This window comes from Dendrobates tinctorius, unplaced genomic scaffold (genome assembly GCF_039654945.1).
Source record: "Dendrobates tinctorius isolate UK_male_01 unplaced genomic scaffold, ASM3965494v1 ptg000162l, whole genome shotgun sequence".
Lineage (NCBI taxonomy): Eukaryota > Metazoa > Chordata > Amphibia > Anura > Dendrobatidae > Dendrobates > Dendrobates tinctorius.
The window spans coordinates 46,655,321-46,799,499 of record NW_027361829.1 but is presented as its reverse complement, the minus strand read 5'-3'; the positions used below and the strand labels follow the sequence as shown (position 1 = coordinate 46,799,499).

At 44.8% G+C, this 144,179-nt stretch overlaps 1 protein-coding gene across 6 annotated transcripts; it reads right to left on the bottom strand.

Annotated features, from left to right (window-relative positions):
• Positions 1 to 38,349: 38,349 nt before the first annotated feature.
• HERPUD2 (HERPUD family member 2) lies at positions 38,350 to 138,415 on the bottom strand. 6 transcript variants are annotated; one of them, XM_073550005.1, is made up of 10 exons: positions 138,247 to 138,415; positions 107,320 to 107,407; positions 104,019 to 104,369; positions 93,479 to 93,556; positions 92,025 to 92,135; positions 91,080 to 91,240; positions 87,896 to 88,015; positions 82,806 to 83,117; positions 61,091 to 61,202; positions 38,350 to 40,228 (listed from the first exon to the last, which is right to left on the bottom strand). In XM_073550005.1, the coding sequence occupies exons 3-10, from the start codon at positions 104,163 to 104,165 to the stop codon at positions 40,067 to 40,069; spliced, it is 1,203 nt and encodes a 400-aa protein (XP_073406106.1). In that variant the 5' UTR covers positions 104,166 to 104,369; positions 107,320 to 107,407; positions 138,247 to 138,415; the 3' UTR covers positions 38,350 to 40,066. The 6 variants fall into 6 exon arrangements, with proteins under 6 accessions (XP_073406106.1, XP_073406103.1, XP_073406105.1 ...); XM_073550002.1 differs by having other exon boundaries at positions 92,025 to 92,138; positions 107,310 to 107,407; positions 138,247 to 138,411; XM_073550004.1 differs by having other exon boundaries at positions 92,025 to 92,138; positions 107,316 to 107,407; positions 138,247 to 138,411.
• Between the last annotated feature and the right edge of the window lie 5,764 nt (positions 138,416 to 144,179).

The following is a 144,179-nucleotide window of genomic DNA, read 5'->3' as shown; positions in this document are numbered from 1 at the left end:
GGGAATGTCTCTCAAGCAAAAGTACTGGGTCCAGAAAATTATTTTCTTTACTTGCTGATAACTTTATCTTTCAAAGATAGAAGAGAGAACAAGAGGATCTGCAATATTGGACCTAATTCTTACAAACAGGGAGAAAATAGTTGGGCAAGTATCTGTGGCTGGGAATTTAGGAGGCAGCGATCATGCTATCCTCAAATTTTGGATTACAAGAAGAGGAAGACAAGCTAGGAGTCAAACTTTAAGGTTGGACTTCAGAAAAGCAGATTTTAATGGACTCCGAAGGCGGATAGGAAAGGTCCAATGGCTGGATGTTCTAAAGAACAGAAATGTCCAAGAAGGATGGCAAATTATGATAAATGAAATTCTCACTGCACAATCCGTAACAATCCCGAAAAGAAGGAAGAATTTGAAGCGTTTAGTGCATCCAAATGGATTAATCCCTTAACTCCATTGATTAGCGATTTGAAAAAATAGGATAAATAATATTATTAGATTGTAAAAGGGTATACACAAAAAGCAAAACATAATGAATACATTTGAGAGAATATGGGGTCCATGGTTGGATACTTCTGGAATGCCATCTTGAGGATTGTTGATGGAGAGGCAATTTGACCTACTGGGGGGAGGAGGGCGAAGCTGGGCCTGATACCTCACAATAGTATGTGAATGATTTTTTTTACCAGGTAGTTTGAATCATCGATGTTAAATATTTTGGCCTATAATAGAAATGTTTTATATAAGAATTCTGTCTTCCACAGGAAGTTAAGATCACACTATTTTGATTGTAAGGTATAATGAATGTGAATTACTGGACAGCGTTGAGCTAGATTGTTAGCTATACTGAAATGATGTACAGTGGGGAAAAAGTATTAGTCAGCCACAAATTGTGCAAGTTCTCCCACTTAAAAAGATGAAAGAGGCTTGTAATTGACATCATAGGTAGACCACAACTATCAGAGTCAAAATGAGAAAATAAATCCAGAAAATCACCTTGTCTGATTTGGCAAGATTTATTTTCCAAATTATGGTGGAAAATAAGTATTTGGTCACCTAAAAACATGCAAGATTTCTGGCTCTCACAGACCTGTAACTTCTTCTTTAAGAGGCTCCTTTGTCCTCCAGTCATTACTTGTAGTAATTTTAAATATATCGTGGCACTACTGAGTAGGTGCACAAAAAGAAGGTTCCCACACCAGAATAAGTAATTGAAAACATTTTTGGCACTCAACTTTTGCGATATGTGAAGGATTTTATTTGCAGTCACAAGTATTAGACGCCACCACCCACCAATGACCGCTATCCACACACTACCAAAGCTGTCACCTTCCAATAACTGATATAAATATATTAATCCCATGTGTGAGATTGACCTTTCAAGGGATTCCACTTTATAATACACATATACTGAGGATATTATACTGATGTCCATCCTTCTAATTTTCTGCCCAGATCTCCAGATCTTTTGTGGACATTTTGGCCCATATTTTTCTTATGAGTGGTGCTTCATTCAAATATTCAATGATTCTTTGAACATGAGCAGTCTTGTGTACTGATGAAGGCTCATTGTCATAGCCAAAACGTCTAATACTTGTGACTGTAAATAAAATCCTTCACATGTCGAAAAAGTTGAGTGCCAAAAATTTTTTCAATTACTTGTAGTAATGGCACCTGTTTGAACTTGTTATCAGTATAAAAGACACCTGTCCACAACCTCAAACAGCCACACTTCAAACTCCACTATGGTGAAGACTAAAGAGCTGTTGAAGGACACCAGAAACAAAATTGTAGCCCTGCACCAGGCTGGGAAGACTGAATCTGCAATAGGCAAACAGCTTGGTGTGGTGAAATCAACTGTGGGAGCAATAATAAGAAAATGGAAGACATACAAGACCACTGATAATCTCCCTCGATCTGAGGCTCCATGCAAGATCTCACCCCGTGGGGTCAAAATGATCACAAGAACGGTGAGTAAAAATCCCAGACCCACACGGGGGACCTAGTGAATGACCTGAATAGAGCAAGGACTACCATAGCAAAGGCTACCATCAGTAACACGCTGCCAGGGACTCAGATACTGCCTTGCCAGATGTGTCCCCCTGCTTAAGCCAGTAAATGTCCAGGCCCCTCTGAAGTTTACTAGAAAGCATTTGGATTATCAAGTAGAGTATTGGAAGAATGTCATATGGTCTGATGAAACCACAGTAGAACTGTTTGGTAGAGACAAATTTCATTGTGTTTGGAGGAGACAGAATCCTGAGTTGCATCCAAAGAACACCATACCTACTGTGAAGCATGGGGGTGGCAACATCATGCTTTGGGGCTGTTTCTCTGCAAAGGGACCAGGACGACTGATCCGTGTACATGAAAAAATGATTGGGGCCATGTATCATGAGATTTTGAGTGCAAACTTCCTTCCATCAGCAAGGGCACTGAAGATGAAACGTGGATGTATCTTTCAGCATGATATTGATCCCAAGCACACCACCATGGCAAGGAAGGAGTGGCTTTGTAAGAAGCATATGAAAGTCCTGAGTGGCCTAGCCAGTCTCCAGATCTCAACCCCATAGAAAACCTTTGGAGGGATTTGAAAGTCCATTTTGCCCAACAACAGGCCCAAAACATCACTGCTCTAGAGAAGACCTGCATGGAGGAATGGGCCAACATACCACCAACAGCGTGTGCCAACTTTGTGAAGACTTACAGAAAATGTTTGACCTCTGTCATTGCCAACAAAGGGTTTATAACAAAATATTGAGATGAACTTTTGTTAATGACCAAATACTTATTTTCCACCATAATTTGCAAAATAAATCTTGCCAAATCAGACAAGGGGATTTTCTGGATTTGTTTTCTCATTTTGACTCTTATAGTTGTGGTCTACCTATGATGTCAATTACAGGCCTCTCTCATCTTTTTAATTAGAAGAACTTGCACAATTGGTGGCTGACTAAATACTTTTTCCCCCACTGTAGGTACTTGAATAAGAATATAGTAATTAACCAGAGTCAGCATGGTTTTTTAGCAAAAAAGTCATGCTAGACTTATCCAATTTCCTTATATGATGGATCACTGACTGGGTGGATGAGGGAAATGTGGTAGATTAGCTTAGTTACTCACTGATAAAGGTGTTTCTCAGAACCCAAGACAGCACCACGGAGAGAGGGGATCCGCCCATCAAGGACAGGAACCTACAGATAAAAAGGGCGGCACCTCTCCTCTGCCCCCAGTTGGTTACAGAGCATCAGAGGGTCTCCAGGTTAGATAACAACAAAAGTATATACATAACATTATAATGTTGCATATTATCAAGAAGCACCGAAAACGAAAACACTTTACGAACAGTAAACCGTGCTCACCGCACACTTGAAGGGGGGGAATAAGCGGGTGCAGTCATGGGTTCCGAGAAACACCGATATCGGTGAGTAACTAAGCTATTGTCTCTCACCCATGAAAGCACCACGGAGAGAATTACAGAGACTGGTAGCTTAGGGAGGACCACTGCCTGAAGGACCCTTCTCCCGAAGGTCAGGTCAGATGTAGAGGCTAGATCTAAACGATAGTGTCTGAAAAAGGTAGAATGTGTTGACCAGGTGGCCGCCTTACAGATCTGTTCTATCGATACCTCTGATCTTTCTGCCCATGAGGTCGCCATTGCCCTTGTGGAATGAGCTTTCAAACCCTCCGTTATGGTATTCCCACTGGATGAATATGCCAGGGCAGGGCAATCGCATCCCTTATCCACCTTGCCAGGGTACTCTTAGAAGCCTAGATTCCATTCCGGGGTCCCTGGAAACACAGAAAGAGAGAGCCTTCCTTCCTAAATCCCTTGGTGGCTTCTAAGTACTGAACTAGGCACCTCTTCACATCTAGGGTGTGAAATATCTCCTCTTCCCTATTTCTAGGATTTGGGCAGAAGGAAGGAAGGACTACTTCTTGGGACCTATGAAAGAGTGTTGCCACCTTAGGTAGATAAGCCGGGTCAGGTTTCAATATGACTATCGTCTAGAATTTTAGTAAACGGTGGCGCTGCTGACAGAGCTTGAATATCGCTCACCCTGCAAACCGATGTTAGGGCCACTAGAAGCACAGTTTTTAGTGACAAGGTTTTTAGGGGTGCTGACTGGATGGGTTCAAATGGGGGACCTGTTAGTGCAGATAGTACTAGATTTATATCCCATGATGGTAATTTCTGGGTAATTATTGGTCTAGACCTGGCTGTGGCCCTGATAAACTGTGCTACCCAAGGGTTGCCTGCCACGTCCTGATTATAAAGGGCACCTAGGGCCGCTATCTGTACTTTGAATGTGTTAGTCGCCAGCCCCTGTTCTAAGGCCCTCTGCAGAAATTCGAGAATTTTGTTAATCTGGACTCCATCCTGAACCCTTGCCCCGGAGGTGGACAGAAATTTTCTCCAAGTTCTCCCATAAGCTCTCGTCGTGATCGGTTTCCTACTCTTTTGTAGTGTAGAAACCAGGTTTTCGGAGAACCCCCTTTCCCTCAGCAGTGCCCTTTCAAATTCCATGCTGTTAAATGGAGGTTCACTGCCTGAGGGTGTAACACTGGTCCCTGAGACAGTAGGTCCGGGAGATCTGGTAGGACCCAATGGTCGGTTATTGACAGCATTCTCAGCCAGGAGAACCAAGTTCTTTTTGGCCAGAAGGGGGCTATTAGTATCATTCTTGCTCTGTCCTCTCTGACTTTTCTTATGACCGCCTGGATGAGAATGATCGGTGGAAAGGCATACGTTAGGCCCTGGTGTCCACGGGAGCATAAAGGCGTCCAGGGCCCATGGATTTCCCCTGTGGTCTAGGGAACAAAATGCTTCCACTTATTAGCTTTTGTGGTTGGCAAACAGATCTATGTCTGGGGTTCCCCACATTTCTACAATCTGCCAAAAAATGGACCGTTTTAGGACCCATTCTCCCTGGCGTAACTGGGTGCGACTCAAAGTCTGCTCTCTGGTTTTCTGTTCCCCGTATATGCAGTGCAGAGAGGGATAGTAGGTTTATCTCGGCTAGGGTGAGGATTTTGGAGGATGTGTTCATTAGTGCTCGGGACCTGGTTCCCCCCTGGTGATTTATGTAGGCCACTGTCACTTGATTGTCCGAAAATATGCGGACATGATGACCCCGCAGCACAGGTAAAAAGTGTGTTAGGGCATAACTTACTGCCAAGAGCTCCTTTTGGTTCGAGGAGGCTTCTAATTCCTGACCTCCCCATTCCCCCGAGCCACCTTGTTGCTCATATGTGCTCCCCATCCCGTGGGACTGGTATCGGTGGTAATTATGTGTGTGATTTGTATTACCCAGGGAATCCCATTGGATAGGTTGTCTCTGTTTCCCCACCAAGCTAGAGAATGAATAGTTTTGGAGTCTAGGGTAGCGTTACCTTCCAAGTGACCTCCTAATGCTAACTAGTTGGCTAATACATCCCATTGAAGGTCCCTCGTATGTAGCTATGCCCATTGGACTGCCGGCAGGCATGCGTAGAGAGACCCTAGTAGTGACATCGCTTTTCTTAGTGTCATGGAAGGGTTCTGAATCACTCTTGCTACCATTTGAGCAATTCTCTCTTTTTTGCGGTCCGGAAGGTAACACTTTTGGGTGTTTGAGTCCAGTGTTAGTCGTAGGAAATCCTGAACTTTGCTGGGCTCCAACCTCGATTTTTTTTTCAGGTTTAGAAGCCAGCCGAGGTTCTGTAGAGTGTTCATTACTCTGTCCCCTGCATTTTTGGGCCGAGTTGCTTGCTATTAAAAAGTCGTCCAAATATGGCATTATTAAAATATCCTACTCTCTTAGGTGGGCCATCATTTCTGCTACTAGTTTCGTGAAAACTCGTGGGGCTATAGAAATTCTGAATGGCAGGGCCCTGTGTTGAAACTCCTTTATCTCGCCCTCTATAGAGACCGCCAGTCTGAGGTATTTTCGGGAGTCTTTGTGGATGGAGACATGATAGTACGCGTCGCTGAGATCTAATGCTGTCATGAAGCAATGTGTGAACAGAATTTTGGTGGTTGACTTGATTGACTCCATTTTGAATTTCTGTTTTTTTTACATAATCATTTAGTCTTTTTAAATTTATAACTGTCCGGAAGTTACCGGCCGGTTTGGTCACCAGAAGAAGAGGGGAAAAAACCCCTCTGCCCCTCTCCTGCAGGGGAACCTCCTGGAGGACTCTTTTGCTTAGTAAGCTTAGGACTTCTTTTTCAAGAGCTTTTTGTTCTCGTATTGAAGATCTTAGTGGAGTTACCACATATTTTTGAGGTGGGAGAGAGAAAGTCTATCCTCAGGCATGATCCGATCAGATTTAATAACCAAGGGTTGTTCGATATTTTCCTCCAGGCTGAAAGAAAAACACTTAGCCTCCCTCCCACCCTGGGCAAACAGTCACTTGGAGGGTTTCTTTTCTCGGGACGAGTTACCGAAGAAAAGCCTCCTATCTCTCCTTCTGTCATCCCATTTCTGTTCTCTCGGGGGTCTCCTCTGAAAAAACTTTTTGTTACGAAAGGACCTTTTAAAGCCTGTAGGACCCAGGTTTGGGAATCCTTTCTTTTTATCCCCTGCCTTTTGGAGGATGTCATCCAGCGTCTCTCCGAATAGGAATTTCCCTTCGCAGGGGATTGACCATAGCTTCATCTTAGTCTAAGTCCCCTGGCCAACATTTGAGCCACAACGTTCTTCGGGCTGCGTTTGACAGGACTGCCGCTTTGGATGATAACCTCACTGAATCAGCTGATGAGTCTGCTAAGAAGGCCGCCGCTCCCCTTATTACTGGAATAGATTCCAGGATCTTCTCCCTGGGTGTACCTTCCCTTAACTGTTTCTCTAGTTGATCCACCCACGCCATGAGGGCTCTGGAGGTACATGTTGCCGCTATAGCTAGCCTAAGTTTTCCCCCCGCTGATTCCCAAGTGCCCTTGAGGAAGGTATTGGCCTTTTTATCTAAGGGGTCCTTTAGAGTGCCCATGTCCTCAAAGGAGAGTGCACATTTTTTTGAGGCCTTGGCGACCGCTACGTCTAGTTTCAGGGCTTTGTCCCAAGATGTGGACGCCTCCTCATCAAATGGATATTCCTTTTAAGGGAAGGGACCGTGGAGTTTTTCCTATCCGGTTTTTCCCATTCTTTTTTAATCAGGCCCTGTACATTCTCATTTAGCGAGAACACTCTGCGTTTCTTTTGGCCCAGTCCCCAAAACATTATGTCCTGGACTGATCTATCAGGGCGAGGGTCTGCCACCCCCATGGCAGACCTTTCTCCCTTTACTAAAATGCCTACCTCATCTAGGGGAAAACAGTGACGGCCCACTGTTTCCTCATCTGAGGATGACGAGTCGATGTCCGAGGTCTGTGAGGTAACCTCCCCTGATGTCGAGATCCCTCTGACTGGGAACCCACTATGACGTCCCTCCTTTTAGCTTTCCCTCTCTGTTTCAGGGATGAAAGGGCACTCTGAAACTCCTATCGGATTACAGCTCTTGGGTCCAAGGTGTAATCCGGGGTTTCGTCACAGAGAACTTCCTGTATGCAGGATTCGCAGAGCTTCTTATCCCAAGAGACTGGTAGAGCTCTGCTACAGGTGGGGCATTCCCTGTTCTTTGATTTCTCTTTCTTCTTTCCCTGATAAGAGAAAGAAGTCTATTACAATGGTGAACATTCACGTAGATCACTCACCCAGGTATGCGCGGTTGCAGGTACCGGTTCGGGAGGTGGATTCAGGTCCCATATGGGCTGATCCAAGGATGGTGACTTGCTCCTTGCAGCCGACCTGCTGTGCTGCGTGGAGTGGCTATTGGACCGGCCCTCACGCCTGTCCTTCTCCTTTTGCCGGTGATGGTGGTGTTGCTGCTGCCTGTGCTGCTGCTTAGGCTGCTGCTTCTCTTGCTGGTCGCTGTCCTCCATACTTACAGGACGCTTCCAGCGAGGAGTGGTTCCAGCACTTCCTTTTTCAAATTTCCTGGCATGTGATTTTACCTGCTCTCCCAGACTGTACCGCTCTCTGCCTGGGGAGTGCGCAGTGCGCATGGGCTGACCGCGGGGACCCGGAAGTCATCTATCCATTACCGGGGCAGCGCCATATTGGTACACCTCTGTACCATGGCGCTGCCCGCGTGTGTCCTGGTTCTCCCCCAGCCTCCTTTCCGCAGCAGCGGCTTGGTCCTCTCCCCCCCACTCACCCTGTCGAGCCCGTCGGCTGCAGTGGTGTCGGCTTCAGGGACCGACCCCACCGCGACAGGGGCCTCCCTGCTGTCAGGACCACGGACGGGACGGCCCTGGATGTTCCTTAGGTAAGCTGCTGCTGGTTCTATAGGTTACCTGTCAAGGACAGGATCCCAACTGGGGGCGGAGGAGAGGTGCCGCCCTTTTTATCTGTAGGTTCCTGTCCTTGATGGGCGGATCCCCTCTCTCCGTGGTGCTGTCATGGGTAAGAGAGAAATTAGTATACCTTGACTTCAGCAAAACATTTGATAAAGGATCTCACGTTATCCTTATTAAAAAAATGACCAAGTATGGGATTTACAAGGCTATGGTTAGGTGGATTCATGACTGGCTCAGTGATAGTACTCAAGGAGTGGTAATAAATGGTTGTACACCCAAATGGAAAAAATAACATCTATAGAACTAAGCAACAGCACGTGTGAAAGAGACTTCGGTGTACTATTAGATCATAGACTGTACATGAGTCAACAGTGTGATGCAGCAGCAAAAAAAGGCAAACAGTACTAGAATGTATTAACCCCTTAGTGACAGAACCAATTTGGTTCTTAATGACCAACTCAATTTTTACAATTCTGACGACTGTCACTTTATGAAGTTATAGCTCTGGTACGCTTCAATGTATCCCACTGATTCTGAGATTGTTTTTTCATGACATATTGTACTTCATGTTATAAAAACTGACCACACTAGGAACCATTAATGAAAAACTGCCATAGGGACCAGGAGCCCTGTGGACAGGTCTCAAACAGTGCATTGAAATCAGATATTCCAGGGTTCAACAGAATTAGAAAAAAAGAATATTTGGAGCAACATGGTCTAGATAGTATTTAAAAAGGTATAAATTTACAGTATTGCATAAAGCATAATCAATGCAGTCATATACATTTGTGCTCAAAAGTTTACATACCCCAGCAGAATTTTTGCTTTCTTTGCCTTTTTCAGAGAATATGAATGATAACACCAACTTTTTCTCCACTCCTGGTTCGTGGTTGAGTGAAGTCATTTATTGTCAAATTACTGTGTTTTCTCTTTTAAAATCATAATGACAACCCAAAACATCCAAATGACCCTGATCAAAAGTTCACATACCCCATTTCTTAATACCATGTATTGCCCCCTCACGGGCTGTGTGGTGTGTGTCCTGCTACATTGCTTCATGGGTAAGCACCTATAGGACATGGGGAGGCATAGGGGTTATTGGACACTTTGCTCACTGACGCTGTTACCAATGTGTTATACAGTAACGACTGTCTTATTATCCTACTCTTGTCCTTTAGATTACTGTTTGCACTATGCACTTTATTTTGTAATTGCTTGATGCAATCAGGGTGCACATTCCATTCTCTACCTGATCTCTTAATTCTAATTGTCTCTTGTGCTGTTTTATAAAAAAAACTTTTTTTGTCTTTCGTTATGTAATTCTGTATTGATGATGATTTATGCAATAAATTTATACCTTTTTAAATATTATCTGAACCGTGTTGCTCCAAATTTTCTTTTTTTCTAATTCTGCTGTACTTCATGTTGGTGGTAAAAATTTCTTTGATATTACTTGCGTTTATTTATGAAAAAAACGGAAATTTTGCAAAAGCTTTGAAAATTTTGCAATTTTCAAACTTTTAAATTTTGGACCCTTAAATCAGAGAGTGGTGTCACACAAAATAGTTAATAAATAACATTTTCCACATGTCATCTTTACATCAGCACAATTTTGGAAAGATAATTTTTTTTTTGCTAGAACGTTATAAGGGTTAAACGTTGACCAGCAATTTCTCATTTTTCCAACAAAATTTACAAAACCAATTTTATGGTCCACCTCACATTTGAAGTGAGTTTGGGGGGTCAATATAACAGTAAATACCCAAAAGTGACACCATTCTAAAAACTGCACCCTAATAGATGTGCCCTTTCTTGGTCAGCTGCCGGCTGCTATTTTTAGGCTGGGAGGTCAATATCCATGGCCCCTTAACAGCATGAGAATACCAGCCCCCAGCTGTCAGCTTTAGCTTGGATGGTTGTCAAAAATAGAGAGACCCCACGCCATGGGGACTCCTGTATTCTTGATAACCAGTCTTGCTAATGCTGACAGCTGAGGGTTGCAGTCCACAGCTGTCAGTTTTGTCTGGCTGGTTATCAAAAATACAGGGGAACCCATGTCAATTTTTTTTTAAATTATTTATCTATTGCGCAATTGGTGGGTCAATTGATGCCACTTTTCCTGGTCTCTGTCCCTAATTTTAATTGTTTTGGCAGCTTCCCCCCCCCCGAAGATGTTGTCTATGTATTTGGTTTTACCTCCCATTGAAGTCAATGGGGTTCAGGTATGTTCTCCAAACTGTTTGGTGAACATTGGGATGTTCGCCGATCCAAACCACTCATTTCTACTAAGAACCTCCAGACAAACACACTTCAGCAACATTACTCAATAACTTTGCTGTACCACTTACCAATCTGACCTTCAATTCTATGACAAACAGTTCTGTTATGTCAGTGGGTCAATTCTGCTGTACCTCTGCCAGCTCTATATTGAATTCTATGACAACTCAGCTCTGCTCTACAGCCTCCTCATTCCTGAATCTTCTCTGGTTCCTTTGTCAATTACAATTCTGTTACGCCTGTAATGTGAACTCTGCATAATCCATTCTTGCATCTGGATTTCCCTGCTACACCAACGTCTTTTGTCCGTGCCACTTACCAGATGCTCTTCTGGTACAAAGGCTTCAAGAATTTACTTCATCTGCTGAAACATAACCGTATGCTGTTCTCAATATGTAACCAAAAGTTTTATCCCTATTTATATCTGTGTTTCAAAAAAAAAAAGTACATCAGAGGAAACCCTCGACAAGCATCTGTCAGTGAAAATATTTTATAACAACTACAGGTGAAATGTGGTATTACTTTGAACCCATTGATAATCCTATGCTACCTTGTAATACTTAGTGATGTATAGAGATGAACAGATCTTTTGAAATTTAAATTGCCCAAGTTTGCTGAATTTTCCCCCAATATGTGATTTGCAGTGAATACATTCATGCAAATCTCAATACTGGAAAGCTTGTAATTTCTCAGAAAATACATGTGGTGGAGAGCTAACCAAAGAGCTTACACTTTACAGGTGTGAGAGAGAACTCTGATAATCATAAAAGCTTATTGTCACGACTTGGTAGTTGGGTGACCCGGGACCAGGGGCTTCTTCCCTGTCCCTAACCCTAGGTGGCACCCTAGCTCACCCTGTTCACTGGATTACTTCAGAAGGTGAAGATGCTGGAGCCACATACCTTGCCTTATCTTCTGGATCCACCCTCCATCTGAGCCCAGACTCCCAGAGCTCCCAACATTGCCAATTAACCCCTGTACTGCCAAAATAAATTTACACTGTTTGAAAAGAAGGTGAAATGCTTCTTTTCAGTGCAGGAGTAGGAGCAATTAGATGCTTCGGTCTTCTGGCTCCTCTCTGATGCGGTAACCCCGTGACACACTCTACAGAAAAGAGAGAGTACCCTGCTGACCATAGGAGCTTACACACTACATGAAAAAGAAAGAGGACCTCATTAGCCATAAGAACTTATACTCTACAGGAGAGAGAGAGAGAAAGTGAGGGAGAGGACTCCACTGTGAGCACAACCCCCATCTGTGGATGTCGGGCACTCAGACCATCCTCATAGAGTCAGTTTCTAACCATTTGTGCAGACACATGCACAGATGTGGCCTGCTGGAGGTCATTTTGCAGGGCTCTGGCAGTGCTCCTCATGTTTCTCCTTGCACAAAAGCTGAGGTAGTGGTCCTGCTGCTGGGTTGTTGCCCTCCTACGACCCCCTCCATGTCTCCTGGTGTAGCGGTCTGTCTCCTGGTAGTATCTCCAGCCTTTGGACACTATGCTGACAGACACAGCAAACCTTCTTGCCACAGCTCACATTGATGTGCCATCCTGGATGAGCTGCACTACCTGAGCCACTTGTGTGGGTTGTAGAGTCTGTCTTATGCTACCATGAGTGTGAAAGCACAATCAACATTCAAAAGTGACCAAAACATGATCCAGAAAGCATTGGTCCTGAGATGTGGTCCCCACCCACTCCTTTATTGAGGGTGTCTTGATAATTGCCAATAATTTCCATCTGTTGTCTATTCCATTTGCACAACAGCATGTTAAATTGATTATCAATCAGTGTTGCTTCCTAAGTGGACAGTTTGATTTCACAGAAGTTTGATTTACTTGGAGTTATATTCTGTTGTTTAAGTATTCCCTTTATTTTTTTGAGCAGTGTACAGTATATCAACTTCTCTTTAAATTGTGTCTTGTCCTTCCCTTTTTCCTTCTGTCAATCTGTTATTTCCAAGCCGTTCCTCTTAACTGGTAGTTTAGCTGGGATAATTGTTTGCCCTTATTGCTGATTTTTGCCTTTTATTCTAATCTTGATTGTGCCTTGTTATATTTATAGGTTCTTACTTACAACATACAACCAGACATATCATATAATTTCAGCACAATGCTATATTTCCCAAGGGTGAACATTTGTTTAATTGATTTAATTGTTTAGTTGTAAAATCACAGTGTTATATAAACTGTTATCCTATTATTTTTCAGTTCAATAATAATGGAATTTACTTCTTCCATATTATGACATGCTGCTACTAATTTATAGTGTGATTGCAATTGATCAATACAGACGACACTTTAACTAGTGACATTGCAGACTACCAACTGTAAACAGCTGATGGGTTTATCTTTATCTCTCAACGGGAGATCTTTAGGTATGCCGGATGGTAGCCAGATTGATAGCGTGTTGCCCGGGCAAGGTGACAGATCGACACAGAGACAGGGTATGTATCTGCAAGATGCCACGCTACGCCTGGCCAATTTTAATCAGGTCAAGCTTATATGCTCATTTGAGTAGGCGGTTACATTACATCATCACATTTCATTGGACAATTGATCATTCAAAAGTAAGCATAAATGGTTCTAACCAATCATATTCATATTCGTTAACCAATCAGATTGTGTTCGGCTGTTAATCATTAGTATTTGTGCAGACGTGCTGAAAGCTTTAGTAGGTCTTGTGTAAATTACACAAGACCCCAATATTATTCTCATTAATCTATTCTCATGACGGTTAAAGCTCCATTAGCCTTATTAACCTGTCTTACTAAGTATTCATAGCCCCTTTATCTATAGCGATTTATCTATTTCTAAGAGTATGAACTCATTAGGCCTACGTGGAACTCGTGATGTATCCTTCAGTTACATGAATCATAAGTATTACAGAGGTAAAAGGAGAGAATAACAGGATTAGGTGAGAGGTGATTTCTTCTGTCAGCTAATATCATAGAGGTATGGAGTGTGAGACCCTAAGAGTGTATGAAAGGACCCCACAGAATCATGGTTCCCCTATCAGTCCCCCCTTTTGAGAACAGATATGACTCTCTCACCCTCCTTCCTCCAGGTACTTCAAAGGCCTAAGCGCCAGTGTTGGGCTTGTCATTATTTTCTTCACCAAATTCCCTGGAGTGGGTTGAGAGATCATATCTCATTCTCAACCTTGTCAATTCTTTGGGGGATATTCACATATTTTATTGTGTTAGCAAAAATCGTCAGGGCTACCTAGATCTAGTATTTGCCTTAGTGCATCTCTAGTAGCATTTATAAACCTCTGTTGATTATAGCGAAGGTAAATTATCCAAAGCACATCTTTCTTAGAATTAGTTACGAAAGGAACTTCAGTCTCTAATGTCATGTCTAAATGTCATTTTGATTTTTCCGCATCTGTGCCTCTTGGAGCAAGGCTGTTATCAGCAACAGTGGTTCTGCTTTTACTACCTCATACTGTGTTACCACTGCATATCCAGTGTAGAACCGTCCGTCTTCACCGATGCTTCGAGATCCATCTATGAAAAGCTCAACATCTGGATTAGCAAGAGGTACATCAGAAACATGTGAAAAACCTGCTGTCTCTTGGGCCATAAGGGCCATACAATCATGCTCATGATATATATCAAAAAGTTCTTCTTCAGTCAAATTCTGCAAAAATAGTGGTTTACCCTGTCCTTCTCCCCCCCCTTTTGAATCCTCCACTATGGGAATGAGAGTGGCTGGATTCAAAGTTGTACATCGTTTCAGAGTGACATTGGGAGGCATGAGAAGTGCACACTGCAGTCTCAGATGTCTGGCTACAGAAATGTGCTTGGGTTGAACTTGGTTAAGAATGCTGTGTAAGTCATGTGGAGTGTAGATGGTGACAGCGTAGTCCAGTATGATCTCTGATGCTTTGTCAAGAAGGAGTGTGACAGCTGTTACTGCTCGGACACAAGATGGTGCTCCTCTCGCTACAGGGTCCAGGCGAGCAGAGTAGTATGCAACAGGCCTGTTTTGCTGACCATGTTTTTGGGCTAGGACCCCTGTAGCATGTCCTTGCATTTCTGTGCAGTACAGGAGGAAAAGTTTAGCATAGTCTGGGGTGCCTAGAGCTGGAGCAGAGACGATTGCTAGTTTGAGTGAGTAGAAACTGTCTAGTGCTTCCTGGTCAAGCTTGAAAGGTTGAGAGGGCAGACAGTCATAGAGTGGTTGCATGAGATTGGATGCAGAGCGAATCCAAGGCCTACAATATGATGCCAGCCCCAGGAAGGTACGTAGATGTTGAACCCCTGTAGGTGGTTTTAACACCTCAATCGCCTTTTTCCTGTCCTCTGTCAGATGGCGTGCACCCTGTGATATGCAATGTCCGAGAAACACAACTTTTGGCTGACAAAACTGTAGCTTTTCTCTGGACGCTTTACACCCTTTGGCAGCAAGATGCAGAAGCAATGAGATTGTAGCTTCGCAGCATACATCTCTGTTTGGGGCACAAAGGAGTAGGTCATCAACATACTGAAGTAAAACAACCTCCGCATGTTTGTTGTCCCAATCCTGCAAAATGAATTGCAAAGCAGCAGTATACAAGGTTGGAGAGTTTTGGGCTCCCTGCGGTAAAACCAACCAGGTATACTGTCGACCTCTGAACGTAAATGCAAACAAGTACTGACATTTTGGATGCAGAGGTACCGAAAAGAAAGCGTTTGCCAAGTCAATGCAACTGAAGTAAGCAGCTGTTGAAGGGATCTGCGCCAAGATCGTGTGCGAATTTGGGACCACTGGTGTCAGTAATTCTGTGACAGCATTTATGGCTCTGAGATCATGAACCATCCTGTAAGTAACTGGCTCCTCTTTTTTGCCTTTATTTTTCACATCAGAACCAAGTAAGTTTACAGGTGTTTTGTCACTAACTAGCAACTTAGTCAGGCATGTGTGGTCAGCAAGTCGGAGGGGCAATGGTTTTGTCATTTTACATTCCTGTATCAGTCCCTCAAACCCTTGAGTGTAAATAGTTTCATTGGATATGTCAGATGGTTTAACATGTTCCTGGCGAATAACAGTTTTGGCTGCCCCCGTATCCACCAGGAATGGGATTTCCTTACCATCTGGGAGAGATACTGAGATTACCCCTTGTGGACCCGTTTTTGCACATGAGGATGTCCTAAGGGGGTAGATGTCTACGAGGTTGCCTGTTTCTTATTGTGGGTCTTGGGTCGGGACGTCCGTCCTGGCCTGAGTCTGTTTCCTGGCCGATCTACACTGCCGGCTAATGTGGCCCATCTTACCGTAATTATAACATTCAGTCTGTCTGCGGTGATTTCTGGCTGTGGTAGTTTTCTGACCCGTCTGGGTGTCATTAGATACATACTGTATCTGTACTGGCTTTATCTTCTGGTCTAACTCAACACCTTTTGCCACACGCACTAAGTCTTCTATAAGACATGTCCTCCAGTCGGGCTTAGCTGCTTGCACTCTCTGTCTGAGCTGTAACCTAAGCCCTGCCATAAAAGCTCCATGGAAAAGTTTTCTTCCTGCTTCTCCCATGCCGTCATAGCCTAGATCTGCATATCTCAGCTTCAAGTTCCCCCAGAACTGGTCTACTGTCTCCTTAGGACCCTGTACCACATCCAAAAGGGAAATAGTGGATTCCCCCACCTTCCCTTGACACCATGCATGCAGTCCTTTAAGGAAATGCATCCCTGACTCTATAGTCCTTACGTACTGTGTCCCCAGTCTGTGTTCTGCACCGTATGATCTTCCAGCTCTATTTATCTCCCCCAATACTGACTCCATTCGTGCGTCCCCAATTTTCCCCCTCAGGAGGGACTCTAAGTCCATCCATGTGCAGGTGTAGGTGTTATTTAATCCTACCATCCATCTATTAAAGGCCATTGGTAAGTCAAAAGGGTCTGGGGCGTCTTTGACCAATGTCATTTGGTCCTTTGGACTCCATAGTCTGTAATGAGACACAGTAGTGGTCTGTATAGTCGGTCGTGCGGGGGTAGATGTTGCAGCTGCTGCGATACCAGTCGTGTCCATAGTTTGATAGTCTCCTTCTTCCATTGTAATTAACACACTGTCCTCCGGTTTTATTACTGTATTATTATTATTATTATTATACCCAGGGACCTGATACTGAGTCTGACCCTGTAGGACTGGGTATATCCCTGTGCTCTTATGGGGTCTTGGCCTCCCGCAGGCAGAACATTGTTCACGCCAGTCGGGGTTCTGTTGTCCACACACGCAAGTCCATCCTTCTGGTCCTGTCATAGGATGGGCCTGATAAGGTGGGGGCGTTTTTATTTTCCTTGCATACCTCACTCCTTTCGGGGTTTCTACCTTAACCCAACAACCTTCTCTCTTCATTTCCTTTGCTGCCTCTGCCCAAGCCTCTGCTTGTTTTATTAGCTTATTGTCAGCAATCCATCCCCTGCTACCTGCTAAAGCAGACTCCCAGAGAGAGCAATCCAGTGGATCGCTCTCCATTCCTAAACCTTTTAACAACTTCCTTGCGTCTTTTACAGCAAACTTTCCTTTTCTTTTCTCAGCAATCTCACACGCCTTGCAACCCTCCTGATGCTCTGAACTTTCTGCATTTCCCATTTTGCCTAGTCTCTCTGCCTGCCTCTTTCTCTGGTTGTTACTCACTATTTTCTTGACATACGCTGTTATTGTGTGCCCACCTCTCAACTACTCTACTTCTTTATCACTGTGCTAGCAATATCTATGCCGACTGCACTGCGCTAATTCGATACATAGACTGCGTGCCGTTGTTACAAGAGGTTCCCGCTCAGTGTTTGAACTTGCGTGTCCTAAACTGACGTAGCGTCATCAGTTGATAGGCATCAAAACCCATGGGAACCTTGATAAGAAGGTTAATTATTTAGTGGTCTGGCCAGTATGACCCACTCGGTCATTCAATCACACTAAATCTCTACGTGCTCAGTATGAGATGGCACTTCTCTATAATTAGTCCTAGCGTATTCAGCAATTCTATATATCAACCAGAGAGCAAATCCAATTAACCATAGGCAGGCTAATATAACCCAGATCCTCTCATAATCTTCTAATCCCATATGAAGCAAGGCAGAAATGGAACAGCCCTATATCATGGAGGGTGCACTCATGCATAACCCACACAGTTGCAACTTCCCCAAGATATTAGCTAAGTTGTTGCAAAACCATAGGCCACCAGAAAAGCACGGACAGGACAAGCCCGACTACGTGTAATCCAGTCTTTCTGCGTAGCTCCGCAACAATAGCAAAATATATTGGTTTCAGCTTATCTCATTCACTCAGGTGAATGTGTTTGACTTCCTAGTGTTCCTCCACTCTATTTCTGGTACCAAGGTACCAAGTAACCAATTAGCATACCTAACAGACTCCCTTATACATTCAGGATTGTATGTCACAATCCTTTTTTCATGCATACAGTCATTCAATTCATTCAGGGAGTCTCATTGTCCACATATGCATACACAGACACACCTCCAATCCGGTATACCTTTAATATATCACAAGGATATTCTACGGTTCTTTAATAAAACTGGTCATTTAAGAAGACGGCTATACTTATACCCGGGACCCGGCTGCAGATATGCGGCAAGAGGAGGCACAGAGAGATGTAAGAATCAATGGCTCTTACCTCCACCGGTGATTTCGGTCTGTGAGTCCTCTCTAGGCCTCAGTCTGCGGGTGGTGCCGGATCTCGGATACTGGGTGTCTTCTGGTTGCGACCAGCCCGCCCAATGGGACGCCACTGATGGGTTTATCTTTATCTCTCAACGGGAGATCTTTAGGTATGCCGGATGGTAGCCAGATTGATAGCGTGTTGCCCGGGCAAGGTGACAGATCAACACAGAGACAGGGTATGTATCTGCAAGATGCCACGCTACGCCTGGCCAATTTTAATCAGGTCAAGCTTATATGCTCATTTGAGTAGGCGGTTACATTACATCATCACATTTCATTGGACAATTGATCATTCAAAAGTAAGCATAAATGGTTCTAACCAATGATATTCATATTCGTTAACCAATCAGATTGTGTTCGGCTGTTAATCATTAGTATTTGTGCAGACGTGCTGAAAGCTTTAGTAGGTCTTGTGTAAATTACACAAGACCCCAATATTATTCTTATTAATCTATTCTCATGACGGTTAAAGCTCCATTAGCCTCATTAACCTGTCTTACTAAGTATTCATAGCCCCTTTATCTATAGCGATTTATCTATTTCTAAGAGTATGAACTCATTAGGCCTACGTGGAACTCGTGATGTATCCTTCAGTTACATGAATCATAAGTATTACAGAGGTAAAAGGAGAGAATAACAGGATTAGGTGAGAGGTGATTTCTTCTGTCAGCTAATATCATAGAGGTATGGAGTGTGAGACCCTAAGAGTGTATGAAAGGACCCCACAGAATCATGGTTCCCCTATCACAGCCAAATGGGAAGAAAAAAACCTTTTAAGTAGGGTTTATCTATCATTGAATGAAAGAAATCCATACACTCATATCCCAAACTTTGTAAATTAACCTCTTTTAAATAAAAATACTATACATCATATGATTGTCATTTACAGTTGTAAATAGATCATACATTGACATCATGAACATAAGGCTCAATCGCTGTTCAACAGTGCACATACATTGACCATATACTTTGCATAATCATATTATGCACTAAAGTACATCATGTGGTCCTCATAGAGGTCAGTGGAGAAGTTAAAGGGGTTGTTTGGTACTTTTATATTGGTGGCCTATTCTTAGGATAATTCATCAATATCAGATTGCTTCTCGACACCAGATACCCCACCGATCAGCTGTTCGTGGCCAGGTGTGATCACATGTGGACCTGCATAGGTGACAACTCTATAGTGGCCGTGGCTGTGTACTGCATGAATTCTGGATCTGTGGTTCCCCACTGCAGTCGCTACACAGTTGATGAAGCTATTCCATTCTGCAACCGATCACATCTGAACATCGTTGGCATCGGGAGGGAGCAGCTGATGAGTAGGGGTGCCGGGTGTCACACTCCACCAATCTGAACCAATGACCTATCATAAGGATAGGCCATCAATGTAAAAATACTGACCAAACCCTTTAATCCTGAAGGGGCGATGCCAAGAATGAATAGTAAACTCCTAGAGCACCAGACTAGTGGTCAAAAATGTTATTTTGATTTGACTTTTTAGTAACACTGATAAAGGAAAATTGGTCTCAGATTGCAGCTATGAGAACAATCGGATGAGTTCCCTGGTTGGTGGCCCCAGTACCCCTGACAAACAGTTGATTCTGCAGGTAGAAGCTGCATACAGACATACATTTGCTCTGCAGCAGCTGGTGAAAGGAAAATCAACTCAAAATAAATATTAAGAATAAAAATGAAACAAAACATTTACAGATAAAGTAAGTCCTTACATATAACATCAGAAATAGATACTGAATAAGTGAATCACATTCTGTATAAAAGACGGGAGCTTTTAAATGCTCCCATACAGCACACTCAAGGCCCGATTCAATACTGCATTTGGGCTAGTTTTTTGTCTTGTTCTGTTTTTGGTGTTTTTGCCCATTTTTCTTTTGTCCTTCTTATAATTTTGTGTTTTTTTTAAAGTCTTTTTTAAATGTGTTCACCATATTCATCATTGTGCACAGAGTCTAGGTTTTCCAGAAAGATTGGCTTGTTTCAAAAATATTTAAGACAAAAATAAAGAATATTTTGGACCTGGCGCAAAATGAATGAACCAGAGGTGTTATTTTGATTAAAAATGTCAGCGAATAACACACAAGAAGAAAGTGACTTAAAAAATGCAAGTGATGAATTAGACATACAGTGGGATAAAAAAAAATTACATGGAGCTGCCTTCACATGGTGCCAAAAGTGGTAGTTCATCGTAGCACAGGTTAAGTGGAGCACAGAACATTTCGTAGCAAATTGTAATGTAGAGGGGCGCCACTAGACAGCATCCGCTATTGTAAATAAATATGTTGATGTAAAAAAATAATTTTTTTAGTTTTTACCTAGAAGTGTTACTGAATCTAAGATAGGATGACTTATTTAAATTCCAATATAAAAGTAGCTTAGCTGATGACAAAGTATATATAACATTTCCAGTCAGTAAATTTTACAGGATAGTCAGTTTAAATAAAATGGGAATCCCAGCACGTTCCAGCCAAAAATTATAAATCAGATTAAAAGTCTGGAGATGTAAGAATCTTGGCAAAAGAGACATCCTTCTTTCTCTTGCTAGTAGGCAATGTGATGTAATCCATGAATAGGCAACAAAAGCCATTGTCCCATGCACTTTAGCTAATAATTTAGCTTGATTTATACTACATAATGCTTTAAGTGCAAAGTAGCGTGCAGAACTTCCAGTAGACTCTTTTACATATAGACTGATTTGCTCTTATAATATTCATATTTATCTAGAAAATATTATACAGAACCAATATAATAAAAAGCTTTTCCTCTCCTAAAAGGCTTCTATTTAACTTAAACCAATTCACTTACTCACTCATAGACCTTTAAACTAAATGAAATCTTAATGATGTGGATGCCATGCATAATTAATTGCACTTATACAATCTTCCACACAAAATCTATCCTCATTAGATTAAAAAGTCTTTTACCCCCATGATGCAGCAGTTTATTATAGACATTCTCTTCCTCTCTTGTACGTTCCTGCCATGAATTGCTCTTTTCTGAACATTGTTGATTTTGTGAGACAAGAATCAAGGCGATGTAAACCATGATATAAGAAAGTGAAAACAAATGAGTATTTTATTAAAGATGATTTAAAATCAGCACAGTGCTACTTAATGGAGAGACAATTGTTTTCAAGATCTGACCTCGTTTTTTGTTACAGTTCAGCTTGCAATTAGCTACATGATTGTAGGAGAAATAGATGAATGTGAGTTATGAATTGTCCCAGCAAAGTCAGTGAGTAAAATGTAATACATGGATTGAATATTATTGGAAATACTTCATGCGTCAAATCTGAAAGTTTTGTGTTGAATGAAAAATTAAGATCCATCATGCGCGCACTTAGGTGACCCTCAGCTAACTGTTGTCACCCAAGAGGCTGTGGACTGGCGGGAAGAGCACATATTTTAAATAAATTATCATTTCTGAACTCCACCATTTGATTTTATCTTAAGAATGCTACTTATGGTAAAATGTAGTTATCTAGGGTTGAGTTACCTTTAACCACATGAGCAGAAGCTCCTTGAGGTCTCCACCATCCTTACGGAACACCAATACTGGAGCATTTACTCATTGAAAATGAATGCGCTTCTTCAACTACATAACACTTTCAAATACATGTGACCCATTTTCCTAGCAAAATGTTTTTGATGCTCAAATCTATATCAACTTTATATGGAATGGGAGGTAAACTGCCGCTAAATGACGAGGAGCAGTGTAACTCCTCCATGCTTATATCTGGCCACTGCCAGAGTAGATATCAACTGATTGGTGGAAGTTCCAGGTGTCAGATCCAACAAATCTCATATTGATAACCTGCCCTATAGATAGGTCATCAGTATTAAAGTTCCAGAACACCCCTATAAAGGGAAGCTATTATCAAAAAAGTAATATATTTAAATCAGGTTTTTGTGTTACATACTGTGGTGTGACTGGTGGTCGCGTGGTTAATGGGAGGTATATGTCACAGGGATGGATGCTCCCTGCGATGCAACCCGGAGTATTTTGTCTTTAGTGCACATGAGCACTAATATGTCATTTGGCGTACCTGGGTCTGGGTTGTGGATAGCTATGAGAGATGGGGAGGGTCTGGCTACCCATATTACCTCACCTATGGGTGAGGGTTCTCACTGTACCCCTTTTTTCCTGTGGGTGGTTATGAGTTTCAGGACCTGCAATGAGGTCATGACCATGTGACCAGCCCATGTGATCCATACATCCCCAGTGGGTGTGGTTACAAGCTATGTAATTGAGGTGTGTTTAGCACATGGGAGTGAGTGTTTGGGAGTCTGCCAGTGTGGACAGATTTCCATGTGTCCAGGCTGGACATTACAAAGTGGTCTATGTCTTGAGAGGGAGAAGCCTTTCTGTGTCTGTGGCTCCAGATAGAGCCTGAGTGCTGGACATTGCACAGCCTCTGTACCCACAGGCCTGGGAGAGCAGAGCTCTGCTATGGACATTGATGCTGTGTCTGCCTCATTTAAAGACTGTTTACCTTTTTGTTGCTGACTTGATGGTTTATGAAGCAAATAAACCCACATAGACGTAGAAGAGAAAGTGCCTCCTGTTTCCTCCTACACACCTGAGTACAATCCTGACAATATGCATTTTTTTAATTTTGGCAATTTTATTTTACTTTTTTTTGGACATATCAGAATCTGAACTAACCCTTTCCCAACCTGTGACACAGCGTATGTATCATGAAAGTCGGTGCCAAGCCGACCCATGACGCATATGCTTTGTCATGAATTGATAGCCCTCCTGTGGGTCGGGTGACCGGGGTCACTGAAAGGTCACCCGACCCGCAGGTACAGGGAAGCTTTGCATTTCACCCCGGTTGGGTGACTTAGCCCCTACGTGGCTACGATCGCTCTGATTGGCTGTTTCCCTTTTATCAGCCATTCAGAGCGATTGTAATATTTCACCAATGAAATTTGGTGAAATATTACAATCCAGCCATGGCCGATGCTGCAGTAGCATCAGACATGGCTGGAGACCCAAATCCGACCCCCCCACAACTCACGGGGCCGATCGGCCCACGATACCGACTGACGGCGGCAATGTGCCGCCGCTGTTAACATCTGCTCACCTCCCCCTTCCCTCCGCTCCCCCCACCTTTCGATCCCGCCCTCACCCTCCCGGTACCTCCGATGTCCTGCTCTGGCTCCCAGTGTCCTGCCGTCCTGGATCATGGGCGCCGCCATCTTGGAAAGATGCGCCTGCCGGAATCTGCAACGCTGCAGATTCATTCATTTATTTTGATCGCTATCATAAACTTTCACAGTGATCAAAATAAAAAAAATAGTAAATAAACCCCCCCTTTATCACCCCCATAGGTAGGCACAAATAATAAATTAAAGAAAATATTTTTATTTTTCCATTAGGGTTAGAATTAGGGTTAGGGTTGGAAATAGGGTTAGGGTTGGAATTAGGGTTAGGGTTAGAAATAGGGTTAGGGTTAGAAATAGGGTTAGAATTAGGGTTAGGATTGGAATTAGGGTTGGGATTAGGGTTAGGGTTGGAATTAGGGTTAAGATTAGGGTTAGGGGTGGGTTGGGATTACGGTTAGGCTTGTGGTTAGGGTTAGAGTTGAGATTAGGGTTAGGGGTGTGTTGGGGTTAGGGTTGTGGTTAGGGTAATGATTAGGGTTGGGATTAGGGTTAGAGATGTGATGGGGTTAGGGTTGGAGTTAGAATTGAGGGGTTTCCACTGTTTAGGCACATCACGAGTTCTTCAAACGTGACATGGCACCACCATTTATTCCAGCCAATTTTGCGTTCAAAAAAATCAAACAGTGCTCCCTCCATTCCGATCCCCGACGTGTACCCAAATAGTGATTTACCCCCACATATGGGGTATCAGCGTACTCCGTAAAAATTGCACATGTTTGGGGGTCTAGTTTCTCCTGTTACCCTTGGGAAAATAAAAAATTGGGGGCTAAAAAAATCATTTTTTATTTTCACGGCTCTGCGTTATAAACTTCTGTGAAGCACTTGTGGGTTCAAAGTGCTCACCACACATCTAGATAAGTTTCTTGGGTTGTCTAGTTTCCAAAATAGGGTCACTTGTGGGGAGTTTCTACTGTTTAGGCACATCAGGGGCTCTGCAAAAATACATGATGCCCACAGACCATTCCATCAAAGTCGGCATTCCAAAACGTCACTACTTCCCTTCCGAACCCCGACGTGTGCCCGAACAGTGGTTCCCCCTACATTTAGGGTACCAGTTTACTCAGGACAAACTGGACAACAATTTTTAGGGCCCAATTTCTCCTGTTACCATTGTGAAAATAAAAAATAGCGGGCCAAAAAAAATCATTTTTTGAGGAAAAAAAATATTTTTATTTTCACGGCTCTGCGTTATAAACTTCTGTGAAGTACCTGGGGGTTCAAAGTGCTCACTATGCATCTAGATACGTTCCTTAGGGGGTCTAATTTCCAAAATGGGGTCAATTGTTGGGGAGCTCCAAAGTTTAGGCACACAGGGGCTCTCCAAACACAACATGGTGTCTGCTAACGATTGGAGCTAATTTTCCATTCAAAAAGTCAAATGGCGCTCCTTCCCTTCTGAGCCCTACCGTGTGCTCAATCAGTGGTTTATGACCACATATGGGGTACCAACGTACTCAGGACAAACTGGATAACAACTTTTGGGGTCCAATTTATCCTGTTACCCTTGGGAAAATAAAAAATAGTGGGCTAAAAAATCATTTTTGGGGAAAAAAATGATTTTCATGGCTCTGCGTTTATAAACTTCTGTGAAGCACTTGGGGGTTCAAAGTGCTATCTACACATCTAGATAAGCTCCTTGGGGGGTCTAGTTTCCAAAATGGGGTCATTTGTGGGGGGTTTCCACTGGTTAGGCACATCAGGGGCTCTGCAAACGCATCATGACGCTCGCAGAACATTCCATCAAAGTCTGCATTCCAAAATGGCGCTCCTTCCCTTCTGATCTCTCCCATGCGCCCAAACAGTGGTTCCCCCCCACATATGGGGTATCGGTGTACTCAGGACAAATTGCACAACAACTTTTGTGGTCCAATTTCTCCTGTTAGCCTTGTGAAAATAAAAAATAGGAGTCTAAAAAAAAAAATCATTTGAGTAAAAAAAATGATTTTTTTATTTTCACTGCTCTGCGTTATAACTTCTGTGAAGCACTTGGGGGTTCAAAGTGCTCACCACACATCTAGATAAGTTCCTTGGGGGGGGGGTCTAGTTTCCAAAATGGCATCACTTGTGGGGGAGCTCCAATGTTTAGGCACACAGGTTCTCTCCAAACGCAACATGATGTCCACTAACAATTGGAGCTAACTTTCCATTCAAAAAGTCAAATGGCGCTCCTTCTCTTCTGGACCCTGCCGTGCGCCCAAACAGTAGTTTATGATCACATGAGGTATCAGTGTACTCAGGAGAAATTGCCCAACAAATTTTTGGATCCATTTTATCCTGTTGCCCATGAAAAAACTCAAGCTAAAAGAATTTTTTTGTGAAAAAAAGGACTTATTTTTAAGGATCAATTTCTGAAGCACCTGGGGGTTCAAAGTGCTCACTATGCATCTAGATAAGTTCCTTGGAGGGTCTAGTTTCCAAAAATGGGGTCGCTTGTGGGGGAGCTCCAATGTTCAGGCACACAGGGACTCTCCAAACGTGACATGGCAACCGCTAAATATTCCAGCATATTTTCCATTCAATATACTTAATAAACTTCTTGAATGTGGTTTTGAGTACCTTGAGGGGTGCAGTTTTTAGAATGGTGTCACTTTTGGATATTTTCTGCCATATAGACCCATCAAAAGGACTTCAAATGTGAGGTGGTACCTAAAAAAAATGGCTTTGTAAATTTTGTTGTAAAAGTAAGAAATCGCTGCTCAACTTTTAACCCTTATAACTTCCTAACAAAAAAAAATTTTGTTTCCAAAATTGTGCTGATGTAAAGTAGACATGTGGGAAATGTTATTTATTAACTATATTGTGTCACATAACTCTCTGGTTTAACAGAATAAAAATTCAAAATTTGAAAATTGCAAAATTTTCACCAAATTTCCATTTTTTTCACAAATAAACGCAAAAACTATTGACCTAAATTTACCACTAACATGAAGCCCAATATGTCACGAAAAAACAATCTCAGAATCGCTAGGATCCGTTGAAGCGTTCCTGAGTTATCACCTCATAAAGGGACACTGGTCAGAATTGCAAAAAATGGCCAGGTCATTAAGGTCAAAATAGGCTGGGTCATGAAGGGGTTAAATATGAAAAGTAGAAATCTTGCAATTTTCACACATGATATGGGGTTTTAGTTCAGAATCTAATTTTCTATTGTTTCAGGAAATAACACATGTACATAGTCAGATCTCAACTCTTACTTTTGTATTGAAGTGTTTAATGGGCCTGTGCAAAAGTCATTTTAAAGGAAGGGCAACATGGCCAGGTGTGACATCATCTGTTGTGATTGGTGGATCCTGTGTTATCAGCTTTCTATAGAGGGGGTTAACGGTTATTGAAATTCTGCCAATGATAATATGGAGCCTGCTGAAAATTGTTTCTGAAGGAACAGGAAGTATAAGTCTGAAAAAGCTCTTGTGGCAGTATTGAAAATTGCACGATTTTGTATTTCTTAATAAAGATTGTAATATAAAATTTAAAAAAATATGTAATTGTATACAATAGCTAATTTTTTGAGGATAGCATCCCTTTGAGGAAACTATATCAACCTTATCAAGTATGAAACTTGTGGGATAGACATTTGGTTAGCGTTATATTTTCTACTTCCATTCTCACCCTGATTTTTGATAATCCAAGGTTTCCTGTGAGAATAGACAGTTCTCAAATTCCTGGCCTAAAATGTAAAATATTAGTCTAACAGTAGGAAATGTAATATAAAAAATACTCAGTGCTCACCATTTTACCCCTTGACTCTCAAGCCTGTTTGCACCTTCATGACCAGACCAATTTTTAAAATTCTGACCAGCGTAAATTTATGAGGTAATAACTCTGGAACGCTTCAACAGTTCCCACTGATTCTCAGACTGTTTTCTCAGGACATGTTGTACTTCATGATAGTGGTAAAAGTTATTCGCTACAACTAGCTTTTATTTGTGAAAACATCTGAAATTTGTTGAAATTTAGAAAATATCACAATTTTCCAACTCTTAATTTTTATATCCTTAACCCCTTTTACCCCAAGTGTGTTTTACATGTTAATGAGTCGGCCAATTTTAACATTTCTGACCACTGTCCTTTTATGAGGTAACTAGATTATGGCCCGATGCTACCGCATCGGGAGGATGCGATAGCATCACACCTCTTGCCATGTTAACCCTCAACACACACACTCCTCTCACGTTTCACCATCTCCACTCACTCTTTCACTCCACATACGACCCCTTCTCTCACTCCGTCTCTCATACTCACGCCGTCATCGCCGCTGCTCCACGATCCCCGACATTTTCTTCCGCCGGCGCCATCCAGGATCCAGACGTTGTCCACGCCGGCGACATGTTCTTTCGGCGACGCCATCTTGAGTATCGTGAAATCCCGCGATAGTCAAGATGGCGTCGCCGCAAGAACATGTTGCTGGTGTGGAGGACGTCGGGATCCAAAATGGCGTCGGCGAAATCTCGCGAGTTTTCCCACATTTCCCACATGTCTACTTTACATCAGCACAATTTTGGAAACAAAATTTTTTTTTGTTAGGAAGTTATAAGGGTTAAAAGTTGAGCAGCGATTTCTTACTTTTACAACAAAATTTACAAAGCCATTTTTTTTTAGGTACCACCTCACATTTGAAGTCCTTTTGATGGGTCTATATGGCAGAAAATATCCAAAAGTGACACCATTCTAAAAACTGCACCCCTCAAGGTACAGACGTTGTCCACGCCGGCGACATGTTCTTTCGGCGACGCCATCTTGAGTATCGTGAAATCCCGCGATAGTCAAGATGGCGTCGCCGCAAGAACATGTTGCTGGTGTGGAGGACGTCGGGATCCAAAATGGCGTCGGCGAAATCTCGCGAGTTTTCGCCGACGCCATTTTGGATCCCGACGTCGTCCTCGCCGGCGACATATTGTTGCGGCGACGCCATCTTGAATATCGCGAGATTTCGCCGATCCAAAATAGTGTCGCCGCAGGAACATGTCGCTGGCGTGGATGCCGTCGGGATCCAAAATGGCGTTGGCGAAATCTCGCGAGATTTCGCCGACGCCATTTTGGATCCCAACGTCCTCCACGCCGGCGACATATTCTTGCGGCGACGCCATCTTGACTATCGCGGGATTTCGCCGATCCAAAATGGCGTCGCCGCAAGAACATGTCGCTGGCGTGGAGGACGTCTGGATCCAGGATGGCGCCGGCGGAAGATGTCGGGGATCGTGGATCAGCGGCGATGACGGCGTGAGTATGAGAGACGGAGTGAGAGAAAGGGTCGTATGTGGAGTGAAAGAGTGAGTGGAGATGGTGAAAGGTGAGAGGAGTGTGTGTGTTGAGGGTTAACATGGAAAGAGGTGTGCGGTGACGTCACCGGTTACAACTGGACGGAAGTTGTTACAACCGGAAGCTGCTTAGGGCAATTATTATTATAGATAACTTTGGAATGCTTCTATGGATCCCAGTGATTGACATTTTCTCATGACATATTGTACTCCAGGACAGTGGTAACATTTCTTTGATACGACTTGCATTTATTTGTGGGAAAAAAATGGAAATTTGGCGAAAATTTTGAAAATTTCGCAATTCTCCAACTTTGAATTTTTATGCCCTTAAATCAGAGATATGTCACAAAAAATACTTAACAAGTAATATTTACCACGTCTTCTTTACGTCAGCACAATTTTGGAACCAAATTTTTTTGTTAGGAAGTTATAAGGGTTAAAAGTTAAACAGCGATTTCTCATTTTTACAACACCATTTCATTTTTTTTTAGGGACCACATCATATTTGAAGTCACTTTGAGGGGTCTATATGATATAAAATACCCAAAAGTGACACCATTCTAAAAACTGCACCCCATAAGGTGCTTAAAACCACATTTCAGAAGTTTATTAACTCTTCTGGTGCTTCACAGGAATTTTTGGAATGTTTTCCTTTCTTTCACAAAAAAATTACATCAGATGCAATTTTTCTTTATTTTACCGAGGGTAACAAAGAAATTAGATCCCAAAAGATAGTGTGCAATTTGTCATGAGTACGCTGATACCCCATATGTGGCGATAAACCACTGTTTGGGTGCATTGCAGGGCTCGGAAGGGAAGGAGCGCCGTTTGACTTTTTCAACGCAAAATTGGATGGAATTGAGATCAGACGCGATGTAGCATTTGGTTAGCCCCTGATGTGCCTAAAAAGTGAAAAAACCCCACAAGTGACACCATTTTGGAAACTAGACCCCCAAGGAACTTATCTAGATATGTGGTGAGCAGTTTGAGCCCTCAAGGGCTTCACAGAAGTTTATAACGTAGAGCTGTAAAATTAAAAAAAATCATATTTTCTCCACAAAAATGACATTTTCTCCCCCAATTTTTTATTTTCCCCAAGAGTAGCAGGAGAAATTGGACCCCAAAAGTTATTGTGCAATTTGTCTTGAGTACACTGATACCCTATATGTGGGGGTAAACCGCTGTTTGAGCACATGGCAGAGCTCGGAAGGGAAGGAGCGCAGTTTGACTTTTTTTTTTACGTAAAATTGACTGGAATTGAGATTGGACGTCATGTCGGGTTTGGAGAGCCCCTGATGTGCCTAAAGAGTGGAAAACCCCCCACAAGTGACACCATTTGGAAACTATACCCCCTAGGAACTTATTTAGATGTGTGGTGAGCACCCCCCAAGGGCTTCACATAGAGCCGTAAAAATAAAAAAATCTGATTTTTTCCACAAAAATAATGTTTTCGCCCCCAATTTTTTATTTTACCAGGGATAACAGGAGAAATTGGACCCACCGTTGTTCTACAATTTACCCTGAGTATGCTCATACCCCATATGTGGGGGTAAACCACTGTTTGGGCGCATGGCAGAGCTTTGAAGGGTAGGAGTGCCGTTTGAATTTTTCAATGCAAAATTGGCTGGAATTGAGATCGGACGCCATGTCATGTTTGGAGAGTCCCTGATGTGCCTAAACAGTGGAAACCCCCCACAACTGACACCATTTTGAAAACTAGACCCCCCTCCACGGAACTTATCTAGATGTGTGGTGAGCACTTTGAACACCAAAGTGCTTTACAGAGGTTTATAACGTAGAGCAGTGAAAATAAAAAATATTTTTTCCACAAAAATAATCTTTTCACCCCCCCAATATTTTATTTTACCAAGGGTAACAGGAGAAATTGGTCCCCGAAAGTTGTTGTGCAATTTCTCTTGAGTACGCCCATACTTCATATGTAGGGGAATACTACTTTTGAAGGCACAGTGCAAAGCTCAGAAGGGAAGAGGCACCATATTGGAGTTCAGATTTTGCTGGAAAGGTTTGAGGGTGCCATGTCACATTGGCAGAGCCCCTGAGGTGCCAGAACAACAGAAACCCCCTATATGTGAGCTCATTTTACAAACTACACTCCCCAATGAATTCATCTAGGGTTACAGTGATCATATTAACACATGTGCCTCACAGAATTTTATACCACTGAGCAGTGAATAAAGAATAAATTACATTTTTACCACTAAAATGTTGTTTTAGAACCAAGTTTTTAATTTTTCTAAGGTCTAATAGGATTTTTTTTACAACAAACTGAGGTCCATTTTTTTCTGATTGTGCCTATACCCTACATGTAGTCGGGAAATAATTTTCAGGCACAGTGCAAAGCTCAGAAGGCAAGGAGTGCCAGATTTTACTGTTATGGTTTGCAGGTGCCAAGACCCACTGGGAGAGCCCATGAGGTGCTAGAACAGCAGAACTCCCAATAATGAATTCATCTAGGGGTGCAGTGATCATATTGACACCCTGGGTGTGTCACAGAATTTTATACCATTGGGCAGTGAAGACAAAATAAGATTTTTACCACCAAAATGTTGTTTTAGCCAAAGATTTTACATTTTCAAGAAGTGGGTAAAAATAGCACCAAAATGTGTCCCACAATTTCTACTGAACTTGGCAATACTCATCAATATGTGGCTGTACAGTACTACTTAGCAGTGATGAGCGAGTATACTCATTGCTTGAGATTTCCCGAGCATGCTCGGGTGATCTCCAAGTATTTGGATGTGCTCGCAGATTTAGTTTCTGTCATCATAGCTGCATGATTTGGGGCTGCTAGACAGCTTGAATACATGTGGGAGTTTCCTAACAAACAGGCAATCCCCACATTTATTAGGCTGGCTAGCAGCCGCAAATCATGCAGCTACGGTGTCCGAAACTAAATCTCCGAGCATATCCAAATACTCCGAGATCACCCGAGCATGCTCAAGAAATCTCGAGTAATAACTATACTCGCTCATCACTACTACTTAGCCGTATGGAAAGACTTGGGAGGAACGGAGCGCAATTTGCCTATTCAAGTGACTGGGTCTGTGCACATGTCTGTGTGTTTCCACGGACCATGTGTCCATGGGCAAAACACCCTGACATGTCCATTTTTTAATGTCAGCACGGGCCACAAAATGTCCCACACCCATGGATGTCATGCATGTGACATTATTGGAGTACACATCCATTTTGCCTCGGATTTCTTTGAGGTGGCTAATTTCAATGTTATACATCCCCTGGCAAAAATGATGGAATCACCGGCCTTGGAGGATGTTCATTCAGTTGTTTAATTTTGTAGAAAAAAAGCAGATCACAAACATGGCACAAAACTAAAGTCAATTCAAATGGCAACTTTCTGGCTTTAAGAAACACTAACAGAAATCAAGAACAAAAAATGTGGTAATCAGTAATGGTTACTTTTTTAAACCAAGCATAGGGAAAAAATTATGGAATCACTCAATTCTGAGGGAAAAAAATTATGGAATCATGAAAAACAAACCAACAAAAAAACTCTCCACATCACTAGTATTTTGTTGCACCACCTCTGGCTTTTATAACAGCTTGCAGTCTCTGAGGCATGGACTTAATGAGTGTCAAACAGTACTCTTCATCAATCTGGCTCCAACTTTCCCCGATTGCTGTTGCCAGATCAGCTTTGCAGGTTGGAGCCTTGTCATGGACCATTTTCTTCAACTTCCACCAAAGATTTTCAATTGGATTGAGATCCAGACAATTTGCAGGCCATGACATTGACCTTATGTGTCTTTTTTCAAGGAATGTTTTCACAGTTTTTGCTCTATGGCAGGATGCAGTATCATCTTGAAAAATGATTTCATCATCCCCAAATATTCTTTCAATTGATGAGATAAGAAAAGTGTCCAAAATATCAACATAAACTTGTGCATTTATTGAAGATGTAATGACAGCCATCTCCCCAGTACCTTTACCTGACATGTAGCCCCATATCAACGACTGTGGAAATTTGCATGTTCTCTTCAGGCAGTCTTCTTTTTAAATCTCACTGTAATGGCACCAAACAAAAGTTCCAGCATCATCACCTTGCCCAATGCAGATTTGCGATTCATCACTGAATGACTTTCATCCAGTCATCCACAGTCCACGATTGCTTTTCCTTAGCCCATTGTAACCTTGTTTTTTTCTGTTTAGGTGTTAATGATGGCTTTCGTTTAGCTTTTTTGTATGTAAATCCCATTTCCTTTAGGCAGTTTCTTACAGTCACAAATGTTGACTCCAGTTTTCTCCCTTTCTTTCCTCATTTGATTTGTTGTGCATTTCATGTTTTGGAGACCTATTGCTTTAAGTTTCCGGTCTTGACGCTTTGATGTCTTCCTTGGTCTACCAGTATGTTTGCCTTTAACAACCTTCCCATGTTGTTTGTATTTGGTCCAGATTTTAGACACAACTGACTGTGAACAACCAACATCTTTTGCAACATTGCATGATGATTTACCCTCTTTTAAGAGTTTGATAATCCTCTCCTTTGTTTCACTTGACATCTCTCATGTTGGAGCCATGATTCATGTCAGTCCACTTAGTGCAACAGCTCTCCAAGGTGTGCTCACTCCGTTTTAGATGCAGACTAACGAGCCGATCTAATTTGATGCAGGTGCTAGTTTTGGGAATGAAAATTTACAGGGTGATTCCATAATTTTTTCCCTATGCTTGGTTTAAAAAAGCAACCATTACTGACTACCACATTTTTTGTTCTTGATTTCTTTTAGTGTTTCTTAAAGCCAGAAAGTTGCCATTTGAATTGACTTTAGTTTTGTGCCATGTCTGTGATCTGCTTTTCTTCTACTAAATTAAACAACTGAATGAACATCCTCAAAGGTCAGTGATTCCATAATTTTGCCAGGGGTTGTATATAGGTGTGTGATAGTTCCCATGTTTTTCATTTAGGCTTACTATGCTATGTGTCTATATTGGGACTTGGTAATTGATTGTTCTGCTTGACAACATTCTGCATTCTCTATGCATTTATGCAGAGATATTTTCTCTGTATGCAAACCAGGATCTATCACTTGTATGTTTGTATATCTGTAAAACACCGGCCGCCGGGGGGAAGCCTCATCAGCCGCTCCAGTACTCACTGTGCTGGAGCTGCTTCATTCCTGGTACGATGCTCACTCTTCCTGGTATTCAAAGAATTGTAGTCAGAAGTCAGAATAAACTTAAACAGTTCAACTTTATTTTCCTCAGGACACAGCACATCCACAATGCCTTTAGAGCTCTCAGCACAGTACCAGCAATACATCTTCATCTACAGCAGCACACAACTTCTTCAGTTACACACGGGAGGACCACACGACAAACACAGAACAAGAAACACTGTGAATGCGGCTCTTCGTCTTCCCTCCTGGCAACCGACTACAGACCACGAAGGTAACCGTCTTCTACACTGTAGTTCACCCCTTTACGGCACTGATTTTGTTCATGCCTAGTGGCCCACTGTACTGCTTGCTCAGCTCCCACACTCTGGCTGCCACTTCCACAGGGACTCACTCACTGACATCCCTGGCTTGACTGCTTCCAGACATGGGCTGATTTCCCAAACTGGCTTCAGTGTCACTTCAGCTTCTACACACACGCTGACTTGACTCCAGAGGCTCTCCTATTAGCCTCACTAGCATGCTAGCTCCCAGTCTCTAGCTAATGGGCCACCAGTGACTCTCCTTCACTAGCTGCTGCTGTAGGCACAACACTTCACTCAATTCTCAGGACAGCTGAGGGACTTCACCACTTGTCTCCAACAGCTAGGCTCATTAGGAATTCTGCCTCTGCATCTGTACCATGAGGCTGCCCCGGCTGCACACACGTCTCTCCTCTGCTCTGTTCCTAAACAGGAAATCTCTCTCCCTTAGCTCCCAGCTAGCCACTCCTCTCATGTCCCTCTAGTTAAGCCTTCTTTAGGCTCCCATCTGAGTGTGCTCAGTGCCCCCATCTAGTGTCCCTTTACTAGTACTACACTACCTAATGTCTCTATATAATGCCCTATGGCCGCAAACACACATACACATAACACACATGCTGCACTTATGATGCACTCAAACAAGGCAATAACAGGGTAAACAATGACAGAAAGTTAGCCAGGACTAAGTCCTGGCACCCTCTTACATATCACCTATGTTTGCCAGCTTGGTGTAATTGGGTACATGTGGGTCCCTATATGGACCTTTGGTGGTTTCTTCTGGGCCTTTTTTAGGCTTTTTAATTGTTTTTTATCTTTTGTCCGTCTGACTAGTGTGTTTTTGTAATAATAAAATTTATATTAGTTATTGTTTGGATTATTTATTAATATGGGAGAGCAAGACTCCTATACACACTTTTTCTCTTTCAAAGTCTGCTGTCATTGTGTGTTGTCACAGATCCCCTAAAATATTCTGGAGTGCCCTCTAAACCTAATTTTTAAATATGCATGTGAAGAATCGTTACAGTAAGCGCTGTTCCCCGGCATCGGATGCTGTACACGGCTCTCATTATTCTCCCCTGCTCTGCCAGCGATCAGCGAGAACAGGGGGAGAATGATGAGTTACATTTACGTGATAAAAAAAAAAAAAAAAAAAGACAGCAGGCAGCAGCTGATGGGACTTTTACTCCCATCAGCCTACCCTTGCTGCTGCTGCTAATAACAGAGACAACAGGAGCAGCTGATAGGGGTATTCATCAGCCACCGCCTGTGCTATAAACAAATAAATGAAAAAACCGGCGTGGGTTCCCCTGCATTTTCTATAATCAGCCAGGCAAAACTCACAACTGGGGGCTGCAATCCTCTGCTGTTATGTTGAGCAAGGTTGGTTATCAGGAATAGAGGGGTTCCCGCACTGTTTTTTTAATTATTTAAATAAATAATTTAAAAAACCATGTGGGGTCCCCGCTATTTTTGACAACCAGCGGTGGCAAGTGGGGTTGATTTCATCTTTGTATCATCAGGTGACATCAAGCCCACAGACATGTCAGTGACTGGGGGTGACATCATAGAGGTTACCTCCGGTCACTGGGCTCCGTTCCCAGCTGGGCTGAGCTGCGGTGAGATCCCCGCTAGCACCATGAGTGCTCATGGTGCTAGCGGAGATCTCACCGAAGTCACCGCAGTTCAGACGGCTTTGAACGGAGCCTCAGTGACTGGAAGTGACTTTAATGACGTCACCCCCCGGTTACTGACACTGCATTCCCAGCAGCTCATTCACCAGTGGCTTTCAGCCAGGACGGTCGCATCTTAGCACTGTCCAGGTTGAAAACCAATTACCCCCTAGACCTGGGTTATGGTGTGAGACAGAACGACGGACAGGTATGGGTATATTTTTTTTTTTATTTTACTTTTATTACAGGAGATCGAGGGCTTTGGTGGATAAGGCAAGATTGTAAGTATGGCTTAATTGAGATTAAAGGAGTGTCATTTTTTCAATTAAATGACTATATTCTGGCTGTGTGTATATTTACAATACAACTATAGGATTAGTAATGGATAGGAGTCTTATAAATGCCTCTCCATTACTAAGCTGTGGGCTTGTTGTCACCTAACGATAGAAAGGTGACATCAACCCCACAAATATTACCCCACTTGCCACCGCAACAGGGCAAGTGGGAAGAGCTGGGCAAAGTGCCAGAAGTGGTGCAACTAATAGATTAACCTTTTCTGAGTAGGTGTGGGCTGCTATTTTTAGGCTGGGGGCCTATATCAATGGCCCCTTACCAGCCTGAGAATACCAGTCCCCAGCTGTGAGCTTTAGCAAGGCTGGTTGTCAAAAATAAAGGGGACCAAACGCAGTTTTTTTAAATTTATTTAAATAATTTAAAGAAAAAACAGCATGGGGACCCCTCTATTTCCTGATAACCAGCCTTGCTGAATATAACAGCTGAGGGGTGCAGCCCCCAGCTGTGAGTTTTGCTTGGCTGGTTATAGAAAATACAGGGGAACGCACGCAGATTTTTTTATTTATTTATTTATAGCACAGGCGGCGGCTGATTAAAACCCTGTTAGCAGCAGCGGGGGTAGGCTGATGGGAATAATAGTCCTATCAGCTGCCGCGTGCTGTCTCTTATCACTTCAATGTAACTCATCATTCTCCCCTGCTCTCGCCGATCGCTGAAAGAGCAGGGGAGAGTGATGAGAGCCTGGAACAGTGCCGCATTGGAGGTGACTATAGGCAATATTATTGTACTGTGAGAAACATAGGGATTCAGAAGGGGTTGACCAAATAGTGGACAACCCCTTTAAGGCAAGACAGCAGCTATTATGGCCCTGATTCATCAAGACCCAGTGCTGGTGCTGTTCATTCTGGGTTTTCTGAGATGTGCTGGAGTGAGAGGCGCTGGATTCAAACTCCTCAGCTTGTCACGAATTAGATGAGCTGCAGCATCTTAACCCTATTCCACCTCAGCTTTGCCCACTATGGCATAGCTGCATGAAACTAGTGTGAAAATGCCTAAAGTCACAATATGTTTTAACAACCTTGAGTTGTGCAAACATTTTTCGACTCATCAAAGCGTTCTAAGCCAGATTACTTTGATGAATTGGGGCCTGTGTGTCTCTATACCCGAACATTGCCATATACTGCACCACTACATTACATACAATGTAGAATACTGCATAATGTATAAACATAGAAACCTACACACATTATATACATGTACACAGCACACATGCTGGACAACACAAGCTCATTACATACGCATCATATAGTCACACAGGCACACATCATACATGTACTTAGTACACATGTGCTGTACAACAAATGCTCAGCAGATACACATCATATACAAAGGGCATGCATCACAGACAAATGTACACACACACAGTACAGATACCTCATACCCACCCACACCACACACTACAGATAGCTCATACCCACCCACATCTCACACTACAGATACCTCATACCCACATCACATACTCTCCTCTGTGGTGCAGGGAAGGCTGATGTACATGTGCAGCTCTTTAGCTTCTCTTGCTTACAGCAGCACTGTCTCTGCACCTTCCCCGCTCTTGCCTTCTGTGCCAGGGCTGCAGAGCAGGAGAAGCTGTCACTGTGCTGACTGGTGTTGCTTGATATCTCTCCCTGGGAGCATACACAGGCAGGTATTCTGACCTTTCATGTTGTTTGCTGCTGGCTCTCTCTCTCTCCGAGTCCCTCTGCACAGGAGGACAGAAGCACTGGCCAATCAGCTCTTCTATCAACCTGATGCTCATTGGCCAGTGCTCTTGTCCTGCACAGCATGCCCACTTTGAACTGTATTGGTGTCAAGTTGATGCCAACACCGTTCAATGCGGCAGGCGCAGTACATCCGAGGTTCTGGGCAAAACGTTCAGGGCTGGAGCCCGAGATCTGTGACGGTAGCGTTGCCCCTGCTGCCAGAAATAATTCACAGCAATCACTGGGGGCTGAGCATCTGGGCCCCCACTGATCTAGGTGATAAGTACTTCATACTGGAATGTTCATTTTTATTACGCCTTTCATAACAAAGAGTAGTCTATTCTCAGCTGAAATCTGCTGGAAAGATAGGACTTCGCATTTCAGCAGGTAACAAGAACTCCTGCACGATACAACACCAGGAGCCGCTCCCCAAACAAAAATACAATTTTGTATCTATATGAACGAAATACAAAACTGGTTCATACAATTAAAGTTTATGAAACGGATAATTGTAGAAAAAAAATACTGAATTTCAAGATGCTATTACTTATTCTTTGTATCTATAAAACGGTCCAAATATTGCATTACACTGATTTATATTGTTCTCAAGCATATACCAAATAAAAAGTAGTGACAGCCATATTTTACATGTGTGGAAATCAATGCAGATCAGGGTAATATAACATCAGATGTACATACAGCATCTGCTTTGATAAGACACAGTTTGCAGGTACCTGCAGTAAGTGGATGATTTCAGCAAGACTTCAAAAACTTAAAGTCTTCTAACTTATAGAAGGCATTGCTAATAAATGGAGGAATATACTCAACCACAGCTTCTATGAACATGATTGCATATATGTTTAGTAAAAAAATCATTCACAAAACTTTTGTAGGAGGAAGGACTGAGGTAAAACTAATCAGATATAGAAAGCAGGAATTGGCAGGAGATATAACCTGTGAAATGACACTTTTTGTTTCTTAGTTGCGATGGCAGTATCTAGTCCATATAATCCGTTTAGTCCATCAGCTTCTGTTAAAAGGGTTTCTCCCAAGTGGACAACTGCTTTACAAATGCAAGCTACCTGTTTTGTAACGATGGTTAGCCATGCAATAAATGGGCAACTGTGGTACACCTGATCAGGTCAAGTCCTAAACAGAGGTTTCATCACAATACTCTCCACAAGGGGTAAGAGTGGGTACCGTCTCTATGAAGTCCATCTGTTCGAATAGGGCATATGGTCAGGGTTTGGCCAGTTGGGTTAACCGCTAATATTAACACTTATATCGTAGAACATAAGTATGTAGAATTACTTGTCTGAAAACTGCAGCCTTATGTGTCCTGCCATTATCTTGGAAATTAAGCAAAATTATCGGAGGCATAAAACCTTGCACTTGTAAGGATACTGTGGCACGCGCTTAAGGGCCTGTCACACTAAGCGATATCGCTAGCAATATCACTATAATGTCACAGGTTTTGTGAAGTTATAGCGATATTGCTAGCGACATCGCTATGTCTGATACTTACCTCCGACTGCTCCCCCAGCTGATTATCGCTTATCACGCGAGAACATCCTGGACCGTTTCTCGTCGGCAGCTTCCTGCTGGGCTTCCTGTGGAGAGACGAGCGACGCGTGGACGCGGGCGGGAGGACGTCAGGATCGCCTCGTCTGACAGGTAAGTAGCGACCCCCGTCCCCTGCGATGTCGCTGGTGAGATCTGCCTGTGTGGCAGCTCACTAGCGACCACTTAGCGATGTACCAGCGATCCTGACCGCGTCATATCGCTGGTTGGGATCGCTGGTACAACGCTAAGTGTGACAGTACCTTTACACTATTCCAAAGTCGATTGCTTTATCTACTTTCATTAGAGCCACAAAGATGTTTTGGAGGTAAATACTAAAAAACAATATCAGCCTCAAGTGAAAAATCGGCATGACTTTAGAATAACTTCACTGATTAAATAGCAATTGGAAAAAAGGAAGACGTGGTTATTTTCTTTATAAATGAGAACTATGTAAAAAAAAAAAAAATAAGGTGACTGTGCTTAAAATACCAATAATAGCCTGTCATAATGGTTTAAGGACACACATTTTTAAGATTAAAAAAAAAAACAAAATGAAAGCTTCTGAGACAGCAAAATTTTTAAACAGTTTCTCCTTTCCTGCATTTACATCCGGATGGCAGTCAGAATAATATCTAGTTTACAACTTGTGGAGGGCCCTCCGGTATGAGGGATGTGAAGAAGGTGGTTATGAATGACCAAGCTGATGCCACAAGTCCAGGAGTTACCACTTCTGGGGCATCATTTCCCTGCTCTTCTGCTGCATCCTCCTGAATGCCTTCATCCATACGACGCTCCTTTGGAGAAAACAAACTTGAGTTACAATACAACACTGATGCAGCTGTAACAATATGAGCAAGATTGATTTTCATAAAAACATCAACAAGAGTCCAAATATATTAAAGGATAATACTACTTAGGGTCACCCTTACAATTAATATAGATCAATAATTATCACAATCAAAGATCCACTGGTTGGATAAATAGAGTGATTACCACACAAATGATAAATGAAATACTTTGTGCCACTTCCTCAAGGGGCGTCAAGGAAGGAAGTGGCTCGAAACGCGCGTCAGGGTGACTGACACAGGACAGGACGACCCTTCTAGTTTGGATTCACATCTTGGTAATTGTACATTTGATATGGACTAGATGCCCATTACCATACGTATATCTAGGATAGCTACTGTATAATGGGGTGATATTTGTCTATTGATACTATTATTAATTCTACTTTTTGTAAACATATGTATTTTTTTAGCTCTTTTTCTGTGTCCCTCCTTTTTTGGAGGTACTTTGTTTTCTTTTCTTTTAATATATTCAAATAAAATTGTATATTTTAATATCAGTTAATTTTCATAAAGGTATCCTAGAGGTGCTTCACAGAAACGGAGATGAAAGTAAAAAAATGAACACTTTCAGAAATTTTACTTCATGCCCCAATTTTTTTTTTATTTTTTTTTTTTATCTTTTCACAAGGGTAACGAGAAAATGGTTATCAAAATTTGTTCTGCAATTTCTTCTGAGTACCCAGATATCCCATATGTGGGGGTAAAACTACTGTTTGGGCACACGGCAGGGAATGGAAGGGAAGAAGCACAGTTTGACTTTTTGAATGCAAAATTGGCTGGAATAGAGAGCGAACGTCATGTCACATTTGGAAAGCCCCTAATGTGCCTAAACAGTGCAAACCCCCCAAAAGTGACCCCATTTTGGAAACAATATCCCTCAAGGAATTTATTACATGTGTGATTAGCACCTTGAACCCTAAGGTGCTTCATACAAATTTATAACCTTGAGCCGTGAAAAAATTTTTAACAAAAGTTTTTAGCGACAATTTTTTTTTTTTTTTTTTTTTTAACAGGAGACAATGGAACCCACAATTTGTTGATTTGTTGTGCAATTTCTCGAGTGCGCCGATACGCCATGTGGGGGAAAACTACTGTTTGGGCTGGGCACAGCTAGGAAGACGCGATGTTTGGAACACAGACTTTTATGGAATGGTCGGCGGGTGTCATGTCGTTTGGATAGCCCCTTATGTGCCTAAACACTGGAAACCCCCCCCCCACAAGTGACTCTATAGGAATTGATCTAGTGTTTCCTTGAATGTGTATTTTACAATGTTGTGTAGAGTGGATCAGGTTGGCACATGCGAATTGTGTAGTATATGTCAAGTTGGCATATGTGAGTTGTGTAGCGTGCATCAGGTTGGCATACATGAGTTGTGCAAGTCAGACATGAACTTAGTAGTCCATGGATGTGTGGTACAGTTTGCAGAACTCTTTTATACACCGGTCAGGTTTGTCGGGGCAGATGTTGCATTGATAAGTGCTGTCCTTTCTAATCCCCCCCCTAACACAATCGTGCCGATTTTGCAACCTTGCTTTCTTTGTGAATTGAGGGACCTAACTGGGGAAATGTCGCCCTGGTACAATACGAGCACATTCAGTTCTGGAAGTACTGGCGCTTGCTCCTTCCTGATCTCCAAAGATTAGGGCCTTGATCACTAGATCATGCAGATAAATAAGTGGCTCAGGAATTGGTGTAGGAAGGAGGGGTTTGGTTTCCTGGAGAACTGGGCCGATTTCTCAGTTGGATACAGGTTCTACACTAGGAACGGGCTGCACCTCAATGGGGAGGGTGCAGATATGCTCGGGGAGAAAATGGCTAGAAGGTTAGAGGAGTGTTTAAACTAGGGATTGGGGGTGGAGGGTATTCATTTTATAGGAGGGGAGGATAGTGCAGATAGTGACCTGGGCACAAATAAAGAAATTGGGAGTCACATGGGGGGTGGAATTAGAACAGTTAATAATTTAAGAATAGAGGTACAGAGAGATACATCAAGTTCATGTACTAATGCCAGAAGCCTCACCAACAAAACGGACGAATTAGAATTTATTTTGCTGGAACATAATTATGACATGGTGGGGATATCTGAGACATGGCTGGACGAGAGCCATGACTGGGCGGTTAATTTACAGGGCTATAGTCTATTCAGAAATGACCGTACAAATAAGCGAGGCAGGGGTGTGTGTTTATATGTAAAATCATCATTAAAACCCATCCCGCGTGATAATATATATGAATCTAATGAAAATGTAGAGTCCATGTGGGTGGAGATAAGGGGAGGGGGAAAAATAATAAGTTCCGGCAAGTGTCCAGGATTGCAGAGTGGCGCTGGAAGAAAACAAATTCGCAAGATGACTTCACCACATTCAAACAGGCAACACTCGATTTCAAATCTTCCCTCACCTCTGTTAAACAGGCCTACTTCACAACCCTCGTATCTTCCCTATCTTACAACACAAAACAGTTATTCAAAACTTTTAACTCCCTCCTCCGCCCACCATTGCCTCCTCCAACCTCCCTCATCTCTGCCGAGGACTTTGCCACACACTTCAAAAACAAGATTGACCAAACAAGGCAAGTCTTCATCACTCAACCACCACAACCCATTTGTATACCAGACCAATGCCCAAACCCCATAACCTCACTCTCCAACATCACTGAAGGGGAGCTTAATCGCCTCTTCTCCAAATCGCACCTCACAACCTGTGCACTTGACCCCATCCCATACCACCTCCTCCCCAACCTCACCACCACACTTATCCCATCCCTAACCCACCTCTTCAAGCTATCACTAACGTCCGGTACCTTCCCTTCTGCTTTCAAGCATGCCACAATCATGCCTATCCTTAAAAAGCCAACCCTCGACCCAACCGCTATGTCCAGCTATCGCCCAATATCATTGCTTCCATTCGCTTCCACACTCCTGGAACAACACGTCCACGCTGAACTTTCCTCCCACCTATCATCTAACTTGCTCTTTTGACAATCTACAATCTGGTTTCCGCCCGCATCACTCCACTGAGACAGCCCTGACCAAAATTACTAACGACCTACTTACAGCCAAATCAAATGGACAATACTCTATACTCTTGCTTCTAGACCAGTCCTCTACAATCGACACAGTTGACCACTGCCTCCTAGTACAGATCCTCTCCTCCTTCGGCATCAAAGGCCTTGCCCTATCCTGGATCTCCTCATACCTTTCCAACCGCACATTCAGCGTCTCCCAATCCCACACCACCTCCTCATCCCACCCTCTTTCTGTTGGAGTCCCCCAAGGCTCTGTTTTAGGACCCCTACTCTTCTCAATCTATACACTTGGTCTAGGGCAACTCAAAGTCCCAAGGATTCCACTACCACCTTTATGCTGATGACACTCAGATCTACCTCTCTGGCCCAGACGTCACCTCTCTGCTGTCCAGAATCCCAGAGTGTCTATCAGCCATATCCTCCTCCTTCTCTCGCTTCCTCAAACTCAACGTAGACAAATCTGAACTCATCATCTTTCCTCCATCTCACAGATCTTCCTTACCCGACCTAGCTATAACAATTAATGTCATCACACTTTCCCCAGTACCAGAAGTCCGCTGCCTCGGAGTAACCTTTGACTCTGCTCTGTCCTTCAAACCGCACATCCAAGCTCTACCTCCTGTCGCCTCCAGCTCAAAAATATTTCCAGAATCCGTCCTTTCCTCAACCCTCAATCTACTAAAATGCTTGTGCATGCCCTCATCATCTCCCGCCTCGACTATGCAACATCCTTTTCTGTGGTCTCCCTGCTAACACCCTCGCACCTCTCCAGTCCATCCTTAACTCTGCCGCCTGACTAATTCGTCTCTCTCCTGGCTACTCCTCCGCTTCTCCCCTCTGCATATCTCTTCACTGGCTCCCATTCCCTCAGCGTATCCAGTTCAAATCACTAATACTGACCTAGAAGGCCATCTATAACCTGTCTCCCCCATATGTCTCTGAACTAATTTCCCGATACCTTCCCTCACGTAATCTCCGGTCCTCTCAAGACCTCTTTCTCTCCTCCACACTTATTCACTCCTCACCCAACCGCCTCCAAGACTTCTCCCAAATAGCCCCTAGTCTCTGGAATTCTTTGCCCCAACAAGTCCGACTATCAACCACATTTGGATCCTTCAGACGGAACCTGAATACTCACCTCTTCAAGAAAGCCTACAGCCTGCAATGACCCCGCTACCTCCTTTTCTCTCACCACTACCGGTGATATCACCTCAACCAACACTGGAACTGCTGCAACCCACCATCCTACTGTCTCCTTCCCCACCATCCTGTGGCATGTAAGCCTGAAAGGGCAGGGTCCTCTCTCCCCTCTGTATCAGTCTGTCATTGTTAGCTTGTTTACTGTAAGTGATATCTGTAATTTGTATGTAACCACTTCTTATGTACAGCACCATGGAATCAATGGTGCTATATAAATAAATAATAAGTTACTGATAGGGGTTTGTTATAAGTTTCCAAAAATAATGTAAGCAATGGAGAATATCCTCGTAAAGCAAATAGATGAAGCAGCGACTCAAGGAGATGTCATTATTATGGGGGACTTCAACTACCCCGAAATACATTGGGGAACAGAAACCTGCAGTTCTGGCAAAGGTAATAGGTTTTTGAGAACTATGAAAGACAATTACCTTTCACAACTGGTTCAGGACCCAACAAGAGGGGGGGCACTGCTAGACCTAATATTAACCAACAGGCCAGACCGCATATCAAATATAAGGGTTGGGGGTCACTTGGGTAATAGTGATCACAAAATAATAAGTTTTCATGTATCCTTTAGTAAGATGTGTAGTAGAGGGATTACAAGGACACTAAACTTCAGGAAAGCAAATTTCCAGCGGATGAGAGATGATCTTAATGCAATTAACTGGGACAATATCCTGAGACAAAGTTTGCAAAAGAGAAGACTGAGAGGAGACTTAATAGCTGTCTACAAATATCTAAAGGGCTGTCACATTGTAGAAGGATCAACTTTATTCTCATTTGCACAAGGAAAGACTAGAAGCAATGGGATGAAACTGAATGGGAGGAGACACAGATTAGATATTAGAAAAAACTTTTTGACAGTTAGAGTGATCAATGAGTGGAACAGGCTGCCACGAGAAGTGGTGAGTTCTCCTTCAATGGAAGTCTTCAAACAGAGGCTGGACAGACATCTGACTGGGATGATTTAGCGAATCCTGCTTTGAGCAGGGGGTTGGACCAGATGGCCCAGGAGGTCCCTTCCAACTCTACGATTCTATGATTCTATGATTCTATGACACAAAAATACACAAAGAAAATGGGAGACATTTATTAGCATCCTGAATAGGACCTGTGCACAATATATACCGTATGGGAATAAACATGCTAGAAAATAGGAGGAAACCACTATGGCTAAATAGACCTGTTAGGGGCGCAATAAGTGACAAAAAGAAAGTATTTATAGAATTAAAGCAAGCAGGTAGTGATGAGGCATTAATTAAATACAGAAAAGTAAATTCTGTAAAAAGCAAATCAAGGCAGCAAAGATTGAGACAGAGACTCATTGCCAGAGAAAGTAAAAATCCCAAAAAATTCTGTAACTACATAAATAATAAACTAAAAAATGATAGTGTTGCTCATGAGGAGAACATAATTTTACCTCTATACAAGTCACCAGTGCGACCACACTTAGAATACTGTGTACAGTTCTGGTCTCCGGTGTATAAGACAGACATAGTTGAACTAGAGCAGGTGCAAAGAAGAGCGACCAAAGTTATTAGAGAACTGGGGGTCTGCAATACCAAGACAGGTTATTACACCTGGGGTTATTTAGATTGAAAAAAAACCAAAAAAAAAAAACCAAAGGCTTAGGGGTGATCTTATTTGAATGTATAAATATATGAGGGGATGTTTCTACTGATCTTTTCACTCTTAGACCTGAGACAGGGACAAGGGGGCATCCTCTACATCTGGAGGAAAGAAGGTTTAATCATAATCACAGACTCGGATTCTTTAATTTAAGAGCAGTGAGACTAAGGAACTCTCTGCCATATGATGTTGTAATGATGGATTCACTACTAAAAGTTAAGAAGGGCATTGATGCCTTTCTTGAAAAGTATAATATTACAGGTTATATATACACACTTGATTCCTTCATAGGGCGTCGATCCAGGGAACTAGTCTGATTGCCGTATGTGAAGTCAGGAAGAAATTTCTTTCCCCCAATGTGGAGCTTACTGTTTGCCACATTTTTTTTTTTTTTGCGTTACTCTGGATCAACATGTTCAACCCATAGCCTAACTAGATGGACTTAAAGTCTTCCTTCAACCTTAAAAACTATGTTACTATGTATGTTACTACCTCCTGGAACTGAAGGCTCGTATCGGTCTTGTCCTTGTAATTGACCACTAGCATGTGGTCGCTACATGGGTTCTGCTCTCACCCTTTCTGAGCAGCTACCCAATTAGTGTCTTAGTGAGGCCGCTCTCATTTTGACAGACCGTACACGGTTTCAGTAGCTCTGGCACTGAGGGACTTGAAGAGAGGGACGCTGTTGTAAAAGTTATGTAGAAGTGATAACCTTGATCTGAAAAAAGGGGGGGTAGGGAGCACCACTAAAGGACAAAAAAGCAATCAATTTATAAAAATATATATATGGGGTGCTGCACAATGCACAGGTAAGGACAATGATCAAAAAAAGAGAAAAGAGAACCCAGCATATGAGGCGCACACCCAGGACAATAAAGATATGTAAGTAAACATATATAAATTTTATTGAAAAGACAGAAAAAATGCACACAAACGTTTAAAAGGCAAAACACACCCCCAATTGTTCCAAATGGATCTAACAATAGATGCTAATGGATAGAAACCACATGGTTAAATATGCAACATGCTTGCCTAAATGTATATGATATTACATAAGGCATGACCCACCGACCGCAAATCTGGGCGTCCCCAGAAAGACGATGACACACAGACACTCACTCCAAACAGCCTTAAGAAATTCCAGGGAGCACTGTAAGTAGCCCTGTAAGGGAGGGAGCAAAGTAACCATCCACTATAAGGATAGGGAAAGTACCACACAGACACTTACTCCAAAAGGCCTCATAAAGGCCAAAGGGCACTGTAAGTAGCCCTATGAGAGAGGGAGCAAAGAATCAGACCACATATAAAAAAGGTAGGCTCCCCACACTGCATTGTCCTGGGACCTTCCTTCCCTGATGACGTGACACCTGACGCTCTATGCTGGACTGCTCTCTAGGGTGATTTTATTATCACATCACTCTATTTATCTGAATACTTTGGCACATATATATTCTTTGCCTATTGCACCATCCTTCACTCCAGCCTCCCTTTTTTATATGTGGTCTGATTCTTTGCTCCCTCTCTCATAGGGCTACTTACAGTGCCCTTTGGCCTTCATGAGGCCTTTTGGAGTAAGTGTCTGTGTGGTACTTTCCCTATCCTTATAGTGGATGGTCACTTTGCTCCCTCCCTTACAGGGCTACTTACAGTGCTCCCTGGAATTTCTTAAGGCTGTTTGGAGTGAGTGTCTGTGTGTCATCGTCTTTCTGGGGACGCCCAGATTTGCGGTCGGTGGGTCATGCCTTATGTAATATCATATACATTAGGCTAGCATGTTACATATTTAACCATGTGGTTTCTATCCATTAGCATCTATTGTTAGATCAACTTGGGACAATTGGGGGTGTGTTTTGCCTGTTAAATGTTTTTATTGTTTGCATTTTTTCTGTGATAACCTTGATCTAGCAGTGGGTGCACCAAATCTTACACAATTTTCCCACTCACTCCCAGGAAAGAGGGACATTGAATCCACATGTCCTTCCTTCATAAACTACAAAATCTGTATGTACAAACTGTACAGGAGTACCTCATGATACACAGTTAAAAAGTTTAAATTCTGGACCTGACCCTCTTACTGGGCAGGTACTGCTAGAATTTAACCCTTCCCTTAAAATGTATTAGGGACTCATCCACACAGATGTCCCTTTAGGGAACGTACACCTCAGCAAACTTATCAACCAGTAGGAACTGGAAACATAACATAACCCACAGCATACATAAGATAACCACTTATGCAATTGTGTTTGTTTAACCCCTTACCTACAATTGACGTAATATTCCGTCCATGTGACCATGGACCTAATCACCATGGACGGAATATTACGTCATGCCCTTTAATGCGACATCGCGACTTAAGTCGCGGTGATCGCATTAAAATGCCGATGCCATCTTACCTCAGGATAGATGGCCTCGACATCCCGGGCAGTCTCCGCCCTGGCCCGCCCCTCTCTGAGCTGTGATTGGCTGTTCAATTCAGAACAACCAATCACAGCAACTCTCTTTGTTTCAGCCAATCAGATTGGCTGAAACAACAGGAATCTAGGCTAGGATCGAGTACCGATGTACTCGATCCTAGGACCGGTGCCTGGCGTTGCCAGAAAAGCCCCCAGATTGGCGCGATCGCCGATCTAAATCGATCGCGCCAATCGCAGCGCACAGCGGCGCAATATCGCCGCTGTGCCCTGCCGGTACCGGCCCGGATCGGTGCTGTAATAGCACCGATCCTAGGCCAGAGCCTAGGACAGGCCCAGTAGGGCCTGCAGGAAGTGGTTGGCGCGATCGATTAGATCGGCGATCGCGCCAGCCACAGGGCACAGCTGCGGTCACCATGTGACCGCTCTGTGCCCTGCTGATGACCTGGCCATGACCTGCCTAGGAATCGGAGCTGTGAGCTCCGATCCTAGGCAGTTACCATGGTCACCAGGCAGATCAGGGATTGGTGGGATCGATGTAATCATTCGATCCCACCAATGACAGGTCACAGCAGCGAAGTGACCGCTCTGTGACCTGCCCCCTGACCTGCCTCTGACCTCTCTAACCTGTCTGCAGGGGTCCTCACTCTAGCGGAGGATTCCTGCAGAGAGGTCGGACGCAGCAAGAGCTCCTATGCTGGGTATTGTGGTGCCACAGCTTGTAGCATCACAATCCCTGCAGAAGAAAGAAGAAGAAGAAAGAAAACTACAACTGTAAGTGCTAATTGATCCCTGATCCCCTGCCCAATCTATCTTCACCCCCCCACCTATCTTCATCCCCCCGTCCCCCCTTTTACCCCCCCTCACCCCCCTTTTACCCCCCTCACCCCCCCTCACCCCCCTTTTACCCCCCCTCACCCCCCCTTTTGGCCCGCCTCCGTGTGCAGCCGCCAAGCGTTGATCGGTGACGCAGTTCACCGATCAACACTTGTGCTCGCTTTTTTTTACTCCGCACACACATCCCGTTTTTCATTTTTTTCTCCCCCCCTTGTGCCACTTAACTACAACCCTAACTGACCCCTGCCCAATCTCTCTTCATCCACCCCAATCCCCCCCATCCCCCACCCCCCTCCACCCCACTTTTGCGCCACCTGCCTGCCGTTTTAAATTTTTTTCTCCCCTTTTTCTGCCACCTAACTACAACCCTAACTGTTGATCCCTGTCCGATCTCTATTCATCCACCCCAATCCCCCCAGCCCCCTCTTTTTACCCCCCTTTGTGCCGTTTCCGTGTGCACATTTAGCAGCCGCTGAATTTTGATAAGTGACGCAATTCACTTATAAAAGTTTGTGCCGGCTGTTTTCCATTTTTCTTTTTCACCTCCCCCCCCCCCTTTGAGCCACCCCTGTGCACACATCCAGCAGCCACTGAATTTTGGTAAGTGACGCCGTTCACTTACCATATCTAGGTCCTGCTGTTTTAGACTTTTTTTTCCACATTTCCTTTTAGCTTTTTCTTACAGGATAGTGTGCACCAATCACTAGCCCCCCACCACATACACAGTTATAAATAAAGTACACCCAAGCACCATATTTACCCAAAAAAATGTCCTGCCCATCACGTTCCTCCCAACAGCGCTATTCAATGGAGGAGGCATATTCTTACCTTGCCTCCGACACTGATAGCGAGGATGACGATCCGACTTTTCTTTATTTTTCGGATTCTTCATCCTCCTCTTCTTCCTCTTCCCCCTCCTCATCTTCCTCCTCGGGTCCTGCGGAACCGCCACGCAGACGCTCCAGGACAGAAGATAAGGCAGCGCCCACCATGCCCGCAGCTGATTCAGCAGACCCTGTGTGGACCTCGCCCCCCGAAAATTACGAGCCACTGATTCCTGATTTTGTGGCAGAATCAGGAATCAAGTTTGACACCACCGGCCTCACAGAAATTGACTTTTTCAAAGTCTTTTTCTCTGTGGATTTTGTTAACCACATGGTGGAGCAAACTAATTTGTACGCTCGGCAATTTTTGGAGCAAAACCCGCTTTCATCCTATACTAACTGGTCTCCTGTGGACGCAGTTGAAATGACAAAGTTTTGGGACCTGGTCCTCCACATGGGTATCCTGAAGAAGCCTGAAATTTCGCAATATTGGAGTGTTGATATTTTATACAACACTCCAGTGTTCCGAATGGTCATGGCCCGGGCGCGTTTTCAGGCCATCCTCAAGTTTCTGCATTATAACGATAATGCACAGTGTCTCGCACGAGATGACCCCAACTTTGACCGTCTGTTCAAAGTTCGGCCGGTCATCGAACACTTCAACAAAAAGTTTGCTGAAGTGTACGTGCTCCAAAGGAACATCTGCGTGGACGAGTCCTTGGTCCATTTTAAGGGCAGGCTCGGATTCCGTCAATACCTGCCCAGTAAGAGGGCCAGGTACGGAATCAAACTCTATAAGCTGTGTGAGAGTACCTCAGGGTACACCCACAGGTTTAGAGTGTACGAAGGAAAGGACACCAGGATTGAACCCCCTGAGTGTCCTCCTGACCTGGGAGTGAGTGGGAAAATTGTGTGGGATTTGGTGCACCCACTGCTGGATAAAGGTTATCACCTCTACACTGATAACTTTTATACCAGTGTCCCACTCTACAAAGCCCTCTTTGCGCGAGGTACCGCAGCTTGCGGTACTGTCCGCAAAAATCAGAGAGGCCTCCCGAAGACGCTACTTGGGCAGATGCTCTGAAAAGGTGAGAGCAGGGCCCAATGTAGCGACCACCTGCTGATGGTCAAGTACAAGGACAAGAGGGATGTCTTTCTCTTGACCACCATACACGGTGATGGCAGCGCCCTCAGCACTGTACGGGGTACCTCGGCACAGGTCAGCAAACCTGAATGTGTACTGGGGTACAATAAAAACATGGGGGGCGTTGATCGCTCCGATCAATACCTCCAACCGTACAATGCTTTGAGAAAGGCCAAGGCGTGGTACAAAAAGCTGGTCGTGCACATCGTCCAATTGGCAATGCTCAACGCATTCCTACTGTCACAATGTGCATGCCCCAGCGATACGTCGTACCTTCAGTTTCAGGAGGTAGTGGTTAAGGCCCTGATGTTTGGCACTCTGGAAGGAGCGGGCCCCAGAACATCCGGAACTGAAGGTGCTCGTATTGTACCAGGTCAGCATTTCCCGGGGGAGGTCCCGCAAACTGGAAAAAGAGGTAAATCGCAAAAAAGGTGCCGAGTGTGTTACAAAAACGGAATACGCAAGGACACCATTTATCAATGCGACACCTGCCCCGAAAAACCTGGCCTGTGTATGAAGGATTGCTTCAAATTGTACCACACCTCAATGCACTACTAAATTTCGTTACCGGAAACATTAGATTAGTTGGGGCACATCTAGATAAGTTCCTTGGGGGTCTAGTTTCCAAATCAATGTCACTTGTGGGTTTTTTTTACTGTTTAGGCACATCAGGGGCTCTGCAAATGGAAAATGACGCCCACAGACCATTCCATCTAAGTCTGCATTTCAAAACATCACTCCCTTCCGACCCTGCCGTGTGCCTAAACAGTTTTTTCCCCACATATGGGGTACCAGTGTACTCAGGACAAATTGGACAACAACTTTTGGGGTCCAATTTCTCCTGTTACGCTTGGGAAAATTGAAAATTGGGGACTAAACGATCATTTTTGTGGGCACAAAATAGGATTTTTTATTTTCACGCCTGGGCAGTATAAACTTTAGTGAAACACTTGGGGGTTCAAAGTTCTCACCACATATCTAGTTAAGTTCCTTAGGGGGTCTAGTTTCCAAAATGGGGTCACTTGTGGGGGGTTTCTACTGTTTAACCACATCAGGGGCTCTGCAAACGGAACATGACGCCCGCAGACCATTCCATCAAAGTCTGCATTCCAAAGCGTCACTTCTTCCCTTCTGAGCCCCAACGTGTGCCCAAACAGTAGTTTTCCCCCACATATGGGGCACCAGCATACTCAGGACAAATTGGGAAAACAACTTTTGGGGTCCAATTTCTCCTGTTACGCTTGGGAAAATTAAAAATTGGGGACTAAACGATCATTTTTGTGGGCACAAAATAGGATTTATTATTTTCACGCCTGGGCAGTATAAACTTTAGTGAAACACTTGGAGGTTCAAAGTTCTCACCACATATCTAGTTAAGTTCCTTAGGGGGTCTAGTTTCCAAAATGGGGTCACTTGTGGGGGGTTTCCACTGTTTGGGCACATTGGGGGCTCGTCAAATGCAACATGGCGTCCAATCTCAATTCCAGCCAATTTTAGGTGGAAAAAGTCAAACGGCGCTGCTTCTCTTCCGAGCCCTGCCGTGCGCCCAAACAGTGGTCCCCCCCACATATAGGGTATCAGCGTACTCAGGACAAATTGGACAACAACTTTTGGGGTCCAATTTCTCCTGTTACCCTTGGGAAAATTAAAAAATTGTTGCTAACAGATCATTTTTGTGACTAAAAAGTTAAATGTTATTTTTTTCCTTCCATGTTGCTTCTGCTCCTGTGAAGCACTTGAATGGTTAATAATCTTCTAGAATGTAGTTTTGAGTAGCTTGAGGGGTTCAGTTTTTAGAATGGTGTCACTTTTGGGTATTTTCTGCCATATAGACCCCTCAAAGTGACTTCAAATGTGAGGTGGTCCCTAAAAAAAATGGTTTTGTAAATTTTGTTGTAAAAATGAGAAATCGCTGGTCAACTTTTAACCCTTATAACTTCCTAACAAAAAAAAAATGTTGTTTCCAAATTTGTGCTGATGTAAAGTAGACATGTGGGAAATGTTATTTATTAACTATTTTCTGTCATGTAACTCTCTGGTTTAAGGTCATAAAAATTCAAATTTTGAAAATCGCAAGATATTCTAAATTTTCGCCATATTTCCGTTTTTTTCATAAATAAACGCAAGTTATAGCGAAGAAATTTTATCACTAAAGTGAAGTACAATATGTCACGAGAAAACAATGTCAGAACCGCCTAGATCCGTTGAAGCGTTCCAGAATTATGACCTCATAAAGGGACAGTGGTCAGAATTGTAAAAATTGGCCCGGTAGTTAACGTGCAAACCACCCTTGGTAGTGAAGGGGTTAAAAAGTATAAATATTTATTGACAAGTTTCTAAAAAAATAAATACAGACAATTGAAAAAATAAATACATGAATATTTAACAAGATGCCTCTTGTGTGAGGGAGGAACTGCCAAAAAACTACATATACATAATTAGCAAAAATATTTTGAGCGGACCAGATGTAAGCGGAATCCCATTCACTATACCAATAGGCTTGTGTACAAGGAAAAGAGACCTAGTATTGTTGCATTTATAAGTCTCTCCTAGGTACAAGTGCCTAAACATATGTATTCACAATATATGGTACAAAATTGCTGCATGTAACAAACGGTAAACATGAAACAATGAAGAAAAGGATTGTTTTACCTATATAAGTGAAGGTCCAAGTAAGTTTCAGCGTGCTAGTGCGGGATCTGATAGTGCTTCCCCCTCCACCCCAACACACGTTTCCTGAAATCTTCTTCAGGGAGATATTTGTTTCTTCAATTTTATTTTAGATATTTGTCAATAAATATTTATACTTTTTAAACAAACAATTGCGTAAGATGTATGATGTGGGTTATGTTATGTTTCCAGGTCATACTGGTTGATTTGTTCTTATTCATGAAACCACAATTCTTGGACCCCATTTTTCATTGATACCTCAGCAATTTTGTTGCTGAAGTAGTCAATGACTAGCCAAGCTCTGAAAAGTCGGTCAAAGTTGGGGGTTGTCTCGGGAAAGACACCGTGTATCATTGTTGTAATCCAAAAATGTGTGGATGACCTCAGAGTTTACGGGTCATAGCCACGCGGAACACCAAAGTGTTACATAAAAAATCAACCATCCAATATTGCTGAAGTTCTGGCTTCTTCACTAACGACATGTGAAGGATGAGGCACCAAAACATCATTTCTACTGCGTCTACAAGGGTCCAGTTAGAAAGTGATGAAGGACGATTTTGGGCCAAAAATTGCTGGGCGTAAAAAATTGTTTCGGCCAGCAAGAGGTTTACAAAATCCTCAGAGAAAGGCTAAAATAGTCTGAGGCCGGTTGTGTTAAGTTTGATTCCTTATTACACCACAAAAACTGAAATATTGTGGCTCAATTTTCGGAGGGGGTTGGGGAGAGAAGGAAAGGGAGTCCATACGGGGTCAGTAAAGGTGGGGGCTGGTTCATTTACTATCTTAGGGCATCTGCATGGCAGTTCCAAATCACTTGAAGAGGAGGAGGGGATGAAAGATAAAGGAAGGTGGCATTCTCTCCCTCACCAGCGTCAGAGGCAATAGAGGCATATGCCCACTCGGCTGAATACCAAGATTGGGACGAGTGGGACATTGTGTTTGCGTGTTTGGTGTAAACTTTTTTTTTATTTAGAAGAGAAAAAAAAAAAAAAAGAATCTAGAAAGAAAAAAATAAATTTATAAAAATTTGGTCAAATTAAAAACAAAAAAACAAACTTACTAAACGGACGTCAGTAATAAAATAAAAAAAAAAAAAAAAAAAAAAGTACTGAGCGCCCGCAACCATCTGACACTAACCCTAACTATAGTCACTAAAAAATACTGTAGGGGATGCTGATTACTGTCAACTCAATGTCCAAATCATTTTATTTTACATATTTTTCCACAAAAAAAAAAAAAACGCATCAGCCGAATGGTGTCCAGTGTACAGCTGTAGGGCACACACTGATATGATGCAAAAATGGAATTAGTCTTACCAGTAATTTAGTTTCTAGGAACCTTCCACGAGAGCAACATCGGAGGATGTCTTCCCGCCCTAATAGGGGACAGGAACACAAAGAGGTTAAATACCCCTTCCTATAACCACCAGTGTTTTTTCTGGACACACTAGCATGTATAGTTACCACCAAAGTGCAGGAATCATCCAATAAGAACATCAGATAGGGAGGGAAATATTAGTGCTGTCGTGGAAGGTTCCTAGAAACCGAATTACCAGTAAGACTAATTCTAGTTTCTCCTGTAACCTTCCACGACAGCAACATCAGCGTAATACCAACAGCTAATTTCTTTAGGGAGGGACCACGGCCTGCAGAACTCGTCTGCCAAATGTTAAATCCCTACTGAAACTTAGCCTGTAATGTCTGGTGAACATGTGGATAGATGACCAGGTGGCGGCTCTGCATATCTGCTCCGAAGATGCGCTCCCCTCTCTCAGCCTATGATGTAGCTACTGCACGAGTAGAGAGTGCTTTCAGTGAGACAGGTGGAGCCAGATTCCGTGATTGGTATGCCAGGCAGATAGCTTGCCTGATCCAGTTAGCAATGGTGTTCTTTACCGCCTTTTTGCCTTTATTTTGTCCCGTGAACTGGATGAATAGATTTTGGTCGATCAGTCAAACTTCAGTCTGTTGGAGCTAAAAGAGAACCATCCTGCGGACGTCGAGGGTAAGAAAGACTTCTTCCTTAGGTTTGGAAGGATTTGGGCAGAAGGAGGGTAGTACAATATCCTGATCTCTATGAAAGTTTGAGACTACTTTAGGCAAAAAGGAGAGCTCTAACTTCAGGATAATACTGTCAGGTGAGGTGATACTGTAGATAGGGTTCCTGTACTGACAGGGCCTGCAACTCTCCTATGCGCCTGGCTGTAGTGATCGCAACTAAAAAGATGGTTTTGAGGGTGAGGTTCTTTAGGGTCATGGATATAAGAGGTTCGAATGGATCTCGGGTTAGACCGTGAAGGACTGTATTCAGATCCCAGGGGGGAACCTGACTACGAAGCTTAGGACAAATCCTAGCTGCAGAAGTCAAAGTGTTTGATCCAGCAGTGGCCGGCTAAGTCTAGATCAAAGAAAGCACTAAGGGTTGATACTTGTACCTTCAGTGTGCTAGGTGTAAGCCCCATTTCTAGACCTTTTAGTAGAAAGTCTAAAATTTGAGCTATATTGGGATGAAAGGGATCAGGGGTGTTTGGGAAACACCAAGATGAAAATCTTTTCCAGATCATGGCGTAGATGGCATTGGTTATTGGCTTTCTACTTTTCTGGAGGGTTTGGATTACTTTGTCCGAGATCCCTTTGGCTCTCAAGATTCTGGCCTCCGTAGCCAGGCCGCCAGGTTCAATTTGCATAGGTCCGGGTATAGTAAGGGACCTTGGTGAAGGAGGTTGATCTTTTGAGGTAGAAGCCAGGGGCCTTCCTGAGCCATGTCTAGTAGAGCACTGAACCAGCTCTTCCCTGGCCATAGGGGAGTGATTAAGATTGTGGGGACTCGGTCTGTTCGGATCTTTTGTAATGTTGTCACCAGCATTGGTATGGGTGGGAATGCATATGCCAGATCGAAGTTGTCATGAACTGAAGTGATCTGACAGTTTTAAAAGCACAGAGTGAACTTTTTTCCCTTTTGGCATGTTGCCAAGGTGACTTGACTGTCCCCGGTGGTGGTTAGTGGTATCGCACCTTAGGTTTTCAGTTTAAAGTTCTCTGTAATTATGATTCAGGTGTGGGGCTCTATAAATGAGTCTCAGGGTGTGCAATCACGGCTGGTGATATTCATTCATTGATTCTGAGTTGGGGAGAGCCTGGTGGAAGGATGGAGCTGAGGAAGAGTCCTGCGCAGCTTAGCCAGGGGGGACGTGTGTCAGCTATGGTGTCTGGACGAAGGGCTGGCATGGCGTGGTGGGGTCGCAGTGATGGTGTCAGCAGGAAGTGTCTGCATGGACTGGTGGAGTGGCGACTATGGAGAGTGGCACTCACCATGTGGGACTTGGCTGCTGAGCTGGACTCAAGCATGCTTGCCTTCGTGGCAGAAGCTGAAATAATCTTTGGGACTCTGTTACTAAGCAGCAGCAACTGGTGGTGGACTCTGCTCCAAGGCTGCACTATGGTGATGGATCCGGGTGGAGGAGAAGATGCACGCAGGTGGAGGGCTCTGTTGCAGGAGCATAAGCACAGAGCATAAAGCTAAGTGGTGTTTCCCCTGTATTGTCTTCTTTCCTCATGTGTGTTATTAGTGCAGTGGTGGGATTAGTTTCTGCACCGGCCTACTCCCTAGTGAGGGTTTAGGTTCAGGGCGAGCAAGGGCTTTGAGGTACGCGTGCGGCGCCCGGTGCGGAACCGGCATAGGGAACGTTAGGAGTGCAGGGACACTGGCTCAGGGGAGCTCAGGAGGTCTCCACTCCCCTTTTCCCTATCGCAGGGCCCACCATTGTTAGTGTTACCCAGGTTCCCCTTTATTATTTAAATTCGCCTTACTGGAGGCGGGGTTTCCAGACTATTATATATACGTGTATTATTGAAATTCGCCAGTTGGAGGCGGTGTATCCAGCTGCACGTGTTTATTATTTAAATTCGCCCCACTGGAGGCGGTGTATCCAGGGTCACGTGTGTTATGGGTTCGCATTGCGGTAACATCCGCGTCCAGACACACGTTGACCGTGACAGAAGTTCCATGGTTGGGAGAAGTCATCTACTCCTTGCGCATCATCTGCCTGACAGAGGGAGAAGAATGTCTTCACTTTAGCATTTTGTCTGTTGGCAAATGGATACCAGAGGTAGGCCTCCCATCTTGAGGTCAGGGACGAGAAGACTGCTTGGTCCAGGCACCCACTCCCCTGGATGGTTGTCTTTCCTGCTGAGGAAGTCTGCCTGGATATTGTCTGATCCCTTCAGATGTACTGCCGAAATAGATAATAGGTGTTTTTCTGCCCAGGAAAAAATCCTTGCTACTATTTTTAGACCGGCATATTTTGTGCTTCCCTGGTGTCGGAGGTAGGCCACTGTGGTCATGTTGTCCGAATAGACGCGCACATGGTGATTTTGGATCAGTGCTGATGCGGCTTTTAATGCCTCCTCTACTGCTTTTAGCTCTCTCAGATTCAAGGACCTGGTGCTGATGTTTGGGAGCCACCGTTCCTGGAAGTAGAATCCCTCTACTACTGCACCCCAACCCCGCCGACTGGCATCTGAACGGAGTATTTTCAGGGGATGCTGGTCCCAGCTGATCCCCCTCTGAAGGTTTTGGTCGTCCAACATCCACCGCAGGGCCAATTTCACATGACTGGGAAGTGGGATCCTCTTGGCCAGTGGATTTTGAGGTCTTCTGGAGTACAGAAGCACGTGAGTTTGTAGGACATGTGTAAGGGCTTGAACCCAGGAGACCGCCTGGATACATGCAGTCAGGGACCCCAGGACGGACATTGACTCTCTTAAGGTTGGTGACATCTGGTCCCTGAATCTGGTGATCTTGTGGACAAGGTCGACCTGACAATCCCTGGGTAGGAAGGATGACCTCTTCTCAGAGTCCAAAAGAACTCCTAGAAACTTCTCCCTTGTGGAAGGATGAATATCCAATTTTTCCAGGTTTGGCATCCATCCCAGGGATTTCAGTATTTCCAGGGTCTTTGCCACGTCCATATTCAGACGAGGGATAGATTGTGCGATAAGAAAATTGTCCAGATATGGGATAATGCATACTCCTTGGCGTCTGATGAAGAAGCACTGCTTCCGCCATGATCTTGGTAAACACCCGCGGTGTCGATGATATGCCGAAGGGTAGGACATTGAATTGAAAATAGCTGACCCGATGACTGCGGGAAACAGCGAATCTGAGGAATTTCCTGTGCTCAGATCCGCCGTAGCCATTACCCAATTCCGTCCGGTGAGCGGGATTTCAGATCTGATTGATTCCATTTTGAATCGTCTGTATCGGACTGCTTCATTTAAGGGTTTCAGATTTGTGATGACCCTGCGTTTCCCCGAGTGTTTTGTTACCAGAAACAGATGAGAAAAATGGCCCCTTCCCATTTCCTGCTTTGGTACTTGGGAGATCACCTTTGTACGAAGCAGGTCTTGTAGGTCTTTTAGCAGGGAGTTTCGGAAATATGGTGATTATAGGGAGGTGACCCTCAGGCATTGAAGGGGAGGACTCTCGAATTCTATCCTCAGTCCATCTCGCATGGTACGGAGAACCCATTTGTTTGTAGCGATTGATTGCCATTGGGTGAGGAAGAGCGAGAGTTGGCCCCCGACCAGAGCGCCGTCATTGTTTGTATGGGGTTTGTTGTTGGTGTTGGACAAGGATGTTCTTGACCTTGCCTCCCTTGGGATAACTATCTCCCTGGTTTCCCTTTTCCCCTAAACTCTGAAAGGGTTGGTCACGGGGGGGGGGGTAGAAAAAACGTTTCTTAGGATTTTTTTTGCTCGGGAAGAGATTTCATTTTATCTGTAGCCTTGTCAAGGATATCATCTAGGATTGGACCAAATACATAGTGGCCGTGGAAGGGAATAGCGCATAGCTTGGGCTTGGCGGTAAAGTCATCCCCCCATAATTTCTGCCACAGTGCTCTCCTAGAGGAGTTGGAGAGGGTGACGGATCTTGCTGCCACCCGGATGGACTCAGCAGAGGTGTCGGCTAGGAACCCCGTTGCCTTCTGAAGGAGGGGAAGGGAGTCGAGTATTTCCTCTCTGGAGGTGCCCTGTGTAAGATGATCCTCCAGTGTGCGCAGCCATAAAAATAGGGATCTGGTGACGCACATTGAGGTTATATTGGTTTTAAGTAGATTGGTGGAGGTGTCCCAGGACTTCCTTAACAAGCTCTCAATTTTTTGATCCATAGGATCTTTGAGCTGGGATGAGTCCTCAAATGGAAGAGCTGTTTTTTTTAGCTAACCTGGAAACTTGTAAATCTACTTTCGGGATTTCTGATGGGACGCCAAGACCTTTTTCAGGGAGGCCCCACTTGTGAAGACTAAGATTCTGTACATTTTCGTGTACAGGAAACCCCTTTAGATCTTTGGGTTTCAGCCCCCCAAACACTGGTGGTTATAGGAAGGGGAGGGGTATTTAACCTCTGTGTTCCTGTCCCCTATTAGAGCGGGGAGACATCCTCCGATGTTGCTGTCATGGAAGGTGACTGGAGAAAAGGGAATTAAAAGCAATACAACATTAGTAGCTTAGAAATGCTTCTAATGGATCATCAGCAAATGTGAGTGGTCAAGCACATTACATAACTTTGGGATGAACACCCAATTTGGCCCAAACCAGTCCTACTTAACCAGTCCCTCCATACACATGCATAGTCCGTTCAGCCAAGTATGTATCCATTTTCAAGAGGAAAAGGGAGTAAACCACTGTCAAATCATTATGGCAACATCTTATTTAGCCAGAGAACAAAAAGATGGGATAGTAAAATTTAACAAGTCTGATTTGTTCCCTTTTTCTAACCTGAATATCCTCTGTTGGGAGGGGAAAGTTGGGAGTCCCACAAGCCCCTCAAATAAATTAGACAGCGGTCAGTCAAACATTAACCTGTACCTCAAAAAGAAGGTTTACGTTAAAATGCAATATTAGGCCACAATTCAACTCTATCTAAAAGGGGCAAATGTTATATAGGGGTGCAATCATTCAATGCTTATGTGTGTTGCTTTAAAAGCTATATTCTTTGCATTTGTTTTTACATATTTTTCATGGCTGTAAGCGCTAAAACCCCAAAAGCAGAGCAGCCACAAACCATCTCCAGAAGATCATTGTTATTTATCCGATCAGGATTGACATCTCCTGCATCATCTCTAGCCTGCAGTTGACCATCCTCTTGTCTGAATGGAAACCAGCCAGCTTGGTGCCTGTGAAAAAAAAGGTGAGCAAGCTTCACAATCTGAACGCAGAATATACAGTTAGGTCCATATATATTTGGACAGAGAACATTTTTCTAATTTTGGTTCTAGACATTACCACAATGAATTTTACACAAAACAATTCAGATGCAGTTGAAGTTCAGACTTTCAGCTTTCATTTGAGGGTGTCCACATTAAAATTGGATGAAGGGTTTAGGAGTTTCAGCTCCTTAACATGTGCCACCCTGTTTTTAAAGGGACCAAAAGTAATTGGACAGATTAAATAATTGTAAATAAAATGTTCATTTCTAGTACTTGGTTGAAAACCCATTGTTGGCAATGACTGCCAGAAGTCTTGAACTCATGGACATCACCAGACACTGTGTTTTCTCCTTTTTGATGCTCTGCCAGGCCTTCAGTGCGGTGGTTTTCAGTTGCTGTTTGTTTGTGGGCCTTTCTGTCTGAAGTTTAGTATTTAACAAGTGAAATGCATGCTCAATTTGGTTGAGATCAGGTAACTGACTTGGCCATTCAAGAATATTCCACTTCTTTGCTTTAATAAACTACTGGGTTGCTTTGGCTTTATGTTTTGGGTCATTGGACGTCGTTTCATACTACAGATGGACAATCAGTTTGGCTGCATTTGGCTGGATCTGAGCACACAGTATGGCTCTGAATGCCTCAGAATTCATTCGGCTGCTTCTGTCCTGTGTCACATCATCTATAAACACTAGTGACCCAGTGCCACTGGCAGCCATGCATGCCCAAGCCATCACACTGCCTCCGCCATATTTTACAGATGATGTGGTATTCTTTGGATCATGAGCTGTACCACACCTTTGCCATACTTTTCTCTTTCCATCATTCTGGTAGAGGTTGATCTTGGTTTCATCTGTCCAATGAATGTTCTTCCAGAACTGTGCTGGCTTTTTTAGATGTTTTTTTTTAGCAAAGTCCAGTCTAGCCTTTTTATTCTTGATACTTATGAGTGGCTTGCACCGTGCAGTGAACCCTCTGTATTTACTTTCATGCAGTCTTCACTTCATGGTAGATTTGGATATTGATACGCCTACCTCCTGGAGAGTGTTCTTCACTTGGTTGGCTGTTGTGAAGGGGTTTCTCTTCACCATAGAGATTATTCTGCGATCATCCACCACTATTGTCTTCCGTGGGCGCCCAGGTCTTTTTGCATTGATGAGTTCTCCAGTGCACTCTTTCTTAGGATGTACCAAACTGTAGATTTTGTCACTCCTAATGTTGTAGCAATTTCTCAGATGGGTTTTTTCTGCTTTTGCAGCATAAGGATGGCTTGTTTCACCTGCATGGACAGATCCTTTGACCGCATGTTTCCTTCACAGCAAAACCTTCCAAATGCAAGCACCACACCTCAAATCAACTCCAGGCCTTTTATCTGCTTAATAGAGAATGACATAACGAAAGGATTGCCCACACCTGTCCATGAAATAGCCTTGGAGTCAATTGTCCAATTACTTTTGGTCCCTTTAAAAACAGGGTGGCACATGTTAAGGAGCTGAAACTCCTAAACCCTTCATCCAATTTTAATGTGGATACCCTCAAATGAAAGCTGAAAGTCTGAACTTCAACTGCATCTGAATTGTTTTGTTTAAAATTCATTGTGGTAATGTCTAGAACTAAAATTAGGAAAATGTTGTCTCTGTCCAAATATATATGGACCTAACTGTAGTTTTAAAACAGAATACAACTACATAAGGCTATTTACAGCATTCCATGCCTGTACACACACTACATATAGATGGATATATCCCATGTGCACAAACACTAATGAAAACTGTCCAACCTGCAAACTTAAAGGACTTAAGGTTGAACAAGCTCTAAAATTATCACCAACTGCTTGGCATAGGACACATTAACATGCTGTTTTAACATGTTTAATGTGCAGTGTAAAATAGTACAGTATTTTAGTAATTCTGACAGATTTTCTTTAGATGCTGACATTCTGTCTAGACAGAACAATTAGTTGTAATTTAGGATGTTGCAAGTACTTTCTCACCTAACCCTTTATTATCATAGTCAAAAGGTTGCATTTCATTGTGAGTATCCCAATTTGTATGTAAATTTAACGTACACTATATGGACAACAGTACCAGGGTGCCGACAGATTACACCTAAGGGAGCTTTTAGGACATACTATAAGGTTTTGGAGTGCGTCTGAGAATTTTTGCCCATTCATCCACAAGAGCATTTGTGATGTCAGATACTGATATTGGAAGAGAGGGCCTGGCTCTCAATGTCCGTTCTAGTCCATCCCAAGGGGGAAAACAAATCAAGTTCTTCTACACCAAACTCACCAATCATGCCTTCATGGACCTTGCTGTGAACACATATGCTGGATCAGAAAAGGATCTTCTCCAATCTTTTCCCACAAAGTCGCAAACTTTGTACAAAATGTCTTGGTATGCTTTAGAATTAAGATTTCCCTTGACTAAAACGAAGGCGCCTAGCTCAATCCATGACAAACAACCTTATTGCGTTATATCACCTCCACCAAACTTTCCAGTTGACAATGAATTCAAGCAGGTAAATTTTTCTTTGCATTCATCAAATCAAGACTTGTCCAGCAGAGTGTCAGTTAAAGTGTGATGCGTTGCTCTACAGAATCGGTTTCCACTGCTCTAGAGTCTAATAGTGGCATGCTTCACACCATTTCAGCTGATACATGGCATTGTCCTTGGTAATATAAGATTCGTATGCAGTTACTCGGCCATGGACATCCATGACATGAAGCTCCTTGTGCACAGGTTTTGTGAGGATATCAACGCAAGCTAAGATTTGGAACTTAAAAATTATAGTCAGAGGATTGGTGACTGAAGAACTATGCACCACTTGAATAGACGACCCCACTAACTTTATGGCTGAAATACTTTGGTTCGTAATAGCTTCCATTTTTCAATATCACTCACAGCTGATTGTGGAATATTTAGGACATTTCACAAAAACTGACTTGTTACACCTTTCACATCCTATTACAATACCACACTCACATCCAGTGGGCACTTTAGAATGACCTATTCTTTCGCAAACGTCTGTAAAGGCAGACTGCATGGCACACAGCTGGATTTTCTACCTCTGTGGTAATGGGACGGAAGAAAAAACTGAACTGAATGATTACGGTAAATGTTGTAGCCCAATACTTATGTCCATACAGTGGATGTAAATTCTAATTTATATACAGCAGGAGAAATAAATATTGAACACCTCACCAGTTTTTTAAGTAAATGTTTCTAAAGGTGCTATTAACATGAAATTCTCACCAGATATTGGTAAACGCCCTTCCAATCCACACAGGCAAAGAAATCAGCCCATAGCTGTCCCTAAAATAAGTTATGAGAAATGACAGGGAAAAATATTGAACACATGAAGAAATAGAACTGCAAAAAGCCATGGAAAGTGATGCACCAGCTAAAGTCCATCAGTAATTAGAAAGTAATCCTGCCACTTAGTGAAAAATTATAGCAGATGGTTCAACTGCCTACAAAGAGGTGTCTCATTACCAATATGCCACACACAAGAAAAATCACATGATGGGTAAAACCAAAGAGTTGTCTCCAGACCTTCATATTCTTATTCTTGCAAAACATACAGATCCCATTGCTTATGGAAGAATTTCTAAATTACTGAAAGTTCCAGTGAGTACTGTTGGGGGCCATAATCCGGAAGTGAAAAGAGCATCATTTCACCATAAGCCAGGTGCTCCCCTTAAGATTTCTTGAGTAATGCAATCAACCTCCACGGCCTGCATGCACATTCACCACGCTGAACAAAAACCATGTTCAAGAGCATTTAAAGGGAACCTGTCACCCCCCCTCCAGGAGTTTTTAAGTAAAAGAGCCACCTTGTGCAGCACCAAGGCTGGGAATCTTGGGCATGAGAGCCGCAGATAACTACTGCGCATGCCCGAGATTCCCAGCCCCGCAGTGTGAATAAATCATAAGCGACTGCGGGGCGGGATGTGGCCGCGCGATATGAAGGCAGGGATGTGATCTGACAGCACGGGCAGCGCTGACTGCGTATGCCCAAGAAGATATAGTACAGCGCAGGCGCCGCATTTCAAAAGAAAACTGAGGAGACGGCGCCAATTCCGAAATGAGTGATAGATGCGAGGCGTCTGTCAGAGGGGGAAAGACCTGCCCCCCTGTCAAATTTCAGGTATTTTTGAACAATTTTATAAACGATTATTTTGGCGGTGGAAGGGAAGCTAAGTAACAGAGCCACCTTGCCAGAATGCAGCATTAGTGCTGCACAAGGTGGCTCTTTTACTTAAAAACGCCTGGAGGGGGTGACAGGTTCCCTTTAAAGTTTGCTCAACATCAGGCAAGCTTGTGAAATACTGGGATAATATAGTCAGGTTTGAGAAGACCAAATTGAACTCTTTGGATGCCATAATACACCATGTTTGAAGGCTAAAAGGCACTGCATTTCATCTCAAAAACACCACACCAAAAGTGAAGTTAGGAGGTGGTTATATCATGAAGTGGGAGTGTTTCTCACCATATAGCATTAGCAAGCTTCATATAATTGAAGGATGAATGGACAAATGTACTGAGACATTCTTGATAAAAATCTGCTGCCATCTACCAGGATGATGAAGGAATGAGGGTGGACATTTCAGAAAGACAGTGTTCCCAAGAGACAACCAAGAAAACTCAATTTGTTTCAGAAAAAGAAAATAAAGCTGCTAGAATGGCCTAGCCAATCACCTTACCTGAAACCAATAGAAAATGTATGGCAGTAACTAAAGCTCAGACTTCATAGAAGAAACATACATATCCTTCAGGATTTGAAGACTGTCTGTGTTGAAAAATGCTCGGCTGTGATTTTGTCCCAATGCATGCAACTAGTTTCTCCAAACAGCAGTCGTCTTGAAGCAGTTATCACCAATAAAGGTTTTTGTACAAAGTAATTAAATTTCCGTAAGTGTGTTCAATACTTTTTCCCTACATCATTTCTCATTATTACACAACTTAATTTATGGATATCTATTGATTTCTCTGCCCGTGTGGATTGGATAGTTTGTTACCTACATCTGATGAGAATTTCACGTCAATAGCACCTTTAGAAACTCGGGTATTAATTACAGGTAATATGTTTTTTCGTAACTCATGACTGCACCACAAGAAAGGGGATCCGCCCTTTAAGGACAAGAAACCTTCAAGATAAATAGGGCGGCTCCTCTCTCATCAGTTGTTTTACAGAGCATGAGAGGAACTGCCAGATTAGTGCACACACAAAAAATACATCCATATTTATATTAACTCTGACCTCCAACACCCAAAAGGAGTGTTTAATAAACTGAAGAGTCACCGAAAAAAGTAGTGATCAAATCAAATAGGGACGGAATATAAGGGTGCTGTCATGGGTTACGAAAACACGGGTATTACATACCTGGTAATGTGTTTTTTCATGAGACATGACGGCACTACGAGAGAGGGGATCCGCCCAGCGAGGACAGGAAACCTTCAAGATAAAAGGGGCGGCTCCTCTCTCCGCATCAGTTGTTTTACAGAGCACGAGAGGAACTCCGCAGGTTAGTGTACACATAAATAATACAACTTTAATACTGCTAAATTTCCGACACCAAGGGAGTGTATAATACTAATAATGCACCCAACTAATGATGTGATCAATAGGGCGGGAATATAAGGGTGCCGTCATGTCTCATGAAAAAACACATTACCAAGTATGTAATACCCGTGTTTTTCCATTCTACATGACGGCACTACGAGAGAGTTACAGAGATTTGTATTCTCTTTAGGGGGGGATCACGCTTGTAACACTCTTCTCCTGAATGTGAGATCAGAGGTAGCAGATAGGTCTAATCTGTAATGTCTGAAAAAGGTAGATGGAGAGGACCAAGTGGCCGCCTTACAGAATTGGTCGATGGAGGCGTCCGCTCTCTCCGCCCAGGACGTTGCCATGGCCCTCGTGGAATGGGCTTTTAGGCCCTCTGGAACAGCCCTGCCTGCACTACTATATGCTAGTATGATGGCCTCTCTCACCCATCTAGCTATAGTTTGCTTAGAGGCTTTAAGGCCCTTCCTTGCCCCCTGATATGAAACAAACAGGGCCCTCAGTTTCCTCCAGGGTTTTGTCATCTCTAAATATTGTAGGATACATCTCCTAACATCTAAGCAATGTAGCCTCTCCTCCTTCTTGTTACCGGGGTTAGGACAAAAGGATGGCAAGACTATTTCCTGAGCTCTGTGGAATTTCGACACTACCTTAGGGAGGTATGCTGGGTCTAATCTTAAGACAACTATCGTCCATAACCTGAGTGTATGGCGGGTCTGCTGACAGTGCGTGTAAGTCCCCTACCCTACGTGCCGATGTAAGTGCCACTAATAAGGCTGTTTTTAAAGTTAACACTTTATCTGATGTCACGTCTAGTGGTTCAAATGGACTTTCTGTTAGAGATGATAGGACTAAGTTTAGATCCCAGGGAGGAGGTTTAGGAGATGGGACAGAGTTAGCTCTAGTATAGGCCCGGATAAACCTGGCCACCCATCTATCATTTGCTAGGTCATAGTTGAATAATGCTGCCAGGGCTGAAACGTGTACTTTGAGGGTGCTGACAGCTAAGCCCAAGTCTAAACCCCTTTGCAGAAACTCTAGCACTGCCCTCATCGGTACTTCTCCCTCCCGTATTGGGCCTGAGGTGGACAAAAATTTTCTCCATATTCTCCCGTATATTTTTGTAGTCACTGGCTTTCTGCTACTGATTAGGGTGGAAATTAACCTTTGTGAAAACCCTTTTTTCCTCTAACAGTGACCTTTCAAATTCCAGGCTGTCAAATGCAACCTGGAGTTCGGAGGGTGATTGAAGGGACCCTGTGTTAGGAGGTCGTGGTCCTCTGGGAGTACCCATGGGTCCGTCACTGACATCACTCTTAGCCAGTAGAACCACGGCCTTTTTGGCCAAAAGGGAGCTATCATAATTACTCTGGCTCGGTCCTCCCTGATCTTCTTCAGGACTAATGGAATGAGGCATATCGGAGGGAAGGCGTACAGGAGACCTGATGTCCATTTTATCCTGAAGGCGTCTACCGCCAGTGGCATGTCTGCTGGACTTAGGTTCAAAAGTTCTGCTCTCTTTCTGTTGGTTTTTGAGGCGAAGAGATCTATTATGGGTTTCCCCCACATAAGCATAATCCTTTGAAAAATGGACTCTTTTAGGCACCATTCGCCTTGCTTCAACCGGTTCCTGCTCAGAAAGTCTGCCTTCAGGTTGTCCACACCTCGGATATGCAGGGCCGATAATGAGAGAAACTGACGTTCCGCTAGAGTCAGGATTCTTCCCGCTATTTTCATTAATGACCGAGAACGGGTGCCCCCTGATGGTTCACATATGCTACTGCTGTACGATTGTCTGATAGGACTTTCACGTGATGTCCTGTCAGGTGTGTCAGTAAACCTTCCAGCGCCCTTTCGATGGCTAGCAGCTCCCACTCGTTTGAGGATAGATCTTTTTCGTCCTGAGCCCAAGGATCTTGAAGCCATAGGGTGTCTAGATGGGCTCCCCAGCCCCAAGGGCTGGCATCTGTCGTGACTACTCTGGAGGCTGTATATGTCCAGGGTACTCCCCTTGGAGAGGACTCCATCTGTAACCACCACCTGAGTGACTGGAGTACAGGGTCCGGGATGGTGAGCTTTTGCTCTAACTGCCCCTGAAGCCTCAGATCGTTTTGTAACACACACCACTGAAGTTCCCTTGTGTGAAACTGAGCCCATTTTATTGCTGGTATGCAGGAAGTTAGGTATCCCAACACTGACATGGCTTTCCTCAGAGTCATTACTGGCTTTCTTAATGTTGTCCTGATTAGGTTTTTAATTTTTTCTTCTTTTTCCTCTGGGAGGCGACATTCCTGCACCACCGAGTCTATTGTTAGGCCCAAAAAATTCTGGATCATTGTTGGTTCCAGTTTGGATTTTTTGAGGTTCAGTTGCCAACCCAGAGTCTGAAGTGTCTCCATCACTATCTTGACTTGTTCCTGACAGTGAGAGAAATCTCTCCCCACTATCAGGAAGTCGTCCAGATATGGTATTACCAGAGTATCTTTTTCCCTGAGATGTGCCGAGACCTCCGCAATTAATTTCGTGAAGACCCGGGGGGCTATTGCTACCCCAAAGGGCAGAGCCCTGTATTGAAAGTGATGCCACTGAGATTTTATCTGGACTGCCACCCTGAGATATTTGCGGTCTTGCTGCCGGATCGGGACATGATAGTAAGCATCCTTGAGATCCAGGACCGCCATGTAACACCGAGGAAAGAGGAGTTTCACTGCAGATCTTATGGTTTCCATCTTGAATGATGGGACTATGAAATATCTGTTGAGGCCTTTCAGATTTATAATTGTCCTCCAGGAATTGTCTGGTTTCTTTATTAGAAATAGGGGGGAGTAAAAGCCTTCCTTTTTTTCTTTTTCCGGAACTTCTTCCAGTATGAGTTTCTGTATGAGTGACAATACCTCCTCTTCCAGACTCTCTTGTCTTTCTTGAGAAGATTGCACTGGAGTCTGAATGAATTTTTGTGGTGGCCAATGGTGGAACTTTAATTCCAGACCTGACCCTACTATCTGTCGGATTCCAGGTGCTGGATGAGATTCTCTCCCAGGCTGGGAGGAAGTGAGAGAGCCTTCCCCCCACCTGAGAAGGACCGTCACTGGGAGGGTTTTTTGGCTTCCCTGGAGGGCTTGCCGAAATAGAAGCCTCTCCCTCCTCTGTATCGCCTGTCAGAATTGTTTTTGTCTCGATCTCTGAATTGTTGCTTTCTGAATTTTCGACCCCTCTGAAAGGAGCGCCGAAACGCTTGAAATGGTTGTTTTGGAAAATTTTTCTTTGTATCACCCGCTTTTTCCAACACGTCATCCAATGCTGGTCCGAACAAGAAATTTCCCTCACATGGCAGAGAGCACAGTTTCATCTTTGCCTGAGTGTCCCCCGGCCAGCATTTTAGCCATACTGCACGCCGTCCTACATTGGTTAAGGCTGCTGACTTTGCTGCTAGTCTGGCCGAGTCTGCAGAAGCATCTGCGAGAAAGTCTGCCGCCGCTCTAATAGCCGGTAATGCTTCCAGAATTGACTCTCTGGGAACTCCATGTTCTAGTTGATCCTCCAAGTTGTCTACCCATATCTTTAGAGACCTAGCCACACACGTAGCTGAGATAGCCGGTCTTCGTGCCCCAGCCGAGGTTTCCCAGGCTGTCTTAAGGCAATTGTCCGTCTTCCGGTCCAGCGGTTCTTTCAGAAACCCCAGATCCTCAAAGGGTAGGGAGGTTTTCCTGGCGACTTTTGATATCGCTACATCGATTTTGGGAGCCCTATCCCAGGATGAGGATGCCTCTTCCTCAAAGGGATACCTCCTCTTCAGAGAATTAGATATCTGGGACTTTTTCTCTGGTTTTTCCCATTCGCGTTTTATGAGCCCTTCTAGTTGCTCATTAATAGGGAAGGTCTTACGCTTTTTCTTTTGTAGTCCACTGAACATGAGTTCTTGGGCTGTCTTTTTTGCTCGCTCCTCTACCAGCCCCATGGTAGATCTGATTGCTTTAATAAGTTCATCCGTATATTCTACTGGGAACGTATCTTCCCCATCTGAGCTACTATCTGAATAGTGCGTTTTATTTGAGTCCTCCTCTGACCCTGTATAGTCTTCTTGAGAGACCCCTGAGGGGCTGGATCTATCCCTAGTTTTCCTATCTGCATCCGCAGATTGTAATGCACTTACTGACTTACAAACCTCTGTTTGAATTAGGGACCTCAGACTATCCGAGAATGAGGGAGTCTCCTCCGCTATTGTTTTGTTAATACACTCCTGGCATAACTTTTTATTCCAGGCTGTTCCTACGGGACTTTTGCATAAAGCACATTCTTTATTCTTAGATTTTCCCCTACTTTTCTTAGGGACTTCCTATACTCCACCCTGCCAATGTATGTAAGAGAGGGAGGAGAGGGAAGAGAGGAGACAAGAGAAAGAGAACAGACATTAGAGTACTGGACTTTCTCGTAGTTCACTCACCACTCGGACGCTTTCACAAAACGGGTAACGGATCTGGAGGCTGACTGGTCTTCTCACTGTCTCCTAAGGAGACTAGGGACCCCTCCTTCTTGCGTTGACGATCCGCCCGTGCGCTGCCCGAGCGGCTTCCACTGCTGCTGCGGCGTGTCTGGCTCTTTTCGTGTGAGCGTGACCGCCTTTCCTTTGCTTCCTGGCGTGGTTGTATATGCTCTGGCGAGGGACTCTCCATCCTGCCGTATATGTCTGCTGCTATCCTGTGCCGAGAGCAGTCACACCCGACCATGTAATGGTGTAGTGACGCCAGCCACTACCGGTTTAAATAGCAGCCCCCAGCTTCAAGCTGCTTAGCAGGAGCCACCTAATGAGAGCAGTCACCTTCAGCCTAAGAGGGAAGGTTATTCCTCTTTTTTTTTTTTTTTTTTTTTTTTTTAAATTGGACCGCCTGGTCCCCGTACCCCGCTTGCGCCCTCTGTGCGCGCGCGCCACTACCTGTGTCCGCGCGCCCCCTAGTGACTGCGCACACCCTCCTGTGTCTCTGCTGTGCGCGCCACCTCTACTTCCGGGTCGCCGCTTACCACTTCCGGTTTAGCGTCGGCTTCCTCCCAGCAAGGCCCCGCCATGCGCGCTACCAATGCGCGCGTCCTTGCCGCCCTGGTGTGCTCAGCGGCGCGAACCCGGGTTTTCCGGTGAGCGCCTGGGCCCCATACCGGTCACCTGTGCTCTCCCTCTTACCTGAGGAGAAGGGATGGACGATCCACTATACCACCAACGTATACACCAGGTAAACCTTCCAGAGCCGAATTCTGCGGGGACTGGCGTCTGGTCTCAACAGGGCGGGTACACCAATGTGGCACCCCCGAGGAGCAATATCTTCGACCAGGCACCGATGTGTCACATGGGCTGCATGGCCACTGTACGTCGACAGGGAGGGAACACGGAAAGTGGCCTCCGTGGACGTCTTACGGGGTACATTTACATCTTGGAGGGTACACCGCCTGTGGTCTCCAAGGTATCCAGCTTCACCCGGGCATCTGCCCCATGGGCTGTGGCCATGCACTCGCTTAGGGGGGACATAGGAATATATGACCCCCGAGGCGACTACCGGCACCTGGTATCAGGTGTAGCAGACCGGTGCCTGCTATTTGATCACCCGACCCAGGCCCAGGCATCCTCTTCTTTCTTCCAATCATCAAGAAGTTTTCATCTTGAGGGTTTCCCCATCGAGGACAGGAAACCAACTGATGCGGAGAGAGCAGCCGCCCCTATTATCTTGAAGGTTTCCTGTCCTCGCTGGGCGGATCCCCTCTCTCGTAGTGCCGTCATGTAGAATGGAAAAAAACACATTACCAGTAAGTAACCCCAGTGGTTTTAGTCACCCATGATGGCACCATGAGATAATTTCAGAGACTTATTTTCCTAGGGAGAGACCACCGCTTGTAGAACCCTTCTCCTGAATGTGAGGTCAGAGGAGGCAGACAGGTCCAGCCTATAGTGTTTGAAGAAGGTGGACAGAGAGGACCATGTGGCCGCCTTACAAATCTGGGTCGATGGAGGCATCTGCTCTTTCCATCCAGGATGTAGCCATGGCTTTTGTGGAATGGGCCTTTAGACCTTCAGGATTGGCCCTCCCTGCACTGACATAAGCTAGCTTGATGGCCTCTCTAATCCACCTTGCTATAGCCTGCTTAGATATTCTAAGGCCCTTCTTCGACCCCTGAAAAGACACAAACAGGGCCCTCTGCTTTTTCCAGGGCTCTGTCACTTCTAGATAACGCAGAAGGCACCTCCTAATATCTAGGGCAGGGGTCCCCAACCTGTGGCTCTGGAGCAACATGTGGCTCTTGGGCTCATGATATGTGGCTCGAGACTGCCAGCCACCTTGGTGCATTACCATCAGGTCTAGCAAACAACTATGAAGAGCAGTTTTTCAGATGGTGAATTTTGTGATTAGCCCAGTACAGAAGAGCAGATCTGAATGTGCATATTCTGGACTTGGGGGTTTGGAAATAATTATGGTAAGGTGGAGACCGAATGATGTGAAGTGTCAAGAGGAGATGCTTAACCCCTTCCTGACATCAGACGTACTATCCCGTCCATGGGACCCGGGCCCCTATGCCCATGGACGGGATAGTATGTCTACCGCGATCAGCGCCGCTGATCGCGGCCGGGTGTCAGCTGATTATCACAGCTGACACCCGGCACAATGTGTCAGGGGCGGTCACGGACCGCCCCCGACACGTTAACCCCTTGCACACTGCGATCAAACATGATCGCGGTGTACCGGGGGTTAAAGGGAAGCATCGGCAGGGAGGGGGCTCCCTCCGTGCTTCCCTGAGCCCCCCACAGCAGCGCAATGTGCAGCGGTGCTGCAGGGGGCTCCTTTCCTGCAGGCCCCCGAATCCAAGATGGCGACGGGGGCCTTCGGGGGCCTGCAGGAAGCTGGCTTCCTCAGTGCCTGCAAAGCGCAGGCATGAGGAAGCCTTCGGCACTGCCTGTGACAGATCGCTGATCTGTCACAGTGATCTGTGATGTGACAGATCAGCGATCTGTCACAGGACAGTGATGTCCCACCTGGGACTATTTAATAAAGTTAAAAAAAAAAAATAAAAAAAAGTGTTAAAATAATTTAAAAAAAAAAATCGCCAAATAAATTAGAAAAAAAAACAAAACTATATTCCCCCAAATAAATCCATTTTTTGGAAATAATAAAAAAAAAAAAAAAAAAAAAAAACAATAAAAGTACACATATTAGGTATCGCCATGTCCGTAACAACCCGCCCTATAAAACTGTCCCATTAGTTAACCCCTTTAGCGAACCCCTTAAAAAATAAAAATAAAAAACGAAGCAAAAAATAATGATTTATTATCATACCGCCAAACAAAAAGTGTAATAACGCACGATCAAAAAGACGCATATAAATATCCATGGTACCGCTGAAAACGTCATCTTGTCCCGCAAAAAACGAGCCGCCACACAGCATCATCAGCGAAAAAATAAAAAAGTTATAGCTCGCAGAATAAAGCGATGCAAAAATAATTATTTTTATATAAAAGTTTTCATTGCATAAAACCGACAAAACATAAAAAAACGACCTAAATGAGGTATCGCTGTAACTGTACTGACCCGAACAATAAAACCGCTTTATCAATTTTACCGCACGCGGAACGGTGTAAACGCACTCCCCCAAAAGAAATTCATGAAACGCTGGTTTTTGTTCATTCTGCGTCCCAAAAATCGGAATAAAAAGCGATCAAAAAATGTCACGTGCCCGAAAATGGTACCAATAAAAACGTCAACTCGTCCCGCAAAAAATAAGACCTCACATGAATCGGTGGGTCAAGATATGGAAAAATTATAGCTCTCAATATGTGGTGATGCAAAAACTATTTTTACAATAAAAAGCGTCTTTTAGCGTGCGACAGCTGCCAAACATAAAAACCGCCATAAATAGTAAATCAAACCCCCCGTTATGACCCCCTTAGTTAGGGAAAAATAATAAAATTAAAAAAATGTATTTATTTCCATTTTTCCATTAGGGCTAGGGCTAGGGCTAGGGTTAGGGCTAGGGCTGAGATTAGGGTTAGGGGTGTGTTGGGGTTCGGGTTGGAGTTAGAATTGGGGGTTTCCACTGTTTGGGCACATCAGGGGCTCTCCAAATGCAACATGGCGTCTGATCTCAGTTCCAGCCAATTCTGAGTTGAAAAAGTCAAATGGTGCTCCTTCCCTTCCAAGCTCTGCCATGCGCCCAAACAGTGTTTTACCCCCACATGTAGGGTATCAGCCTACTCAGGACAAATTGCAAAACAATTTTTGGGGTCCAATTTCTCCTGTTACCCTTAGGAAAATAAAAAATTGGGGGCAAAAATATCATTTTTGTGGAAAAAAATGATTTTTTTATTTTCACGTCCGAGCGTTATAAACTTCTGTGAAGCACTTGGGGGTTCAAAGTGCTCACCACACATCTAGATAAGTTCTGTGGGGGGTCTAGTGTCCAAAATGGGGTCACTTGTGGGGAGTTTCAATAGTTTAGGTACATCAGGGGCTCTCTAAACGCACATGACACCCGCAGACCATTCCATCAAAGTCTGCATTCCAAAACGTCACTGCTTCCCTTCCGAGCCCCGACGTGTGTCCATACAGTAGTTTTCTCCCACATATGGGGTGTCAGCGTACTCATGACAAATTGGACAACAACTTTTGGGGTCCAATTTCTCCTGTTACCCTTGGGAAAATGAAAAAATTGGGGACTAATTGATCATGTTTGTGGAAAAAATACGATTTTTTTATTTTCATGCCCGGGAATTATAAACTTCTGTGAAGCCCTTGGGGGTTCAAAGTGCTCACCACACATCTAGATAAGTTCCTTAGGGGGTCTCGTTTCCAAAATGGGGTCATTTGTGGGGGTTTTCCACTGTTTAGGTACATTAGGGGCTCTCCAAAGGCAACATGACACCCGCAGACCATTCCATCAAAGTCTGCATTCCAAAACGTCACTACTTCCCTTCCGAGCCCTGACGCGTGTCCATACAGTAGTTTTCTCCCACATATGGGGTATCAGCATACTCAGGACAAATTGGACAACAACTTTTGGGGTCCAATTTCTCCGGTTACCCTTGGGAAAATAAAAAAATGGTGACTAAAAGATCATGTTTGTGGAAAAAATACGAATTTTTTATTTTCACGCCAGGGCGTTATAAACTTCTGTGAAGCACTGGGGGGTTCAAAGTGCTCACCACAAATCTAGATAAGTTCCTTGGGGGGTCTAGTTTCCAAAATGGTGTCATTTGTGGGGGGTTTCCACTGTTTAGGTACATCAGGGGTTTTCCAATCGCAACATGGTGTCCGATCTCAATTCCAGCCAAAAACGTCAAATGGCACTGCTTCCCTTCCGAGCTCTGCCATGCGCCCAAATAGTGGTTTACCCCCACATGTGGGGTATCAGCGTACTCAGGACAAATTGCACAATAACTTTTAGGGTGCTGTTACCCTTGGAAAAATAACAATTGAGGGTGAAAAGATCATTTTTGTGGAAAAATTATGATTTTTTAATTGTACGGCTTTATGTTATAAACTTCTGTGAAGCCCTTGGGGGTTCAAAGTTCTTACCATACATCTAGACAAGTACCTTAGGGGGTCTAGTTTCCAAAATAGTGTCATTTGTGGGGGGTTTCCACTGTTTTGGTACATCAGGGGTTTTCCAATCGCGACATGGTGTCTGATCTCAATTCCAGCCAAAAACGTCAAATGGCGCTGCTTCCCTTCCGAGCTCTGCCATGCGCCCAAATAGTGGTTTACCCCCACATGTGGGGTATCAGCGTACTCAGGACAAATTGCACAATAACTTTTAGGGTCCTGTTACCCTTGGGAAAATAAAAATTGAGGGTGAAAAGATCATTTTTGTGGAAAAAATATGATTTTTTAATTGTACCGCTGTACGTTACAAACTTCTGTAAAGCCCTTGTGGGTTCAAAGTTCTCACCACATATCTAGATAAGTTCCTTGGGGGTCTAGTTTCCAAAATGGGGTCACTTGTAGGGGGTTTCCACTGTTTAGGTACATCAGGGACTCTCCAAATGTGGCATGGCGTCGATCTGAATTCCAGCCAATTTTGCATTGAAAAAGTCAAACGGCGCTCCTTCCATTCTGAGCTCTGCCATGCGCCGAAACAGTCGTTCCCCCCCACAAATCAGGTATCAGCGTACTCAGGACAAATTGCACAATAACTTTTGCAGTTCAATTTCTCCTGTTACCCTGGGTAAAATAAAAAGAATTGAACCTGAAGTATTTTTTTTGTGAAAAAAAGTTAGATGTTCATTTTTTTTTAAATATTCAAAAAAATTCCTGTGACGCACCTAAAGGGTTAATAAACTTCTTGAATGTGGTGTTTAGCACCATAAGGGGTGCAGTTTTTAGAATGGTGTCACTTTTGGGTATATTCTATCATATAGACCCCTGAAAGTGGCTTCAAATGTGATGTGGTCCTAAAGATAAAATGGTGTTGTAAAAATGAGAAATCGCTGGTCAACTTTTAACCCTTATAACTTCCTAACAAAAAAAAATTTTGGTTCCAAAATTGTGCTGATGTAAAGTAAACATGTGGGAAATGTTAGTTATCAAGTTTTTTGTGTGCCGTATCTCTGTGATTTAAGGGCATAAAAATTCAAAGTTGGAAAATTGCAAAATTTTCAAAATTTTTGCCAAATTTCCATTTTTCTCACAAATAAACGCAAGTTATTTGAGTGAAATTTTACCACTAACATGAAGTACAATATGTCACAAGAAAACAATGTCAGAATCACCGGGATCCATGGAAGCATTCCAGAGTTATGACCTCATAAAGGTACAGTGGTCAGAATTGTAAAAATTGTCATGAACGTGCAAACCAACCTTGGGGGTGAAGGGGTTAAAGCTGGATGCGATAGTATGTTGGGGGTGGTTGATGCAAGAATACTGAGTGGGGGTAATGTGGGAACCTCTGACTCTTGGTACACAGCCTTTGGGTAATTTCAGTGAAAAAACTTTGGCTGTTATACCAGCAATGGGAGCAATGTGTCTGGCTACTGTGAGGTGGGCAGGAGCTGGATGTGGCTAGTGACTCTCTCTTGGACCTAAATGTGGCTCGCGACCCTCTCTCAAAGTTTTATGTGGCTCTCAAGGCAGGAATGTTGGGGATCACTGATCTATTGTATGCAGCCTTTCCTCTTTCTGGTTGCTAGGGTTAGGACAGAAGGATGGTAACACTATTTCCTGAGCCCTATGAAATTTTGTAACCACCTTGGGGAGGTAAGCCAGGTCTAACCTCAGGATTATCCTATCCTCCATGATCTGCACGTAAGGGGGATCTGCTGACAAATCCTGCAAACCGCCTATCCTACGGGCTGGTGTAAGTGCTACCAGTAGGGCTGTTTTCAACGAGATTACCATTACAGAGTGTAATGGTTCGAAGGGGTTTTCTGTTAACACAGACCACACCAAATGGGCCAGGGGACAGAACAGAGCTGGATCTACCAAAGGCCCTAATGAACCTGGCCACCCAACTATTACTTGCCAGATCACAATTGTATAAGGTCCCCCAGGGCTGAAACCTGTACCCTAAGGGTACTAACAGACAGGCCAAGCTCCATGCCCCTTCTGAAGGAAAACCAGTATAGATGATAACGGGACTTCCCCTTCCTGTACTACCCCGAAAAAGATAGGAATTTTTTTTCCAGGTCCTCCCATGGATTCTGGTAGTCACTGGTTTCCTGCCACTAAGCAGGGTGGAGATTAACTTAGAGAATCCTTTTTGCTCTTAAAGTTACCTCTCAAATTCCAGCCTGTTAAATGCATCCAAGACATTTGAGGATGGAAAAAAGGCCCCCGAGATAGGAGAACTCAGTCTTACGGAAAGACCAATGGATTCAATACAGACATTGCCATCAGCCAGTAACACCAAGGACTCTTCGGCCAAATCTGAGCTATCAGGACAACTGTGGCTCTGTCTTCCCTGATCTTCCGTAAGACTGACGAGATAACGCATACCAGTGGAAAGGCATAGAGTAGTCCTGATGTCCCTTTTATCATGAAAGCATCTACCATGTAAGGTCTGTCCGCTGGATTCAAAGAACAGAATTTCCGGATTTTCCTGTTGTCTCTTGAGGCAAAAAGGTCAATCTGGGGTTGACCCCACAAACTGAGCGAACACCGACTTCTTCAGGGACCATTCTCCCTGTCTTAGCCGACTGTGGCTTAGGAAGTCTGCTCTTACGTTTTCTGTTCCTCTGATATGCAGGGCCGATAATGAGAGGAGATGTCTTTCTGCTAGTTGAAATATCTGTTCTGCCACTGCCATTAGTGGAAGGGAATGAGTACCCCCTTGGTGGTTTATATAAGCTACTGTAGTCCGATTGTCAGACAACACCCTCACATGGTGGCTGCAGATGAGGTAACAGCCCTTTTAATACCCTTTCTACAGCCAGGAGCTCTCAGTTGTTTGACAAGAGCATCCCCTCCTCATGCGACCAGGCCCTCTGCAGCCAAAAGGCGTTAAGGTGGGCTCCAGACCCCCAGGGACTAGCATTTGTTGTAACTACTCTGTATACCACAATCATCCAAGGTACTGCCCTGGGTGCCGAATCAATCCTTAACCACCAATGTGAGAGACCGGATCACTGTCTCTGGAAGGATTAACTTTTCTTCCAAGCGCCCCTGCAAAGCTAGTTCGTTTTCCAGAATGCACCACTGAAGATTTCGTGTGGACCTGGGCCCATTTGACTGCTGGTACACAGGCGGATAGAGACCCCAACAGCGACTTTGCCCTTCTGAGAGATATTCTTGGATTAGCCACCAATGAGATCAGACTCTAGATATTCCTTTTTCCTCCGGGAGGAGACATTCCTGTCTCAACAAGTCTATCACCAAGCCTAAAAATGCCTGTGCGTGACTGGCTCTAACCTGGATTTTTTTAGGTTCAGATGCCACCCCAGAGTCTCTAAAGTGTCTTTGACCATCCTTACTCATTCCTGACACTGGAGAAAAGAATTCCCTACAATCAGAAAGTTTTCCAGATATGGTATTACTAAGATGTCCTTCACCCGGAGATGAGCCCTTACTTCCGAAATCAGTTTCGTAAATATCTAGGGGCCTATTGCTAGTTCAAAGGGAAGAGCCCTGTACTGGAAGTGCCTTATTTGTGATTTTATTTGTACCACCACTCTGAGGAACCTTCGATCTTGCGTTCGGATAAGAACATGATAATAGGCATCCTTGAGGTCAAGGACCACCATGCAACAGTATGGGAAGTGAATCTTCACTGTCATCCTCACTGACTCCATCTTGAATAAAGAAACTATCAAGAATTTGTTTATAGCCTTTAGGTTTATAATGGTCCTCCATGAAGCATCTAGCTTTTTATTTTTTGTCATCAGAAATAGGGAGGAATAGAACCCCTTTTTCTTTCCCCTACAGGAATTTCTTCCAGTGCATGTTTTTCATTGAGAGACAGGATCTCGTTTTCCAGGACAAGTTGTGTGTGTTGAGAAAGTTGTACAGGGGTCTCTGAATATCTCTGGGTTGATGGAGTGTGGAACTTTAAACTTTAGGCCTGATTCTACAATCTGGAGGATCCAGGCACTGAAATAAATTCTTTCCCAGGCCTGGAGGAAGAGAGAGAGCCTCCCTCCCACCTGGGAAAAAGAAAAAAAGTCATTGAGGGGCTTTTTGGTCTCTCAGGAAGGTTTTCCAAAGTAGAAACCTCTCCCCCCCCCCCCCCTCTGGGCCACTTGTCCGGCTTGTCCTGGTCTCTGTACGGCTTCCTATTGGAACTATGACCCTTCCGTAAGGACCGCCGAAAGGATGCTATAGGAAACCCTTTCTTCTTAACCCCTTGTAACCCCTGCTTTCTCTAGGAGCTCGACGACGACTGGCCCTAACAAGAATTTTTCTTCGCAGGGGAGAGAACAAAGTTTGACTTTGGCCTGCATGTCCCCTGGCCAACATTTTAGCCAAACTGACCTGCAACCTGCATTGGCTAGCACAACCGATCTGGCAGCTAATTTTGCCAAGTCTGCTGAGGCATCTGCCAGGAATGCTTCTGCTGTCCCGATGTTGGGGATAGAAGCTAGGATGGTTTCTCTCGGGACTCGCTGTTCCAGTTTGTCCTCAAGGTTGTCCAGCCAGACCTTCAAAGATCTGCCCGTGCATGTGGCTGCAATGGCTGGTCTCAAGGCTCCAGCAGAGGTTTCCCAGGCTGCTTTAAGGAAACTGTCCATCTTCCTGTCAAGTGGCTCTTATAACGATCCCAGGTCCTCAAACAGGAGGGAAAACCACTTTGAAACTATGGACATTGCCACATCTAATTTCGGGGTTTTATCCCGGGAGGAGGATGCCTCCTCTTCAAATGGATATTTCCTTTAAAGGGAAACGAGATCTTGTCCCTTTCTGTCCGGGCTTTTCCATTCCCTCTTTATGAGACCCTGCAACTGCTCATTCACAGGAAAGGTTCTGCGTTTTTTCCCCAGACCCCCGAACATAAAGGTCCTGAGCTGATCTTTTAGTTTTTTCGTCCACTAGCCGCATTGTGGGCCGTACTGCTTTTTATCAACTTTTCTGTTACCTCAACTGGAAAACAGAATCTCTCCTCTGAACTGCTGTTTGATGACTCAGTCTGGTCCGAGTATCCCAGGTCTGACCCCGTAGGCTCCTCTAGTGTTGAATGGCAAGGACTGGACCTCTCTTTCCTCATATTACCACTATCTGCAGGGGGCCCAGTGCGCTAACAGTCTTTCGTACTTCGGATCTGATTAAGGACCTTAGACTGGCCGAAAAACTAGGGGATTCTTCCGAAATTGTGTCAGGACTGTATAGAACGAACAATTTCTTTATCCAAGCCCTCTCAAATTGCTGTCCACGAAACTGGGTACTCCCTATGATTCAATATAGTTCTGCACTTCCTAGGGACCCTCTATTTGCCATCCCGCCAATAATAGAGAGACCGAGAGCAGAGGCGAGATAGGAAGACAGAAAAAAAAAAAAAAAAAAGAGAAAGAAACGAACATTAGCATACTGTACTTTCTCGTAGCTCACTCACCACTCCAGATCCAGATGATGCTAGTAAGGTCTCCTCCGGAGACCATCGACTCCTCCTTCCTGGCACTGTTATGGTTCGCCCTTCTGCTGCCCGAGTGGCCACTACTGCTGCTGCGACGCGGCTGCTGGGTTCCTTGCTTCTTCCAGTCATGAGGACATGATGGGTGTTTTTTGTCCTGCTTTTGGGGCAACTCCTGTTGCTCCTGCTGCGCTGGCTGTAGTTGCTCATGTGACTGAGCCTCCATTTTGCTAAATACTGCCTGCCGGCCATCCCCTTTCATAGTCACATGAGAACTGCCGGCCAGCATGCACAGCCACAGTACCACACCCATCATTCCGGACCACATCTGGAGAGTCATCCAGATGCAACTTCCGGTACGCGCTCTGACCTCACGCTTAATCGGTACACGTGCTCACCCGATGGAAGACGCTCACTGCAGCGCCGACAGGTGAGCTCCGCGCTGCTTCTCTTTTACTTCCTCGGCACGCCAATGCACTCGGGGAAGCGTGGCCTGGAGACCCCGATGTCCAGCACCTAAGCGCTCAGGGAGGGCACGGCATCATGGCCTCCGTGGCTCCACCAGCACCTTGGTGGAGGCCGCAGCAGACCCCTGTCTGCCAAACCTGACTGCCCTAGGGCATTCTCTTCTCCATTTCTTCAACCCATGGTATGGTAGAATGCCTCCCCACGCTCACCCAGGGAGGGCACATTATTGTGGCCTCCGAGGTGCTACCAGCACCTGGTGACGGCCGCAGCAGACCCATGTCTGCCAAACCCCGGCCGTCCCAGGCATTCTCTTCTATCTTCCAGATCTTATCCTGAGGGTTCCCCATCAAGGACAAGAAACTAACTGATGCAGAGAGAGGAGCCACCCTTTTTTTTTTTTTCACTGAAAAATATATTTACTGAGAAAACTGGTAACATGTCCAATACTTATTTCACCAGCTGTATAGTAGAACATACATAGCTAACTATGGAGATTATACTTACATGTACACAAGTATCATAGCTCCCATAACCATGACAAAGCGGCTAAATGAAGAGTAAAAGTACACTATACTGAGAAGTATAGCAGCTCGGGATACTGTATACATCCAGTCAAGCCAATCGCGGTTAATATCTTCTTCATTCATTACTGGACCTCCTTGAGCATTCATTTGAACATTCTGATTCACCTCAGGTGCAACGTTTGGAGCTGCTCTTGGAGGGTTAGGTGGCGCGCGATCAGAATTTATGGCAGGAGTGGCTGGTGGCTGTTCTACTGCATTACCAGGAGTCCCTTGGCTGGAGGCAGCTGCCTGACTGATCAAGGAAACAAAATTTTATATTGTTATAAAAATTAATATGTGTGCTATAAAAGATAATGAAAAAAACCCTGTTGTATCAACATAAATTACACAAAACTAAAACTAGTTTAAAGGGAACCTGTCACCAGGTTTGGCTGATATAAGATACGGCCACCACCTTTAAGGGCTTATCTACAGCATTCTATAATGCTATAGATAAGCCCCCGCTCCGACCTGAAAGATAAGAAAAATGACTTATTATACCCACCCCGGAGGCAGTCCGGTCCGATGGGTGTCGCAGGTCCGGGTCCAGAGCCTCCCATATTCTTGTGATGCCGCCCTCCTTGCCTCACAGGCTCCTTGGCATCGAGCTCCTGTGCAGGTGTAGTTATCTGCCCTGTTGAGGGCAGAGCAAAGTACTGCAGTGCACAGGCTCTGGGCCTCTCTGACCTTTCTCGGCGCCTGCACACTGCAGTACTTTGGTCTGCCCTCAACAGGGCAGATAAGTACGCCTGCGCCGGAGCGTGATGCTGGGAAACTATGAAGCAAGCAGGAGTGTGGAGATCATAAGAAGATGGGAGGCGGCGGACCCAGACCTGCAACACCCATCGGGTGAGTATAATAAAACTTATTTTTCAGATCAGATCAGGGGCTTGTCTACAGCATTATAGAATGCTGTAGATAAACCCAGAAAGGCAGTGGCCGTATCTAATATCGGTCAAAACTGCTGACAGGTTCGCTTTAAAGGGAATCTGTCAGGGTCAGCCGTCCTAAGCCATAGGAAGCTGAATAAAATGATACCTTGGTATCTACAATCTGGTTCAATTCCATAGAACTTCAGGTTTTTCTTATATACAAGTGAGCTGTTAAAAATCTATGGGGCCAGACACAGATCTGCATGAGAATCTGCCTCCAGATCTTATTTTAAATTAAAAGGAGGTACTACCAGTATGAGACATTCAACTAAGAAAACAGTAGAACTGAACTGAGTCTCATAACCCGCATATTAGATGCTGAAGTTCTCACAGCTCTGGCTGCCTGCAAGATGGAAGCTGAAGCACAGAGAACTTCTGCAGAGGTCAGTTATAATCACACACAGCTCTGCAGTGAGATCAGGAGAGAAGCCATTACATGTTACACTTGAGACGCTCCTTTTCCTTTATAATCATCTCTGGAGGCAGATTCTCATGCAGGTCAGTGTCTGGCCCATAGCCTGGAACAACTCATTTACATATAAGAAATCAGTGGAATTCTCTGAAATAAGATATCGAATAGCAGATAACAAGAAATCATATTAAATCAACTTTCTAAAATGTGCATACCCATGTAGATGAATTACGAGGGTTGATTTGGCTCACACAGATTCCCTTTAATTGGGTCGACCACTATCCTGACAACCCCTTTTCAATCATATTCCTCCACGTAAAATACTCACCTCAGGTGCCAGCGTGAAGGCTCTCGTGACGTTATGGACCGATCCAGTCTTGCTTCGTTTGGACAAATTGACACCTGAAGAGAGTGAGAGCAGCAGCGCTCACTTCTTCTGAATGTCGTTTTCGTCCCAATGGGAGCGAGCGTAAAGTAGTCCTTTGACAACCGCTGATTCACATTGTGTCACGAGAGCCCTGCAACCAGACAAGCCCCAGGAGATCCAGTACGGATATCACTGGAAGAGCATCGGCACTATGTCAGGTGCAGGCTGACATTTTACATGCAGGAATAAGCTGATGGAGAAGGGTGGTCTGAGTAGTGGTTTCCAAGTAATGGTGAAAACCAAAATGAGAATGCCAACGTCATTGGGAAAGACAGCGGCACAGAGCGGGAGAGCTACCAGAGAGCCATAAAACAAACATAGTAGATCATCTTGACTGCATCAATCATTAAAAATGAGGTAAACATCTTTTATCATAAAGATCACCATGTTTAAAACCTCCAATCATAAAACATTGCACAGAAGCTTAAAAGCAAGTCAGTGAAAATGTCAAGTTTAAACTGCTCTCACCTCTGCTAAACAGGCCTACTTTACATCCCTTGTATCTTCCTTATTCCACAACCCCAAAAAGTTGTTCAATACTTTTAACTTCCTCCTCCGCCCACCACTGCCCCCTCCGACTTCCCTAATCTCTGCCGAGGCCTCTGCCGCACACTTCAAAAACAAGATAGACCAAACACGGAAAGTTTTTATTGCTCAACCACCACAACCTCTTTGCACACCAGACCAATGCCCAAACCCCATAACCTCCCTATCTAACATCACTGAAGGGGAGCTTGCTCATCTTCTCTCCAAATCACACCTCACCACTTGTGCACTTGACCCTATCCCATCCCACCTCCTCCCCAACATCACCACCACTCTTATCCCATCCCTAACCCACCTCTTCAACCCATCACTAACTTCTGGTACCTTCCCTTCTGCTTTCAAACATGCCACAATCACACCTATCCTTAAAAAGCTAACCCTCGACCCAACAGCCACGTCCAGCTATCGCCCAATATCGCTGCTCCCATTCGCTTCTGAACTCCTGGAGCAGCATGTCCACGCTGAACTTTCCTCCCATCTCTCATCTAACTTGCTCTTTGACAATCTACAATCTGGTTTCCGCCCCCATCACTCCACTGAGACAGCCCTGACCAAAATTACCAATGACCTACTTATAGCCAAAGCTAATGGACAATACTCTATACTCCTCCTTCTAGACCTGTCCTCTGCTTTCGACACAGTTGACCACTGCCTCCTACTACTGATCCTCTCCTCCTTTGGCATCAAAGACCTCGCCCTATCCTGGATCTCCTCATACATTTCCAACTGCACATTCAGCATCTCCGACTCTCACACTACCTCCTCATCCCACCCTCTCTCTGTTGGGAGTCCCCCAAGGGTCTGTTCTAGGACCCCTACTCTTCTCAATCTATACACTAGGCCTGGGGCAACTCAAAGTCCCATGGATTCCAGTACCACCTTTATGCCGATGATACTCAGATCTACCTCTCTGGCCCAGACGTCAGCTCTCTGCTGTCCAGAATCCCGGAGTGTCTATCAGCCATATCCTCCTCCTTCTCCTCTCCCTTCCTCAAACTCAATGTGGACAAATCTGAACTGATCATCTTTCCCCCATCTCACAGATCTTCCTTACCCGACCTATCTATAACAATTGACGACATCACGCTTTCCCCCGTACCAGAGGTCAGCTGCCTCGGAGTAACCCTTGACTCTGCTCTGTCCTTAAAACCACACATCCAAGCTCTCTCCACCTCCTGTCGCCTCCAGCTCAAAAATATTTCCAGAATCCGTCCCTTCCTCAACCCTCAATCTATTAAAATGTTTGTGCATGCGCTCATAATCTCCCGCCTCGACTATTGCAACATCCTTTCCTGTGGCCTCCCTACTAACACCCTCGCATCTCTCCAGTCCATCCTTAACTCTGTTGCCCGACTAATTCATCTCTCTCCTCGCTACTCCTCCGCTTTTCCCCTCTGCAAATCTCTTCACTGGCTCCCATTCCCTCAGTGTATCCAATTCAAATTACTATTACTGACCTACAAGGCCATCTATAACTTGTTTCCTCCATATATCCTTGAACTAATCTCTCGATATCTTCCCTAACGTAATCTCCGGTCCTCTCAAGACCGCCTTCTCTCCTCCACACTTATTCGCGCCTCACCCAACCGCCTCCAAGACTTCTCCCGAATATCTTCCATCCTCTGGAATTCTTTACCCCAACACATCCGACTATCAACCACATTTGGATTCTTCAGACGGAACCTGAAAACCCATCTCTTCAGGAAAGCTTACAGCCTACAATGTCTCCCGCTGCCTCCCCACCACAACTGGAGCTACCGGCTGACTATCACTAGAGCTGCTGCAACCCCCCAACCGACTGTCTCCTTCCCCACCATCCTGTAGAATGTAAGCCCGGAAGGGCAGGGTCCTCTCTCCCCTCTACATCAGTGTGATTGCTAGTTTGTTTACTGTAGGTGATATCTGTAATTTGTATGTAACCCCTTCTCATGTACAGCACCATGGAATCAATGGTGCTATATAAATAAATTAAAAAAAAACAAACTAAGCACTAACCTTTTGGCTAGCATGTACACGTGTCCTTTGCTGTGCTTAATTATCCATTAAAATAAAAGCCTACGCTATGTGAAGGACAGTAAGACTAACAACACACCCATCAGGCCCAAGTACCAGGAGAAGGGTCTCAGTTACCAAGACCTGAAGGGGTCACAAAAGTTGATGGACAGTGCTGCTCTAGCTGGCAGCATAATCAACTCCCTAATCACACCTTTGATTTTTATCATTACCACAATTATTACTCACATCTCCCATAAGCCCCCAGTGAATTTCAATGCTGAAAAGAAAATACCGTATTTTTCGGATAAGATGCTCCGGATTATAATACACACCACTGCGCTGTGTCCCCGGTGGCAGTGCGATGCTGCGAGGGGGCTGCCGACATTTTGTGAAATGCCAGTACCTCCGGCAGTTTTTCCATGGTTTCCTGTGCGGTGGACTCCAGGAAAATGGCCACTGGGAGGCGGCGCAAGTGCAAATGGAGATCTCGGCACAAAGATCTCGGGAGATGAGATCTCAGAGCTGAGATAAGGTATATACGCATTATAAGACGCACCCCCATTATCCCCCCAAATTTGCATCTTATAATCTGAAAAATAGGGTACTTGCATAGGATTGTAGGTAGAGAAAAATGTGAAATGTGTTAGTTTTATTAAAAAAGTATGTTCTTGACATACAAGCTGTTCTTTAAAAAAAAAAAAAGGAGGATATGAACCTACTACTGCATGTAGTATTGTCGTGCATATATCTGTTGCCACCACATCATCTGTAAGGGGGTGAAGGCCAAATAAACAGGAAATCCAGCTGGTGCTGCTTGTGCAGGGACGCTCTCTACAGATCTAGGATTTAAAAAAAAGAGATTAAAAAAAAAGGGAGTTATGACATTTAAGTAAAAAAAAAATCTTGTGTAATATAAAATATATATATATATATTTATATTACACACACATCTCTATACCTCTATTCTATAAACTACTGACATGTCTTCGAATTTCCAAATACTAAATTTTGTATTTATTTTCAAAAACTGAGAAATAGTCACAAAAAAAAAAAAAAACCAATTAATGCTTGCAGACCTCAAATAATGCTAAGAAAAGTTCATAATCATTTAGAAACAACAATACTAATGTTTTGACTCAGGAAGAGTTCGGAAATCAATATTTTGTGGAATAACCATGATTTTTTAATCACAGTTTTCATGCATGTTGGCATGGTTTTCACCAGTCGTTCACACTGCTTTTGGGTGACCTTATGCCACTCCAGGTACAAAAATTTAAGCAGTTCTTTATTTGATGGCTTGTGACTATCCATCTTCCTCTTGATTACATTCCAGAGGTTTTCAAGGTCTGGAGACTGGGCTGCCCATGACAGGGATTTGATGTGGTGGTCCTTCATACACACATTGATTGACCTAGCTGTGTGGCATGGTGCACTGTCCTGCTGGAAAAACCAGTCCTCAGAGTTGGGGAACATTGCCTGAGCAGAAGGAATCAACTGCTTTTCCAGGAAAAACTTGTATGCGGCTTGATTCATACATCCTTCGCAAAGATTAACCTTCCCAATTCCAGCCTTGCTGAAGCATCCCCAGATAATCACTGATCCTCCACCAAATTTCACCGTGGGTGCAAGACACTGTGGCTTGTACGCCTCTCCAGGTCTCCATCTAACCATTAGATGACCAGATGTTGAGCAAAGCTGAAAATTAGACTCATCAGAGAAGATTACCTTACTCCAGTCCTCTATGGTCCAATCCTTCTGGTCTTTGGCAAACTTCAGCCTGGCTCTCCTTTGCTTCTCATTGATGAAAGGATTTTTCCTCGCTTTACCTGACTTGAGCCCTGCCTCTAGGAGCCTGTTACGAACTGTTCTTGCCGTGCATTTCACCCCAGCTGCCATTTGCCATTCCTATTGTAGGTCACTTGATGTCATCCTGTGGTTGCTGATTGACATTCAAATAAGATGACGGTCATCCCGGTGAGTGGAGAGTCGTTTTCACCCTCTGTCAGTCTGTAGCTTTCTTGTAACCAATGTCTGCTGCTTGACCTTGATGTAACGGACTGCCGTCTTAGAAATTTTAAGGATGGAGGCAACATGACGCTCACTGTATCCCTCTGCTAGTAAAGCAAGAATTGAGGACATCTTTTCCTCACTCAAGACTTTTCTTTTCAACTCCTTTGGCATGGTTAAAAGTTATTTTTTCATTCCTATTACTTTTGGGATATTACTAGCACTTATTTTGCCATCCAGTTGTCCTATTGCGAGAGGATTGCGAATACCACAGCAGGGTTTTTTATACTTTCTGTTAAATAAGATTTGGTTCAGGTGATCACCTATCAGAAGCACATTAAGTAAAATGAGGTGTGCTCTGATTGGAATTCAACTGACACTGGAATGGAATGGCTCTCAGACATGTTGAGAAGATGATTTTTAGAAAACTATGCAGTCGTCTCTTAATTTTTGCCAGAGCTGGCTGGCTGTATGTATGTATGTATGTATGCTCTCCTCAGAGATGGTGAGACAGTGACTGGCGTTATTGTGAATGGCCGGTATGTGTTGCAGAGACGGGGGGACGTCCTCTGCATTGTAAGCCCGAAATGATGTTGTTCTGGGACCTGTAATCCCACAAGTATTTGTTTAATTTTAAGGATGACTTACAGGGTAAGTCTGTGAGTTGGGCAGGACTGGCTAACCACACACACCTCCCACCTATGGGGGTGGCTACAGTGATATAATGCGACTGTGGGCTGGTCACATGATGAGGTGTGTAAGGTCCTGATGGCCTGTGTGCTGGAAGGTCCTGGGAGTAGGACCGGATTCCTGAATAGCACATGGAAAGGACCTGAAGGCCTTTGTGTTGGAAGGTCCAAGGTGTGGACGGACTTCCTGAAGAGCACATGGAGCGGCCGTGTATGTGCAGAGTCTGGGACGGCACTGCGTTGGGGAAGCTACCATCCTTTTGAGGGTCTGCAAATGACGGGTGGACTGGTGAGCACGGCATTGTCTGGGACGGTGATCCCAGTTAGGCAGTTTCCCTGGGAACCACGACTGACGAGGAGTCAGTGTGTGCTAACGCCAGACAAGTGGGTTATGGGCAGACAAGTAACTGCCATTGGAACAGACTGTTGGTACTTGTTATATTCCATGGATGCTAATGAACTGTGCGGTCACCCACAGTAACTGGAAGAAGTGAGGTCCGGCGTGTTTAGTGACTGCGAATTAAAGCCATGTACTAAGAAGTGTTATGGACTATGTGTTAAGCCTGTGATATATAATACGGCCTCAAGTGGTTTATGATGTCTAAATAAACCAAATAGACTTTTTTGTGAGAAAAACATGCCTGCGTGCCTTCATCCGGTTGCCAATCGAGTGTCCCCCAACACAGGCAGTGAGTGCTATCTTAATAAATATATATCTTAATATATATCTTAATAAATATATATCTTAATATGTATCTTAATAAATATATATATATATATATATATATATATATATATATATATATACACACACACACACACACACACATACACACAGTATATATACTCACACACACACATATACCGTATATACTAGTGTATAAGACGAGATTTTCAGCCCATTTTTTGGGGCTGAAAGTCCCCCCCCCCCCCCCTCCTCTCGGCTTATACACGAGTCATATACCTGGGGGTCGGCGGGGGAGGGGGAGTGGGGGTGTCAGATCATACTTACCCCCCATAGACGAGTATAATAACAGCTATCTTGTGTTATGCACAGCGCATTGGGGGATTTATATACAGCATTCTACAGGTAGAATGCTGTATATGAGCGTGTACAGGTGCTGGCCCTACTTAAAGGGGATCAGTCACCAGGTTTTCCCCAAATAAAGTTAGTGAAAAACCATTCACATCAGTAAATCAGACTTACGGTTGTCTGTTGAATTGAAATGAGTGGTTGTGCATGGCATGTGTATACGTAGGAGGATTATGGCGAGGTCTTAAGTTTTCTTCATTTCTAGAATTTGATGCTGTGGATGACATATCGCGTCTTGTAGATACAGATGGAGATGACCCTGAGTGTTCTGAATTCTGAAATAGAAAGGACAGATAATCTGGCTAGCAAATAATGGTACAAATAATAAATAGGCATTAAATAAACTAACGTAAGTAGGACATAAAAAAGGAACAAACAAAGGTATCCATCATATTAAGGGGAGAATAAACCCTATCTGACTTTACATATGGAAAATGAACACGTTTTCTGGATTAATCACCAGTCAGAAGTGACAAAGTATCCATAATGTGTTATTCTTTTTCAAGAAAGGCATCCAGAAACACCATTTAACATTTTTATATCAAGTATTACACTATCCGCTAGCAGAGTTTCATAAATAAATAATTGCCTCTTACAATAAATTAAAAAAGACTAAGTTCACTTCATGTCTCCACTTGAGAGGGCTCATCCTTATTTGTCTGCAGCTTCAGTAATATTAATAACTTGCCCATTGTTTCCTCTGTTACATCATCAGACAACAGATACCACTCATCATTGCCCTGCTCACTTCCAAACCACCTCAGGAGGCATCACCACAACTAAATCTGGGAGCTTCATGGCATGGGTTTCTACGGATGAGCAACAGAATACAAGCCTTACATTACCAAGCACAATCCAGATTACTGAAAGGAGTGGTTTATGGGAAAAAAAAAAAAGACGACACTTCTCTTCCATACAAAAGCATGCGGCCCCATTAACATCTGGGTGCATCAGTATTTGGATTAACAGCAGCTTTCCTAAAAATGTTCCTTGTCAAAAGATTCCCATAGTGCAGGACCAATGAAAATGGCAGGCTTTCAAGCCTCTCCATAAACTTACTGATCTACTGCTGGCCTTTTCAGCTCTAGTGCTCTCTCTGCTGGTGCTTGGTTTAGGGGAATTTGGTGGGGTCCTGGAGGCACATACTAAATGAACCATGTGGTATTCATCCTGCTGAAAAGAGAAAAAATAAAAGTCCAAATCAGCATAGTAACAGGCAAAATATCCCGAACCAAAGTCTGGTTAAATAGAATGAGGATGGTGGTAGTGGGGGAATTCTAGGTTCCTCAATTGGCATACTGTATGTACCAGTGTTTGCATGCAGAGGCGGACATAGTGTACCTGCAAACATGAACGATGATGGAAACCGAAGTGGAAAAAGAAGCACAAACAAAAAGATGCAAGACAGCGGTATAAAATAGGATTGTGCAAGGATTAAAAACGTTATAGCCCCGATTCATCAAGACCGGAGATTTTCTTGCCAGTTTTGATGAATAGATGTGTAGGAGACTCATGCCTCTTACTGTATAGAACGAGTGGTGTGCACCATATCTGGTCATAAATTAGACTAGATGTGGCATCGTGTCCCACTGCCAGTACATCCAGCACCATCTGCGCCCAATCCTGCAACTTTTCAAAGCAGTTTATTCCAGAATTCGGGCAAAATTGTTTTGATGGACCAGGGGTCTAAGTTTTTCTATCACAAATATTTTGGAAACCACGGTACATGCCACGTCAGAGATCAGCGTAGATTTTCTCTACTCTCGTTTGCTAGTAAAGCCTTCACCCTGGAGTGCATGGTGGGGCATGTGAAGAGACATCCACGTAGTCTCCATTAGGTATAAATAATAATAAACGGGTGTGCCTAAGTTTTACGTTACCTGGATGGCAGCGCTGGAATTTAATCCTCTCCCCCCCCCCCCCTCCACCGCTTATATAAAATTTATGCAATCAGCAGTGCTCAGCTCACTCTGAGATAGAGATATAAAATATAGATATGAATATCTATATCTCAGAGTAAGCCGAGCACTGCTGATTGCATAAAATACTGTATCAGTGCAATGCTTTTAAGTGATCGATGGGGGTCTAAGAAATTAAAATGAATTAACTTTCTAGCTAGCCTTTACAGGGGTAAGCCAATAAATGGCCTACTGTATAAAGTCAGGTTTTTAAGCTACATGTATTTAAAGCACCAATCCAGCTTTTATTTCAGAGCTGGAGTGGTACAACTAATCCAAGTTCTCAAACCCTAGTATAATACATACCAGCCACCATCTTCAGCTGTTCCGCTCTAGTTCCGCACCGCTACCTTGTAACCCCAACTTCTGACTCACCAGAAGTCAGAGGTATTGGTCACAAATACAGGTTCAACTCAGAAATCAGCCAATCCTGCAACATAATGGTATTTTGGCTGGCATGCTTTAACGCTCTGGGTTATACATCTTGTAGACACATTGTTTAAGGACGGGGAGCGAGGATAAATGAGAACGCACAGCAATATTATGAATACTTACTTTCCTGAGAACATCTTCCAAACGCAAGTGATCAAGGAGGAGTTTGCCAGAATATACAAGTCGTTGATCCTTGGTTAGCTATTGGGAACATGACAAATGAGACTGTAGTATATTAAGCCGGATTCTTTGGAAATACAGCACAAGGTATAATTATCTAATACAATAATTTCAATAGTCACAATGATCCAAGTATATAGAAGGAAAATGTGGCATTTGCTAGTAAAGCCCCTTTCAATGCTATCAATAAGACACTGCCTTTATCACACATATGAATCAATGCAAAAGCCACTTTAATTACACGGTGATGCCCAATTTGCCAGACTTAATAAAGAAAACACAAAATGATGGATTATCAATCCAAACTCCTGGTGAATTTCTTAATCTATACCATTATTCCAGGTCGTCACTTTAACCACCATTGTGGTACGTCAATTTTGTATGGTACAGTTTCCAGTGACCGTTCCGGATCAGACCTTCATCAGGCTCGCTCGACGGTAGTATCCTTCTGTGACTTTTTCCAGTATTATGCCATGGTCACCACTTTTCAAAAAGAGTGAGTGGGCTTAGAGTAGAGACTGGGGCAAACTGCAGCCCCACAGATTTACAGAAATGGGTCTAAATTATAGTAGAAATTTACAAGAGCACATAGATGCCATAGAATTTTAGATTGTTTAAAGATAAAGTTAGTGCTTTTAGATTTGGTTTAACCCCAGAAGGTGGAAGGAGCACCTTAAAACAATTTAAAATTTACCATTTCAACTGACCATAGGGGACTTAAGCTAAAATCCCTCTATTTCTTACTCAGTTATAAAGTGCTTGCGCTGAAGCAATTTATTAAAAACTAGTTTATATTGTAACTATGATAAACCACCACCAAGACTGTATTGAAATTGAAGTATGTGAGGAGCAGCATTCTAATTATGCAAATTGTCTCTTCAGAGAGGAACAGGACTAAAACTCTAGTGCCACATATTGGAAGCAGCAATCCTAAAAGTCAATGTCGACTCTTTAACGAGCCTTGATACATTACTTAGGATAAAAACCAAGACAGAATCTCAATTTGCAGACACTGTGTTTCGGGGTACTGCCCCTCGTCAGTGCAAAGTGTGAGATCTGGTTTGGCTGTGAGAGAGGCGTCTGACCGATATCCAAGAAGTATCATTTCTCCTTGTGAAGAATGACATGCTAAGCATGTCGCGATGAGGAGACTTAAAGCCGCAATGCTCCTCTGGGAAATATGCTAATTATGCAAATTGTCTTCTTCTCTGAAGAGACAATTTGCATATTTCCCAGAGGAGCATTAGGAAACCAGGATGCTGCTGCCAGAGTTTGGTTCCAAAGTCTAAGTCAGATAAAATGGAAAATAACTTATTTTATTAAGTAATGCAGATATTTGGGATTTTTGTTGGTCATCCAAATTGTTCTTTATACGTATATCGAATGTGATCAAGAGCTATACAGAACAGGATTGTATATTTTCAAAGGAGACTGTGTGCATTTTATGCTCACAATATACATTTAATAGCTTGGCCCGTGCAAAATTTTCGCACATTGGTCGTCGGGGGCGCAGGCAATTTCAGAAAAAGCAAGCTGGTCAAATGTAAATGAATTTCATGAGCTGATGAACACAGACCGGTATTTATATATGTTGATTGGTAATACAATAAATTGTTTTGATAAGTAGAAGCCAAAAAATGTCTTCCGGTTGAGGTGCCACCTGCAGGTCACTGTGTCTTTCTGCAGGTTTATGAAAATGAATGTTTAAACTGTATTTAGTGATAAAATCGTGAATGTGTGGCTTGTTTGGCTATTTTCTTGCTGAAGTGAGCAAGTTTACCTTTCAAATTGTGTATCGTGTGTGTGGGGCGAAGTAATGAGCGAAAAAGCAGTGCATGTTTACAAATGTGTTGGTAGTGTGCTTTGGGGCACTGTGGTGCCACCTGCAGGTCATTTTTCCTTACTGCAGGTTTATGAAAATTAATGTTTAAACTGTATTTTGTGATCAAATCGTGGATGTGTGGTTTGTTTGGCTATTTTCTTGCTGAAGGGGGCAAGTTTACCTTCCAAATGGTGTTATTATTTGAGTGTGTGGGTGCAGTATGAACGGGGATACAAAGGACTCACCGAAAAACAAATAGAATAGATTCACAAGTTGATTTATGGATATATGATTTTCTTTTTAGCCTTTTTTTTTCTTTTTCTTACAAGTATTTTTGGAACAAGTCATAAATGAGGTTTTGTTTAAAATAATAAATTAGTTAATATCCTACTGAACCCTTAGGTGTGTGGGTCTTTAGAATGAGAACTTTGTTTCCATAGCTAAATTGTCACGGAGTGACTATCACGGTGTGACACGACCCAACGGGTGGTCGGTAAACGGACGGCATAAATCTCATACAACAGGGAAGTTAAAGATGAGAGGAAGGCCCTTCAAATAGGGAATGAGGGATGGTCACCACCTGAGCCTATCCCTGCACTTCCCCAACGTCATATGCGGGTCCTTCCTCCCCGCCGCCGTCAAGATATCTCGTCCCTATATGTCACCTAATACTGCCCTGGCTAGTGCAGTGGCCGGCAAGGAGCACTAGCCTCACCTCTGCAGATAATAAACACAGGGGGAATAGACAGACAACAAAGGGACAAGGTTACAAAAACACAACACTTAGCTTTTCTCTGCTGCAAAACACCGCACAGCAGGATAAGGGCACCAGATAAGCGAACTCAGCAGAAGCACCACTGCACCCAGAGAGCTCCTTACTCCAGCTTGGTCACTGCACATTGCTCTAACACCGACAGTCAGCTGATGCATCAGGTGACCTTTTAAAGGATGATGGGAGTGGTCACCGCCCACATCAGCTGACCCATCAGCAATGCAATTACACCAGCTTGCCAGCGGGGAAAAACTGACATAACTCCTGCTTGCCTGAAAGGAAAAAAGTTTTAACTTAGTGGAGCCTAAGCTGCCACAAATCCAAAAATGGATTGTGACATGAATGTATTCCTCCTTAATATTTAATATGATCACATGATCTGTTATCACTGATTTTTTATTCTAACATCTGTCAAGATGTCGATGATTGGTTATCAGCACTTTTTGAATAAATCATTTTTCTGTACAGAAGCTTCTTTTGGGCATCTTGTTAAGACAGTTGAAACATTAGTGCGCTGCCATTGCATAGAATACATAGTTCATACAGTTAAGACAAAATGTGCATCAAGTTCAACCAAAAGAAAAAAAATGATAAAGGGAATGGGGAATATGTACAACTAAAATGCAAGAACCAGTCTGCCCCAGAAGAAATAGCCTTTCCTTCCCGATTCCCTTTGAGTACATACTTCCATATTTACACTACACCATAGGGTTATTGTGAGGCAGTGACCCGTGTCACAGGTAGGGGTCACTGTTTGTTCTCACCAGGATGCCCATGGAGGTGTATTGAGGCCACGAGGGGGAATTGCAGTCACAGGCATAGCTGTGATTGCAATGGTGAAGCAGTGACCGGTGTCAAAGGTAGGGGGTCGCTGTTTGGGCTCCCCAGGAGGTGAACGGAGGCGTAAGAAGGCCACAGGAGTGAATGGCAGTCACGGGGGTAGCTGTGATTGCAATGCAAACTAAAAATAATAAAAATAAGTGCTTGCCTTGGACATGCTGGCTGTAATCCAGAGGATATCAAGGACTGTGTACGGCTGTGAGCAAAGAGACTAATACGGCACTGCAGTCGCCACAGTTACTGGTCAAAAATAAGTCCAGCGTGTTTAGTGATTGTAAAAAGAAAAAAGTCTGTGTAGTATGTAGTGCGGTGAAATGGACACCAACACTATGCACTAATATGACATACACTTGTGAGAATTGGACTTTAAAAAGGAATCTGTGACCTCATTTTTGCCCTATGAGATGCGGCCACCGCCATCATGGGGCTTATCTACAGCATTCTGTAATGCTGTAGATAAGCCCCCGATGTAACCTGAAAGAGAAGAAAAACGAGTTAGATTATACTCACCCGGAGGTTCAGTCCAGTCAGATGGGTGTCGCGGTCCGGTCCAGCTCCTCCCATCTTCTAGTGATGACGTCCTCCTTCTTACTTCTGCTGCGGCTCCTGCGCAGGCGTACTATATCTGCCCTGTTGAAAGCAGAGCAGAGTACTGCAGTGCGCAGGTGCCGGGAAAGGTCAGAGAGGTCCCGCGCCTGCGCACTACAGTACTTTACTCTGCCCTCAACAGGGCAGATAAAGTACGCCTGCGCAGGAGCCACGGCAGAAGGAGGACGTCATCGCTAGTAGATGGGAGGAGCCGGACGGCGACACTCATCGGACCGGACCCCTGGGTGAGTATAATCTAATTTGTTTTTCTTATCTTTAAGGTTACATCGGGGGCTTATCTACAGCATTACTGAATGCTGTAGATAAGCCCCTGATGGCTGTGGCCGCATCTCATAGGCCAAAAATGAGATGACAGATTCCATTTAATGCTGTGAAGTAACACATTAAAGAGACTTTGTGGGTCACTGCCTCCTCACTGTAATACGATGCTAGCGGTGCACTACAGTTGTGTTTACAGCTAATATTAGTACGGTAATAACAGGTTGCCATTTCATTCTAGATTTAAAAGAAGGCTGAAGAGGCGACGCCTTCATTCACAACTTTTGGCTTTAGTCTACTCATTATATCCACCATGCTTCTTTTTATCAAAACTGGAGTCGGAGTGTTGGTGTCCATTTTGGTGGAGTCGAAGTTGGTACAAAATGGATGGCGCAGACTCAAAATATATAATAAATTGGGTTCAGTACAGGATGTGCTGTAAATGTTTTCTTTATTTGGGAAAGTTATGAAATGTCCTATACATGCCTGTTCTGTTCCTGATCTAAGGATCTAGGCTTTTAGTTGAGATGAATCTGTGCTGCACTTTATGTACATGCTCAGTAGTGACCAGTGCTGTGGAGTAGGAAGCCTGGGAAATTGAGGAGTCGGAGTTGGTGGTTAGGCTTACCGACTCCACAGCCCTGCTTTTTTATAAATTGCCTTATTTTGTTCCCAATTTTAATTTTCCATAATCTCTTAAATTTTAGAGTGCTGCCATCTCCAATATTTACCAAAGACAGACAAATCTTTTGCAATTTGAATTTGCCAGTTCCCTGTATTGAAGAAAAAAAAAAAAAAAACAACGCAAGCATCTTGAAAAGATATATGCAACACTGAAATCTAGCATCGGATCCATCCCCATCAATCACTAACAAACAAAGCTTTAATAGTGCTAAAGTGACAACAAACATGGAAACTGGTAAATGCAGGAGAAAAATGTGGGCAATATGAGCTACTGTATGTGGTCCGAGGCTCCGGTGGGTCTCATGGCCAGATTACCCCCCTTACCCTCATAGTAGTTTTTTTTTGCCACCATAGGCAGCATACATCGCAGGGCAAAAGCGCAAACCTGTAGCTTTGCGTGCAGGAATACAGAAGCGTATTGTAGTTGGAAGAAGCCATTCTTGACCTATCGCTCAGGGCTCTCCGACTCTCCCGGTGTTGACGTATTCGCACTGGCAGCATCATGCAGACCATACCTGCTGGCTTAAGATGCCTAAACCACCGAAGAAAGCAGAGCAACCGGGGAAGGTGGGGATTGTCTGGAGAGGTAAGCGATTTACTGTACATCTTTTTTTAATGATTTGTGGGATCGGAGGGTAGAGGACATGAAGGTATAAGAAATGGGGTGGAAGAGGACATTTAATTATAGTGAAATGGGGGGTGGGAGAAGCACAATGGTGGGGGGGTTGAGGACTTGAAATGTATTGAGGGAAAAAGTACAGTGGCTAACTTATACTTTTATTAGGAGGGGGAAGTGACTAATTATAGTTGACAGGGGGCACAGTGCTGGCTTCTCAGCTAATATTTTGAGTAGTGGGTTGAATAGTGGCTAATTACATATTAGTAGGAAAAAAATAGAATATATATCATTGTCCCTTATATAATATTTATTGTTCTGCATCATGGGCTAAATAAGGGAAAAAAATATGGTGATACGTACGCCACTTCCTCCATTTCTTTACGCCAACAAGTGTACTCCAGAACAACTGTGTGTACATCACGTGACCTATCACATGACTTTCCAAAATATGTGTGACATGTCACATGATACATCAAGGGCTGGGCGTGCTCTAAACTGCCTTGGGCCCTGTCTACCCTTCATCCAACAATGTGTTGATAATAAGCAAGAGTAACCACACAATAACCATCTTTACAGGTGTTAAATGGGTTGTCCGGTCCAAATCGATAAGTCTGCAGTCACTCTGTTTGACTGCAGACTTATGAATCCCCGCAGTGCACGCACTTGTGAGGATTTGCCGATTTCTGACCCGGGACTGGAGGGAATGTATGCGTTATACATGCTCCTTGCCAGTGGGTGTGGCATAATTTCACACACTTGTATGGAGCGAGGCAGCGCCCTCAAGTTGTCATCACTAGAAGGGACGCGTCCTCGCTCAATACAAGTGTATGAAATTATGCCACGCCCACTGGCAGGGAGCATGTATAACTCATACATATCCTACGGTTCCAGGTCCGAAACCAGCAAATCCCCGCAGCACACAATGCGTGTGCTGGAAGATTCATAAGAGAGTGACTACAGACTTATCAATTTCGACTGGATAACCCTTTTAAAACACACACACGCGCGCGCGCTATCTGTACAGCTTTTTTTTTTCCTTTCTAATCTTATGCCTTTATCTCTCTCACAGCTGTCACTATCCAGATTCACCACAAAATGGCTACTGCATTTCCCGCTTCAGCTATTATACAGACTATAATAGTCCCTCCTGATCACCTGTCATGCACCATGTGATAGCTGTAGCGCATTATGGTGAAGTTTGCTTGGTTGTACCCAAGGTCATGGGAGCCATTTCTGGTTTAATACAAATTTACAATATTTGCCATGTGTTTTAAAATAGCAGAAGTCATTTAAGGCAATGGAGACAAAGTGAATTGCAAATTGTGCAAATTCAACAGGTTCTGCGAGTTCCTAAAAACCCAACACAATTTGGATTTGTATCAAATCAATTTGCTCATCTTTATCTTATATTAACTGTGTCTAGAACTCCGGAGTACCAATTTCTCCCGAGTATGCCAATACCCTATATGTCATGGTACACTACTGTTTGGGTACATTGAAGGTTCAGAACGTAAGGAGTGCCAATTGGCTTTAGGAGTACACAATTTGCTACAGTGGTTTCAGGTTGTCATATTGCAATTGCAGAGCCTCTGAAGTGGGAGTAAAGTGGAAACCCCATGTTGTGGGGTATGAGCACAGAAGTGACCCCCATGTTGGAAACTAACTCCCCAAGACAACCATCAAGAGGGGTAGTAATCATTTTGATCCCAAAAGTGTCATGTAATATTACTTTTTCACAATAAAGATCACTTTAAAAAAGTGATATTTTGAAAACTAACGTTTCCTATTTTTTTTGTGTTTTATGTGTAATGAATTCTAGTCTTTATTGGTACCAATTTGAATCAACTTTTTGATCATTTTTTTTTTAAAGTTTTTCTAAATGACAATTAATATATAGTTTCACATTTTATAACTGTTTTGAGTACGGGACAAAAACAAAACAGTTTTACAGTATCACTCCGTACATGACAATATCAAATGTGCAGTTTTTGTGGTGGAGTTGGGTTTTAACAAATAAACCATTATTAAAAACAAAATTTGTTTTTAATCCCCCTTTCTTACAATAAGCACTAGTCCCTAAAGGGACTTAAACCTGTGTATGGAGTCACAACATTTGCTGCTCAGTGCAGTTCCTGAGATTTGACTGTGTCTGTTCTATCGCTCAAAGGCCATGGTCCAGTGATCGCATTGTGGGGGTGCCGATTTTCTGTCAGCCTGAGGGATCTCCCTTTGTCACACTCATCACATGCCGCTATCCAGTCTCTGAACATGCTGCAGGAACTCAGCTATGTATTGCAGCTGGCTCTTGCTGCAGATGGTACAACTCCTGTGCCATCTACCAGCCATAACTGTAAGCCCGACTGAGTGACCAATCACTCTGCGCTGATGCACTGTAGAGCCGGCTGGCAAAGTCTGAGTGATGACTGTACCTGCACAGGCAAGAATCTACGACCAAAAGGCAGCTCCCAGAGCAAATAAAATGCATTTATTCTTCACACTGGACTTTCAGTAAGGAAGCCATACATCTTTGTAACAATATTGAGGGACAGATTAATGATGCTATCTCAAATGATAGTTTCCCTTTAATACCAAACTTGTTAATTCTTTATGCAGAGGGAAAAAAAAACAGCAATTCTGTGACAGCTCTGATCCAGAAGAGATCGGCACCAGGCAGAAACTACCTGCCTGCTGGTTCAAAGCACCATATGAAAAAAATATTTAAGAAGTCACGGATAACCATTTTAACATTTGAGAAAGTTTGCTATTTATGTGCTGCACAAATAAAAAGTTAACCTTATTCTGTAGATCAGTATGACTAAGGCAATGCTAAATTAATAGTTTTATGTTTTAGAACAATATGTAAAATGTTTGGAAAAAAAAAAAATTTGCTTCTGTGTCATCCGAGTCATAGGTTTAACATTTTTTTCGACAAAAGATGTATGAAGGCTCACGTTTTTTTTTCCTTTAGATATTATTGCTATTAGACAGTGAGGGCTGTTATGTATCCCCCAGAATGTCCTTAGAAGCATACTGAGCCACTGGAGTGCATTGTAATCACAGCCACAGCTGAGGCTACCGGGCAAAGTAAAAGTAACTGTGGACTGGGTTAAGTTATTTGAGTTAGTTTAGGAAAACCTGTCTTGGGATTTTATACTTGGAGAGATCTGCAGGATGGTAGTGGGACGGATCTCTCCCTCCAGTCTGGGTCTTACAGGTGGACTATGCCCACTGTTTTCATTGAAACCTGCCGTTAAGATTTGGGTGCATCAGTTTGTGTTTGGATGTCACATAAAGAAAAGCTGGAGGTGCTGTGGATGTATGTCTGGCTTTGTGAAGCCAACACAGGCCAGAGCCAGCGACAATGACGAACACGATAGCACCAGAGAACCTTAGGCCTCTTTCACACTTCAGTTTTTTGCATCAGTTATAATCCGCCAAAAAGGCGGACAAGCGGATCCGTTCTACTTCAGTTTTTTGCATCAGTTATAATCCGCCAAAAAGGCGGACAAGCGGATCCGTTCTCAACTGATGTGAACGGATGGCACAGGATCCGTTTTTAGACGGATCCTGAAAATGAAGAAATCGCTGGAGAGAGAGAGAGAGAGAGAGAGAGAGAGAGAGAGAGAGAGAGAGAGAGAGAGAGAGAGAGAGAGAGAGAGAGAGAGAGAGAGAGAGAGAGAGAGAGAGAATTTTTTTTTTTTTTTTTTGTCCGGCACCCAGAAAGAAATTCGGGTTAAATCAGTGTTTGCAGGATCCGCCAGAGGAAAAAACGTTACAAGCTCCGTTTTGAAATTTTTGAGGATGGTGACGGACAGCAACTTTTGGCGGATCCTCACAAAAAACGGATGCAACGGACAGCAATCCGTCACAATCCGCCATTAATGCAAGTCAATGGGAAAAAAACGGATCCTCAAAAAAAATTTGAGGATCCGTTTTTTTTCAAAACCTGGCGGATTGTGACTGATTGTAAAAAACGGAAGTGTGAAAGAGGCCTTAAGGGGGTACAAGTGCCAGCGGCCCTGGACTTGATTTACGTATTCCCAGCTGCAATCCGGAGATGAGCCATTTCATGTGAAGAATTTGGACAATAAAGGACATTTACTTACCTTGCCTGGGTCACTGTCTCACTAAATTCACGGGTGGAAATGCCGCTGCCTTACACTGTTCACCTACTTAAACGCTGACAGCACCATCCATGCTATACGCTCATCTGAACAAGCCCCAAGATGTGCAAACAATGCTGTGACGGGAGGTTACACAAAATTGGAAAGAAATACCACTAAGTATCATCTAGAAGGGTTATTACCATCTCTACATATTTATTTCAGTCCACAACTACAAAATTAACTCCTTTATCAGAAGGTTTCACATTTTGGTTTCACTAGTACATACAATAGATCCTCCTATTTTCCTTAGCCCAAAAGTCCAGGCATCTCAAGCGTTTCTTCAGGCTGCACCTGTCGCAGCCTCAAATGGGCGACAGCAGCCATCTTGGCTTATTTCTTAGAGGTACCATTCAATTTGGCACACTTTAATCTTGAAACCGTTTGTATAAAACTTATTTCAACTGCAATAAGGAAAATTGAACAATCCTGCTTGTGTACTTTTTAAGTGGCTTGGACACTGGCAACTAACAAGCATGATCAATCTAGTAGCAGAGTGTTGCCTGAACCACCAATAGCTTTTGTAAGGAATCAGACATCTCAAAAGCTTTGCTGACAAATTACAATGGCTTATATTTAAAAGATCCCCTCCTTTGGAAATAGGATGCCATGTCCATACAGCACCTTTAAAAGGCTGCTAATCAGTGCTGACCTGCGCAGTCAGCAGTGGTCCAAGCATTTGCAAGGTGCTGTGTTTAGAGGTCTACAATACCTACCGGTTTGCTGGGGTAAACCTTAGAGAGATGAGTTTTTAGTTTCTCCACTGTCCAGTCTAGGAAGCAGTTAATGGTTTGGTCATCATATTTCTGATTGGGAGCCTTAATCACCAGAGTCACAGGGTTATCCATCACAGCTTGTTCCATGGCAATTGATAAACTTTCCAAGCCAGTCCTTTTACAAAAACCCCAGTATTTCAAAAAGCCAGCGCCATTGTAAAATCCCCCTGTGTTGTCACATCACTGTAGCTTCTCAGACTTCACAAGTGGCAGCAATGAAGAAGCATAGAGCACACCGAGCAATATGACTGCCCATTAAGAGATCTTTAAAAGCGGTTTCTCCATAGAGACCTACAAAGAAAAAAAAAAGACATTCAATGATACATTGTGAAGTGTAGTTTGGAGAGAAATACAATAAGATGAACATAATTGATAAATATACTCAATACCATAATTAGATCGTAAAACCGGGGAAAGGTGAAGTTGATGCACCCCATCCTAATTATTTTTATTATGCTATGCTTACATACACAATCATCACTGTCCCCATTGGGTCTCACAATCTAGATTCCCTATCAGTATGTCTTTGGAGTGTGAGAGGAATCCGGAGGAACCCCACAAAAACACGAGAATGTACAAACTCCTTGCAGATGTTGTCCTTGGTGGGATTTGAATCCAGGACACCAGCGCTGCCACGGTGCTGCCCAATTATACCAATCCTTCCCAATTATGGTATATAGAACCAGTTCCACATGTCCTCTGTTGGCAGACTGTCCTGGTATGATTTGGGAACTCTATCACCGTTATTGGCACCTTATATACACTATATGCCAGTAGCGCGATTATCTCAATGGCCTCACTTCAATAATACAGAGCAATCACAACACACTGCTATAGTCTCTTTTGATATAGTTTTTGCATACCTCTTGTCAGGCAGAAATGTCTCATTTACGGACATCTTGCTTTTTATTTTCCAGGGGATACAGATACCATAAACTACATACACAGGATGATATATTATCCCAAATAAGTACTATATGATATTTATATTCTGTTAGAAAATATTGAGCCATAATTTCACATATAGTGGATGATGAAACTTAGTAGTACGGGGTTCACATAAAAAATAATTAGATAGAGGAACAGGGAGTTCTGAGGGGAATATAGGCTGGCTCTTAAAACCAAGTTATCAAATATTAATTGTTAAAGTGAATCCCATAGGCACGGAGCGCCGACTCACGTTTTGCGTTACCTTCTTTTCTGTCTCACAGAAAACCCCCCAGGAAGATAACGCGAAACACGCATTGGGGCTCCGTGCTGCATCTACAGGTCATGTATAATTTATCTGCTTATTTGCACATTGCATCACTACACGTTCCCTAGTCCCAGAGTCGTTGCTGGAGGAGGCAGGAGTGGGGTGATGTTGCAGGCCGCAGGCTGGGATGAGGGGGTGTTCGGCCGACATTTTGTTAACATCCAGAGCCCCCGCAGTTGCATGGTTTCCTATGCAGTGGACTCCGGGAAAATGGCTGCCAGAGGCAGCGCATACGCAGATGGCGATCTCAGCACCAAGATCTCAGGAGATGAGACTTAGAGCTGAGATCTCATCTCCCGAGATCTTTGTGTCGATATCTCCATCTGCACATGTGCCGCCCCCGGCAGCCATTTTCCTGGAGTCCACTGCATAGGAAACCATGCAACTGCAGGGGCTCTGTCCTTTCACAAAATGTCGGCAGAGCCTTGCAGCACCGAACACCCCCCTCATCCCAGCCTGCGGCGACCCTGCTCCACCGTGGCCGGTAAGGTGTAGCCGCATTATAAGACGCACCCCCATTTTTCTCCAAAATTTGGGTGGGGAAAAAAGCGCATCTTATAATCCGGAAAGTACGGTAAATATCATACAGTTATTTGGCGAGATAATATAACATCTCGTGAATGTAGTTTGTTACTGTATCCCCTATCTTTTAAAATGTATTGTACCGTAGATGTTCAATAAATGTTCAATAAAGTATGTAAAGTTTTTTCAAAATATTAGCCATCTGCTTCCGCTTGTTTGTAGGATTGTTTATGATATTGGAAGTGCCATTAATCTAGGCCTAGTAATTATCCCAATGTTAATTTCAAGTAGCTGCCAGAAACATTTACAGCTGATGTGTTGATGTCCTGGGTGTTGGACCCCTCCAATCTGATATTGATGTCCTATCCTGTGGCGACCTACAGATCTTTAATTATCAAGCGTGAAAAAACCCCAATAAAAAAAAAAAAAAAAAAAAAAAAGTTTTTGCTACATATAAGCCTTTTTGGTATAACTGAAAAATATTCTGAAGTGCTGTAAAGTTGTTTTATATTATTAAGGTTCTCGTGATTTCCTTCTCTTCAAGTCTTTATTTCATTTTTGTCAACAGTTCAAGGGGTTGTCCGATAGTAAAATAATTATTTTTTAGGCCTGGATAGATTAAAAGTAATAACAGGAGGCACATCCCCCTCGAGTATCCCGTTGGATGCAGCACAGGCCACTCCAGAGGTCTGCCTCAGCTCTGGAAGTGGCACTGTTGTCAGCTCTGGCGAGAAGTCACTGTACCACAGGTGCAGCCAATTACAGCCTGCAGTCAGGTGACTAGTAATGTGCGTCATCGGAAAATTAGCCGATAGGTCGCCCTTCTAGTCACTTGATTATTTGTGCCAATTACAGGCTGCAGCAGTGCTCGTAGTTCCTAAATGTGGCAAGCACAGCTTCTGGAGCTTGCACAGACCTTCAGAGTAGCCTGTGATGAATCCTCATGGGCGCTGGCTCCATGCCTTAAGAAGGAATAAAAAAAAACAAGATCAGACAACCCATTAAAAAAAAAAAAAAAAAAGGTTTTCACATCATTGTGGGGATTGAAGGGAGATTCTGCAAATAAAAGGGGTCTAAATGGAACATGCCCTGAAAATATTCTTAACGATGTCATATTTTGAAGGTAGAAACCCTAAGGAGTGAGTTATTTAAAGAGGTAATATTCACACCTAGGTTTTATCCTTTTTTTCTGCATGAAAAATCCAGGCTGTGACCAGAAAATCTCTGTAAAAAGTCTGGGTGGAAATGAGGCATTTTTCTATTATTACTAAATATCGCGTTTTTTTCTGCAAAAATAAGTCACACGGAAAGACCACAAAAAAATTACATTAGAACAAGCCCTTAGAAAATGTCAGAGAAGTCTAGGTTAGAAAAGCAAAGCTTAAAGAAGGCTTCCAGAAAGTTTTCTCCCAAACGTGTGTATGTCTATGTAGTGTGAGTATTAATTTCCTCACCGATACCTGCCTTCTCTAGGATGCAGAGCTCTTCTTCTACTCTTCTCAGTAACTTCACCCCTCTGCAGACTCTTCTGGGTCACACAGAGCAGCCTGACCTGGAAATGATTTTTAAAATGTAAGACTATGTCAGAAGGAGGCCCCATAAAGCTACATTGTGAAAGACTGCCAACAGTCTGAAGATTAGCCATCATTCAGTTGACTTAATGACAAATAAAAACTTTATGGGAGGGCAGCTTCTTTAACTCTGCCAATAGAAGGTTATTGAGGTTACAAGGTGGGCACTACACAAGTTTAAAGGGAACCTGTCACCAGTTTGAGTGCGTGAACCAATGTCACCACCTTTCTGAGCACCTGTACTGCATTACACAAATGCCTCCATCACCCCCTATCTCCCCCAACCCCGTATACCATCAAAAATACCTTTGCAATTTCCTCCGAGCTGTATGTAAATGCTTTTGGTTTGGTCCGATGAGCATCTTCATCTCACAGTCTGTGCTGCCTCCTTGCCCCAAAAAGCCATCCTCCTGCTTTCAGCGATGTGGATCTCATACCCAACGTAATCCACATAGCCAAAAGATATCGCGCCTGCACATTACCATCATCGGCTTGCTCAGGCGCACTTTGTTCTGCCCTCCTGTGGGCAGAGCACATCGGACCGGGCCAAAAGCATTTACATACAGCGCAGGGAAAATACAAAAGGTATTTTTGGTGGTAAACAAAGGGGTAGATGGTGAGGAGTTAAGGGGTGATGGACACAGGGCTGTGGAGTCGGAGTCGGAGTCGTGGAGTCGGAGTCGGAGTCAGTTTTGGTTGGAGTCGGAGTCGGTAGAAATGTACCGACTCCAGCTTTAAAAAAAAGTATTAATATTTCATAATTGAACTTTCATATGAATTTTATAAATGTTACTCAAATATATATGTTCTATCAAACTATGAACAACAGTGATAAGCAGTTCTGCTGGAGATAGAGACATTTCTTACTTCTTGTGTGTCACTGTTCTCCACTGCCCTTATCTAATCTTATACTTGGTTAACCTCATGCTGCCCCAACCCCCCTACTAAAATGTATGAAACTGAAAGTGAAAATGTGTTGCAAATTCTTAGTAGTAAAGCTCCTCCTCTAGACTAGATCATACTAGGTGTGCGTCTTCCAAGCATCTCACAGCTGCCTGCTACTCAGAAGAGGAAGACTGTAAGAAGTATTATCCTTTCAACAAACTTTGCATCAGTTAACTGTGAGTACATGAGGAATAATAACAGTATTGCTGACCACTATATCAGTTGTACGACCTGGCAATAAATTTGTACAATTGTTTTTAGGAAAAAATCTAAAGAGACATTTACAGCGCTTTCATCCAGAAGTACTGAAAGCAGTGGATGAGAAAGACTGCATCCAAACCAATGAACCAGTGCCCAGCTCTTCCAGCCAAACAAAGGAGCAGAGAACTTTGCAGTCATCAGTTGCAAGATATTTTGTCAGTGACAAAGTTACTGTGACAATGACAGTAGATACATTTAAAAAACAGATCATAGAGCTTGTTGTAAAGGATAGTGTGCCAAATTTCATTATTTTCACGACCAGCTTTTATGTGTCTGAATGGGGAAATGGCCCGCAAGCTTGGTGTTTCTCTGGAGAGAGAGAGTATTAGAAAATTAGTAATCGAAGATGCTCTTAAACAAAAGGAAGAACTTAAAAAAACTCTCAAGGGACGCTTTCTGTTTCTTAAAATGGATGCCTGCACACGTCACAGAGTGAACTATTTTGCCATCAATGTCCGATTTGTTTGTGACAAAAATGAAATAGTTACCAAGACATTGGCAGTAAAAGACACCAAAGCTCATCACACCAGTGAGTTTCTCCAGGTCTTGGTGGAAAAGGTTCTGCAAGACTATGAACTTAAAAAAGAGCAAGTTCTTTCTGTCGTAACTGACAATGCTTCAAATATGATAAGTACTATTAAGCTAATGAATGAGAGTAATGATGGTGACCAGCAGCTAGAAGAACATTCTGGGTCCACAGAAATGTTTGAAATAGAGGAACACAGTATTGTAACTGAGGAGCAAACTGAAGTTGCTTCAGATGAACAGCAACATGATAGTTTAGATGATCTTGTTGAAACTGTGTCAATATGTTCTTTCATTCATCACATGCGCTGTGTTGTGCATATGCTACAGCTGGCTCTAAGAGACAGTCTGCAAGAAGGACATGCTGCTGCACTGATTGGCAAGGTGAGAAAATTGGCTACTGTTGCCAGAACCCCTAAAGTTGACTCAATTTTGAAGAGACGTGCTGGAAAAGGGGCAATTATTGATCAAGCCACACAATGGGGCAGTACTTAATTAATGATTCAGCGCTTGGTTGAACTGAAAACCTTTCTTGTAGACATGGCTAACCCTCAACTGACGCTAAATGAAAGTCAGTGGAATCAGGTGACTGAGCTGGAAAAATTGCTAGAGCACCCATTTACAGTGACTAAAAAATTACAAGCAGAGGACTTAACTCCAGGTATTTTCTTAAAGGAGTGGAAGAACCTGATGTTTCGCCTGTCCCAAAGAGGAGGGTTAATTGCAAGTGGCATTGCTACATCAATGAAACGGAGAGAGGAGCTACTATTACAAAATAACATTCTTTTTGCAGCTGTTTATGTAGACCCAATGCATCGGATTCTTCTAGATGATCAACAGCTAAGTAAAGGAAAAGAAGCTCTGTTTGAAATAGCAGTAAGGATGAAAGGGTTGCAGAACAGTCAGGAGGAACAAGAAGAATTTGGTCGTCCTGCCACATCTTCACCCTCATCATCAACTGATGAAGAATTTAATTTCGAAAAATATTTGGATCACAAGGACCGTGCAAAGCGTTCCCGCATAGAAGAAGAGTCATCCCCATCAAGGAACACAGCCAGTACATTTCAGCAGAATTTTTCATGTGCACTAAAAGAAATTGAGAAATTTGACCGTTCATCAAAAATAACAGTGCAACAAGCGATTCCTCTGTATCCTGACATTGTCAGAGATGTTGCCCGAGTGGTTACTGCTTTGCCACCAACACAAGTTAGTGTAGAGAGGTTGTTCTCTGCTCTCAAAATAATTAGATCAGATTTGAGGGCATCCATGAAGGAGGATCTGACAGAGGCAATACTTTTTCTGAGGACAAATTTATAGATTTCTTATTAACTGCATAAAAGTGTTTATTGCATATTTACTTACAGTTTAGAAAAGTTTATAAAAGTTATTTGCTATATTCTAATTGTATTCTAATAAATGTAGTTTTTGCTCTAAGTGGTCTAATTACTTATATGATGGTGAGAAACTGAATAAGCACGATGTTTAATATTTTACAACAGTAAATTTGTTATGAATTGGCCATTTATGAAGGAGTCGGAGTCAAAGCCGGAGTCGGAGTCGGAGTCGGAGCCTGATAAAATCCAGGAGTCGGAGTCGCAACTGTGGCTTACCGACTCCACAGCCCTGGACACATTTGTATAATGCGATACAGGCACTCAGAAAGGGGGTGGCATTGGTTCACACCCTCAACAACTGGCAATAAGTTCCCTTTAATAACAGTACTTCTCCATTTCTGAGTAGCAGCATTCTCTATATGACTACATGACATTAAAGTTAACCTGTCAGCGGACACGTTACCCAAACCGTGGGCAGAATGCATCAGGCATTGACTAATGATCTCAGCTAATGTATGTTTTTCCCTGAAACACTGCAGCATTTCATGGGGGAATAAAAAAAACACTTAAGCGCCACAGACCAAGCCACGCCATAGACTAGTTGGACTGGCAGGTCCCTGGCGGCTTCTCTCCTGCTGCCAGTGACTGACAGGTCCCTTTTTAACGTGATAAGTACAGGTTCTCGGCGCTTCACATTGGCCAATGCTTTATATACCCCTTCCCACCTAATTAGTTTCCATCTATCTCCACCCTTCTCTGGCTCAATGAAACCAGAGCTGTCAAAGAAGAGGGTGAGAGGAGATAAATGGAAACCAAGCAGGTGGGAAGGTATATATAAATGATTGTTCCAGCCAAAAATCACCTAGCAGGGATAATTTGAACAGTCATCGTGTGTTGATAAGAGTCCCTTTAACCCCTTGACAACCTATGACATATACACTCACTGGCCACTTTATTAGGTACACCTGTCCAACTGTGTGTTAAGACTTAATTTCTAATCAGCCAATCACATGGCGGCAACTCAGTGCATTTAGGCATGTAGACATGGTCAAGACAATCTCCTGCAGTTCAAACCGAGCATCAGTATGGGGAAGAAAGGTGATTTGAGTGCCTTTGAACGTGGCATGATTATTGGTGCCAGAAGGGCTGGTCTGAGAATTTCAGAAACTGCTGATCTACTGGGATTTTCACGCACAACCATCTCTAGGGTTTACAGAGAATGGTCCGAAAAAGAAAAAAAATCCAGTGAGCGGCAGTTCTGTGGCCAGAAATGCCATGTTGATGCCAGAGGTCAGAGGAGAATGGGCAGACTGGTTCGAGCTGATAGAAAGGCAACAGTGACTCAAATTGCCACCCGTTACAACCAAGGTAGGCAGAAGAGCATCTCTGAACGCACAGTGCATCGAACTTTGAGGCAGATGGGCTACAGCAGCAGAAGACCACACTGGGTACCACTCCTCTCAGCTAAGAACAGGAAACTGAGGCTACAATTTGCACAAGCTCATCGAAATTGGACAGTAGAAGATTGGAAAAACGTTGCCTGGTCTGATGAGTCTCGATTTCTGCTGCGACATTCGGATGGTAGGGTCAGAATTTGGCGTAAACAACATGAAAGCATGGATCCATCCTGCCTTGTATCAACGGTTCAGGCTGGTGGTGGTGGTGTCATGGTGTGGGGAATTTTTTCTGGGCACTCTTTGGGCCCCTTGGTACCAATTGAGCATCGTTGCAACGCCACAGCCTACCTGAGTATTGTTGCTGACCATGTCCATCCCTTTATGACCACAATGTACCCAACATCTGATGGCTACTTTCAGCAGGATAATGCGCCATGTCATAAAGCTCGAATCATCTCAGATTGGTTTCTTGAACATGACAATGAGTTTACTGTACTCAAATGGCCTCCTCAGTCACCAGATCTCAATCCAATAGAGCATCTTTGGGATGTGGTGGAACGGGAGATTCGCATCAGGGATGTGCAGCCGACAAATCTGCGCCAACTGTGTGATGCCATCATGTCAATATAGTCCAAAATCTCTGAGGAATGCTTCCAGCACCTTGTTGAATCTCTGCCACGAAGAATTGAGGCAGTTCTGAAGGCAAAAGGGGGTCCAACCCCTTACTAGCATGGTGTACCTAATAAAGTGGCCAGTGAGTGTATATCACTAGCTGAAGGCATTGCCCTGGCATAGTAACTAACTACACTATATATATATATATATATATATATATATCCCCGATTGAACACATCTGGGACATCATGTCTCACTCCATCCACCAACGTCACGTTGCACCACAGACTGTCCAGGAGTTGGCGGATGCTTTAGTCCAGGTCTGGGAGGAGATCCCTCAGGAGACCATCCGCCACCTCATCAGGAGCATGCCCAGGCGTTGTACAGTAGGGAGGTCATACAGGCACATAGAGGCCACACACAATACTGAGCGTCATTTTGACTTGTTTTAAGGACATTACATTCCACTTTAATTTTGTGTGTGACTCCAAATCCAGGCCTCCATTGGTTAATAAATTTGAATTCCATTGATGATTTGTGTGTGATTTTGTTGTCAGCACATTTAACTTTGTACAGAACAAAGTATTCAATGAGAATATTTCATTCATTCAGATCTAGGATGTGTTGAGTGTGCCCTTTATTTTTTTGAGCAGTATAATATATAAATATATACACACACACAAACACTACCGTTCACAAGTTTAGGGTCACTTAGAAATGTTCTTATTTTTGAAAGAAAAGCACAGTTTTTTCCAATGAAGCTAACATTAAATGATTCAGAAATACACTCTATACATTGTTAATGTGGTAAATGACTATTCTAGCTGCAAACGTCTGGTTTGTAATGCAATACCTTTATACGTGCATAAAGGCCCATTTCCAACAACCTTCACTGTAGTGTTCTTATGGTACTTTGTGTTTGCTAACTGTGTAAGAAGGTTAATGGGTGGTTAGAATACCCTTGAAAACCCTTGTGCAAGTATGTTAACTCAGCTGAAAACAGTTTGGCTGATTATAGAAGTTATTGGAGCGCCCGTGCGCACGCGCTGTGCAGGACCGTGGGGTACTCGGTACCGGACCCGTCGACTTCAACGGGAGACGGTGTCACGGCGGCAACACGGTCCGTGGCCCTGGGGCGTCCATTAAATAAAATGATGAAAGGGGAAGGGGGAAAGTTGTTGGTGATGTTGTAGAAATGAAGATAAAGTTTGTAGATGGTTAAAAACGTGACGCCACTTGTGGTATTCTGGTCAGAGGTGACCAGCGCTGCGGTGTTGTTCCCCTGAGACTGTTGATGTGGCGCAGCTGAGGTAAAAATGGCTCCCCATAGGTGGAGCAATAGTCCCAGGGCAAAGATGTTAGATTAATAGTCAAAATGGCTGTGAACGTCGGGGTGCAGAGAAATGAGAGGACACAGAGAGGTGCAGTTTCTTTACCTTTTACTGGTAACTGGTTGCAATCCGGAGTACCACATACAGGAGATGGTATGAGTTCGGCTCGCCTGGAGGCATTCAGGGAATCCACCTTGCCAGGTGGGGTTTAGGACCTCCTTTCTGCGCTGTGTGTGTGGGTCTCCGCTGTATATAACTAAGCTGCGACCCTCAATTGCGTGATGATTTCACTAACCTGTACGGCTGTCAGCATGAGCCTATTCCACGGATACCGTCCTTTTCACCGTCAGCCCCGGGCTCCTTATCTGCTGCCGTGCCCTCAGGTGTGCAATGTCGCACAGGAATTTACAATCCCCTGTACTTTCAGATTCAGCGACCAGGACATATAGCTCCTGACCACCAAGGACTCTGGCGTCCCTTTTCTCTGTATTAGCGCTTCGCTCTGGGGTCTGCTATATGCAGTTTTTTTAGCTTCCCCAGAGCCTCTGTCTCTGCTCTTCTCCTTTCCCTCTTTACCGATCAGCTCCCTGTCTTGAACTGACTGGATCTTCCAGAAAGATCTTTTTACCTCAGGTTTAACTGTCTTGTCATTTTCTCTCAGCTGCTCTCGTTTCCATGACAACTCCCTTAACTCACTTCTAGCTGACTCACCAACCCCCTCTGCTGGCCAGAATTTGTAAGGCAGCTCCCTTTTCTGACCTGCAGCAGGAATTGTGATTTAATCTGTTACCAGGCATGGGGGTCCCCTTTCTGCCTCCAAGCATGACTTCACCTCTTAGAGGGAGGCAATGTCACTGTGACAACCGGACTCTGGGGTGTCACACTATAAACCTGACCTTCCTTTGAGCTAGATGAGAATTTGGAGCATTACATTTGTTAAGTAAAGAAAGTGTAGTCATCTTACCCGTCTGCAATGCAATCCCCAAGCCTGCCAACGCCCAGCACGAACTGTGGTGAGCATCCACATCAATTAGGAACAAGAGGAAAAAAAAAAAAAAATTTGATCCAGCTTGAGACGGAGGCGGCTGCAATTTTACAAAGCTTTATTGGACAACTTAAAAATATGTTGGTTCTTTAAAAATCTCTTATAGCAAACACCAAGCACACCAGTGAGGAGGATCAACGCGTTTCAACTAAAAAAAGTCTTAGTCATGATGTAAAATTGCAGACGCCTCCGTCTCAAGCTGGATCAAATTTTTTTTTTTTCCTCTCATTAAATTTGTTGGTTCCATTAAACTCTCAAAACGGCCAGAAAAAAAGATCTTTCATGTGAAACTCAGTCTATTCTTGTTCTTAGAAATGAATGCCATTCCATGCGAGAAATTGCCAAGAAACTGAAGATTTCCTACAAAGGTGTGTACTACTCCTTTCAGAGGAGAGCACAAACAGGCTCTAACCAGGGTAGAAAGAGAAGTGGGAGGCCCCACCGCACAACTGAGCAACAAGACAAGTACATTAGAGTCTGCAGTTTGCGAAATCGACGCCTCACAGGTCCTCAACTGGCAGCTTCATTAAATAGTACGCATAAAACGCCAGTGTCAACAACTACAGTGAAGAGTCGACTCCGGGATGCTGGCCTTCAGGGCAGAGTGGCAAAGAAAAAGCCATATCTGAGACTGACTAATAAAAGGAAAAAAGATTAATATGGGCAAAAGAAGATTGGAAAAAAGTGTTATGGACAGACAAATCCAAGTTTGAGGTGTTCGGATCACACAGAACATTTGTGAGACACAGAACAACTTAAAAGATGCTGGAAGAGTACCTGACGCTATCTGTCAAGCATGGTGGAGGTAATATGATGGTCTGGGGTTGCTTTGGTGCTGGTAAAGTGGGAGAATTGTAGAAGGTAAAAGGGATTTTGAATAAGGAAGGCTATCACTCCATTTTGCAACACCATGCCATACCCTGTGGACAGTGCTTGATTGGAGCAAATTTCATCCTACAACAGGACAATGACCCAAAGTACACCTCCAAATTATGCAAGAACTATTTTGGGAAGAAGCAGGCAGCTGGTATTCTATCTGTAATGGAGTTGCCAGCGCAGTCACCAGATCTCAACCCCATCGAGCTGTTGTGGGAGCAGCTTGACCGTATGGTATGCAAAAAGTGCCGATCAAGCCAAACCAACTTGTGGGAGGGGCTTCTGGAAGCATGGGGTGACATTTCTCCTGATGACCTCAGAAAATTAACTGCTAGAATGCCAAAGATCTGCAATGCTGTAACTGCTGCAAAGAGAGCATTCTTTGATGAAAGCAAAAGTTTGAAGGAGAAAATTATTATTTCAAATAAAAATCTTTTTTCGAACCTTGTCACTGTCTGGACTAGATTTTAAATTCATTTGGCAACTCATTTGATTAATAAAAGAATGAGTTTTCATGGAAAACACAAAAATGTCTGGGTGCCCCCAAACTTTTGAATGGTAGTGTATATGTGTATATTATAATGAATGTGGCTATGCAGAGTGGGCGGGGCTATATATAGCCCACTCCACAAAGCCACATTCATTATAATATCCCACATCATCCTGTCAGCCAGAGCCACCCGACTACTACCCCCAATATCCCACATCATCCCGTCAGAGCCACCCGACTACTACACCTAATATGCCACATCATCCCGTCAGCCTGGGGTCAGAACCAGAGCGCTGAGTGGATTTGCCCTAACTTCCATATCGATGATCCCTTTAAGAGAGGCCTTGGGTGAGTACCAAAGCGCAGAGGGGATTTGCCCTCACTTCCATACCGGGGATCTCTTTAAGAGAGGTCTGGGGTCAGAACCAGAGCGCAATATGGATTTGCCCTCACTTTCATAACGGGGATCCCTTTAAGAAAGATCTGGGGTCAGAACCAGAGCGCTGAGTGGAACTGTCCTAACTTCCATACCGGGGACACCTTTAAGAGGGAAGATGCGCCTATGGGACTATGGGATGGAGGATGTGTGATGTACATATGGGCATGGGAGGGGGTGATTCATTTATGTCATGTGCTCTCTGCTCCTTTCTGGGGGGGTCAGACAATGGCTGGGAGCTTATGTTCCTGGGGATGTGAGATTTCTCCCACCCGGTCACTGTCTGCTGAGGTGTCGTGGAGTGGGAAAACTGTTGCTCATAGCAACCAAATCACAGCTCAGCTTCTTTTAAACAGCTCTGGTGTAATGAAAGATGCTTAATGATTGGGTGGGGCTATGTGGAGTGGGCGTGGCCGATACACATACAGTACAGACCAAAAGTTTGGACACACCTTCTCATTCAAAGAGTTTTGTTTATTTTCATGACTGAAAATTGTAGATTCACTCTGAAGGCATCAAAACTATGAATTAACACATATGGAATTATATAATTAACAAAAAAGTGTGAAACTGAAAATACTGTATGTCTTATATTCTAGGTTTTTTAAAGTAGCCACCTTTTGCTTTGATTACTGCTTTGCACACTCTTGATGAGCTTCAAGAGGTAGTCACCGGAAATGGTTTTCACTTCACAGGTGTACCCTGTCAGGTTTAAATAAGTGGGATTTCTTGCCTTATAAATGGGGTTGGGACCATCACTTGCGTTGTGCAGAAGTCTGGTGGATAAACAGCTGATGGTCCTACTGAATAGACTGTTAGAATTTGTATTATGGCAAGAAAAAAGCAGCCAAGTAAAGAAAAACGAGTGGCCATCATTACTTTAAGAAATGAAGGTCAGTCAGTCCGAAAAATTGGGAAAATTTTGAAAGTGTCCCCAAATGCAGTAGCAAAAACCATCAAGCGCTACAAAGAAAGTGGCTCACATGAGGACCGACCCAGGAAAGGAAGACCAAGAGTCACCTCTGCTGCGGAGGATAAGTTCATCCGAGTCACCAGCCTCAGAAATCGCAGGTTAACAGCAGCTCAGATTAGAGACCAGGTCAATACCACACAGAGTTCTAGCAGCAGACACATCTCTATAACAACTGTTAAGAGGAGACTTTGTGCAGCAGGCCTTCATGGTAAAATAGCGACTAGGAAACCACTGCTAAGGACAGGCAACAAGAAGAGACTTGTTTGGGCTAAAGAACACAAGGAATGGAAATTAGACCAGTGGAAATCTGTGCTTTGGTCTGAGGAGTCCAAATTTGAGATCTTTGGTTCCAACCACCGTGTCTGTGCGACGCAGAAAAGGTGAACGGATGGACTCTACATGCCTGGTTTCCACCGTGAAGCATGGAGAAGGTGTGATGGTGCTTTGCTGCTGACACTGATGGGGATTTATTCAAAATTGAAGGCATACTGAACCAGCATGGCTACCACAGCACCTTGCAGCGGCATCCTATTCCATCCGGTTTGCGTTTAGTTGGACCATCATTTATTTTTCAACAGGACAATGACCCCAAACACACCTCCAGGCTGTGTAAGGGCTATTTGACCAAGGAGAGTGATTGGGTGCTACGCCAGATGACCTGTTCTCCACAGTCACCAGACCTGAACCCAATCGAGATGGTTTGGGGTGAACTGGACCACAGAGTGAAAGCAAAAGGGCCAACAAGTGCTAAGCATCTCTGGGAACTCCTTCAAGACTGTTGGAAGACCATTTCCGGTGACTACCTCTTGAAGCTCATCAAGAGAATGCCAAGAGATTGCAAAGCAGTAATCAAAGCAAAAGGTGGCTACTTTGAAGAACCTAGAATATAAGACACAGTATTTTAAGTTGTTTCACACTTTTTTGTTAATTATATAATTCCACATATGTTAATTCATAGTTTTGATGCCTTCAGAGTGAATCTACAAATTTCATAGTCCTGAAAATAAAGAAAACTCTTTGAATGAGAAGGTGTCCCCAAACTTTTGTACTGTGCATATATATATATATTGCCCCCCCCCCCCGTTTGATGCGGGCTCCGGCCCCACATTTTCTAGTATATGGACAACTGGTGGATGGGGGTGGAATAGTTAACAGCAGCGGGTGCATCACATGTCAAATGCCGCTGTCAATCTCCGCACCGGAAGCGCATCACTAATCCCGCCCATCAGTGCGCCCCTGTCACATGAATGCAGGGCACCAATACGTTAGCAAGACAACCCGGGGTCTGCAGGAGACCTCTGTGATTGTCATTGCACTCTGCTTTGAAAGAAGCCCAGTGGCCATAGGTCATAGCAGATGTTCAATTCTGAAGCCCTGGTTTGTGTAGCCCAAGCGATCGGGTGATCGCAGCTTCAAGTCTCCTAAGCAGACTATTAAGAGGCAAGTGAAAAAAGTTTTTAAAAATATTAAAATATAAAAAGTTCAAAACACCTCCATTTTGCCCCATTCAAAATAAAAAAAAAAAAATCATCAAAAATACACACATTTGATATTGCTGCGTTCAGAAACATTCCGGTCTATCAGAATATAAAAATAATTAATCCGATCAGTAAACGGCGCAAGAAAAAAAAAAAAAAGCCAGAATTACTTTTTTTGGGCACCGCCACTTTGCAATAACAGGCAATCAAAAGATCGCATGTAATCCAAACATGGATTTTTGTGAGTACTCACCGTAAAATCCTTTTCTCCGAGACGCTCATTGGGGGACACAGATACTGTGGGTGTATGCTTCTGCCGCTAGGAGGCTGACACTAAGTGAAAAGAGGTTAGCTCCTCCTCCGCAGTATACACCCTCGCCCCTATGGCGGGCTGAAATCAGTTTGGTGCCAAAGCAGTAGGAGGACAAAAAAATCAGCCTTAATACAGGTACAACATGTTCAAAGGAAAACACCACCCTTATATCAAATAAATAAACACATATTCATTTAAACAAGAGCCAACTGGCTAATAGGGTGGGTGCTGTGTCCCCCAATGAGCGTCTCAGAGAAAAGGATTTTACGGTGAGTACTCACAAAAATCCATGTTTCTCCTTCGTCTCATTGGGGGACACAGATACTGTGGGACGTCCTAAAGCAGTCCCTGGGTGGGAGATTGACTCACCGATCCAAGCTACATGCACCTACTGTTTAAAGGTGCGCCACCGTTGCTTGGAGACTCCTTCTACCCAGGCTTGCATCCGCCGAGGCCTGAGTATGGATATTATGTTTGGCAAATGTGTGCAGGCTGGACCAGGTTGCTGCCTTGCAAACCTGTTCTGTCGAAGCCTGGTGCCGAAGCGCCCAAGAGGCGCCCACCGACCGGGTAGAGTGCGCTGTGATCCCTGCCGGAATCGGCGTGCCTCTAATGCAGTAAGACTCCTGAATAGTCAAAGAATCCATCTGACTATGGTCGACTTTGTGGCAGCGAGTCCCTTCCTGCGTTCTTCAGGGAGCACGAACAGCGTGTCCGTCTGAGGAAAGGGTGCCGTCCGTGACACGTACCTCCGGAGGGCTCTTACCAGGTCTAACGTGTGAAGAGCCTTCTTCCACACGGTGCACCGGTGCTGGACAAAATGAAGGCAAAGCAACATCTTCATTGATGTGACAAAGAGGACACGACCTTCGGCAGAAAAAGAGGGGCTGGTCTGAGGACCACCCTATACCTATGGAAAGTGAGGAACGGAGCTTGGCAGGATAGAGCCGCCAGCTCTGAAACCCGCCTGATGGAAGTGATGGCCACTAGGGGAACAACTTTCCAGGAAAGGTACCTCAAAGCGATATCCTGAAGTGGTTCCAATGGAGCTTCCTGCAGAACACTTAGGACCATGTTAGGAACCCAGGCGTCCATCGGCGCCATATAGGGAGGTATCAAGTGGGACACTACCTGGATGAAAAGTTTTCACCTGCAAATTGGTAGCAACCCTGCACTGGAACAGGACGGATAAGGCCGACATTTGTCTCCTGCGGAAACCTGGGGCAAAGCTCTACCGTCTGAGCTATCCGGGCTCTCTGAGCCCGACTGGAGAAAAACCAAGATGTTGGAGATCGAGAAACTTAGCGGAGAAACACCGCGGCCTCGACATCAAGCAAAGAACACCTTCCAGGTGTGGTGGTAAATTCATGCTGAAGCAGGCCTCCGGGCGCTAATCGTTGTAGCGACCACCTTGCTCCCGAACCCTGCCTGGGTTAGAATCCAAGATTCAATGGCCCTGCCGTCAAACACAGGGTCCCTGAGTTTGGGTGGCAAATTAGCCCTTGAGATGGTAGATCTGGGCGCTCTAGCAGGCGCCCAGGAACATCGGCGAGCAGCTGCCTTAGATCTGCGTACCAGGCTCAACGGGGCCAGTCTGGGGCCAGCAGAATCGCCAGCCCCCCTTCCGTCGATCCCTTTGCTGACTCTCGAGAGTAGTGGCAGTGGGGAAAATAGATATGGGAGGCGATACAGGTTCCATGGTAGAACCAACGCGTCCACCGCAAATGCCTGCGGGTCCCTGGCCCGAGCGACATATGTGGGCACCTTGGCATTCACTCTGGAAACCATCAGGTCCACATCCGGAGCTCCCCACAGTTGACAAATCTGTTGAAGAACTTCGGGATGTAGAGACCACTCTCCGGATGCAAGACCCTGCCGGCTGAGGAAGTCTGCCGCCCAATTTTCCACGCCCGGGATGTGGACAGCCGAAATCACCGAGTGGTTTGCTTCGGCCTACTGAAGAATGTGCTCCACCTCGCGCATGGTTGTTCTGCTGTGGGTGCCCCCCTGACAAATTATGTAAACCACCACCGTGGCGATGTCCGATGGAATCCGGACGGGGCGGCCTGCTAGAAAGTGATGAAACTTCTGCAGAGCCAGCCAAATTGCTCGTATCCCCAATAAGTTGATCGGGAGGCGTGCCTCCTGTGGCGGCGAAACACCGCTCCCCAACCGAGGAGACTGACATTGATTGTCATTATCAGCCCATGACATGGGGGGAAAGGTTTCCCCTAGGCCAGAGAAGAACTGGTTATCCACCATCCGAACGACTGCCTGACTTGAGAGGACAGTTTGCACCGCCGATCGAGCGTGAAAGGATTCTTGTCCCAGGCTGACACGAGGCGTGCTGCAGGGGGTGAAGGATGGAACTGGACGAAAGTTATCGCTTCGATTGCTGCCAGCATTTTCCCTAGGATCCTTATCGCGGATTGGATGGTATGAGGGACTGGTTGGCGTAGTGTCCGGACTCCCTGCCGGAGACTAGTGCCCTTTCCTGAGGGAGAATTATCAACCTTCAGCAAGCATCGAAGATCATTCCTAGGAAGGAGATCCTCTGAGCTGGCACAAGGGATGATTTCTTTGCATTGACCAACCATCTAAGCGGCAAGAGTATCTAGCGTGATGTTGACACCTTCCTCACATGCCCGTATTGACAGGCCCTTGACCAAGAGGTCGTCCAGATAAGGCAAGATGACTATGCCTCGAGAATGTAGTGTGGCCCTGACAATTGCCATAGTCTTTGTGAACACTCTGGGAGCCGTGGCTAGCCCGAAGGGTAGCGCTACGAACTGCAAATGCTGAACGCTGATGGCGAAGCGTAGCCGCCTCTGATGAGGAGGAAAAAATGGGAATATGCAGAAATGCGTCCTGGCTGTCAATTGAGGCCAAGTATTCTCACTGCTCCATGACCGCTATGACTGAACGGAGACTCCATCCGGAAATGTCTGATCCTAATGAATTTGTTCAGAAGCTTCAGGTCCAAAAAACAGGCCTGACAGACCCGTCCTTTTTGGGAACCGCAAAAAGGTTGGAATGAAATCCCTGAGCTCTTCTGTGTTCCGGCACTGGAACAATGACTCCGTTGTGCAGGAGCGACTTGATGGCTCCCAATAGAGCCCTTACCTGGGTATCCACCCTGGGAAGCCGGGAAAGAAAAAACCATCTTGGAGTGTATCTGACAAATTCTATTTTGTAACCGGAGGACACCCAATTCTTTTACCCATGCGTCGTAAGCGTTGTTGGCCCAGACGTGGTGAAAACAGAGTAGGCGGCCGCCCACTTTGCTGGTGTCGTCTGGTAAAGACCTCGAGTCATTTGGCCGATGATCCTTAGGATCTGGGTCCACTCGATCTGGCCTGTTGAGCACGCATTCTCCCCAATGGGTTGGCTCTATATGACCTGCCGCTCCCTATCCTGATTGGGGCGGCCTGAGGTGGCGGAATTGGGCCCCGTAGTCCACCCGGAGTCTTTTAACGCATGACCCCGGACCGGTCTCCTATTCGGGTCCCGGACCAGGATCAGGCTGCTTAGCGGCCACCACCTGACCAATGCCGTCACACCCGGCCTAGAATGGCCGGTGGCACTGCGAAAGGCCCGAAAACGTGCCTGAACCGGGTGACGAAAAAACGATTTAACCTTCTGTTGAGGGAGAAAGCCGCTCTTTCCTCCTGTGGAGTCGGAGATAAATTGATACAAAAATTGGCGGCCGCACTGATAAGGCAGGGAAGTCAAGGACTTCCTGGAAGTAGAATCGGCCCGCCATGTCCTCAACCACAGGGCTCTTCAGATAGAGATTGCATTAGCGGCAGCAAGTGCTGAACAATTGGCCGCATCCAAAGACGCATTCAATACATAATCTCCGGCTATCGTCATCTGACATGTGACCTCCGAGATCTCTGCAGGTAGATCCTGCTCCTGCGCGACCTTGTTTAAGGTTTCTGACTATGATATCATAGCCTTGGCTACCCAAGTTGCTGCGAACGAGGGAGCGAGTGCAGACCCTGACTCCTCATATACTGAAAGACCTAGGCTCTCAATAAGGCAGTCCGTGGGATCTTTAATCGAGGAAACCCTAGGGACAGATAACAGGGTCTTAGTGGCCAGGCGTGAAACCGGAGGATCCACTATTGGGGATTCCATCCATTGTTTACGGAGGTCCGGAGCAAACGGATAACGTTTCGAGTGCCTTTTAACCCGAGAAAAATGCAATTTTGGACGTTCTCTGTGCCGCTGCACTATGTCCTCAAACTCAGGGTGAGAGGAAAAAATTCTGTGCAGCCGCTTCACCCGTTTACATGCCACTTTACACCTCGTAGCCGCTGCGGTATCATCCTCAATCCCCAGGGTCTGATTGATGGCTTCTATGAGGCTGTCCACTGTTTCACGTGACCCTGGAGTGTCCAGGTCTGCTCGCTATCAACCACTGGTGACGGGGAGCGAGAAGCAGATCTTACGGATGCCGAAGGCACCGGATGGACTGGGCGACACCGTGTGGATTCGTTTCCCCCGGGTCTGCCTGGAGTGAGGGTGGCCCCTGCAGGCCGGAGGCTCCTGTGAGGTGGAGGTTCCCTCTGAAGGCGGCGAGACACTGTCCCTGCCCCTATCTGGGGCTTGAAGGGATTCTATTGCTCTCGTAAGCGACGCCATGTACTGTGACAGTGATCGGGCCCACTCCGGGGCATTTGACACATTGGTCGCGGTCGCAGGGGAGGGCTCCTGGGCGCGTTTGGATTCGCAGGCTTCGCATAAATGCTGCTCTGCGCCCCCCGGAAACGCAGCCCGACAAGAGATGCATGCTGCGTAAAAGAACGTGTGCATCATTGCTTTTGTTCGGTCATGCTGTATCTGTCCGCTGCTGGGGATATGGGGAGGAGGTAGCCTCTCGGGCAGCACTTACCCCAGTCCTGCGCCCCCCGTCCTGGATGCTTCCTTTAAATCGCACGCCGACACGCGCACCAGCCTGTAAAATCGCTCTAGGGGCGGTACTCCCACCTTGCGGCCTAGCCCGTGCTTCGAAGCCGGGGCCTCGATTTTTACCGCCGCCGAGTGCGGGGCGGACTGCCGAAAGTGACACGCGGCCCCGAGGGCGGAACTTCCGGCCGCGGCCTAGCTTCGGCCGAAACCGCGGCCTCAATTTTTCCCCTACCCGACCGGGGGGGGGGCGGTACCAAAAGTGGCGCTACTGACCGGCGCAGTGTTCCTGTCCTGACGGATCCAGCCCTTCTCTTGCATGGCTAGTGGACACCACGAGGCATGCTGCGGCTGTGGGCTCCAGCCTGAAATCTTCGCAGGAGCCCTCCCCGACCCTCTCCTCACAGATGATCTTCTTCAGCCTGAGCGCAGGTATGTGAGGGGGGTCTTTGATAAAAAAATAGGACGGTGCAGGCACCCTAGCTCCATCTAACCCCTTCAGGGGGTGAGGAGAGGGAGAGGGACCGTCCGCCACCTTGCAGCACCACCGTCTAGTGTTGGTGGAGCAGTGGGGGCCGCACAGACTAGTCTTGTGCCTCTGTGCAAGCCCATGGTTTCAATACCTAGGGGTGGACAGGGCTAAGTCTGGCATAATGTCCCACGTCGCGGGAGAGGATACGTGGAGGGATACTCGCACGTGGTCGCCCGTTGATGGTTTGGGGAAATTGGATCCTTTCAATAGGATGCGTTGCCCGTCTTATCTTCATAAAATAAAAAACAAAGAAAAAAAAATAGATGTCTGGGGAAAAGTCCCAGAGATGTCCCTCGGTGCGGGAAAGGATACGCGGAGACGATACTCAACGCGTGCTCGCCCGTTGATGGTTTGGGGAGATCGGACCCTTTCAATAGGATCCGTCGCCCCTGTCTCATCTTCATAGTAAACTAGAAAAAAATAGTCTGGAGAGATCCAGACTGTGTGTGCCTCCATAGGACACTAAGCAAAAACTGATTTCAGCCCGCAATAGGGGCGAGGGTGTATACTGCGGAGGAGGAGCTAACCTCTTTTTTTCATTTAGTGTCAGCCTCCTAGCGGCAGAAGCATACACCCACAGTATGTGTCCCTCAATGAGACGAAGGAGAAAATGTATAGATATGATAGAGTGAGAACCTGCAGTAATTTCTCATGCTGCGAGCAGTGAAATCAGTGAGGTTACCGCAATTCGTCAGCCGTGAACTGGGATAACATGACTGACGTCAGTGCTTGTCGCAGCAGCCTGATTCAAGCACTACTGTCAGTGTGTTCCGGCTGCCGTGGTGAGCTGTCACATTACTCATGTCACCGCTTCACCACAGCCTCCGGATGTAGCAGAGACGGGGATCGTCATGGGACATTCTGATTATGGATTTACAGCGGACCCCTTTGGATTTTAATTTTGAATGATAATAAATGGGTAAAAGAGGGTCGAGGAGTGTTTTGTACAATTAAAAGGACTTTTCTCTGTGCGTGTTTTTCCTTTTGACTATGGGGTTAGTAAAGGTAGCATCTGTTTGACACCTCTCCATTACTAATGTCTAAGATTGTCAGCAGACATAAAATAGATGACAGCAACCCCAAAACATGACCCCGATTGCCAACGCACCAGGACAACTGGGAAGAACCGAGGCTAAGCGCCAGAATGCCACATCTAACGGATACGCCATTTCAGGGGCAGCTGAAGGCTGGTGTTAGTTTGGGAGGGAGCCAATATCCATGATCCCTTCCAAGCCTATTAATATTAGGCTTTATTCCTACACAAAACATGGAGTCATGGTCCACAAATATATAATATCAAAAAGGTTTATTATAACAATATAATGCATAGTACATAATAAAAATAAAAAGTCAAAAAACAGAAAAGGCTCAGATGTATGGGACAGCAAGTCATCAACAATGTGTCAGGGAGGGGAAGCTGTGGGCCTCTCTATCACCATATGATCAGGATTGTAGTCACATACAGTGCCTTGCGAAAGTATTCGCCCCCCTGGAACTTTTCAACCTTTTCCCACATATCATGCTTCAAACATAAAGATACCAAATGTAAATTTTTGGTGAAGAATCAACAACAAGTGGGACACAATTGTGAAGTTGAACGAAATTTATTGGTTATTTTAAATTTTTGTGGAAATTCAAAAACTGAGAAGTGGGGGTGCAATATTATTCGGCCCCTTTACTTTCAGTGCAGCAAACTCACTCCAGAAGTTTATTGTGGATTTCTGAATGATCCAATGTTGTCATAAATGACTAATGATGATAAATATAATCCACCTGTGTGTAATTAAATCTCTGTATAAATGCACCTGCTCTGTGATGGTCTCAGGGATCTGTTTGATGCACAGAGAGCATCATGAAGACCAAGGAACACAACAGGCAGGTCTGTGATACTGTTGTGGAGAAGTTTAAAGCCGGATTTGGATACAAAATGATTCCAAAACTTTAAACATCCCAAGGAGCACTGTGCAAGCGATCATACTGAAATGGAAGGAGTATCATAGCACTGCAAATCTACCAAGACCCGGCCGTCCCTCTAAACTTTTATCTGAAACAAGAAGACTGATCAGAGATGCAGCCAAGAGGCCCATGGTCCCCCTATTTTAATAGCCAGTAAAGGCTATGCAGACAGCTACGGGCTGATAGTCATAGCCTGGGAAGATCCATGGGTATTACCCCCTTCCCAGGCTACAAATATTGCCCCCGGCCATCGGCTATTCCTCTCTGACGCAGAAAATTGCACGGGAGCCCACGCCATTTCCCCCCCCCCTTTTTTTTTTTCAAAATTAAACATAATGTTCAATAAACATCGGCCTTGCTATTTATTTAGAGATATATCTAGAGATATATCTATCTGTCCCATATCTATCTGTCTGTCTGTGTGTAATGGAGTGTGGGTTGGACAAATGTAAAGGAAGAGGTTGGACCAGAAGTGACATCACAAATTTTTTTTTTTGTTAAATAATATATCTTTATTTAGCTTACAAAAACGCATACAATCCTCATGGAAAAAATGCATGAAAATCCGCATCAAAAACACGCAGATTTTTACCTGCGTTTTCGGCCAAGAGGTGCAGATTCTGTGCAGAAAATTCTGCAGGCATATCTGCAACGTGTGCACATACCATAATATCCATGAAAGTACAGCCAATGTGGTGCCCAATCTGTAGTGTGCACACACACCCAGTGCACTAATGTCACCCCAATTATCTATATACTAGATCAGGGGTCCCCAACCTGTGGCTCGCCGATGGTGACAAGAAAGAAGTCCCCAGGGAGCCGCCCCGCTGTCTGTAATACCCGCCCTGCTGCCTGCTCCTGACAAGTGGCTCACCGACAGTCACTGGAAAGGGAGCCGCCCCGTTCTCTGTAATACCCGCCGCCTGCTCCTGACATGTGGATCACCGACGGTCACTGGAAAGGGAGCCGCCCCGCTCTCTGTAATACCCGCCACACCGCCTGTAATTTGACGCCCCTCCTTTGTGTGCATGTCATTCAGTGACTGCATTCATGCCTGCACAGTGGAGCAGGTCACTGTGCTCTATTGAAGTCGCGAGACTTTGGTTACTGCGGCTTCTATAGACGATACTGGTGAAGGACAGAAGGTGTTGGAAGAGGATCACTGAAGTAAATTCGTTATCTTAAGTTTTTTTTTTAAGTGTCCGCGCATGCATTTTAGCCCCTTCACCCCCAAGGGTGGTTTGCACGTTCATGACCGGGCCAATTTTTACAATTCTGACCACTGTACCTTTATGAGGTAATAACTCTGAAACGCTTCCATGGATCCCACTGATTCTGACATTGGTTTCTCGTGACATATTGTATTTCATGATAGTGGAAAAATTTCAAACAACTTGCGGTTATTTGTGAAAAAAATGGAGATTTGACAAAAATTTTGAAAATTTTGCAATTTTCCAACTCTAAATTTTTATGCCCTTAAATAACAGAGATATAGCACACAAAAAACTTAATAAGTAACATTTTCCACATGTTTACTTTACATCAGCACAATTTTGGAACCAAAATTTTTTTTTTGTTAGGAAGTTATAAGGGTTAAAAGTTGACAAGCGATTTCTCATTTTTACAACATCATTTTATTTTTACGGACCACATCACATTTCAAGCCACTTTGAGGGGTCTATATGATAGAAAATAGCCAAAAGTGACACCATTCTAAAAACTGCACCCCTCAAGGTGCTCAAAACCACATTCAAAAAGTTTATTAACCCTCTAGGTGCTTCACAGGAATTTTTTGAATGTATAAAAAAAAATGAACATTTAACAAAAAAATTACTTCGGGTCCAATTCTTTTTATTTTACAGGAGAAATTGGACTAGAAAAGTTATTGTGCAATTTCTCCTGAGTACGCTGATACCGGATATGTGGGGGGGGGGGGACCACTGTTTTGGCGCATGGCAGAGCTCGGAAGGGAAGCAGCACCATTTTACTTTTTTTGGCTGGAATTGAGGTCGGACAAAATGTCGCGTTTGGAGCAGGGCTGTGGAGTCGGTAAGCCACAGTTGCGACTCTGACTCCTGGATTTTATCAGGCTCCGACTCCGACTCCTTCATAAATGGCAAATTCATAACAAATTTACTGTTGTAAAATATTAAACATCGCGCTTATTCAGTTTCTCACCATCATATAAGTAATTAGACCACTTAGAGCAAAAACTACATTTATTAGAATACAATTAGAATATAGCAAATAACTTTTATAAACTTTTCTAAACTGTAAGTAAATATGCAATAAACACTTTTATGCAGTTAATAAGAAGAAAAAGTATTGCCTCTGTCAGATCCTCCTTCACGGATGCCCTCAAATCTGATCTAATTATTTTGAGAGCAGAGAACAACCTCTCTACACTAACTTGTGTTGGTGGCAAAGCAGTAACCACTCGGGCAACATCTCTGACAATGTCAGGATACAGAGGAATCGCTTGTTGCACTGTTATTTTTGATGAACGGTCAAATTTCTCAATTTCTTTTAGTGCACATGAAAAATTCTGCTGAAATGTACTGGCTGTGTTCCTTGATGGGGATGACTCTTCTTCTATGCGGGAACGCTTTGCACGGTCCTTGTGATCCAAATATTTTTCGAAATTAAATTCTTCATCAGTTGATGATGAGGGTGAAGATGTGGCAGGACGACCAAATTCTTCTTGTTCCTCCTGACTGTTCTCCAACCCTTTCATCCTTACTGCTATTTCAAACAGAGCTTCTTTTCCTTTACTTAGCTGTTGATCATCTAGAAGAATCCGATGCATTGGGTCTACATAAACAGCTGCCAAAAGAATGATATTTTGTAATAGTAGCTCCTCTCTCAGTTTCATTGATGTAGCAATGCCACTTGCAATTAACCCTCCTCTTTGGGACAGGCGAAACATCTGGTTCTTCCACTCCTTTAAGAAAATACCTGGAGTTAAGTCCTCTGCTTGTAATTTTTTAGTCACTGTAAATGGGTGCTCTAGCAATTTTTCCAGCTCAGTCACCTGATTCCACTGACTTTCATTTAGCGTCAGTTGAGGGTTAGCCATGTCTACAAGAAAGGTTTTCAGTTCAACCAAGCGCTGAATCATTAAGTACTGCCCCATCGTGTGGCTTGATCAATAATTGCCCCTTTTCCAGCACGTCTCTTCAAAATTGAGTCAACTTTAGGGGTTCTGGCAACAGTAGCCAATTTTCTCACCTTGCCAATCAGTGCAGCAGCGTGTCCTCCTTGCAGACTGTCTCTTATAGCCAGCTGTAGCGTATGCACAACACAGCACATGTGATGAATGAAAGAACATATTGACAGTTTCAACAAGATCATCTAAACTATCATGTTGCTGTTCATCTGAAGCAACTTCAGTTTGCTCCTCAGTTACAATACTGTGTTCCTCTATTTCAAACATTTCTGTGTCTGTGGACCCAGAATGTTCTTCTAGCTGCTGGTCACCATCATTACTCTCATTCATTAGCTTAATAGTACTTATCATATTTGAAGCATTGTCAGTTACGACAGAAAGAACTTGCTCTTTTTTAAGTTCATAGTCTTGCAGAACCTTTTCCATCAAGACCTGGAGAAACTCACTGGTGTGATGAGCTTTGGTGTCTTTTACTGCCAATGTCTTGGTAACTATTTCATTTTTGTCACAAACAAATCGGACATTGATGGCAAAATAGTTCACTCTGTGACGTGTGCAGGCATCCATTTTAAGAAACAGAAAGCGTCCCTTGAGAGTTTTTTTAAGTTCTTCCTTTTGTTTAAAAGCTTCTTCGATTACTAATTTTCTAATACTCTCTCTCTCCAGAGAAACACCAAGCTTGCGGGCCATTTCCCCATTCAGACACATAAAAGCTGGTCGTGAAAATAATGAAATTTGGCACACTATCCTTTACAACAAGCTCTATGATCTGTTTTTTAAATGTATCTACTGTCATTGTCACAGTAACTTTGTCACTGACAAAATATCTTGCAACTGATGGCTGCAAAGTTCTCTGCTCCTTTGTTTGCCTGGAAGAGCTGGGCACTGGTTCATTGGTTTGGATGCAGTCTTTCTCATCCACTGCTTTCAGTACTTCTGGATGAAAGCGCTGTAAATGTCTCTTTAGATTAGAAGCTCTGGTAGGAGCATTTTTATCTTTGCCTGAATATGCACTCATCTTGGCTTCACAGCATTTGTTTTCGTCTGGATCATTTGTCATACACTGACAGACATAATGTTTTCTATCTTGAGTGATGGTGAAATGTTCAAATACAGCTGATTTAATGTGATGCTTCTTTGACATTCTCAGGTTTTTAATTCTGCATTCACAATCCAAATGACAATTGTTTTTCCTAAAAACAATTGTACAAAATTATTGCCAGGTCGTACAACTGATATAGTGGTCAGTAATACTGTTATTATTCCTCATGTACTCACAGTTAACTGATGCAAAGTTTGTTGAAAAGGATAATACTTCTTACAGTCTTCCTCTTCTGAGTAGCAGGCAGCTGTGAGATGCTTGGAAGACGCACACCTAGTATGATCTAGTCTAGAGGAGGAGCTTTACTACTAAGAATTTGCAACACATTTTCACTTTCAGTTTCATACATTGTAAGTAGGGGGGTTGGGGCAGCATGAGGTTAACCAAGTATAAGATTAGATAAGGGCAGTGGAGAACAGTGACACACAAGAAGTAAGAAATGTCTCTATCTCCAGCAGAACTGCTTATCACTGTTGTTCATAGTTTGATAGAACATATATATTTGAGTAACATTTATAAAATTCATATGAAAGTTCAATTATGAAATATTAATACATTTTTTTTAAAGCTGGAGTCGGAGTCGGTACATTTCTACCGACTCCGACCAAAACTACCTCCGACTCCGAGACTCCGACTCCACAGCCCTGGTTTGGAGAGCACCTGATGTGCCAAAACAGTGTAAACCCCCCAATTCTAACTCCAACCCTAACCCCAACACACCCCTAACCTCAGCCCTAACGGGAAAATGGAAATAAATACATTTTTTTTTATTTGATTTTTCCCTAACTAAGGGGGTGAAAATGGGGGGTTTGATTTACTATTTATAGCGGGTTTTTATGTTTGGCAGCTGTCACACGCTAAAAGACGCTTTTTATTGTAAAAATAGTTTTTGCATCACCACATTTTGAGAGCTATAATTTTTCCATATTTTCACCCACCGAGTCATGTGAAGTCTTATTTTTTGCGGGACGAGTTGACGTTTTTATTGGTACCATTTTCGGGCATGTGACGTTTTTTGATCGCTTTTTATACCGATTTTTGGGACGCAGAATGAACAAAAACCAGTACGATTACAGCGATTCCTCATTTATGTCTTTTTTTATGTTTTGGCGCTTTTATGCAATAAAAACAATTTTATATAAAAAATTATTTTTGCATCACTTTATTCTGCGAGCTATAACTTTTTTATTTTTTCACTGATGATGCTGTATGGTGGCTCATTTTTTGCTAGACAAGATGACGTTTTCAGCGGTACCATGGTTATTTATATCTGCCTTTTTGATCGCGCGTTATTGCACTTTTTGTTCGGCGGTATGATAAAACATTTTTTGCTTTATTTTTTAAGGGGTTCGCTAAAGGGGTTAACTAATGGGACTGTTTTATAGGGTGGGTCGTTACGGACGCAGCAATACTAAATGTGTACTTTTATTGTTTTGGGGGTTTTTTAATTTCCAAAAAATGAAATTAGGGGATTTTTTTTTTTTTTATTTAGCGATTTTTTTTATAAATTTTTACACTTTTTTTTTTTTTTTTTAACTTTATTACACTGTCCCAGGGGGGACATCACTGTTATGTGACAGATCGCTGATCTGTCACATCACAGATCGCTGTTACATATCAGCGATCTGTCACAGGCAGTGCTGGAGGCTTCCTCATGCCGGCACTTTGCAGGCATGAGGAAGCCGCCTCCCTGCAGGCCCCCGCCGCCATTTTGGATCCGGGGACCAGCAGAGAAGGAGGCCCCCGGAGCAGCACAGCACATCGCGCTGCTCTGGGGGGCTCAGGGAAGCACGGAGGGAGCCCCCTCCCTGCCGATGCTTCCCTAAATCCCCGGTACACTGCGATCGTGTTAGATCGCAGTGTGCCAGGGGTTAACGTGTCGGGGGCAGTCCGTGACCGCTCCTGACACAGTGCCGGGTGTCAGCTGTGATAATCAGCTGACACCCGGCCGCGATCAGCGGCACTCCCCCCGTGAGCGCCGCTGATCGCTATAACGTACTATCCCGTCCATGGGCATAGGAGCCCGTGTCCCTTCGATGGGATAGTACGTCAGATGGCAGAAAGGGGTTAAAGGGAACCTGTCCCCCCCCCCCCATTAAGGTAAAAGAGCCACCTTCAGCAGCACTAAGGCTGCATTCTGTGAAGGTGACTCTATGTTCTTTATCCGTATTACCCCAGAAATACTGAGTTTTATAAATTGCACACCATACCTGTATTGAGCCAGGGAGGTATGTTTTCTCCCCCTGACTCAAGTGCCTCGCAGCCGTCCATCATCCCCCTCAGTCCACCAGGCGCTATCTCCTCTGTGTCTCCTCACGTCACCGGCGCCAGCACTGTACAGTAATTTTTCGGGCATGCGTCGTGCGTGCTGCCCTGGAACTTACATCCACTGATGTACGGAGATCACGCCTGCGTGTAGCGGAGGCCCAAGATCCCGCCCTGCAGTGTGTTATGATGTATTCACACTGCGGGCTGGGAATGTGGCGCCTGCGCAGTAAGTCTCTCTGCGGCTGTCCCCATCTCCCTCCTAGGGGGCTGAATCTGTTGCCTGTCTAGTGCAGATCTCTGCACCTGTAATACGTCGGAAAGAGGGAGGGAGATGGGAACAGGCGCAGAGAGACTCGCTGCGCAAGCACCAGATTCCGAGCCCTGCAGTGTGAATACATCAAAACCCACTGCGGGGCAGGATCTGGGGCCCCCGCTACACGCAGGCGCAATCTCCGTACATCAGTGGATGCAAGTTCCAGGGAAGTGCGGACAGTGCATGCCCGAATAATAATTGTACAGCGGAGGCGCCGGTGACGTGAGTAGACAGAGGAGGCGGCACCTAATGGCCAGAGGGGCATGATGGATGGATGCGAGGCGCTTGAGTAGGGGAGAAAACATACCTCCCTGACTCAATACAGGTAAGGCGCAAAATTTATATAAGTAATTATTTCTGGGGTAATAGGGATAAAAAACATAATAATAATAATAATCTTTATTTTTATATAGCGCTAACATTCCAAAGCGTTTTACAGTTTGCACACATCACTGTCCCCGATGGGGCTCACAATCTAAATTCCCTATCAGTATGTCTTTGGAATGTGGGAGGAAACCCACGCATATTCGGGGAGAACATACAATCTCCTTGCAGATGTTGTCCTGGGTGGGATTCAAATCCAGGACTCCAGCGCTGCAAGGCTGCAGTGCTATCCACTGAGCCAACATAACAGCCACCTTCACAGAATGCAGCCTTAGTGCTGCTGAAGGTGGCTCTTTTACCTTAATAAGCCCTGGGGGGGGGGGGGGGAAGACAGATTCCCTTTAAATGAGTGACTAATTATCCTGGGATATGTGCACGTTGCGAATTTGGCTGCGATCCGCAGCAGTTTTCCATGCGGTGTACAGTACCATGTTGTAAACCTATGGAAAACCAAATCTGCTGTGCACATGCTGCGGAATATTCCACGCGGAAATAAAGCGGTTTATTTTCCGCAGCATGACAATTCTTTGTGCGGATTCCACAGCTTTTTCTACTAGTAAATTGGCTTTGACTATGTCTTTATCTGCAATGTGGCTCTCGACCAACTTTCATGGTGGAATGTGGCTCTCAAGGTAAGAAAGGTTGGGGACCCCTGCACTAGATGGTGGCCCGATTCTAACGCATCGGGTATTCTAGAATATGTATGTAGTTTATTTAAAGGGAATCTGTCACCCCATTTTTGCCTCATAAGCTGGGGCCACCGCCATCAGGGGCTTATCTACAGCATTCTGTAATGCTGTAGATAAGACCCAGATGAAACCTGAAAAATAAGAAAACACGTTAGATTATACTCATCAGGTGGCGGGGGCGGTAGGTGTTGTGGCCCCGTACGGCGCCTCCTATCTTCATACGATGATGTCCTCCTCGTTTCTCCCTCGGCTCCTGCGCATTCGTACTTTATCTGCCGTGTTGAGGGCAGAGTTAAGTACTGCAGTGCGCAGGCGCCGGGAAAGGTCAAAGAGGTCCACGCCTGCACACTGCAGTACTCTGCTCTGCCCTCAACAGGGCCGATAAAGTACGCCTGCGCAGGAGCCGAGGGAGAAGCAAGGAGGACGACATCATCGTATGAACATGGGAGGCGCCGGATGGCACGGCGACACCCATCGGACCGGACCAAACGCTGGGGTGAGTATAATCTAAGCCTTTTTTCTTATCTTTCAGGTTTCATCAGGGGTGGGCAGGCAGCGGAGGGATCCGGCGTGTGTAGTCAGGCGGCGGTGGGTCCTGGCGGTGATCCGGCAGCCGGACTGCGCCTGTCGCTGATTGGTCATGGCCGGCCGTGACCAATCAGCGACGCGGGATTTCCGTTACAGACAGAATTAGACGATTATATAGTAGATATAAAAGTGAATGTATGTGTGTCTGTATCACCAACCAATCACAAAGCATCTTTTATTTCACCAGAGCTGTTTAAAAGAAGCTGAGCTGTAATTGTTTGCTATGAGCAACAGTTTTATCACGCCACGACAACACCTCAGCAGACAGTGACTGGGTGGGAGAAATCTAGCATCCCCGGGAACATAAGCTCCCAACCATTGTCTGCCCCCCAGAAAGGAGCAGAGCGCACATGACCGAAATTAATCCCCCCTCCCATGCCCATATGCCCATCACACATCCTCCATTCCATAGGCACATCTTCCCTCTTAAAGGGATCTCCGGTATGGAAGTTAGGGCAAATCCCTCAGCGCTATGATTCTGACCCCAGGCTTCTATTAAAGGGATCATTGGTAGGGAAGTTAGGGCAATTCCACTAAGCGCTCTGGTTCTGACCCAAGGCCTCTCTTAAAAGGATCCCCAAAACAGAAGTGAGGGCAAATCCACTCTGCGCTTTGGTTCTCACCCCAGGCTCTCTTAAAGGGATCCCCGGTATGGAAGGTCAGGGCAATTGCATTCAAATGCTTTGGTACTGATCCCAGGCCTCTATTAAAGGGATCATTGGTATGGAACTCAGGGCAAATCCATCCAGCGTTTTGGTTTTGACCCCAGACCTCTCTTAAAGGGATCCCCCGTTTGAAAGTTAGGACTGTTCCCCTCAGCGCTGTGGTTCTGACCCCAGGGCCTCTTAAAGGGATCATTGGTATGGAAGTTAAGGTAAATTCCTCAGCGCTCTGATTCTCACCTCAGGCTTCTATTAAATGGATCATTGGTATGGAAGTCAGGACAAATCCACTCAGCGCTCTGGTTCTGACGCAAAGCATCTCTCAGAGGGATATCCGGTATGGAAGTTAGGACCGTTCCACTCAGCGCTCTGGTTCTGACCCCAGACTGACGGGATGATTTGGAATATTAGGGGTAGTAGTCCGATGGCTTTGACGGGACGATGTGGGATATTAGGGGTAATAGTCCGGTAGATCTGGCTGACGGGATGATGTAGGCTATTATACTGAATGTGGCTATGCGGAGTGGGCGGAGCTATACACTCAGATTTATATATAATCATAATTTGCTATAACTAACCGTAGTTAGTTACTATGAAGCGTCGGGCTCTTCAGCTAGTAGGTAATAAAGTAGTACGGCAAGACAATTCTAGTCCGTAACTAGACGGAAGGCACACATGAAAATAGAGTACCACCATCCGCTACACAAACATTAATGGTGATCATAACACACGAATGCGGCATTTCAGGGTCGGCTGATGGCTGGTGTCATTAGTTTGGGAGAGAGCCAATGGCCCTTCCCAGCCTATTAATATCAGGTTGCAGCTGTCTGCTTGGCCTTTGTAGGTTATTAAAAATAGGGGGGTCCGCAAGTCTTCTTTTTTGGCTCCTCCCTATTTAATAACCAGCTGAGGGAAAGCAGACAGCTCTGAGCTGATATTAATAGGGTGGGAAGTGCTATGTTTATTGCCAACTTCGCAGAATAACACCAGTGCAAAGCTGTCTGCTTTCCCTTGGCTGGTTATTATAAATAAAGGGGACCCCATGCCATTTTTTTTCTTTTTTTTATTAAAGACATGTACAGAAAACTACACACGCAAGGCAATAATCATCTCACTGACATCTTTTCATCTCTCTATTTTGACGGTTCACACTGTGTATTTGGCTGATGACATGTCAGCTTTCCTATGAGATACGAGCACAAAAATCAGACGGCACACGTATAGTCCTTGTACCCTGTGATTTTCTTCCTCGCACCCATTGACTTTCATTGGTGAGTGCGATCCGATTCTTGCTGACAATCGCAGCATGCTGTCATTTTTTTCTCAGTCTGATCCGAGAGGTGGATAAAAAGAAAAGACGCAGGTGAGCGCTGACTCATTTACTATCATTGGTCGGAGTGCACGGCCAGGATTTCTGTCATTGCACTTATCTGACTTATATGGTAATGTGAGTGAGCCCGGTTGGCCACTACTGTCAGGAGACCGCTCGGGGACACGCGGATGAGATCAGAGGTCAGTGACGCAAGTATAATTTAGATGTTTTAATGTAGCACCACGAGTCCATAAGTAAAGGGTTGCTCCATAGAGGATGATGCCTTTAACCACTTGTGGACCGGCCATGTTAAAGCATTATGTTGTCCGACTACATTGGCAGAGCCCGAGCTCAGTGACTGGCTGCAGCAGCGGTGTGCTGTAGTTGTGAGGTCACCGCTGCAGCCTGTGCATAAAGACCAGAACAGAGGTGGAACCAGGGAGGCGAGGACCTGCGGGGTTTCTTTTCATACGTATAAAAGGCGCCACTTCATCCAGGAATAAAGCCTGATATCATGGACGCCACGATGACGCTCCGCGCTGTTTCAGTAACACAAGAGCTGAACGGTCCCTTCCTATGCTGCTCACACAGGCTGCAGCGGTGACATCACAAGTATACGTGACCGCTGCAGACAGTCACTGGGCTCAGCGGCTCATACAAACTTTATTGTTTTTAACCAGTGCCTAAGGGCTGAAGAGACTTCTACATGGAAAACCCCTGTAAGACATATGCCCCTAAATAATGGCAAGTAACATGGCACCAACAATGTGTGACGCCGCACACACCTCTCCCTGCACTGCCAGGCTCGTGGGCACACTGTGGGCTATGTACTGGGTCCCCTCAGTGCCACAGCTGCTCACCATCAGGGCAGCGCCGGGTGTGTGGCCGCCTGCGGGGCACTGACTGCAGCCGCATTACCTGGAAGCTCCTTGTTGTCTCCTGACACCGTCTCCCCAGACACCTCCTCCGGGTCCTTGTGTCCCTACCCCGGACACAGCTGCACAAACAGGGAGGGACTGTGGACGGGCGTCTGACGGAATGACGCCACAGGCTCCACCCGGCAGAGCAGGACGTCCTATAGGCCGGGCCGCCTCCCCCAGCTCGCCGTCAGCCGTACACTGCATGGCGGCACGCGTGAGAGGCAGCGCTGCGGTGCTGTGCAGAGAGCGTCCACTAGAGGGCGGCGGCGCATCGCTTCCTGCTCTCCACTTACAGGGTGCACGGAGCCTGGGAAGAGGGGGCAGAGTATGTCCTGTGGGCAAAGTGTGCTCCGGGGGATGGCAGAGTATATTCTGGTGGGCACAGTGTGCTACGGGGGGCAGAGTATATTCTGTGGGCACAGTATGATATGGGGGGGGCAGAGTATATTCCGTGGACAAAGTGTGCTCCGGTGGGGGGGGGCAGAGTATGTCCTGTGGGCACAGTGTGCTCGGGGGGGGGGGGGGGCAGAGTATATTCTGTGGGCACAGTGTGCTACGGGGGGCAGAGTATATTCTGTGGGCACAGTGTGCTACGGGGGGCAGAGTATATTCTGTGGGCACAGTGTGCTACGGGGGGCAGAGTATATTCCGTGGACACAGTGTGCTACGGGGGGCAGAGTATATTCCGTGGACACAGTGTGCTACGGGGGGCAGAGTATATTCCATGGGCACAGTATGATATGGGGGGCAGAGTATATTCCGTGGGCACAGTATGATATGGGGGGGCAGAGTATATTCCGTGGGCACAGTGTGCTACGGGGGGCAGAGTATATTCCGTGGGCACAGTGTGCTACGGGGGGCAGAGTATATTCCATGGGCACAGTATGATATGGGGGGGCAGAGTATATTCCGTGGGCACAGTATGATATGGGGGGGCAGAGTATATTCCGTGGGCACAGTGTGCTATGGGGGGCAGAGTATATTCCGTGGGCACAGTGTGCTACGGGGGGCAGAGTATATTCCATGGGCACAGTATGATATGGGGGGGCAGAGTATATTCCGTGGGCACAGTATGATATGGGGGGGCAGAGTATATTCCGTGGGCACAGTGTGCTATGGGGGGCAGAGTATATTCCGTGGGCACAGTGTGCTACGGGGGGCAGAGTATATTCCATGGGCACAGTATGATATGGGGGGGCAGAGTATATTCCGTGGGCACAGTATGATATGGGGGGGCAGAGTATATTCTGTGGGCACAGTGTGCTACGGGGGGTAGAGTATATTCTGTGGGCACAGTGTGCTACGGGGGGCAGAGTATATTCCGTGGACACTGTGCTACGGGGGGCAGAGTATATTCCGTGGACACAGTGTGCTACGGGGGGCAGAGTATATTCCATGGGCACAGTATGATATGGGGGGGCAGAGTATATTCCGTGGGCACAGTATGATATGGGGGGGCAGAGTATATTCCGTGGGCACAGTGTGCTACGGGGGGCAGAGTATATTCCGTGGGCACAGTGTGCTACGGGGGGCAGAGTATATTCCGTGGGCACAGTATGATATGGGGGGGCAGAGTATATTCCGTGGGCACAGTATGATATGGGGGGGCAGAGTATATTCCGTGGGCACAGTATGATATGGGGGGGCAGAGTATATTCCGTGGGCACAGTGTGCTATGGGGGGCAGAGTATATTCCGTGGGCACAGTGTGCTACGGGGGGCAGAGTATATTCCATGGGCACAGTATGATATGGGGGGGCAGAGTATATTCCGTGGGCACAGTATGATATGGGGGGGCAGAGTATATTCCGTGGGCACAGTGTGCTATGGGGGCAGAGTATATTCCGTGGGCACAGTGTGCTACGGGGGGCAGAGTATATTCCGTGGGCACAGTGTGCTACGGGGGGCAGAGTATATTCCATGGGCACAGTATGATATGGGGGGGCAGAGTATATTCCGTGGGCACAGTATGATATGGGGGGGCAGAGTATATTCCGTGGGCACAGTGTGCTATGGGGGCAGAGTATATTCCGTGGGCACAGTGTGCTACGGGGGGGCAGAGTATATTCCGTGGGCACAGTGTGCTATGGGGGGCAGAGTATATTCCGTGGGCACAGTGTGCTACGGGGGGCAGAGTATATTCCATGGGCACAGTATGATATGGGGGGGCAGAGTATATTCCGTGGGCACAGTATGATATGGGGGGGCAGAGTATATTCCGTGGGCACAGTGTGCTATGGGGGGCAGAGTATATTCCGTGGGCACAGTGTGCTACGGGGGGCAGAGTATATTCCATGGGCACAGTATGATATGGGGGGGCAGAGTATATTCCGTGGGCACAGTATGATATGGGGGGGCAGAGTATATTCCGTGGGCACAGTGTGCTACGGGGGGCAGAGTATATTCTGTGGGCACAGTGTGCTACGGGGGGCAGAGTATATTCCGTGGACACTGTGCTACGGGGGGCAGAGTATATTCCGTGGACACAGTGTGCTACGGGGGGCAGAGTATATTCCATGGGCACAGTATGATATGGGGGGGCAGAGTATATTCCGTGGGCACAGTATGATATGGGGGGGCAGAGTATATTCCGTGGGCACAGTGTGCTACGGGGGGCAGAGTATATTCCGTGGGCACAGTGTGCTACGGGGGGCAGAGTATATTCCGTGGGCACAGTATGATATGGGGGGGCAGAGTATATTCCGTGGGCACAGTATGATATGGGGGGGCAGAGTATATTCCGTGGGCACAGTGTGCTATGGGGGGCAGAGTATATTCCGTGGGCACAGTGTGCTACGGGGGGCAGAGTATATTCCATGGGCACAGTATGATATGGGGGGGCAGAGTATATTCCGTGGGCACAGTATGATATGGGGGGGCAGAGTATATTCCGTGGGCACAGTGTGCTATGGGGGCAGAGTATATTCCGTGGGCACAGTGTGCTACGGGGGGCAGAGTATATTCCGTGGGCACAGTGTGCTACGGGGGGCAGAGTATATTCCATGGGCACAGTATGATATGGGGGGGCAGAGTATATTCCGTGGGCACAGTATGATATGGGGGGGCAGAGTATATTCCGTGGGCACAGTGTGCTATGGGGGCAGAGTATATTCCGTGGGCACAGTGTGCTATGGGGGGGCAGAGTATATTCCGTGGGCACAGTGTGCTACGGGGGGGCAGAGTATATTCCGTGGGCACAGTGTGCTACGGGGGGGCAGAGTATATTCCGTGGGCACAGTGTGCTACGGGGGGGCAGAGTATATTCTGTGGGCACAATGTGCTCGGGGGGGGGGCAGAGTATGTCCTGTGGGCACAGTGTGCTCGGGGGGGGCAGAGTATATTCTGTGGGCACAGTGTGCTACGGGGGGGCAGAGTATATTCTGTGGGCACAATGTGCTCGGGGGGGGGGCAGAGTATGTCCTGTGGGCACAGTGTGCTCAGGGGGGGGCAGAGTATATTCTGTGGGCACAGTGTGCTACGGGGGCAGAGTATATTCCGTGGACACAGTGTGCTACGGGGGGCAGAGTATATTCCATGGGCACAGTATGATATGGGGGGGCAGAGTATATTCCGTGGGCACAGTGTGCTATGGGGGGGCAGAGTATATTCCGTGGGCACAGTGTGCTACGGGGGGGCAGAGTATATTCCGTGGGCACAGTGTGCTACGGGGGGCAGAGTATATTCCGTGGGCACAGTATGATATGGGGGGGCAGAGTATATTCCGTGGGCACAGTGTGCTACGGGGGGGGCAGAGTATATTCCGTGGGCACAGTGTGCTACGGGGGGGCAGAGTATATTCTGTGGGCACAGTGTGCTACGGGGGGGCAGAGTATATTCCGTGGGCACAGTGTGCTACGGTGGCAGAGTATATTCCGTGGGCACAGTGTGCTACGGTGGCAGAGTATATTCCGTGGGCACAGTGTGCTACGGGGGGCAGAGTATATTCTGTGGGCACAATGTGCCACGGGGGGCAGAGTATATTCTGTGGGCACAGTGTGCTACGGGGGGCAGAGTATATTCCGTGGGCACAGTGTGCTAAGGGGGGGCAGAGTATATTCCGTGGACACAGTGTGCTACGGGGGGCAGAGTATATTCCGTGGGCACAGTATGATATGGGGGGCAGAGTATATTCCGTGGGCACAGTGTGCTACGGTGGCAGAGTATATTTCGTGGGCACAGTGTGCTACGGGGGCAGAGTAAATTCTGTGGGCACAGTGTGCTACGGGGGCAGAGTATATTCTGTGGGCACAGTGTGCTACGGGGGGGCAGAGTATATTCCGTGGGCACAGTGTGCTACGCGGGGGCAGAGTATATTCCGTGGGCACAGTATGCTACGGGGGGCAGAGTATATTCCGTGGACACAGTGTGCTACAGGGGGCAGAGTATATTCCGTGGGCACAGTGTGCTACGGGGGCAGAGTATATTCTGTGGGCACAGTGTGCTACGGGGGGGCAGAGTATATTCCGTGGGCACAGTGTGCTACGGGGGGCAGAGTATATTCTGTGGGCACAGTGTGCTACGGGGGGGCAGAGTATATTCCGTGGGCACAGTGTGCTACGGGGGCAGTGTGCTACGGGGGGGCAGAGTATATTCCGTGGACACTGTGCTACGGGGGGCAGAGTATATTCCGTGGGCACTGTGCTACGGGGGAAGAGTATATTCCGTGGACACTGTGCTATGGGGGGGCAGAGTATATTCCGTGGACACAGTGTGCTATGGGGGGGCAGAGTATATTCCGTGGGCACAGTGTGCTACGGGGGGGCAGAGTATATTCCCGTGGGCACAGTATGATATGGGGGGGCAGAGTATATTCCATGGGCACAGAATGATATGGGGGGGCAGAGTATATTCCGTGGGCACAGTGCTACGGGGGGCAGAGTATATTCCATGGGCACAGTATGATATGGGGGGGCAGAGTATATTCCATGGACACAGTGTGCTACGGGGGGGGCAGAGTATATTCCGTGGACACAGTGTGCTACGGGGGGCAGAGTATATTCCGTGGGCACAGTGTGCTACGGGGGGGTTAGAGTATATTCCGTGGACACAGTGTGCTACGGGGGGAAGAGTATATTCCATGGGCACAGTATGATATGGGGGGGCAGAGTATATTCCGTGGACACAGTGTGCTACGGGGGGGCAGAGTATATTCCGTGGACACAGTGTGCTACGGGGGGGCAGAGTATATTCCGTGGGCACAGTGTGCTACGGGGGCAGAGTATATTCCGTTGACACTGTGTGCTACGGGGGGCAGAGTATATTCCATGGGCACAGTATGATATGGGGGGGCAGAGTATATTCCGTGGGCACAGTGTGCTACGGGGGGGCAGAGTATATTCCGTGGGCACAGTGTGCTACGGGGGGGCAGAGTATATTCCGTGGGCACTGTGTGCTACGGGGGGCAGAGTATATTCCGTGGACACAGTGTGCTACGGGGGGCAGAGTATATTCCATGGGCACAGTGTGCTACGGGGGAGGGGGCAGAGTATATTCCGTGGGCACAGTGTGCTACGGGGGAGGGGGCAGAATATATTCCGTGGGCAAAGTGTGCTACGGGGGGCAGAGTATATTCCGTGGGCACAGTGTGCTACGGGGGGGGCAGAGTATATTCCGTGGGCACAGTGTGCTATTGGGGGGGTAGAGTATATTCCGTTGGCACAGTGTGCTACAGGGGGGGCAGAGTATAGTCTGCGGGCACAGTGTGCCCCGGGGGGCACAGTGTGCTACGGGGGAGGGGGCAGAGTATATTCCGTGGGCACAGTGCTTCTGGGGGGCAGAGTATATTCCGTGGGCACAGTATGATATGGGGGGGCAGAGTATATTCCGTGGGCACAGTGTGCTACGGGGGGCAGAGTATATTCCGTGGGCACAGTGTGCTATGGGGGGCAGAGTATATTCCGTGGGCACAGTGTGCTATGGGGGGGCAGAGTAT

Coding starts and splice junctions, on each gene's coding strand:
- HERPUD2 (XM_073550002.1), bottom strand. CDS start 104,165: ATGGAACAAGCTGTGATGGATAACCCTGTGACTCTGGTGATTAAGGCT. Junction 91,241..92,024: donor AAAAGGCCAGCAGTAGATCA/GTAAGTTTATGG, acceptor TTTCTATTTCAG/AATTCAGAACACTCAGGGTC. Junction 83,118..87,895: donor CGACAATACTACATGCAGTA/GTAGGTTCATAT, acceptor TTCCTTGATCAG/TCAGGCAGCTGCCTCCAGCC.